This window comes from Microplitis mediator, chromosome 4, assembly GCF_029852145.1.
Source record: "Microplitis mediator isolate UGA2020A chromosome 4, iyMicMedi2.1, whole genome shotgun sequence".
Classification (NCBI taxonomy): Eukaryota; Metazoa; Arthropoda; class Insecta; order Hymenoptera; family Braconidae; genus Microplitis; species Microplitis mediator.
Genome location: NC_079972.1, coordinates 2,791,520 through 2,935,698, shown reverse-complemented (window position 1 = coordinate 2,935,698; position 144,179 = coordinate 2,791,520). Strand labels below are relative to the sequence as shown.

Sequence of the window (144,179 nt, the reverse complement as noted above, 5' to 3'; positions counted from 1 at the left end):
GCAAAAATAGTAAAGGATCACTGATAATAGTTAAAATAATTGTAAATATCTACCGCAGACAATAATACATCATTACCAATAATACATCATTACCAATAATACTTAAAGAATGATAGTAAATAATAAGTGTAAATATTTAGATATTTACCGCCAGAAAACCCATATGAACATTCACCGTATAAATACTCAATAGTAAAATTACTAATTATTAGTTTTCTAAGTTTTGAAATACTGACCGCTGAGATCCACAAGTACGCAATTAATTTATATCTCTGAACGTTACTGATAAATATCGCGCTCTCTCTCACTCACACTCGTGAGATATACAAATGGCCACCAATAAATTACACGCCAATGTATACAGCACAAAGGTACTTACAGTCATCATCAATGTACAGTATACGTACAGGCTCCATTGGTAGCGATCAATTTGGCAATAATTATTGCAAACACAAAAAAAAACAACTTTAATGCCAAATGGCAAATAAATAATTTATTATAAATTAAACCCGTTCTAAATGGCGTCTCGAAAAATTACTACACGGCAACAGACACACACCCCGCTCGTACAGTTGCTTATCCACGTCTGACCAAGGCAGCACGTGTTTTTCACGCCAGCACTTCGGCCGACGGCATTTTGTTATCTATCTCACTCTAACCAATGGAGAAATATACCTGTCGCATGCTAATTTATACAACACCACCAACATAATGCATGAAATGGTTCGTGTAATTTAGCCCATTCCCGACATTAAATGGCTACCTGCCTATTTCAGAGTTAATTATCAATACGATTTACAAATAAATCCTGCAATGATTTATTCACAAAACTAGTAAATTTATTTATAATAAATAAATTTACTGACGCCAACTGTTGCGTTGACGCGCATGCGTCAATCAACCAAAATAATCATAAGCATATAAACAAAATGCGCAATTATCCATTCCAGCGCCAATAAAATCTATTTATCCGTTTAAATATATCAGTAAATTTTTCTGATTCCGACGCAATTTACACCTAAGGAATTAATCACATACTAAAGATACAATAATTAAAACAAAATCGTACATAAAACTAATAATAATAATATCTAAGACGTGTGAGCAGCGTGTGCTGCCATCTGTTGCCCCTCCGACCTAATGCGAAGCTGCCGCGATATTTAAATATCGTAACAAAATAATTAAAAAACATTATTTTTCAGTGGGCTGTCAGAAAAAGTAAACAACGCTTGTAATGGGAGTCAGCAGTTCGGGCAGTTTGAAAAACCCTCTTTTCTACCGTTTCAAACTGTCGAAGATGTAATCAAGTATGACGAGGCTAGTGAAGATGAACATAAATTTGTAAGTATTCTCTTCCTTTTCTTACCCCAACTTACTGATCTTAACAATCGGATATCAAAACATATAGACTCCCCGAGTCAAAAAACAAATTCGGATTTAAGTCTCAAAGTACTCAATGAGGTTTTTGAGGATCAATTTAGAATTCGAAGATTGACAACAGTATAGAAAGTTATCCTAGTTGAGTCCGCAAAGTAGTAGTTACGACCAATTTGTCCACTTTGAGGACTAAACTGGAATAACATAATCGGGATTAGAGCCTCAAAATACTCAGAACATACAGGAATAATTGTATCCACATTAGGGTGGCCATTTTGAGGCAACTTCTTTTATTTAACAAAAAAACAGGCTGAAAACTTGAGGAAAGGTGAGAAAAAAAGCCTGTTAAATGCGGAGCTTTAAATATTAATATTTAGAGGTACCTATTTCTAATTTTCCATTTCTCATTTATATAACATGAAAAGGAAATTTTTTATTTTTCTAGCTCGGCATTCGCACCTAATATAAATAAGTCTATAGCATGTTCTTGTAGAGAATTTAACGCTCTACAAAAAAAGGTCTTATCATTTTTTGATAAATCCATCCATTCGAAAGCTATTGGAGCTGGAAGTCAAATCTATAATAAATTTCCAGATCTTTTTACTGTTCCAGCAAAACTATCAGACTTATCAAACAATATCATAGGATCTTTTTTATAGACAATTTTATTTCTTACAAATTATATTCAATGAAGTTTTATGAAATTCCGCATTGTTTTCTAGTTATTTTCATTTTAATGTCACGCTCGTGAAAATAATAGTCTTCTAGTCTATTCTGAGAACTTAATATTGAAATAAAAATAACTAGAAAGCAATGCGGAATTTCAAAAAACTTTATTCAGAATAATTTTTAGGAAATAAAATTGCCTATAAAAAAAATTTCATGACATTGTTTGATAAGTCTGATAGTTTTGCTGGAAGAGTAAAAAAATCTGGAAATTTATTATAGATTTGACTTCCAGCTCCAATAACTTGCGAATGGATGGATTTATCAAAAAATGATAAGAGACCTTTTTTGTAGAGCGTTAAATTATCTACAAGAATATGCTATGGACTTATTTATATGAGGTGCGAATGCCAGGCTAAAAAAAATATAAAATTTTTTTTCCCATGTTATTTAAATGGGAAATAGAAAATTAGAAATAGGCACTAGGGTGAGCCAAAAAAACCAACCTATCGAATTTGCGTCTCAAAAAGGACCTATATATCGAGAAAAAAATTCTCCTATGGGGCAAAATTTTTAGCTCAATTTTAAAAGGTGTCGGTAGCCATCTGAAATTTCCCATTTAAATAACATGCAAAAAAAACTTTTTTGATTAAAAATTTTACAACTTTTGAACCGTGTGAGATAAAAATTTGGCTCTAGAACATTCTTGTAGGACATTAAATTTCTTTAAAAAAAGTCCTGAGAGTCGAATTTGTAAACTTGATATTTCATATACTAACAGGCTATCAAAGTCTAGAGTAAACAGAATCATACAAATGTAACGTTTTATTATTAAAAATATCGATACTACGAGAAAATTTGTCCTACATGTAGTGCAATAAAATTACCAACAATATCCACCTTGTAACAAATAACATTTTGTTATCGATCACGATAAAAGAAAAGTATTTGGCAAATCCACATAAAACCTTACACTTGTATGATTCTGTTTACTCTAGACTTTGATAGCCTGTTAGTCTACGAAATATCAAGTTTACATTTCGACTCCCAGGACTTTCTTTTAAGAAATTTAATGCCCTACAAGAATATTCTAGAGCCGAATTTTTGTCTCACATGGTTTAAAAGTTATAATATTTTTAATCAAAAAGAATTTTTTTGCAGGTTATTTAAATGGGAAAGGCCCTAGGGGTATGAGCATGGTGAATTTGCCCCCGAAAGTTATCGGCTTGATACTGCGGGGATTTTTAGGTACTAATAAGATATTAAGATCCTGAGAGTTTCAGCTTTTGAAACCCATCGGTCTTCGAGAAAAAGCCAAATATGTAAAAATCAGATAAAATGAATATTCTCAGAGACTATTTAATCGATTGACTTATACTCAGGATATGTTTTGGAGGTCGATAGTAGCTCCTCGGAAAAAAATTGGGAGCTTGATCGGTCGACAACAACCTCGAAAAAAATGACTTTTTAGTTTTAATTTCGACTTTTCACGATGTTACGGTTCTGGTACAATTATGAAATAATTTTTTTTGGATTCCTCATCCAATTTCCTATAGACTTAAGTGCATTTAAAATTTTTAAAAAAGGTACGCCATATAGAAAAAAAAATAAAAACCACTTCTTAAGCAAATATTTACTTTATTTACATGTTTAAAGTGTGAATCATTATTTTTCTAGTTTGTATATGTTCTTGAATGTTATTTGCAAAAATAATCTCTGCATCAGCAGTTAAATTTTGTCATATCATATAATATCAACTAAAATATTATAAACATTATACACATATAAAACAGGAAATAGATTTTAGTTTGTAAATTATAAATACATAACAACAAATGAAAGATATACTTGAGGAAAAAAATGTATAATCATATTTTATCAGTCTTCATCACTATCCTCTTCAATCACAGCTGAAATACTGTCTCTATCAAATAATTTGCTAAGTATTTCAGCAGGCCTTAAAATCTTTGTTAAATATCTCCCGTGTGATAAATAGTAAACAACAGCAGCAACATGAGAGCAACATCCAATAGTTCTCAGACCATTTGCACACCCTCAACTATGCCTCAATATGCTTTTTGGACCAATAGCATTTTTTTTATATTCAATAAAACATCTATAAACCTTACTATTAATGTGTCTGGATTGAACTTGAATTTTGAGTATATTTGACTGTTCTTTCACAAATTGAATAATCAGATTACCTGTTTCATCAAGCATTTCTGCTAAATAGGAAACAGCCTGTTTCAATTGATAGGAACCTAATTTTGCCTTATAGAGAATGTTTTCCAGTTTTCAAAACCCTGCTTCCATTCTCTGTACGACCAATACATCCGGAGTTATTGATTATCAAAGCCAAAATGGACTTTTTTGCTTTGATCAATGATAACTCGGCGCCAAATTGTCGTAGAGACTTTTTAAGGCCACCAAATGAAAGGGCATAAAATTTCCGAGAAAAGTCAGAGAGTCGGATTATTCAAAAAAATTTATTGTCGCCCATAGAAGTATTGAAAGACCAGCAAAAATTTTGAAAATTTTTTTTTCGTTGGTTTTCTTATGATTACTCCGGAACCGTACATGATAAAAAATTTTGAGGTCCAGATCTGAAAACTAGAAACTTGAGGCTACAATTTGCTTTTTTTGGTTTTTTTATACAACCATTTTTCACCGAGTTACAGCATGTTGAAAATCACCTAAAAATTTCGGATTTTTTTTCTATCCCTTAATTTCGGTGACCAGTGTATTTGGCTTTTTCTCGAAGACCGATTGGTTTCAAAAGCTGAAACTTTCAGGATCTTAATATCTTATTAGTACCTAAAAATCTCCGCAGTATCAAGCCGATACCTTTCGGGGGCAAATTCACCATGCTTATACCCCTAGGGCCTTTCAGATGGCTACCGACACCTTTTAAAATTGAGCTAAAAATTGTGCCCAATGGGAGAATTTTTGTCTTGATAAATAGGTCTTATTGACGACGTAAATTCTATAGGTTGGTTTTTCTGGCTCACCCTAATAGGCACCTCTAAATATTAATATTCATAGCTCCACTTTTAACAGGCTTCTTTTCTCACCTTCCCTCAAATTTTCAGCCTGTTTTTTTGTTGAAAAAAAAGTCACCTCAAAATGGCACACCCTAATCCACATGTGAACCTCAAAAGTCTCATTCGACGTATTCTGTCCCCTCTCTTTTCTATCTAAAATTTTTCAAAGTCCGAAATGTAACTTTTCATTCGTTGAGGATTTTGAGGTCTTAGTTATCATTTAAAATCGATAAATTATTCGCATTTAGACCTCATTCTCATTAAAGATTCTTAGTACTAAAATGGAGTTACTTTTTGGGCGGTAAATAAAATATCAAAGGAATTGATGCTTTTGGAGATTAAAGTAGAATTTGTTTTTTGACTCGGGTCAACATACTAAAGTATTTGCATTTGTTACAGCAAGTTTGTGTATCCAGCTTCCGTGGTGGGAAAACTCTATGCGACAACGTTCGCTATGTTTTAAAAAATAATTTAATCATGGCAGATGAGTTATTGAGAACATACAACTACACTGAAGCCAGGCCGATCAAGCCAAATATTTTTCTGGGTACTAAAGTCGATTATGATTTGTGTAGTAAGTATTTTGAAACTTTAAAACCCATTGAACCTTTTAAAATCTATTTTTTCATTTATTTAATATGAGGAATGCAAGTAATGCATTATTTTTGAAAATGCATCATTGCGGGACTAAAATTGAATTTTTCAATTATTATTCCCAAAGCTTTCATTAGGAATTGCATTCTTAAAATAACGATTCCAAAATTTTCAGTACGGATAACTTTACTAAATTAATAATCCAGAAATATCAATTGTCGATGATTTTTTAAAATAATTACCTACAAATAGTTATTATTGATAATCTCTTATAATTATTAATCGAAAAATTGCCATTATGGATTACTCAAAAATTGAAGTATGGATTATTATTATTATTGACTAATTTGATTTACCCATTAGGAAAAAAATCCATAATGCATTATTTTTTTATTACAACTTTTTCAACCCTTCTTTGTATTAATTTTTAACATCGTCTACATTAAAATTGCGAGTTTTCATGGCTATTTTACCAATCTAAACTAGCCAATTTCAGAGAAATATGGTCGAGTGGGAAGAAACTGATTTGTTTTCTCTGACGAAAAAACTAATTAGTTTCTATCTACTAAATTAGATTCTGACTTGATTCCGTTCCTGTCGGAATTCTGTTATACCAAAATAGGTGACTTTGGACAAAAAACAATTGTCTTATCCTTTTAAAAGACATTTAAAAGTGGTCTATGTGTTACTTAGGAAGTCCTCATCTTCGGGTCATTTCCTTTTTCTGAAATCGTATTGTTTAATTTCATTTCTTTTTACACAATTAATTATTTTTTTTATCATTTGCGTTTTATTATTCCAGATATTTTCAAAACTATGTATCCTGAAGCCGATGTAAACGAATACCCTAATGCTGTTAAAGCAGCATTAAAAAACGCTAGTGCTCGTGTTAACCAAAAAAATAAAAATTCTAGTCAGCCAAAGGAGTCGAGAAAGAGAGTTTCTGTACCAAAGGACTACTATGGCACACCCTTCTCAAAAAGACCCTGCAATGACGACGGAACTTTGATGGTAGACGAAAAAAGCAGTAGTACATCCCATGGCTAAAGCAATGTAGCATTAATTGAAAATTTATTGTCATATCATTATATATGTTGATTATTACAATATTGTTTATTTTAATTTTATTATTTAATGTTTATAAATATTCTATAAAATTCAAAATTTTTAAATTAAGAGTTCAATAATAAAACACATTCCAATATTATAAAATTTGATTCAAATACCTTCCCAATACATCAAACCTTCAACACTTGAAGTGAATTTGATTTCCAAAATTTTATTTATCCATTAAAAATCAAAAATCGAATGCAAAGGCATTAAAATAATTTCCAGTCAGCCCAAATTTTTTGCAATTTGAATAGCGCCATCTAGCGAGGAAAATTTCCAATCTTGCGGTTGGTAACTGAGAATGCTCTTTCATTGACTTATTCTATCGTTAAATTATCTAGGCGAATGGTAAGAGTGGACAGCTTACCGATTCGTCCAAGAGTAAAAAGTTGCTAGAAAGTTGCCGGAAAGTTGTCGTCAGACATCTAACATCAACTTCTGCAGTCAGATGGCGGCAGTAGGTCTCCGTCAAATGGACGATCGATTTGCGCGCAATCTACCGTCAGTTTGGCTATTAGGGTAAGTTTCAAGCAATGGCTCCGGACGAGAGATTTCAATTAGTAGCACATTATCATCTGTGTCGCAACTGCCTGGGCGATCACAACTTTGCGAACTGTCGCACCAAGGACTGTCGGCGTTGCAAAGAATGCGATAAGTCGCATCATTCTATGCTGCACTATTCGCGTCTCATGAGGCTTACAAAGAAGCCACCGGCAGTTAATGAAGTAGCATCAACTTCCTCACCACCACCTGCATCTTAAATGCGTCTCAGCCACCACGATCTCAACAATAACAATTTTGCCATTCTCAAGCAGCAGCTTTAATCTCATCTGCCATCAGCCGTGCTCCAGATCACAAACCAGTGACATCTCGACCGACAGTGCTGTTGGAAGCCGCACATGCTCTCATCTCTCATCAATCAGGTTCATCTCATCGTATCAGAGTTCTCATTGATCCTGGATCAGAGGTTACTCTGATTTCTCAGGCTGCTGTTCGCACTTGCAGTCTCATCTGTCAGCCTTGCCATGTACCTCTACAAGGATTCGGCAATATCTCATCAGGTAAAACAGAAGGCATGGTCTTATTCAAACTGCATTCTACCATTTCATCAGAACACGCATGTCTCAACGCACATATTCTCAAGAAAATCACAGCGCAGACTTCTACGGTCAAATCATATGACCTGGTCTCAGATCAGGAAGTTCTTCAGAACCAATTGCCATGCAAACCATGCTCGGCTGGACAATTCTCGGCCCAGTTCATGAACAATCTCATCAATCTCCTAGCCTGTCTCATCATATCATCTCAAATTCTCAACTGCACGACTCTCTCACAAAGTTCTGAAAACTTGAAGAAGTTCCAGAGTCCTGCAATGAAACTCTCACCGTCGAGGAAGCTGAGTGTGAAGATCACTTCCTAGCAACTTATTTTCGTGACGCATCAGGACGATACATCGTCCGTTTACCATTCAAATCGTTATTTCAGAAACTAGGTGAATCTCATCATATTGCGCAGCGCTGTCTCAAACGTCTCATCAAGCGTCTTTCTCAAGACTTTGAACTTCAGGGTCAATACACCGCATTTCTCACCGAGTATGAAGCACTCGGACACATGCAGCCAGTCTCATCATCATCGCCTGAACCATCTCATGTATATTATTTACCTCATCATTGCGTCGTTCGTGAAGACAGCGAAACTACCAAGTTGAGAGTCATCTTCAACGGTTCGAGCAAAACATCATCAGCCAGCTCTCAATGATCATCTGCATATCGGCCCAAGCCTGCAATCGAAGATCTGTGATGTTCTGTTGTATCTCAGAAGCCATATATACATCTTTCTGATGGACATCATGAAGATGTTTCGCCAAATTCTCATCCACCCTGATGACAGGGATAATCAGCGCATTCTCTGGACTGAAAATGATCTCACCGTGACTTATTAGCTCAATATAGTCACGTATGGCACTCGACCTGCACCGTATCTAGCTGGCCGAGTTCTCAAGCAACTTCTCATCGACGAAGGGTCTCACGACATCGCAAGGCATGTTGAAGCGCTCCGCAACTCAGGTTGCCTTCCATTAGCTAAACGGAAGAGCAATCATCCTGAGTTTAGCAAAATCTCATCATCACTCAGTCCAAAAGATTCTCACTCATTCTCAGATACATTCTCAAAAATATTGGGCCTCTCATGGAACTGTCAAGAAGATGTTCTCACGTTTACTGGCAAAACTTCTCAGACTCTCAGCATCACCAAGCGTACTATCACCTCAGAGGCAGCTCAATTATTTGACCCTCTGGGTTTAATCTCACCAGTAATCGTTAAGGCAAAAATTCTCATCCAGGACCTTTGGCTTCAAAAAGTCGACTGGGACGATGCACTCTCACCAGAGCTAGTTCACGGATGGAAGACTTTCCGTGATGAACTTCCTCAACTATCCCAACTCAGAATTCCTGGATGGATTAATCTCATCCCAAACTCATCAAACATCGAGATTCACGGGTTTTCTGACACTTCTCAAGCTGCAATGTCTGCAGTAATATATCTCAGAGTCTGTCAACCTGGCGAACAGACTATCATCGCTCTCATCTGCTCTAAAACTAAAGTCGCACCACTCAAACGTCTCACAATTCCTCGACTCGAACTCTCAGCTGCATTATTGCGCTCAAAACTGGCATCTCATGTCTCATCTACGCTTCAATTATCTCATGTTCCAACTTATTTGTGGACTGACTCATCTACAACACTAGCTTGGGGGACCAGTGAACCTACCAGATGGAAAGAATTCGTCAAGAATCGAGTTGAAGCGATTCAGCATCATTCTCTAGAAGCTAAATGGAGATACATCTCAGGGAAACGGAATCCTGCTGACTGTGCTTCCAGGGGTCTCTCAGCGTCTCAACTTATCAATCATCAGCTATGGTGGTCAGGACCCAGCTGGCTAGCTGATCCTCTCACTCAATGGCAATCTCATCACGTTCTCAGCTCGACATCAGATGAAACAGAGCAAGTTAACTCAGAAATGAGACCTTGCCAGTCTCACGTCTTAACTAGTCCACCTCTCATGCCACTATTATCTCTCATTCACTCATGGACTACTCTCACAGCTCTTCTACGTCACACAGCAACAGTTTTTAGAGCCATCTCATGCTTCAGGAAAACATCTGGCTCAAAACTCAGCATCTCACCTCTCACTCCTGCTGAACTACAAGCAGCTCTGGTTCATTGGACTAAAATGACCCAGCAGGAATATTTCTCATCACAAATCTTATCACTATCTCAAGGTAAAGCTCTCAAGAAATCTCATTGCTTCACCCGACTCACTAAATTCATCGACCAAGCTGGTCTCATCAGAGTCGATGGACGCCTCCAAAACTCAACGTTGGATGCAGACAGCAAACATCCAGCGATCCTTCCCAAGGATTGTACGCTCTCACGTCTCATCATCGCAGATGCTCATCTACGCACATTGCACGGAGGCACCCAACTCACATTGTCTCATGTTCGCAAGAAGTGTTAGATAATTGGTGGACGCGCACCGATCAAAAACTTAATCTCACGGCAATCTCATCATCAAGACTCTCACATCTGCAGCATATACAAGAACGCTTACAGCATTTATACGATCGATGGTCAACCGAATGCTTACAATCTCATCAATCGATCTCAAAATGAAACACATCTCATCACAATATAACAGTTGGATCACTTGTATTGTTCTCAAACGAGCGGTATCCACCAACAAAAGGGTCCCTCGCTCGTGTTATTCAATTGCATCCTGGAGCTGATGGTCTCACCAGAGTTGTTACTCTGAAGACATCTTCATCCACTCTCAAATGACCTATTACCAAACTGGGGCTGTTACCAGTCTCATCAACCACGGAAGATTCTCATGGATTGTCTCACTTCTCCAAAGAGTAGGAGAAGGCTGGGAGAATCTTCAAATCTCCCGCGCTCTCATTATCATTCTCACTGATAAAACATGATCGACAGTGCAGTCGATCAGTAATCAATCATAGGTGGATCCGCTAGTCGCAGTCTCATCGCAGAGACCGCTCGTGTGGGGATAAAGAAGACGGATGCGCTGTATCACTCACTTTTTAACGCTCTCTCTCTTTCTTATAGTTTACAGTTTCTCATTGCAGACGCACCGTGCTCTCATTAAAATCTTTCATTTATGAATCAATCAATTGTGCTCTCATTAAAATAATAGCTAAATCTTGCATAAAATAATTCTCAGTAATTATTAATTATATTAGTTTCGCTCTCATCATTAAATTCAGTGCGTTCTCAATGAAATTAGTCTCACCGCGTGTACCGGTATTATTCCCGCCGCTACGCCATTTTGGCCACGTGTCGCACGCGAGTAATAATTAATTTAAATAAATACTACAAACAATTAATCAAGTGTTTTCTCATGCTAATTAATTCTCATCAAATGTATATAGTGTAAATAAAAGATTTATTGTGGTTATTTACGATAATTGCGTGTTAAATAAAATTATTCACTACCCGCCAATTCACACACACACACCAGATCCTCTCATCCTTATCTAATTATTATTAATTATTTAAACAACTGTCTTACAATAATAGATAGGTTTTTGAGATGGCCAACAGCCGTAGTACTGAAGGGTATTACGACGGAGACCGTGGTCACAGCATTATTCAATAATTGGATATGTTTCTTTGAAACACCATTAAAAATTACGACAGACCAGGAGACACAGTTTGAGTCAGCGTTGTTCAAAGGACTAACAAGGTTCATAGGAGCACATAAAATACGGACTTCCCCGTATTATCCTGCATCTAACAAAATAATTGAAAGATGACAGAGGACTTTAAAAGCAGCGCTAATGTGTAAGTCAGGAGTACCGTGGATATATGCATTACCATCAGTGTTGCTAAAATGACGCACGACATATAAAGAAGATATTATATCGTCGCCAGCGGAAATGGTGTTTGGAACAACGTTGAGAGTACCGGGTGAATTTTTTGTGCATCAAGAATTGCCGACAGACCTACAAGCATTCCTGGAAAATTATCGGAAAGCGATGAGAATGATGCAACCGAAACAAACAGCACATCATTCAAAATTAAAAGTTTTTATTTCCAAGGACCTGGACAAATATTCACATGTATTCATATGGTGTGATCATGTGAAAGCACCGTTAGAACAACCATAACGAGGTCCATTCAAAGTAATTGAAAGACTAAGTGATATACTATTTAAAGTAGATGTAGAAGGTCAAGAAAAAAATATATCGATAGAAAGATTAAAACCGGCATATCTCCCACGAAAAGAATTGGAAGAGAACGAGACTAAGCAGAATAACGAAGATGAGAAGGGGAGTGGATGTGGCTGTTCCGTATCAGCCGTGACAAAGTCCCAAGAGGTGGCAGCAAGATGGCCAAGACGAAAGTACCAACAGCAGGAGACGACGGAGGAAGCAGACCATTCAGTTTCGTTTACCTTTTGAGTAAAGAAAAAATATATAATTTATTATTAAATAATTTGTTTACCGCCAAAGCTATAGCTGTATTTATTGAATATTTATTGAATACTATTTAATAAAAAGAATTTACATTAATTGCATCGTTATTACTGTTATGTAATGATTAATAGTTAAATATAATAATAATAGTAGACATAAAACTACAGACCAGTAGGAGAATTAAGACTGCAAATCACGTGATCACCAGCCAATAGCAAAATTCGTCTTATACCGGCGTGCTCTACAGCCAATTAGAAAATTCGTTACAAACGATGCTGGGCGGATTGGAAAGGAGATAGAGTAGCTCGGAGTAGTGGTCAAGATTGAGGTGAAGTTCCGAGATAATGGAATCCGAGTAAATGGAGTTCGACTGTAAAATGAAGAACAGTCGAAGCTCTCTAAAGTTGCCCTCCCTAAAGTTGCTAGCTCCCTAAAGTTGACAGGATATGCTCTCTAAAGTTGCTTGGATTTCCTTCCAGTCTTTTTTTGAGTAAAAGAATCAGAATTCAAGATTCTGGCGCGTGATTTAAACTTCTATAATTGATTGAATACATATTCTGTTATGCGAGATAGTTAACCTAGAAATACAATTTTTTTGTCATTAATAAAACTATCCGAGCAACTTATAATTAATGAACAAAAGTATTTTCGAGATGTAATAAATTTTATTAGTTTATTTTTCGTCATTGCAAATAATAGTTTAGTCAATGTTTCAAATTAGTGATTATTTTATAAACTCTAAGTATTTTCCATTTTATTTCTTTATTATTTATTTATTATTATTAAAATATTAAAAATAATTTAAAAATCACGATTTGAGGCTAGCCTCAACGTATATGTATCACACGGTTTGTTTTGATTTTGTGACGCATTGAAACGCGCATAGGAGAATCAATTATCCTAGCGAAAATGCAGAGTGGGGAGAAGGGGGAAAAGCAACTTTAGAGAATGGCCCTGTACTGAGAGAGCAACTTTAGGGAGCTTCGACTGAATATTCCACAAAAATTCAAGCAATTTAAAGTTAAAAAGAAAATAAGATATGACTATCTAAAAATAGCGATTTTTAAAAAGTAAGAAAAACAGAACTGTCGTTCAAAAAGCGACAGATATGAGAGCGTTTCGAAAATAGGAACAATTTCGCGAAAATAATTCTAACCTAATAGTCTTAATTGGCTTTAAATCATTAATAAATTATGATATTCTATTTCTTTCTTCGTATAAACTAGAACTATTGCCAGCGTGCTGTGCGTACTTGAATTAATGGTTGGCATTTGCTAAGCTTTTAAATTCTGTCTTTTTATATAAAGCAAAATAAATCTTTAATTACTTGAATGGACAACAAATGATGAAACTGATAACTGGCATTAAGTATGACGCATCAACGTAATGTTAGTAATACATATTTCATGTACAATTTAGTTAAAGAAATAATGTTAGCTTGATAATAACAGTTTTCTGTAATTTCTTTTATGTATAACCGGGTACCCCTCGACTTCCGTGGTCTTGACGACGAGGCTTACGAGGTCACAATTTGGACACCTTTTGAACTCAAAAGTGCTAAGGGCGCCACTGAGAGTAAAATTGCACGATCTCTCAGTATCGTGTGCAAGGCAATCAAAGCATAGAATAAAAGAAATCTCAAGGATGAGTTCGGAAATCTCCTTATCGGTGCTGGACCACACAGCTGCAGAGTTAGGTTCTAATATTGAATAAATTCAATCCCTTAATGAGTGGCCGTCAGACTCATCATCATTAGTCGATTTAGTTAATTAATTCAATAAACAGTATTTAGCAAAATTTATCCAAATTTATTTATAAAACTCATGTGTCAACAGATATGTTCTCTAATTTAATATTCAATATTTTTAATAATAATAAGTCTTTAAATTTCCCGACAATATAAACGTGTTTTAAAATTTAATTAGTTTTCAGTTTAATATAAATTTTTCAAATTATAATAACAATTATCACTTCCTTTATTCTCAATAATTTGCTGGCGAGGTAAAATCTATTCTAAATCACACACACACACACACTCTGTCCGCAATTATAATTTTTCAATGACTCGACTGAATTAATTACTTAATACGATGCTACCTAACAAAGACGAACCCAGATACTTAACAAAATGGCGACCGAATGCTCACGAATGCGTGAACGTAAAATTCACTATTTCTTTTATAATTTATATTTTTACCCTGAATAACTTAATTATCAAATTTTCCCGATAACCGAAATTTTCTAATAAAATTTATGATATACACTTAAATTTCTCCTTTTTAACAATAAAACCGGACCGTTATTTATTACCAAAATTTTCTGTTAAGACGTGGGTGACTCGCCTCCGCCATTACATGTCCACTGAACGTTCTGCTGTTGTGATTGACTCGTCGTCGTACTCCTTAGCTTGTGACGCAGATCTTGCCTTCCTGAGTATAATAATATTTTAGCAATCAGGAGAATGTTGAACTTATGAACGCGATCGTTAGACTCAGTGCATTAATTATTTGAAAAACTGGCTTCCACTGCAGCCACAGCTTCAAAGACGTTATTTTAAAGATGATTTGTTCGGGATCAAATAAAGACGCACCAAGACGACGATGTCCAATAAGTTAATATAAAATTGGGGTCTTTCGTCTCACCACAAGCAGCAAGGTGATGTTAAGATTCACTCTTATAACTACTTGTGTAATGTATAACTGATTTTAAAAGTGACTGATCACCAGCAGCACCAGGCAGTGAGTGTCGCAACTTGCGACTCTCAGTCGCTACGAAGCAGCGAAGTCCCCACTCTCGGACGATGTCAGTACCGTATACTTCTTTGTAAAATTTATTGTCAACCTATAACAGGTGGGACTCGGAGCCCCTCATGGTACCCGTTTGTCACACGGCCGAAAGGTTTTAACCAATCAATAACAGTCCCAGTATTGATTTATTTGACGGCGTGGGGGCAACGGTAATGCGTGGGCCGAGAGCGCAGTCGAATAAAAATTCAAACAAGATAATAAATTTAATTAAAAAATCCCTGTTACATATGAAACCTGTCACGTTCTGACTTCAATTATCTTTACATAAAAATTTTAGGAATTTTTTTTTTATGAGGTTTCGAATTATTTATTCGCCACAATGGGCGAATAAATGAATCGACACTTCGTATAATGATAAATAAATCCCTACTTTGTTGTGTTACATTCTGGCTCATCGATTAATCAGACAGAATATTTTTAATTTGGCCAGGTTGACGGCGTTAGGGTGTCACAATTGACCCCAGGTGCGTCAGCTGTTGACCTTCTCTTATTTTATGCAAAGTAGTTTTATTGACTTGCCATGATGACGATTATGGGCCTCATAACTCGCCCCAAATAATCCCTTTGATGCCTCCTTTCAGCGTGAACAAGACGAGCCCCAAAGACCCGGTTCCTTCATAGAGGAAAACAACTTTAATTGGTCGACCCCCAGTAAACACATTTACGTAAATTTGACGTCAGAGTGACGTTAAGCTATGTCATCATTTACGTAAGAGATGAGTCATGAATGAGTCAGGTTTGAGTCGTTATTTCACACTTTTTTACGTAAGATTATGACGTAAAACTAATGACGTGAATATGACGTCAATGTGATGTCTGTGTGACATTTTATGATGTCGATATGACATATGGGTGATGTCAAAATTATCAATCCGGAAAAAATATTAAAAAAAAAAAAAAATGAAATACCGAATTTTTGGTTTGATTATTACCGCGTGAGCACATTACAAATTCAGAAACATGATTTGATAACATTCAATGATGAAAAAATCCTGGGCGTCTGCTGGGTTCAAACACGGCTCCTCTTGGCTGGCAGTCCTGAACGTTGCTCACTGGTTCACATCACGAAAGTTCAAGTCTAGTGCTTAATTGATGTATTTAAAGTGAAATGCCGGAAGAGACGGAGTTCATTAGTTTTGGTCATGGATTTTTACAAAATTTTAAAGAACTCCATGAATTTATATGAAATTTCATAAAAACGATATTTGTCAGCCTCAATGATGATTATATAAAATTTTGTAAAGTTCCATCAAATTTTGTATTTGTTTTTTTTGTTGTGATGTGAAATTTACAAAATCTTCTTAAATTATACAAAATTTTGTGGAATTTTGAATAATTCCACAAAATCGTATAAAATTAAATCGATTAAACAATGGCGATACTAAGCTTTATAATCTTAATATTAAAAGAGTTCAAACTGTGCTAATGTGACGTTTGCTACGTAAATATTAAAATCATTGGGTGTTTGATGTCGCAACACTGAGATCTCTAACGAAAAACAACCCTGGGACCCAGATTTCTCGGATGTCCCACTTATGGTGAAAGCATTAGAGAGATCTGGTGGCGTCACGAAGTGAATGTCCAAGGGTAACCTACCCCATTTGGTGCCATACATTCACTTTACCTTCTAAAACATCCCTTCCAGAGACTCAGGGTGCGCAGTAGACCCCTAAAAATCTGTATATAAACCCCCGAGAATCTTCCAAAGGCAGTCAGTCGCTCTCAGTTGTAACGAAGTAAAGACTGAACTCAGTAGAGCAAGCAAATCTTTTCTACGCTCGAATAATACCATCATCCAGGTCTAATTGGCACAGAGAAGTTGATTCACCAAGCGAATTGAGCCCCATGGTGGCAGCAGCAACGCTCAACTTGTGAGTACCCTGCAATTGATTCGCTAATAAAAGAATTACGCTCAACTTGTGAGTACGTTCTTCGGTGATCAAAACACTGATCTGTACCCCATTTGGACTCTGTGGCGAATTAACGCTCCGTGTGAGTAGTATTTCCGCACACGGTGCGGGAGTCGATTCGCTAAAAGGAATTACGCTCAACTTGTAAGTACGTTCCGAATCTGATTCGAGTCGCGAATAGACTTGTTCATTGCAAGTAACTAGAAGATTCACGGGTCACACCCAAAAGGGGTAAGCAAACGCACTACTTAAAAACCTACCGCATTACTAACACTAGATTGTAACAGGAATTAATAAGCATTGTAAACACACTGGTAACAGGATATATTCTTCTCTTTCTCTAAAACAAGTTTCATTATTTCCACAAAACCTTTCACTTTCCCAAATCGTAGAGAATAAGACTTCTCGAGGTCTATCCGGCAGCCCACCTCTCTTTCATTCCTAATACCCTAATAGCCACACAGGGTAAATAAATTGGGAACCCGATAGAATTCGCATCCGCTCGGCGAATTACTATCAAACTAATCACGTCCATCAAGGTAGGCAAATAAAATACTAATCATAATAAGCGCAAGTTACGACACATGTATGCAACCACCCTCGATACTGAGTACGTTGCTTTAATATATTTTTAACGTCTAAATTGACGCGTATTAATTAAATGGGAACAAGGTAGCCCGCTATTTTCTTTGATTTCTTTATTGTGCATCGATAACCGCGAATTATCTAATTTAAGTATTAAAATACCCACCCCGGACGTGACACTAACATTTTCTTTATCATCCTAAATGATATCTTCGGTATATCATTTAAAAAAATGAAGTTCATTTTTTTATGCTCACGCTGATGATTTAATCTAAAGCGTTTGAATAATCTATTATCGAGTCCATTGATTACTTTGGCCCCGAAAATGCTTGACGTTTAGTTGTTATTTACACATTTTTGAAAACTCTTTCTATGATCGTTTTATTTTAATAAATAGATAATAAAAAACTATGATTCGAAAATTACACCAGTACTGTGTAAAATACTGACTTGCCACTGATGTAAAGAGAGATGATTTAAGAGTGACATCCATACTAAGTTTAACCGTGACTTTGCTACAGACATGAAATTATGATTTCAAAATAACGTCATTATGATATACGATAGTGACTTCATTACTACGAAACAATGTGATATACATTTTATGTCAAGTGTACGTAAAACATAAGTCATAACTGTGACGTCATACAAGAGTCATGCTTACATCAATGTGATGTCACAAGTTTTTACATCATACTAAAGTCATGCAGAACGTCAGATTGACATCTAATTTACATAAGACGCCGTGACATTTCTATGATCTACTTATGACGTCAAATTAACGTCATGTGTTCACTGGATCAAACCACCAGAGCTCGAAAGCTCAACAACACAAGAGCTCGACGGCTCAACAACACATGAGCTCGACGGCTCAACAACACACGAGCTCGGAAGCTCAACAAAAACTTAATTCTCGGACGACCTTGGGTAAGGTCTGCGATAACGCCTAGAATCCTGCGACTGAGTTGTACTGCACATCCTGACTTCCTGCTTCATCGGCCTCGAAGCATAAAGGGTGATGTGATAGGTGGTGAAGGAGCTCAAACTGCTGATTAGCGCTCTGAGCAAAGAAAGTGCGGAACAGCTAGTAAGCACCCGTTCGTTTATGGTTCTTAGACAAAAGATTTGTATTCAGGTGAAATTTTAGGTTTTATTCCTCTGAACCTGGAGACAAAAGAATCAGTCAGTTAATAAGTACGGAGTTCCGTGCTCTTTTAGGTCTCGCGATCAACTGAACTGATTCTGCTGCTCTTCGTCTAAGTACATTTATCAAAGTGTTAACGTTGCATCTCAGGTTTCCTATGGAAAAATCGTCGTGGCCCGGGTTTCATGCGTCGTCTGTTTAGACTATCCGCGAGCCACGGTGACTCTCTTATCGCAAGAGATTTCCGTTACATTGTTGGCGGTGAATAGAAATGATATTGCCAACAAAGTAACGATTTATTAATTTATTATTTATTTATGATTCAAAGAAGTGTCGAACCGTTTATTCGTCTATCGTAGCAAATAAATAATTCGAGACTTCAAAAAAAAAAAATTTATAAAATTTTATTTAATTTTAATTAAAGCTTCTTGCTTTAACAGTTGGCAAAATTATTTCTTTTCACTGCCAACAATGTAGCGGAAATCTCTTGCGATGAGAGGATCGCCTTGGCTCGCGGGTACTCTAAACAGATGGCGATGCATGAGACCCGGGCCACGACGATTCTCTCATAGGAAACCTAAGATGCAACGTTAATGTTTCGATGAATGTATAATAACAACAAAGAACAGCTTCAAGTCAGTTGATCGCGAGATCTAAGAAAGTCAAGAGCTCTGATTACAATATGGGGCATTCCATATCAAATCGACCACTCTTTGAGGTCACCTCCTCCGATATTTTTGAAAAATTTATATGTTTTGGAAGCCGATAAAAAACGCTTCCATGAATTTTTTTAAATTTTTTTGACTACTCGTTTCCGAGATACCGATTTTTTTTAAAATACGAGGGTTTTTTGAAACGGTTATTACTTCGCGAAAAAAACACCAATCGGATCGTTTTTTTCTTCAAAATCTTCGTTTTTGAATGTTCTTTCAAGAAAAAAATACGGTTTCATTCTTAATCAATTCCTTCATTGTTTATTTTGAGTATTAAGCAAAAAAAAACGTTTTTCCGAAATGTATGCCCCCTTCCATTTTTTTGAAAAAATTCTCAAAAAAACTTGGATGAATTTAGAAAATTTCGAGACCAATCCGATCGTGGGCAAACGATTCGTTCTATTTTTTTCTTAATTCGAAGAAATTTTCTTTCCCTAAATATTATTTTTCGACTTAATTTGACCAATAAACATTCTCAGATCGGTCTATTTAGATGCTATGATTTTTTTTAAGCACTGTGCCGTTCGGAGTATACTAGTTTATGAAGTTTTTCTACTCATTTAATAAATGAATTTTAAAAATCAACTAAAAACTACTTATGCGTTATCTTTATGACCTCGGAGAGGTGATACGTGGCCTTATTGGGACGATAGCCAATAAGGAACAAAAAAAACCCAGTAAAAGATAGTAAATGAAATTGATCCGCATTTATACCCCAAAGTAATAAACGAAGTTCATTTTTTTTTACGCTTAAACAATTTTTGAATTTTAAATTCAGTTGAATTTGAGTATTGTTTTACAAGTAAACTTCCATCGTCATTTGGTATCACACAATAAAGTTTTCGAGTTCTTTTTGTAGTTGCTGTTCTATTTAACTTAATTTTGTGATACCAAATGACGATGGAAGTTTACTTGTAAAACAATACTCAAATTCAACTGAATTTAAAATTCAATGATTGTTTAATTGTCCAAAAAAATAAATTTCGTTTATTACTTCGGGGTTCAAATGCGGATCGATTCCATTAACTATCTTTTCCTCAGTGTTTTTGTTTCCTTATTGGCTATCGTCCCAATAAGGCCATGTACCACCTCTCCTAGGCCATGGAGATAAATCGTAAGTAGTTTTTAGTTGATTTTAAAAATTCATATATTGAACGAGTAGAAAAACTTTAAAAAATAGTTTACTCCAAACGGCACAGTATTTAAAAAAAAAATCATAGCATCTAAATAGACTGATCTGAGAATGTTTATTGGTCAAATTAAGTCGAAAAATAATATTTAGGGAAAAAAAAATTTTTTTGAATTAAGAAAAAAAATAGAACGAATTGTTTGCACACGATCGGATTGGTCTCAAAATTTTCTAAATTCATCCAAGTTGATTTGAGAATTTTTTCAAAAAAATCGAAGGGGGCATACATTTCGAAAAAACGTTTCTTTTGCTTATAACTCAAAATAAACAATGAAGGAATTGATTAAGAATAAAAACGCATTTTTTTCTCGAAGAAACATTTAAAAACAAAGATTTTAAAAGAAAAAACGATCCGATTGGTGTATTTTTCGCGAGGTTATAACCATTTCAAAAAAAAACCTCGTATTTTTAAAAAAATCGGTATCTTGGAAGCGAGTAGTCAAAAAAATTTGAAAAAATTAGAGCGTTTTTTATCAGCCTCTAAAACATATAAATTTTTCAGAAATATCGGAGGGGGTGACCTCGAAAAGTGGCCGGTTAGGTATGGAATGCCTCATATACATTGACTTGGTCCTGCCTCTTCATTCGTTTTTAAGCAATTACGCTGTCACTACTACATATGAAGTCGTTATCATTATAAACCATCTTTACCTTGAGAAACACTGACACCGGTGATCTACCTGAGCGCTGTTACCGGCTGTACAGGTGATCCCTAAGCCTCATCTCGAGCTTACGCCGAAAAAAAAATGAGGGGGCGAAAAGGCCCAATTAGGCAGCTATATTAGAACGATCCGCGAGGATCTCGGTCGCTTAATTCACCAACGTCCCCGCTTTGAGATCGTTGCCAAGGAAGTCCTCCTCGATCCGGTGACGTTGGTTATTCGAAACGAGTTAAAGTCGGGTATCGCGGTCTCTGAGTTGAGTGAAGTGTCCAACAACCACCATTAACCGCACGGTTAATCCACGTTTTGGACGGGTATCCGCGGTGGAACGACGCTGCAAACGGTTAACGTGAGCCAGCGAGAACCATCCCATTTCACGACCCTTGGTACGGGTATTATTTTGAAGCCCACTTCAAGGCTACCGGCAGAGATGACCATGCACCTGCGCAGGCGGAAAAGTTACTAAAAAGAGAATTATTTGGGCCGAATTATGGGGCCCATAAGCTCCATCATGGTAAGTCCGTAAAATTTATACCATAAAATTAAAGAAAATCAACAGCTGACAGCTGACGCACCTGAGGTCTATCCACACCCCAACGACGTCAACCTGACAATTTACAAATATTCCGTCTCATTAGTTGAGAAGCCAGAATCCAACTAAACCCTTGAAAGTTCTATTTTAGAAGTTTCATTGAATCTGAATAACTCTTTTTGACTACCAATTTTCCTATAGAATTTGACTTCTTAAGACTTGTGCAAAGTTTTTCCGACTTTGTAAGACTTTTTCAGAGCTACAAAGAAAAATAATTATTTCATAACTATAATCTTTAATTTTTATCTATTATTTCCAGTTATTTCAGAAGAAAATTTCCACGAGGGAAGATTCCGAATAAAAAACGATGCGACATAGATCGTTTTAAGTGCAATATGAACTTTTATACTGCTAAGTGAGAAAACTAAATCTAAAAATTTAAATTTACTGAGATTAATGCGAGATAAAATAAAAATATAGATGACCAGTTCATATTAATGGAACAAGATAATTATTCTGATTTTTCGATTCCAAGCACTGTAGTCCTCGCTGATAGAGACCATGAGGGAAACTTGGAGACAGATTCATTATCATAAAGAAGTAAATCGAATGAACATCAACAAGTTGTTGATAATAATAATAAATCATTTTTTTGTTTAAGGAAAGTCATTATTGACGAAAGAAAAACACTATAGACGCCCTAAAATTTAAAAGAGGTCACCAATAGGATCGCAGCACTTACAGAATACTAAAATTTTGGTTACTTCAAATGATCGTCTTGCTACTCCTGGTTCAAAGACCGCTTCAAATTCTTTTATTACAATTCCTAACACCGTGATTTTTTTTACTCCACATGATACTCCTACGACTATTCCAACATATATTAAGACAATGTGAATTGTCTTCGTCGTCCTCACCCTTGCGGTTTCCGTTTGTCTCTGTCTCGTTGCTCTCTGACATTGTACGTCATAGTGCCACTGTCACATGACTTGTTTTTACGTTGACACACGTCCAAACGTTGACGCACGGTAAAAAGTGGAGAAAGCCTTTTACATAGAGTATAGGGAGAAGTTGCTGTTGTTACATTTCTCACTACCACTACTTTTTCTAATAGGTCTAATAGTTTTATTACCGCTAGCAAATATAAAAATAAATAACCCAGTACTCAAATAGTTTCTTTCTCCGATGGTACTCTTACTGCTACAACTTGTTTAATAAAAATAGTATAGCTTCTTCTGATTCTAACACTGCTAATAATCCCACTTAAATCACAAGAATTACACGTGTGATCACTACTAATGGGGCTATCAACACACTTTCCCCTGAAAAAAAAAAAAAATTGTGGGTAGAAACGATAATTACAACATTTAAGGGGCGAATAGCTTTTCGCACTTTTGAAATATCGATGTTTTTTGTCTTTTCTTATAGTTTAACATTTCAAGAATATGATTCTAAAATTTCAAATCAATCAGAGCCAAGAAGTCCTACTCTCCCCTACATTTAACGAATAAATTTTTTTTAATTGAATTTTCAGGAAGACCTTCTTGCCCCACCCTCCCCTAAATTTATTTATTTAACGCCAATCGGCAATATACAATAACAATTTACATATAATATGAAAAGGGAATAACAGGCGAAATAACGCTTTAAGCGATGGATTGTAATATAGCCACACTATGATAATAAAAACAGACAGATAAAAAGATAAAAAGATTGCACGTGGAGGGGTTTGTGGTTAGCCGTTGTATTCCAGTACCAGCTTTTTGACAGACGTTCTGAAGGATGGGTAGGGACAACCAAAGAAGTTCACATCCGAGCAGATAGCATTGGCCGTGTTAGATATTCTGTTGATAGGCCCAAAACGGACATAGTTTTTGGAGAATTTTGTAGTATTTAGTAGCCGGCTATGTCATAGGCCCGTTTTGGGGCAGATAAATTTAAACTGTGCAAGCATTGCTGGGGAGTCAATGTACCCGTTGATTACCTTGTAAAAGAACGAAATGTCGTTAACTTGCCATATATTTGCTAGGTAATTGATGTGAAGGTACTCATATACTGCGTCGGTGTCGGTGTCACGAAAAATACGATAAGAACTTTGTGATGATGGAGTGGTGTGACCCAGTGAACCAGTACGGAAGGCACCTGTGATTTTTAATAGTGCTGTGAAAATGAATACTTACTCTAGTTACTATTGCTATTTGTATTATTACTATTTCTTATACTTATGACTTAATCCTACTTCATGACTATTTTTCCTTAAATTTAGTATTCTATCTAATTACTATTGAGCATAGGCTAAAAATTTGTGTTCTTTGGAATTCGATGTATATATTAATCGCTGGATGGTAGTTGTAAATATCAACGAGAGGTGTAGCAAGGTTCGCCTGAACGTCTGCGTTGGTAAATCACAGATCTAGGATCCGATTGCAGCAATTGAAGATGTGGTTAACTTGAAAGCATCCTGATAGATATAAGTTGTCATAGACGAGTTTAGAGCTGGCCTCAGAGGGAACACTACTAGGTAGATTATAGTCACCAAGTACTAATAGTTTAGAGTTCAGGTACTTATCCTAGAGAAAGGCCACAGTGTCCAGGTGACATTGGTAAAGCTCTGGGGACGACGATGGTGGGATATAGACGCAGCCAATGATCAAATCTTTGTTGTGGTTTCCAATTCCGACGAAAATTTGCTCCAGGTTGGTGTAGTTCATTGCGACTGGCTCCGCCTGAATGTTCCGCTTGACGGCTATGAAGACTCCACCTCCACGTTCATGTATACTAGTTGAGCGGTCTCTATCTTTTCTATAAATTAGGTATATGTTATCGACAATTACACCATCGGTTATAAAAGTGTTAAGACACTCACTGACGCAAATGACGTCAGCCTGCGAGTCAGCTGAGGCAACAAGGAACTTGTTTAGCTTAGTACGCAAACCCCTGGTGTTTTGATAATAAATTAGAAGATTTCGTAACGACTCACTGCGTTCCTTGGCGTGGGCAAAAGGGAGTTTTTTCGACTATCCTCGAGATACCACTCATATATTTAATGGTTTTGTTTGTGTCGCAATTACTGATGAGCGTCTGTAGCTCAGATCGAACAGTTTTAAGATAAGACATCTGTGCTGGAGTTAGATCCGGTTTGAAATGTATGTTGGAATTGTCAGTCTTAGTTTTCAGCAGTATTTTAGCATCTTCTTCGGAGTTTCGATCAATGAGTAGTGGACGAGGTTTACCATTGGTGGAAGTACGACCGAGTCTTCTAATTTTTAGATTAGGAACTGAAGGTTTTACTTGATCGGGAACAACGGCTTTGACGGCTTTCCTGTTATCTTCTAATCGTTCAGGACCAGATGGTTTTTTGGATTCAAGCACATTCAGTGCGACGACTTTCTTGGCTCTTTTTGTACGTTCATTGAACTCGGACAAAAAATCATTGGTGTTAGGTAAGTCACCCCCGAGTGTATTCATCTTGTTTTCAACACGAGATATACGTTCTTCAAGTTGGATGTGTTTCTTGGCCACGCTTCTTGAGATGTTGTTGAGCTCAGACCTGATATTTGCCAAGCTATCCTCAATATCCTTCTTAAAAGGCGCAAAATACTTTTCGCAACATTTTTCGAGCACGTTGTTAAGACTTTCGGGTAAATCACTACCAAACTGCTCTTCTAAGTCCTCACCAATCACAATGCTAACCTCACTTATACATTTACTTCATTTCCATATGCACTGATTATTTTTAACATCAATAGCTAGTTTGTTAAACTCCGTTTTATTGAGCCCAGAGCATTTAGCATGGATCCACTTGTTGCAATCTATACACAAAACGCTAGATCCGTTTTCTCCGATTGAGGTTAAACATATACCACATGTGTGACGTGTCGGGGCCATGGTTATAAACTTCGAACTAATGATAGAAACTGCGGTCATTTAAAAAAATTAACACTGAGTATGTGAAGAAAAAAATAAAAAATGATATAAACAGAAATTTCAACGATTCGTAGTAATATATGTATTTGCAATTAATTAGAGAAATCGTGAATAATTTCCCAGAGCAAAACACGTGCTTAGCTTATCGACGCCATTTTTATGATACATTCAAAAAAGAAACCCGATATCTTAAGCGATTCTGTCGCAACTCAATTCTTACATTCCTAAGTCTTCGAGAAGAATTTTAAGCAAGAAATCTGCTACAAGTATATTTATAGAATCCATCTTCTTCAAATATTGTTTAAGATAATGTTTTTAAGGATGGGTATGCTAATGACGATATAATAAATTCATTACTGTGATTGATTGAATCATAAATTTTATACTTACCAAAAAATCTCGGTCCTGATCTAATTGTTACGTCCGATTAATTTTTATAATTTCCAAAATAATTTTTTTTTATTCATAAAATTTTTTAACATACAATGAGCCACGCGAACAGCAAAATACCTGCTAAGAGAAACCTTAGTGGAGAGAATAATGCGTGCGCCGACCAAAATGAAAAATATGGAGGGGCCGATAAGAAAATTTTGGGCCCCAGAAACAAGGGGAAACTCGCGCTCTCTTCTGGCTGCAATCATCAAAGTGTGAACAAGTTTTTTTTTATACAATGAAGAAAAAAAAAGGAAAAAAGTTAGTTCAATGAGTATAAGTACTACGTCATGTATTCGCACAGAGAAACCAGGTACAATTAAAATATTAAATAAATTCAAAATGTTCAGTTTAAAAATTAAAATGTTAAATGAAAGTTTGAAATGTTCAGTTAATTATATCAGAATTACAAAATTAAAATTCGAACACGGGTAGTGTAAAATCAAAATATTAAATGAAAGTTTGAAATGTTCAGTTAATTATATCAGAATCACAAAATAAAATTCGAACACGTGTAGCTAAAAGTTACAATGTTAAATGAAAGTTTGAAATATTCAATTAATTACATCAGAATTATAAAATAAAAATTCGAACACGTGTAGTTTAAAAGTAAAATGTTAAATGAAAGTTTGAAATGTTCAGTTAGTTATATCAGGATTACAAAATTATAATTCGAGCATATGTAATTTAAAATTAAAATAGTAAATATAATTTTGAATCTTGCAAATTAGAGTCGGCTGACTAGCCACCTAATAATTTATTTTCATAATTTTTGTTGTAAATCAGAGTCAGCTGACTAGCCACCTGTCTTTGGGTTATAATTGAAATTTATTTGAATTAGGAGGTAATTCCAACGTTGTAATTAGAAGCATAATCTCTAAACCTCAACATTTTTGTAATCGAGTTAATAATATAGTTAAAAATTGAAATTTAAACAACGTTTTATTAATAAAAAAAATAAACCTATCCTCCTTAATAAAAGATCTCTGGGGTTCCCGGTCTATAGGCTTCAGCTTGGGCCAAACACCCACAAAAACATTAATTTATGTCAATTCCTGACATAACATAATCATAAGAATAACGCTCATTAATATTTTGTCCAGTATAGTTTATCAATTTATAATACGTGAGAGTACATAATTTTTAAATTTATTGATGAGAAACAAGCTTTCTCTTATCTATCATCTACATTAAATACACCAGTCTATAAAATATTTTTCAATATGGTCTATATCTTTCCATATTTTAATAAAAACAAATAGAGTCATAAATAATTTGCAAATTTGTACTCAAAACCAGCATGAGCGTTTTGTGTCATCTAAGATTGATTATAAAATTTTCATGATCTAGAAAATCCTGTTATAAATGAATATTTAGTCAAATTTGATCGATCATGTACATAATTCGTTTTTTCATCACATTTATCTAAAATGGGGAAGTTATTTTTATTTTCCGGGTCAAATGATTTATGAATCAATTCAACTGGCTGTTTACTTTTGGCAACATTTGTAGAAGAATTTGGTGACTTTATCATTGTAGCAGGCAGTACTGGTGATCTTGATTCAGCCTCCGATGCTGATGGTGACGTCGATACCGTTGAGGTAATGACTGGAGTTGGAGGTGATGCTTTTATCGTAGTAGATAAGTTTGTCGTTGGAGGAGTTTTACTTTTCGTTTGAGTTATTCGTTGATGTTCATTTATACTTGTTACATTGAGGCCATTATTAGGGCTGTATTGATGTGAGTCGACAATAACACTTGTGTAAATTGGACTTGACAAATCGTGATTATGATGGTTCGTAGTTACAGATGGAAAATTTTCATGATTCATAGTTGGAACCGTTCCGTTAACAAACAAGGGACTATTACTAAAGGCACAGTTTTGAAAAGAATCACATCCAGTTTCTTCATAATTTCTTGTAGATTCGTTATGTAAAGATTGTGGTTGCCGATGATGAGAATGCTGATTAGAATCTAGTTCTTGTTGCTGGTGATGAGAATGGGGTTGATTCCGTCGATGATGTTGATTATGAGGTGTGCTTTGTTGTTGATGATGATGAATTACTGAATACGATGATATAGCAGAATGATTTGTTGTTGAGTTTGATGGATGAGATCCAGAATTATTATAACTAGCGCACGAATTCGATAGAGAAGAAAATGATGATTTTTTCTGCTGAATCTCTGATTTATTTTGTTGAGAAAGCTGAACATTGTTACCATGAAGTAACAAATGTTGCTGCTGCATAGATGTGGACGACAATGAATCAGGAGTAACTCCTAATATAATGAAGAAAACATATCATTATAATGTTGTTATAATTATTTTTCAATAAACGTTATTCTTACCAACATATTGATAAAAAAGATCTAGTGGACAGTAAGTCGATGAATCTTCATGAATATTGACACTGGGTGGGGTAGCAACTGATAATATTGGTGGTGTATAAGTAGATAATTGATACTGAGAAGGATTAATGTGGGCTGTAGGCATGTAATCAGAAGAAATCGAATAAGTTGTATCAACGTAGTCATCTTGAAGGTCATTTGTTCGAGATGAATAGGAAGAACTTGGACTACAATGTTCATTCGTTTCACAAGAAATAGAATTATTAGAAGATTTCGGAACGTTCAGTTGATTTTCAGGAACATTATTCATTTTTTGATCTGAATTTAGAATCAAATGCGATGCTTCTTTATCCGATAAAACGTAGTTTACTGATACGATACACTGGGGTCGAGAACTTCTTGAATTATTTACAATTGTCACATACGACTGCATCCAAACCCATCCTCCACATTTAGTTAAAAATCGATAGTATTTGGTGGTAACTTGTGTTTTCATCAGCACTGTAAGAAAAATAAAAAAAAATCATTAATAAATGAGAGTTAAGTACTTATGGACTGAGAAATAGTCACTTATGACAGATTATCAACAAATATATAATTGCAAACGATAGAACAGTAGGATTGAACTAAAGCCTTCAGATTGAATCAAACAAAAAACATATTTCGTTAATAATGAACGGACAACAAACTGCCTTTCAACAGTATCAAAAAAACATAAGTAGATGATTTTTTTTCTTACGTGACGAATAGAAACGGTGTAAATAGTAACGAGTATTACAATATGTGTTCATTCACATCGTATCGCCAAAAATGATCAGACCTAGTTATGTCAATCAGATAAAATTCAAACTGACAAAATCTGGCTCGACTAAACTTTTTAAAGATATTCACGGTATAGCAGATCCAGTTTGATCAAATTTTACGATTTTTATAACCAACTAGAAATATAATTTCTGATTAATTTTCAGTATGAAAATAGAAATTTTTTTCTTTGCCGATCAATTTTTATAGGAACTCATATCTTTATCCAGTATGAAAGGAAATGATTTTATGAAAATTATTGCATTTTCGTAGAATTTCATGGAATTTCACAAAACTTAATGTGTTTTCACAAAATTTATAAAATGCATAAGATTTTGTGAAGTCTTATAAAATTTTGCAAAATCCTCAAAATTGTATAAAATTTTGTGAAATCTATTTTTTGTATGTTATGTACTTATTTATAGCACTTGAAGCAGCCGCATCGGTGGTTCGAAACGGCAGGTCAAAATCACACACAACAGGGGAATTAACCTATTTCAGTGGCGTGAGCCAAACGATAACTGACTTCATTTGGCGTGACGCTAACAGCCGTCTAAGCCTTGGAGATTTCGAAGTTGTCAACTTGTGGTTATCAGATCACTTACTAATAAAGGTCACGCTAAAACAAATTAATCCGAATCTCACCGACCAGGACAACAATAATAACACCGGCACACAAAGAAAAAAATTATCTATACATCGGGCACCACCTATCTACGGGCATGTTTTTCGAGCCGCTGAATAAGAATTTCAAGTCAGTTTAGGCCGCCCAGCCTTCAATTTCGAGTGAATTGCAAAAAAAACCCAAAATATAGCGAAAATTCGATCAATTTTTGATGATTTTTTACAATTTTTTTAGATTTAAAACGGTTTATGATTAAAATACGATCGAAATTAGTATTTAACAGATCAAAATACATGAAAATTATGCTTGCTTTAGATCTCAAAATTTTTTTTCTTGCCAAAACATGGAATTTTCGCTATATTTTGGGGTTTTTTGCAATTTACTCGAAATTGAAGGCTGGGCGGCCTCAACTGACTTGAAATTCGTATTCAGCAGGTCGAAAAACATGCCCGTAGATAGGTGGCGCCCGGTGTACAGACAATTTTTTTTTGTGTGCCAGTGTACTACAGCGACACTTCAATATATTTGGGATGACAAGAAGTTTGACGACTACAGAACAGAACTACGATCGCTACCGTGCAGCTCATCAGACGACTGCACTATCGAAGAAATGAGCCAAAAACTATCACGGACTGTCACCGACACAGCCAAAAAGCTAGGAATGGAGCATCAAATACAACCGAGAAAGAACGAGAGACAGGATAGCCCATGGTTCGACCGGTAATGCAAAGAGGGTAAGAAACTGATTCATAAATTGTATAGAGCATACCAGAAAGACAGCTGCGACGTGAAAAAGCGAGAATTCACTCTAGCCAAAGCCAATTTTGTTAAACTAGTTAGAACCACGAAAAAAGAACACTTAGAAACTATTCAGAATGAGCTCAGTGGTGCCAGAGACATGAGAACATTTTGGAGACTGGTTGATGGGAACAATTCTACGCCGATCTCTACCCAATTGCTACTGCCACCGAAGTTTCCCTTTTAGATAGCAGGTATCCATCGCTAGACGCCAAAATTTCATTCGACGATGTACGTAGAGCAGTCAGATCAACTAAAGTTAACGAAAGCCCAGGTCCCGACGGAATAGGCAATGGATTTTACAAAAACCTTTCGGAAAACAAGGTATACCACCTCGTGAAACTATTCAACAAGATACTAAAAAGAGGAGAAATCCCTGATGCGTGGGCACAATTGGAGGTAGTACTATTTCATGAAAAAGAAGATGACCAAGACCCGTAAAACTACAGGGGTATTGCCCTAGCTGTATCTCGAAAATCTTCACAACGGTTCTAGCAACTTAGTTAACATCCTATCCGAATGTCAAGCGGGCTTCCGTGTTGGCAGATCTTGTGAAGACAACATTTTTTTTTTAGCCTCAAAAATCAACCTGGCACTATGCGAACCTAGAAGAGTACTTTACGCAGCTTACATCGACTATAAAAGAGCCTTTGACTCTATCACACATATAATCCTCTGGCAAAAGCTGTACAAGGCCGGAATCAGTGTACTACTTATCACGATTCTCTAAGACTACTACAAAGAAGCAAGATTCAAAATAAAACTCGACCACATCAGGAAATGCAATGACATCAACGTGACGGTAGGTGTCTTAGAAGGGGATCCACTCTGCCCAATCTTATTCATTATACTCCTCCACGACGCCACGCAATTCTTCATCGACAAAGGATACTTTAACATCGAGAAATGGATGGAGCTACTATTATTTGCTGACGATAAGACTATCCTGGAAAAAAATGCAATTGATTTACAGAATAAATTGGACACCCTCGAGGAATACTGTGAGATGAATAAATTAGTAGTTATTACTAAAAAAACCCAGCTGATACATTTCCAGAAAGGAGGTCGTGGTAAATCCCAAAGAAGTACAAAATACAAAGGCCAGAAGCTCGAATTTGTAAACTACTTAATTTGCTTAGGAGTACCATTCACCATATCCAGACTGCTTAACGAGGCGTCGGTCTATTTTGCCACAAGAGCAAGAGTGGCATTGAGGTCAGTGTGAAGCATAATGATCGCAACAAAAATGACCAACTGAAACCAAAGAATTATCTAATTTAATGCGATTGTGGCATCAGCGTTGCTTTATAGTTCGAGTGTATGGGGACATCGTTTCCTAGATGAAGTGGGCAAAGTCCTCAGAACATTCCTAAAAGGACTGTTAACTCTTTCTCGTGGCACACTAGGCTACTCCCTGAGAATTGAAACTGTAACCACCTCATTGGAAACTAGTGTGGTCAAAAGGATCTTTGACCTTTGGTCTAAAATAGAGAAAATTCCTAGTCACCGGTACTTCAAAAGATGTTTGGGGTAACTCAAGTCATTGCACCACTCTCTTCGCAATATTTCGGAAAGAAACTGGTACTCGCTCACGCAAAACATAGTAGATAAGTATGACTTGAAAATCAACCTGATTGGTGACACGTTCGAGGATGACAGCCGAGGCACTACACAAAATAACAAATATCAACTTTGACGAGGACAGAACCAGAATGCTGAATTCATGCTACCATCCCAGTTTTAATGACATTAGCTAGGGTGAAGTCTTGCAATGTGAGGACTACCTAACTATGAAAATCCCGCTATACCAAATAAGAATCATTGGCCAACTAAGACTGGCTGGGTAGGAACGAATCTTAATAAAAATAAAAAACATCAAATATGAAATCGACACCAAAAACCTATGTAAGATCAGCAACCTTAAGAATCGAGAAATACTCAAACACATTTTCTGTAGATGCCCAAGATACACGGACTTTAAAACGGCTTTTAATCCGCTACTCTTCCCCCACATACTTATGATCAAGACAACTCAAGAAGCTAAAAACCTGTGCTACTGCATCAAGAACTGCTTGTCCTTGCATGCATTCATGCTATCCGAAAATTAACGCTTAAAGTAATCCTATCTAACTTAACAGCCATGTGTTAGAATAATCCTAAAAAACTTTTTAATCCTACTGATTGCCGATGTAATTCGTATACGTTGATCTAGTCTTAACCAAAATTTAATGTAACTTAATATGAATATGTAGTACTATCTAAAAGGACCTTCAGTTCACTTGTAAGAGATCCAAGATCTAAACAAGTATATTTAAATAAATAAATAAATACACTTATCCAAAAAATTAAAGGAAGAAGAAAATTTTATAAATTTTTGAGTGATTTTTCCAAGGCTGTATTATCGTAAAAAATGATCGTATCAAAAAAACGAAAAAACTAAATAGTAGCTTAAAATCTCAAGTTTAAAGATCTTCCAGCAAAATAATTTTTTGAGCCACGGTTTTTGCGGAATCATAAGAAAAAAGTTAAGACAAAATTTGTCCAAATTTTTTAGTATTGTTTTTTAGGTCTACGGGGCCGGGAAAATTTTTTTCGAAAAAAAAAATTTATGACTTGTTAAAGAAATTTAATCAGCTGTAATTTGCTTTTTTTTGTTTCTCTGTACGACAGTTTGCTGCTGAGATATCAGCCTTTAAAAGAAAAAGGATTCTTTACTCTTTGATTATCGATATCTCAGCAACTAATGGTCGCACAGTAATTTGAAGGACAGTTAAAGAAACTTGAATAAATTCTCTACAAGCTTCATTTTCGATTTTGAAAAAAAAATTCTTTTTTATCCTTAACATCAATTTGAAAAATCCACAAAAAATGGCCATTTTCTGGTTTTTTAGTCAACTCATCGCTACTTTGCAAAAATTGATGGAAAGGTCAATGTTGCCAGGTGATTTTACAACTTAATGTACCCTAGACTGTGCCAAATGAAATCGATATTTTTTTTTTCGGTCCCATACGAAAATTAAGTTGTCTCACTAAAAAAAAAATCCTGAAAAAAGTTTAGCTTGATATGTCTATTTTTCACTTAGCGCTCGCGTAAATATGAGTTTTCCAATAAAATTTTTTTTCATCCCAACTTAATATTTTACAACTCATTAAATATAACTGATTAAAAAATGGCCAAGGTACCATTTTGTAGGGGATTCAATTCTCTACAAAAGTAACTTTTGATCGAATGAAAAGCATCAGCCAATTTTTTTCTGCAGCCATTTGAACCTAATTTTTTTTCAAAATTCACATTTATATTTATTATTAATCGCTTAGAAAACAATGTTGCTATGTATGAAACTTATTGAATTCAATTTCTCTTGGAACCTTTATGATCCCAAGAAATAGTTTTTATATTTGAAGTAATAAAACTAACATCAAACTATTGATATTAACGATATTTCTAACAAGACGTTTTCTTCGTTTTGACATTTTTCGCATTTAATCTTTCTAGTAATTTTTTTCTGCATCAGAATATCATTCGTAATTGTGATTTTGAGATTTTCATACTGCTGATCAAAAATTATTACTTTATTGATAAAAATATACATTGTTAATCATGATAAAATACTTATGAAAATTTAAATAAAGGAAAAAGTGATGTTCTAATTGTGCAGAAAAGTTTTTGTCGATTCTGTTACTAGTTTTTGAGAGCTTATGATTTGTCAGGAGAACCTATTACAAACAATCTGAAAATTGCCTACAATGGGCAGCAGCAACTTGTAGTAGGTTATTTAATTCATCTATTTATTGATTAATTAACTAATTAATTAATTAGTTTGGAGCATGTACAGTTTATATTCGCAATATCGTCTTCTGACATATCATAAACTCTTAAAAATTAGTAACAGAATTGAAAGAAAATTTTGTGCACATTAGAACATCACTTTTTTCTTTAATTGAATTTTTATGGGTATATCATTATTATAAACAATGTATATTTTTATCAATAAAGTAATAATTTTTGATAAGCAGTATGAGAATTTCAAAATTACAATTATGGACAATATTCTAATGCAGAAAAAAATTACTAGAAAGATGAAATGCGAAAAAAGTCAAAACGAAGAAAACGTCTTGTTAGAAATATCGTTAATATCAATAGTTTAATGTTAGTTTTATTACTTCAAGTATGAAAACTATTCCTTGGGATCATAAAGGTTCCTAGAGAAATTGAATTCAATAAGTTTCATACATAGCAACATTGCTTTCTATCCGTTTAATAATAAATATAAATGTAAATTTTGAAAAAAAATTAGGTTTAAATGGCTGCAGAAAAAAATTGGCTGATGTTTTTCATTCGATCAAAAGTTACTTTTGTAGAGAATTGAATCCCCTACAAAATGGCACCTTGGCCATATTTTAATCAGTTATATTTAATGAGTTGTAAAATATTAAGTTTGCATAAAAAAAAATTTTATTAGAAAAATCATATTTGCGCAAGCGCTAACTGAAAAATAGACATATCGAGCTGAAATTTTTTCAGGATTTTTTTTTTTTAGTGAGACAACCTTATTTTTGTATGGGACCAAAAAAAAAAGTATCGATTTCATTTGGCACAGTCTAATGTACCCCCAAAAACCCTGGATATATTCAGATTGATCCATTAAACCGATTGTCCGGTCCGATTGCTCAAAAATTTGCAAAACAATTAAAAGAACAAGTTTCGTTCCTTAAATATTCAGTAAATGTAAGGTCAAGAGAAAAAAGAAATAATTTCCCAAAAAACAAAAAAAAAACCCGATTAAAACGTAAAAAAAAGAAGTAATAGAATTCCTGTTTTATCTCGGTTTTTTGAAAATTTTTGGAACGAAGTTCCTTATGGGTCGTCGCGGAGGGGTACCCTAGCCGGCAAAAAATGTCCGTAACACACTCACCCGGGATTATTTTTTATGAGCTTTTCAAGCTCCACCAAGTTACGTATTTTGCTAAAGTTTGACAATTTAAGAATCGAAAATTATTAATAAAGCGGTTTTCAAATTTTTATTCTCGATTATGTTCAATAAAATAATTTTATCAAGGCAGAAATCAATGTCAGTGATCAAAATCAAGATTTGACTGAGGTCAGAGCAATAATATATGAAATATCCGAGAAACATATTAAAAACTGGGTTTTCTCAATTTTTTGCTGATAATATGATTTAAGCTAATGAACAAGTTACATGACATTCTATGATGATCGAAAGAGACTATAATGAGGAATAGTTGGTATGATTTCAGACACATTTAGTACATTATATTTTGATTTATCCGGAAAAAATAACGTTTTATGTTATTTTTTTAACTTTTCAGCGCCGATATCTTTTGAACTAATGCACCGATTTTGACTTTTGAGGTGGCGATCGGCGCGTTTTCTTACATTTTAGAGCTGATATAATTTTAGAATGAATCTGTTCTGCCGTTTTGAAGATATTTGGAAAAACCCGTTTTTCACCATTTCTATCTCCAACGATATCTTTTGAACAAATTAACCGATTGAGATGGTTAAAGCGGTGATCGACGCAATTTATTAAGTTCTAGAGCTGAATAGATTTTAAAGTTGATCGTTCAACTCGTTTCTGAGAAATCAATAAAAAACAAAAAAAAAATTTTTTTTTTTCGTAATTCGCCAATATTTTTGAGACTACTTGATTAAATGTTCTGAAATTTTTAGGAAAGTTGACGGCCAACAAGCTAATTCGATTTCCACCATAACCATCTAAATCGGTTGATTGGTTAAAAAGTTACAAAGAGTTTACACACACACACACACGCACACACGCACACACGCACATACATACATACACTCGGACATCATTCTGAATATAGTCAGAATAGCTTCCTAGGACCTCAAAACGTCGACATTTGATGAAAACTCGATTTTCGAAAGTCGGGGTGAAAACAATAACTTCCCGAATTTTTCGAAAATCATCGATTTTCTTAACGGGAAGTTAGAAATCTGGGCATCGGTTGGTCCTGCAGGCCAGCCCCAAATTTCCCGCTGTTTTAGAGCTCTACGAGCTCAAAACCATTAGTATAAATACATTTTCGAGCTCTAAAATACCTTTGTTTCCCTTGATTATGAGCTTTTCAAGCTCAAAAGAATTACGTTTTATGTTAAAGTTTAAAAATTTAGAATTTTTTTTTCACGATATCGTGAGCGTAAGAAAATAATGATTTCTAAAAAAAACCTTTTTCTTGAAAACAATATCTTATTGTTTATATTCGTTTTTTTCATATTTTGATTATTTAAATAAATAATTAAGGAATCGTTTTATTTTTTAAATCATAACTTGCATTTCTAGATATAATGGCAGAAAAATGTTTTTTTGGTCAACAATTTGTTCATTTATTTATTTAACAATTTGTTATAAACAATTTTTTTTCTTTATTTTAAATTTTTTCTAGAACACAAAGAAACTGCAAAAACAGCAACCTGCAACAAATTGGCAAAAAAAATTTTTATCAATTTATTAAAAACCATTGTGATTTTGGATCACGACAAAGTCCAAGCACTGAATCGATCTGTCAACAAACATATTTCTGTAAATTTGCAATTATCGCAGATACAGTTTTTGACCTTAAAGTCGTTTTTATAAAGTATGACTGAAGCTACCTTATAAATTCTTAACCTAACGTTTATCTATTATAATTCTTTAACTACACGCATTCGTTTATAAGAACTAGAATATTATCTATTCCTCACAATGCTTATATATCGTAAACAAATAATGTTATGACAAATATGCTTGCGGACATTTTTGGTACCCGATTATTAAACTATTCAAATATACTTTTTTTATACTTTTAACCTTATTTGTTTATGTTATTTTGGAATAAAAAATGTATACCCGAATAATTATTTTCTTTATACCTCGAATAGAACTTGAAATTAATATTTTTATAATAAGGAACTTCGTTCCTATCTAGTGTCCCACGACACCACACGGTTTTTTGTTCTATTGACCTTACATTTACTAAATAACTAACGCAAAAATGAAAGAAAATCCGAAAAAAACTAATTTTTTCATTTTGGTAACGAATCTACTATTTAAGGAACAAAACTTGTCCTGTTAATTGTTTTGCAAAACTTTGAGCAATCGGACCGGACAAACGATTTAATGGATCAATCTGAAAATATCCAGAGTTTTTGGGGGTACATTAAGCTGTAAAATCACCTGGCAACATTGACCTTTCCATCAATATTTGCAAAGTAGCGATGAGTTGACTAAAAAACCAGACAACGGCCATTTTTTGTGGGTTTTTCAAATTGATGTTAAGGATAAAAAAGAATTTTTTTTTTTAAAATCGAAAATGAAGCCTGTAGAGAATTTATTCAAGTTTCTTGAACTATCCTTCAAATTACTGTGCGACCATTAGTTGCTGAGATATCGATAATCACAGAGAAAAGGATCCTTTTTTATTTGAAGGCTGATATCTCAGCAGCAAACTGTCGTACAGAGAAACAAAAAAAAGCAAATTGTAGCTGATTAAATTCGTTAACAAGTCATGAATTGGTTTTTTCGAAAAAAATTTTCCCGGCCCCGTAGATCTAAAAACAAAACAAAAGAATTTGGACAAATTTTGTCTCGACCTTTTTCTTATGATTCCGCAAAAACCGTGGCTCAAAAAATTATTTTGCTGAAAGATCTTTAAACTAGAGATTTCAAGGTTCAATTTGTTTTTTTTTTTTTTTTATTATTTTTTCGATACGTTCATTTTTCACGATAATACAGCCTTCCAAAATTCACTCAAAAATTTGTAAAATTTTCTTGTTCCTTTAATTTTTTGGATAAGTGTAAATATATACTTATTCATACAATCATTAGATATTTCAAAATTGTATGAAAGGGCATAGCCGGATTAATATGGGAATTCTGCCTCCATGGCTTTTTTGACTCAAACTTAGGGGGTCGATTTGGTGTCGAATGAAAATAATTCACCTCAATTTTTAGCTCTTCAACTCAAACGGTATTCGAGAATTTCAAAAAAACCTGTTTTTTTCGAAATTATTTTTATTTTTATAGTAAAATTCGGAATTAATCAATGATGATTTTTTTCCTAATTCTTAAGAGTCCAAAACATGAAAAAATCATATGACCGTGATTCTCAAACGAAAAGCCAATTTTTAACGGAGAAAAGAAAATTATAATCTTTTTTTTTAGCCTTTTTGAAATATGTCACTCACCAAAATTCGTCAGAAACAGTCTTTCATACTCCTCTATACTCAGGAATTTTTTTGAATTTTTCGAATTGGTGGAACAATTCAAAAAAAATTAAATACTCATTTTTTTCTTAAAATCTTGCGTTTTAACAAACTTACAGTTTTTTTAGTTCAAATAAATACGTGAAATTTTTTTTTATTATAATTTTTTTTTTTCTGTATCAAAATTCAAAATATTTTTCAATAGTATGAAAAAATATCCAAGTATTAGGGTGTCACAAAAAAAAAACAAATATATTTTTTTTTAACGTCTTATGAGCTCAAAAGTTACTTTATATTATAAGAAAAATCCTCAACGAATTTTAGCCAGATATCTTTGAAATTGAGCTATCAAAAAGGGGGGTCCCCTTTCCCATTTAAAAAACACGCGAAAATTTTTCATTTCAGTTTTTCGTTATTAAGGCTATGGAAGAAATTTTTTTTTTCAATTCCGCTTAGTACAATTTGTAGAAAATTAAATTCTCTACAAAAAAGTGTTCGAGCATTATATACGTCAAACGAACTGGGACAAAGTTTCGGGGTTTCAAAGATCAACAAAAATTTAGTTTCCTCAATGTTAATTTTTTTAAAATTATTTTTCATTTTTATTCCATCAAAAGATTTTTTTTTCAAATTTTGACGAGCACATTCTTGTAGAAAATTCAATTTCCTACAAAAAGTATCTGACATCATATCTACGTCAAATGAATGAGTAAAAAGTTACAGGGCTTGAAATGTCAACGAAAAGTTAAGTTTAAAAAATATAAAATTTTCGAACTTAATTGTCAACGAAAAAGTGAACTTCATTTTTCGTTGACATTTAAAGACCTGTAACTTTTTTCTTATCTATTCGACGTATATAAGATATCAAATATTTTCTGTTGGAAATTAAATTTCCTACAAGAAAGTGCTTCTCAAAATGTGATAAAAAAATTTTTTATATAACAAAAATGAAAAATAATAAAATATAATTTAACACTGATGAAACTGAATTTTTGTTGATCTTTGAAGCCCAGTAACTTTTTCCCAGTTTGTTCGACGTACATAATGTATAAGCACTTTTTGTAGAGAATTTAATTCCCTATGAAATTATACTAGGCGGAATAGAAAAAAAAAATTTTATTCATAGTCTTAATAACAAAAATTAAAATGAAAAATTTTCGCGTGTGTTTTAAATGGGAAAGGGGACCCCCCTTTGTGATAGCTCAATTTTAAATATATCTGGCTGAAACTCGGTGAGGATTTTTTTTATAATATAAAGTAATTTTTGAGCCTATAAGACGTTGAAAAAAAAAATATTTGTTTTTTTTTTGGGACACCCTAATAAGTATTACCTTTAAGTGTCTTTTGAATCATTAATAACCCTTATCATGACTGTAGGCTACTGATTCTTGATGTTTATTTTCTGCGAAGATATATTTTTGGTAAAAAAAAATTTTCTACGTATTTATTTGTACTAAAAAAAAATATAAGTTTGTTAAAACGCAAGATTTTAAGAAAAAAATGAGTTTTTAATTTTTTCTGAATTGTTCCACCAATTCAAAAAATTCAAAAAAATTCCTGAGTATAGAGGAGTATGAAAGACTTTTTCTGACGATTTTTGGTGAATGACATATTTCAAAAAAGCTAAAATAAAAAAAGATTATAATTTTCTTTTCTCCGTTAAAAATCGGCTTTCCGTTTGAGAATCACAATCATATGATTTTTTTATGTTTTGGACTCGTAAGAATTAGGAAAAAAATCATCATTTACTAATTCCGAATTTTACTATAAAAATGAAAATAATTTCGAAAAAAAGGGTTTTTTTGAAATTCTCGAATACTGTTTGAGTTAACGAGCTAAAAATTCAGGTGAATTATTTTCATTCGACACTAAATTGACCCCCTAAGTTTGAGTCAAAAAAGCCATGGGGGCAGAATTCCCATATTTATCCGGCTATACCCTTTCCTCATATCTCACTAAATTCATTATGAAAGTTCGAAACTTCGTATCCCGATAAATATACTATTCATACATGAATATACTATTTATGTATACGCGGCTATGTACGCGGGTCGGTGCAGTAGATAGCAGCAAGGACAGAAACGGAAGGATCTAGACTTGAGCCCCGCAGTCACCAGGATTTTTTCGCCAATAAAAGCTTATTCAATTCATCTGACGAAGGTCCTCACCCGTTATATCAATATATAAGATCTAGTTGAAACTTTTTTTTGCGATTGAATATTGTTTTTTTTTTTTAATAACTACTGCCGGTAAAATTTTATAAAATATCATATAATTTTATGCAATCTTCGAAAATTTTTATGAAATTTCTTAACTTTTTATCAGGTCATTTTCGGTATAATATTTCACACCATTACATAAGGGAAATGCTGTAAAATTTAATGAAATTTTATAAATATTTTTAGAAAGATTTTTTCACGGGTTCATACATAACTTCAGATATAATATACTCGATAGACATGATCAGATTATATTATATATAATGTCATCTATAATTAAATATAGAGGTTGATAAGATTATATATGACATACAGAATTTCATATATAATTAGATATATAATCTTCACAATTATATATGATGAAGCTAAATGATTTTTCTTTGGGTTAGTATCGAAAATGCATAATTACATTGGAATTTTTTAAGTTCAGTAGCTTACAGAATCTTCCGTAGCCCTAGTTTTCGTCTAAATTTTTTTATAGGTTTTATCCATTCTTTCGTTGAGGTTCAAAAATTATTCTTAATCATATATAGGTTTAAAATTATACTATCAGTAGGATGAAATTGAATGATGATTAAAAACAAACTATTTTAGTCATTGAGAGAAAGAAATTAAAGAAGGAAAGAAAAAGATCATTTATCACTACTATCACACCTAGAAAGCTTCGTTTTTCTGAATATGGGTTCCTCGACCAATTTTCTGCTCAACATAATTTTTCATGTTAATACATAAGGTACCCGCGGGTAATGAGGCCTGTCGGGTAATAAGGCCTAAGTGACAGAAATAATATTTAAAATAACCGCCGTTGCTTAAGGCTACTCTAGTAAAAGGGTCTTGCATAGGGATGTTACGACAAGTTTATAGAATCTCGATACCACCTTAGCTGTCTTCTATACTTCATCATCCATCATATGATGTCGTAGCGCAAAAGAAATGATATAAAACGATCTTGTCTTCTGACTCTTAAAAAGAATACGGATAGTTTCAAGTACTGTTGAGCAAAGCAATCGAGTTTTCTGTCTTTAAAAACGTATTGTTGCTAAATTTAAGTGACGATTCATCTCTATTACCAATTTTATTAAATATAATTAAACTATTCCAGTTTGTTTAACCCGCAGGCCCGATTACCCTACCGTAGTAAAATAAGGCCTATTCGTATGGTTTTTGTAAACGTTTATTTTTTTGTTTGTTTGTGGTATAAATTACCATTACTTCATTATATTTTATGGCTAATGTATTGAAATAAAGATTAATAATACATGTTGATAATTGAATGCAATATTTTCGATTCTATTCAAAATCTCCCTTAGCTAGGTCTTATTACCCACCGGTACCTTATATATTACTAATTACATTATTTGATTCATATAATACTTACATATTTGATGTGATTCTCGTAAATGCAAAATATCGCAACCGTGAACGTAATGATATAATGTTTTTTCAATTAGGTCTTGAGGATCATATCCAGTGAGTTCTTTAACACTGAAAAAAAAGTCATAATTGTGAGTCCCTTATCAACAATGTATATGGGTCAATCCATGTCAAATTGACCAGTAGTTCGAATCAACCCCTTTCAATTTGGCTGAAATTTGGTCGAAACTTTTCGTTTATCATAAAATAAAGATTAGCCAAAGGAAAAAAATTTGAAAAATTATTTGCGAAAGTTACTCAAAATTCAAAATTTTACTCGTTTTCTAATTTTTCAACTTAATTTTTTTAATATCTCGAAAAGTATAATAGCTGCAGAAATGGTCTTTAATTTGTTTTCAAGGGGACACTTGGGACTATTGACAAAAAACATTTCGTAGAAAAAATTTTCTTAAATAAAAAACCTCTAGAATTTTGAATTATCAAAAACTGTCAAAATCGTATAGTGACACGAAATTTTAGGCTTCAATATTTTACTACACTACCTTAAAACGATCTTCAGAGATTCTCAAAATTTCAGAGAGAAGGTTTTTTTTATTTTGAAATTATGAATTTTTGAATTCTCGCAACGAAAATTTTTTTTTCACTATACCTGGGCCGAAAGTTTACATTTCTGCCCTGTTTAGAGGGAAGAAAGTCGTTCATTTCTTTTATGAGAAAACGAACGATGAAAATTGACTCATGTGCCATTCTTTTCTCAAACAGATGCAAAAATTTAAACTTTCAGGTGCAGATCTGGTGAAAAATTATATACACATCACGGAGGAACGTCCCAATCCGCGTGTTTGCCACCCTCACCTTTGGCTCGGGTAGGCAATTCTACACATGGGTTGGAATGTCCTACTTTCCTCCCTTGGTGTGTAATATTTTATCTTTTTCACCCCTGAGTGTAGCATAGTCGAGAAAAAATGTCATTTCGAGTATAAAAAAGATAATTTCACCACGTTTCTATTAACGCGCTTTCATGTTTGTCTGTTCGGGTGGAATGTCGTAATGGATGTTAAACTAATTTCCCGATGAACTAGAGGCTTGAAATTTGAAGAATAACTTAGAATTAGATGGTAATGCAAGAAAATGAGTCAAACAAAATAAAAATTTAAAAAAATAAAAAATTCGTATTCATTTGTTCTGGTGTTCGGTATAAATTTGGATAATCAATTCAATAATAACTTTTGGACGACTTACATTCTCGAATATAGCTTGCAACTGAATGACAGATAAACAAACACCGTGTAATGAAGATTCAATGAAGGAGATGGAAAGAATGCGACGACTAGAACCTCCAGATATATTTAAAATTTTCAACCAAAAAAGATCTGGCTTTCATTTGTTTTGATAGTTTTAAGTATAAATTTTATTAAATATGATTTTTGCGTGCTTCTTAATTTAATTTTTTCAGAAAAAAATATAATTAACTAGTTTGATAGATTACTGGTAGGTAGATATAACGATTTTCTGTTTTTGATATAATCAGGTGAAAACAAACTGAAATAAAACCGAGATTTCTAGCATGTCCCTGTCATGATCTTATCAAGGTGTTCGAAATCGATTTCAAAATATTACACACCAAATATTGAAAACCAGGAAATCATGATCGAAATAAAAGATCTTTTTAATATACCACGTTTTTAAAACAGACTCATAAGTGTAAAATAATATCTGTGAGGCTCATAGAGATTCGAAACCACATACAGATTCCGAACTTTTCACAGATAGTCTTCTAAATTTACGATTGTAAGTTTTTAATAGCTATGAATGGGATGCATACAATCGATCATTTATCCATTAATAGTTTAACGATTTCATTGCACTATTGATGTGAATCGATGGGTTAGTTTTCTCATCAATTGCTCCACTTTACCCTTCTGACAGTTATGTAATGCATGCGTTCCACGTTTTTCATTTTAGATCGTACAAACTTCCTCTGACACAACATGACATATTTTCTTAACTATGCTGGACTCAGGAGTGAAAAGAAAATTTTTTTTCTCGCCATAATTAAAAAATTTATACTTTTGAAACAAAAAAAAAGGTAGATTTCTTATTTAGATACAAAAATTTGTTAAACTTCATTAAAAAGGAAGTACTGAATTAATAATACGCTACGGTAGTGTAAAAAATTTTAGTATCCAAAAATTTTTATTAGAATGTGTTTATTAGGGTGCTTCGTTTGAGATGACTATTTTCTTTTTCCAAGTCCCATGTCAAAACATCATTGTACACATTGAAAAAAAAAAATTCTCACCAAAGATGAGCTCTTAATTTTGATTTTAAGTACTCGCTAAATGAATTTGAAATTTTCCCATTTGATTAACACGTAAATTTGAATTTTATTTTTTCAATTATTTATAGCTTTACGGCATTTCAAGATATTTGATTGACCATAGGTGAAAATCACAGAGGAATCGTTCCTCTTTGAAAGTACTTGTTGCTAATTTATGTTTTCTAACCGACCTCACCGGTAACAAATCTTAAAGCCAATTTTTTCTCAAATTTCATGGTTTATTTTTTTTTACTCGCAAACCATTAACTTAACGACAAAATTGTACAGGACTTTTTTTGTAGAGAATTTTATTTTCTACAAAAAAAGTTATTTAAGCCACTAGCGTAGAGTGAATAGTTTTAGAGATAAATCTAACTAAACATCTCGAAATTTGAAAAATCGCTGTTTTATCCAAGATTTTAGTACTTTTTGATAAAATTATGGCCGAGGAAATATATAACATATCCTGGTTAATATATCATCAAAAATATGTCATGAAAAAAAAACTGTCTCCTACTACATTTCCTCTGTCTTTTCTTCACTTAATCCAATCGCCTCTGTTTGACCATCGGAAGCTTTTTTAATTACTTTCTCTCTTAGTACAAAGATAATTGTTTCATACTTTTTATATTTACATATGAATGTGTAATATGTATTTTTATATTTTTTTCTTGTACATTATTTGTGTTTTCAGCACTGATTTTACCAAAAAGTACTAAAATCTTGGATAAAACAGCGATTTTTCAAATTTTAAAATGTTTAACTGGATTTATCTCGAAAGCTACTAGCTCTATGGTGATGGCTTAAATGGCTTCTTTTGTAAGAGATAAAATTCTCTACAAAAAAAGTCCTGTACAATTTTGTCGTAAAGTTAATGGTTTGTGAGTGAAATAAAAGAACCCACAAAATTTGACACAAAATTGCCTTTAAGATTTTTTACCGATGAGGTCGGTTAGAAAACATAAATTAGCTACAAGCACTTTCAAAGAGGAACGATTCCTCTGTAATTTCCACCTATGGCTGACCAAATATATTGAAATGCCGTAAAGCTATAGATAATTGAAAAAATAAAATTAAAATTTACGTGTTAATCAAATGGGAAAATTTCAAATTCATTTAGCGAGTACTTAAAATTAAAATTAAGAGCTCATCTTTGATGAGAATTTTTTTTTCAATGTGTACAATGACATTTTGGCATGGGACTTGGAAAAAAAAAAACAGTCATCTCAAACGAAGCACCTTAGTGTTTATATATATATACAGTGTAACTTTAATATAACGAGCCTCAATATAACGAATTCCTCGATTTAACGAATTTTTCAAAATCCCCCAGAACTGCCCATAAGGACTTATGCAAAATATACCTTTACATTACGAATATATTTTTTAAACAACCTCACTATAACGAAAGTTCAACCATTGCAGAATATAGATAGAAACTATTATTGACCTTTATATAACGAATTTTCCAGCCTATAAGCTCTACGTAAGGTATCTTACAAATTATCCCCACTTAATTCCACAATAACTAATGTCTGTATTACACTGTATTGCACTGTATTAGGGTGCTTCATTTCGGAGCCAGATTTTTTGTTTTCAAGTGCATGTAAAAAAAACCATAGCTCAACACAAAAAAAAATTTTCGCGCAAAAAAAAAAATTCTATGTCGATTACAGACCTAGCTCATTGAAAAATTCGATTTTCCCATTTAAATAACATGGGAAAAATTTTTTTTTTAGCTTTAAGTATTTATAACCTCATTAACAAATCAATAGATCAAATAGACTAATACATATTTTTGTAGTCAATTGAACGCTCTACAAAAAAAGTTTCTTATCATTTCTCGATTAGTCCATCTATTCAAAAGTTATTAGAGCTCGAAGTAAAGTTGGAGACCTTTTTACTTTTCCGGTGAAGCTATCAGACTTATCATAAAATGTTATAGAACCTTTTTTGTTGCCAATTTTATTCTCTACTCTATTTTATTTTCTGTAAACGATTGCAAATTAAAATTCGAAAAAATACCACCAATTAGATTCCGATAATGTAAAAACAACAATTATAAGTAAAAAAAAATCTTTTTTTTTTCGAACTTTGGAGGCTTGTAACTTTTTTTGTATTATAGTTACGAGCATGACTATCAGGAACATTTTTGTAGGGAATTAGATTTCCTATGTGGGTATGAGAATTAAAATCGGAAAAAAAATTTTTTCATTGATTTTTCTCGAAAAACTGAAAAATAGTTTTTTTACGTGTATTTTGAATGGGAAAATGAATTCGTAAACCGCCAGCTCAATTTTCGAGATATTGAGCTGATATTTTAGAAGGATTTTTTCAGGTCCCAAAGAAATTTTTAAGACTATGAGACCTAAAGAAAAAAAAATCATTTTTTTTGACACACCCAACTATATTGAGTTTGTTTTCAGACAATAAAACTCTGTAAACATATTTTCCAATTTAATCCGCTCAAGATTTTTGTTAGTTTTCATATTTACGTTTATGACGGTAAATCCATCAAACGTAGCCACGATCGAGGGATAGCAATATTTTCGGTGTAATGAGTTTTTCAAATATCAGGGAGTAATTTGTACGGGTTTGTAAAATTACCTGAGATATAGTATGAGTCGGTTTGGGGACTCAAGAATATTGAGCACAGAGGGTGTTCAAATCTCCCGCACTTTCACGGCGGATACTTTATCGACAGTACAGTCGCTCAGTATAGGCGGCTCTACTAGTCTCATTCTCACCGCAAGACTGCTGGAGTAATGGTGAAGAAGACGGAAGCGCTGTCTCTCTCACACTATTATCGCACTCTCTCTCTCTTTCATATAGCAAAAAGTATTCAGTGCAGACACCTCGTGTTTCCAATAAATCTCTCAGTTATTAAGTAATCCAGTGTGCTCTCATTAAATAAATACTTAAATTTTGCGTGTAATAATTCAGGTTAATTATTGCTTATAATATTTTTGCTCTCATCAGTGAATCTCAGCTTATCTCAATTTAATTAGTCTAACCACGTGTACCGGCATTGTTCGCGCCTCGACGCCATCTTGGCCACGTGTTGCACGCGAGTGTACATTACATAAAATAAATACTACAGACAGTTAATTAGTGCAATTCTCATCATTAATAAATCTCATTACGTGTAAATAGTGTAAATTAATTATTTAGTGTTATTATTTACTACAAATTTGTGTTAAATAAAATTATTCGATCCCGACCAATTCACACGAACCAGATCCTTTCATCATCATAATTAATTAGTTGTTAATTATTTAAACATTTTTTGGTCCTTCAAGCCGGATCGTGTGAATTGGTTGAATAGTTTTATCTAAAAACTTTCTCAGTGACGCAAAGTGACTTTTTGTTCAGTGCATATTTTTCACTTCAACACAGGTGCATTGCGGAGTACCCTGGACGTGGTTCTACACTTGTGGAAAATAATTAAGGGACACCACTGTTTAAATTAATTATTGTCAAGTGATTAGTGTACCAATTAACTCTCATCCATCAGAGGATCTCATCTGCATCTCAACTGCAATAGTTCTCAGTGTCTCATCATCGAACAACATATCATTGTCAGTTTGTTCCTCACATTATCAATATTCTCAAGCTCCATTGAGCATTGTATTTTTTTTGTGTGTCTCATTTGTCTCTTTTTGAGACATGGCTACAGTTGCCGAAAAATTACACTGCAGTAGAGCCGCATCGCAGTATCCACCTTAGTTGCTGCATTGCACTTTTCTCACCGGTCGAGCTCGAGCTGGTGAAGCCATGGAGTGTGACGTCTTTTCACGTAAGTCTCAGCCTGATTTACGTTCCAACAAGGGCAGCAAGTTTCGGATCTCATCGGCGCAGGTTAATGTTGCTACTCATGATCAGTCTCATCAATCTCAGCCTCCGTCTCATCAAGCACCACGTAACCAGCAATCTCAGCCTCCAAAGTCTCAATCCAACACGTCACGGTCTCATCCAGCAGTACCCAAGCACACGCTCTCATTTAAGTCGGACTACTGCCATTGCTGCGAAGGCAATCACTTCATGGTTGGTTTTCCAAAATTCCAGGCAATGGTTCCAGACGAACGATTCCTGCTCGAAGTGCACTATCATCTGAGTCGCAACTGTCTTGGCGATTACAGTTTTGAGAATTGTCGTTCCAAGGACCATCGCCGTTGTAAGGAATACGATGAGCAGCACCATTCGATGCTACATTATTCTTGTCTCATTAGGTTGACAAGACAACCACCAGCAGTGAAAGATGAGGCATCAACCACCTCACCCCCACCTGCATCTCAGCCAGCGTCTCAGTCTCCACAGTCTCAGCAATAACAATTTTGCTCTTCTCAAGCAGCAGCCATCATCTCATCTCCCATCAGCCGTTCACCAGATTACAAACCAGTGACATCTCAACCGACAGTGCTGTTAGCAACTGCGCAAGCACTCATTTCTCACCCATCAGGGCCCTCTCATCGTATCAGAGTTCTCATTGATCCTGGATCAGAACTTACTCTGATTTCTCAAGCTGCTGTTCGCACTTGCAGTCTCATTCCTCAGTCATGTCGTATACCTCTACAAGGAGTCGGCAAAGTCTCATCAGGAAAAACCGAAGGCATGGTCTCATTCACACTGAATTCAACCATCTCATCAGAACAAGCATCTCTCAATGCTCACATTTTCAAGAACATCACGGCGCAGATTCCATCAGTCTCGATCTCACTAACTCTATGGTCTTAAATTAAAGATCTAGAACCCGCCGACCCAGAATTCCACAAATCTGGTAAAATTGACTTGCTCATCGGCGCAGATTTCTACGGTCAAATCATACTACCAGGTCTCAGGTCAGGAAGTTCCTCAGAACCGATTGCCATGAGAACTATGCTCGGCTGGACAATCCTCGGTCCTGTTCAGGAACAATCTCATCAATCACCTAGTCTGTCTCCTCATCTCATCTCGAATTCTCAACTGCACGACTCTCCCACGAAGTTCTGGGAACTCGAAGAGGTTCCAGAGTCTTGCAACGAAATTCTCACCGTCGAGAAAGCTGAATGTGATGCTCACTTTCTAGCTACTCATTCTCAGGACGCATCAGGACGATACATCGTCTGCTTACCATTCAAATCGTCATCTCAAAAGCTAGGTGAATCTTGTCATATTGCGTAGCGCTGTGTCAAACGTCTTATCAAGCGTCTTTTTCAGGACTCTGAACTTCAGAGTCAATACACCGCATTTCTCACCGAGTATGAAATACTCGGTCACATGCAGCGAGTCTCATCATCATCGCCTGAACCATCTTATGAATATTATTTACCTCATCATTGTGTCGTTCGCGAAGACAGTGAAACGACAAAGTTAAGAGTCGTCTTCAACAGTTCGAGCGAAACATCGTTAGCCAGCTCTCTCAATGATCATTTGCATATCAGCCCAAGCTTGCAATCAAAAATCTGTGATGTATTGCTATATCACAGAAGTCGTAGATACATCATTTTGCAGGACATTGTGAAGATGTTTCGTCAAATTCTCATTCACCCTGATGACAGGGACTATCAGCGCATTCTCTGGACTTAAAATGATCTCACTGTGGCTTATCAACTCAATACTGTCACCTATGGCACTCGGCCTGCACCGTATCTAGCTGGCTGATTTCTCAAACAACTTCTAATCGACGAAGGGTCTCAATATCCGCTAGCAGTGGAACCATTTCAAAAAGGCAGCTACGTTGACGACATCGGCGGCGGTGCTGACAATCTCAGCGATCTCAACGACATTGCAAATCATGCAGAAGCACACGGCAACTCAGGTTGCCTCCCATTAGCTAAACGGAAGAGCAATCATCCTGAGTTTAGCAAAATCTCATCATCTCTCAGTCCAAAATATTCTCACTCATTCTCAGATACATTCTCAAACATATTGGGCCTCTCATGGAACTGTCAAGAAGATGTTCTTACATTTACTGGCAAGACGTCTCAAACTCTCAGTATCACCAAGCGCACCATCACCTCAGAGGCTGCTCAGCTATTTGACCCTCTGGGTTTAATCTCACCAGTAATTGTAAAGGCAAAAATCATCATCCAGGACCTTTGGCTACAAAAGGTCGACTGGGATGATTCTCTCTCACCAGAGCTAGTTCATCGATGGAAGACTTTCCGCGATGAACTTCCTGAACTATCTTAACTCAGACTTCCTTGATGGATCAATCTCATCCCAAGCTCATCAAGCATCGAGATTCATGGGTTTTCTGACGCCTCTCAAGCTGCGATGTCTGCAGTAATATATCTCAGAGTCTCTCAACCTGGCGAACAGGCTCTCATTTCTCTCATTTGCTCAAAAACCAAGGTCTCACCACTCAAACGGCTTACAATTTCTCAACTTAAACTCTCAGCTGCATTATTGCTCTCAAAACTTACATTTCATGTCTCAGCAACACTTCAACTATCTCATGTTCCGACTTATCTTTGGACTGACTCATCCACAACACTAGCCTGGGTGACCAGTGAACCTACAAAATGGAAGAAATTTGTCAAAAATCGAGTTGAAGCGATTCAGCAACACTCTCCAGATTTTGAATGGAGATACATCTCAGGGAAGCAGACTCCTGCTGACTGTGCTTTCAGGGGTCTCACCGCTTCTCAACTCATCAATTATCAGCTGTAGTGGTCAGGACCCAGCTGGCTAGCTGATCCTCCCACTAAATGGCCATCTCACCAAGTTCTTAGCTCAGAACCAGATGAAACCGAGCAAGTAAACTCAGAAATGAGACCTTGCAAGTCTCACGTCTCAACTAATCCACCTCTCATGTCTTTATCATCTCTCATTCACTTATGGACTACTCTCACAGCTCTTCTAAGTTGCACAGCAACAGTTTTTAGAGCAATCTCATGTTTCAAGAAAATACCTGGTTCGAAAATCAGCATCTTATCTTTCACTCCTGCTGAACTACAGGCAGCTCTGGTTCATTGGATTAAATCTACTCAACAGGAATATTTCTCATCAGAAATCTCATCACTATCTCAAGGTAAAGCTCTCAAGAAATTTTACTTTTTCACCCGACTCACAGCATTCATTGACCAAGCTGGTCTCGTCAGAGTCGGAGGACGTCTTCAAAACTCTACTTTGGATTCTGACAGCAAACATCCAGCGATTCTTCCCAAGGATTGTATGCTCTCGCGTCTCATCATCGCAGAGTCTCACTTACGCATTTGGCATGGATGTACCCAACTCACATTGTCTCATGTTCGAAAAAGTGCTGGATACTTGGTGGACGAGCACCCATCAAGGGCTGAATTCTTGTACCATGGGGGATCCATTCCAAGCCCCACTTCGACCAGAGTCTCTCTATTTCCTGAGATGGGAGCAGTGTTTGGGTCCAAATGAGGTCGGACTCGTGGTGGCTGTTGGTGAGGCACCTACATGCGATACATGCCTAATGGGTAAGCTAACGTGAGCATATGTTCATATTTCGCTTTTATAATATATGGTGGAAGCTGATTATATAAATAGGGACCACGCAGCGCGAGTATGCTTAAAAGGGTGAGGTATCGGCCTCCCGTCAAACGGAGGTGAGCTTAACGGCCCCGTTACATTAATTAATTAATTAATTGGTCGGAAAATGGGAAGCTGCCGTAAAATCAATGAAATATCATCTTCAGAGAACCATGGCAGATACGCTGCTTACCTATGAAGATTTCTTGACGTTTCTCATACAAGTCGAAGCAGTTCTCAATTCTCGTCCTTTCAGTGCTCTCTCAGAGGATCCGGACGATCTCACTGCTCTCACACCCGGACATTTCATCCGTGGTGCTGCTATAAACACCATCCCGGAACCTAATCTCACTTCAATCTCATCATCAAGGCTCTCACATCTGCAGCATGTCCAAGAGCGCTTGCAGCATTTCTGGGATCGATTGTCAGCAGAATGCTTACAATCTCATCAATCCATATCAATATGGAATACATATCACAACATAACCGTTTGATCACTTGTATTGCTCTCAGACAAGCTCGCCGACAAGGTGGTACCCACCAACAAAATGGCCGCTCGCTCGCGTTATCGAGTTGCATCCTGGCTGAGATGGTCTCACTAGAGTTGTTACTCTCAAGACAGCATCATCAACTCTCAAGCGCCCTATCAGAAAACTTGTGCTGCTACCGATCTCGTCAACCACAGAAGATTCCCATGGATCATCTAACTTCTCCAACAAGTAGGAGAAGGTGGGGAAAGTGTTCAAATCTCCCGCGCTCTCACGGCGGATACTTACAGGCATACTTACGGACAGTACAATAGCTCAGTATAGGCGGCTCCGCTAGTCTTATTCTCACTGCAAGACTGCTGAAGTCGGAATGAAGAAAACGAAAGCGCTGTCTCTCTCACACTATTAACGCTCTCTCTCTCTCTCTCTCTCTTTCATATAGCAAAAAGTATTCAGTGCAGAAACCTCGTGCTTTCAATAAATCTTTCATTTATTAAATAATCCAGTGCGCTCTCATTAGATAAATACTTAAATTTTGCGTGTAATAATTCAAGTTAATTATTGCTTATAATATTTTTGTTCTCATCAGTGAATCTCAGTTTATCTCAATTTAATTAGTCTCACCGCGTGTACCGGCATTGTTCGCGCCTCGACGCCATCTTGGCCACGTGTTGCACGCGAGTGTACATTACATAAAATAAATACTACAGACACTTAATTAGTCCAATTCTCATCATCAATAAATCTCGTTACGTGTAAATAGTGTAAATTAATTAATTAGTGTTATTATTTACTACAAATTTGTGTTAAATAAAATTATTCGATCCCGAGCAATTCACACACACCAGATCCTCTCATCATTATAATTAATCAGTTATTAATTATTTAAACAGAGAGTTAGATCCAATTGAGCAAAGAAACAGGCAGGAAATTGCTATCCGGCCGATCGTATATTCGTTTCGATTTGAATTTTACCGCCGTGCACAATATATAACAGTAATCCGAATGTACTCAATCAATTGTTATTCTTTAGTAACTAATTGCTTATAATAATTTGTGTATTTTTATTGTGTAATAATTAATATTGTTGTGATATTTCATATTTGTTGAATACTTTGATATTGTGTAGTTCTCCGATACTTATATTTAATTTTTATTGTTTAGTTTACACGAAATTTGTGAAAAATAATTACCTGTCTTGTGATCGTGAATTTGTTTATTCAATAAAATGAGTCGCCAAGACAACACCCTGAACCCGGGTCTTAATAATATCCCAACTGGTAATTCAACATATATACTAGACTGGGCCAAAAAAATTGACTATTTTTTTTTTTCATAGCTACATTGAAAATATTATTCAGAATGACAAAAAAAAATTTCATGAAAGTTTGAGCCCTTAATATTAATTTTAAGAGGTCTATCATCGCTATTTTTAATTTTAATTCATAATTTGATGTTTTACGTCAGAACTGCTATACATTGGAGTAAAAAAATTCATTTTCACTTATTCTTATGTAAAATTGAATTCCCTACATAAAGCTCTGATTGAAAATTTTCGTCAGACAAGCCGTTTCCGATTAATTAAGCTTAATAAAGTGATAAATTTTTTCGATTTGACATTTCTACTTTTGAATTTTGTAACTGGCGAATCAAGAAATATCTAAAAAAGATCATGACAGGTTTTTGAAGGAAATTTGATGCTCTACAAAAAAGGCTCCTTAACATTTTTTGCTAAATTCACTCCTTCGAAAGTTATTCACGTTATTGAAATCGTTTTGACTCAAATTCAACCTTGAATAACTTTCGAAGGAGTGAATTTAGCAAAAAATGTTAAGAGACCTTTTTTGTAGAGCTTTAAATTTACTTGGAAAAATTGTCATTGTCTTTATTAGATACTTATTGATTCGTCAGTTACAAAATTCACAAGTAAAAATGTTAAATCGAAAAAATATATCAATTTATTAAGCTTAATTAGTTGGAAACGGCTTGTCTGACGAAAATTTTTAATCAGACCTTTTTTGTAGGGAATTTAATTTTGCATAAGAATAAGTAAAAATGATTTTTTTTTACTCCAATGTTTTAGCAGTTCTGACGTAAAACATCAAATTATGAATTGAAATCAAAAATAGCGATGACAGACCTCTTAAAATTAATATTAAGGGCTCAAACTTTCATGAAATTTCTTTTTTGTCATTCTGAATAATATTATCGATATAGCTAAGAAAAAAAAAAGTAGCAAATTTTTTTGGCCCAGTCTAATATATACATATATATATATATACGTATTAGGGTGCTTTGTTTGAGATGACTACTTTTTTTTCCAAGTCCCGTGTCAAAATATCATTGTACACATTGAAAAAAAAATTCTTACCAAAGATGAGCTCTTAATTTTAATTTTAAGTACTCACTAAATAAATTAAAAATTTTCCCATTTAATGAACACGTGAATTTTAATTTTTTTTTCAATTTTATATAGCTTCACGGCATTCCAAGATATTTAATCGATCATAGGTGGAAATTACAGAGGAATCTTTCTTCTTTAAATGTGCTTGTAGTTAATTCATGTTTTGTAACCAGCTTCACCGGTAAAAAATCTTAAAGCCAATTTTTTCTCAAATTTCATGGTTTATTTCACTTTACTCGCAAACCACTAATTTCACAACAAAATTGCCGAAGACTTTGTTTGTAAGGAATTTAATTATTTTACAAAAAAAGTTTTCTGAGCTATTACCGTAGAACTAGTAGTTTTCGAGATAAATCCAATTAAACATCTCAAAATTTGAAAAATCGCTGTTTTATATAATATTTCAGTACTATTCAATGAAATCATTACAGAAAACATATAAAATGCATAAGAATAGAATATAAAAATACATATTACACATTCATATGTAAGTATACAAAGTATGAAACAATTATTTTTTTACTAAGAGAAGTCGTAATTAAAAAATCTCCCGATAGTCAAACTAAGGCATTTGGGTCGAGTATTTGATAAAAAAGTATGAAAATCTTGGATAAAACAGCGATTTTTCAAATTTTGAAATTTTTAATTGGAATTATCTTGATAACTACTAGCTCTACGGTAATGGTTCATATAACTTTTTGTGTAGGAAATCAAATTCCCTACCAAAAAAAGTCCTGTACAATTTCGTTGCAAAGGTAGTGGTTTGCAAGTAAAATAAAATAAACCTTGATATTTGAGAAAAAATTGGCTTTAAGATTTTTTACCGGTGAGGCCGGTTACAAAACATAAATTAACTACAAGCACTTTTAAAGAGGATAGGCTACTCTGTGATTTCTACCTATGGCTGATTGAATATCTTGAAATGCCGCAAAATTATAGATAATTGAAAAAACAAAATTAAAATTTACGTGTTAATTTAATGAAAAAATTTCAAATTCATTTAGCAAGTACTCAAAATTAAAATGAAGAGCTCATCGTTGGTGAGAATTTTTTTTTTCAATGTGTACAATGATATTTTTACACGGGACTTGGAAAAAAAATAGTCATCTCAAACGAAGCACTCTAATATATATATATTAGGGTGGCGCGAAAAAACCGACTATTTTTTTTTTTTTTCGACCACGCTGAAAATTTAAGCCCAAAATTTAAATATTTAAGCCTCGCTCAAGAATTTTGAATATTAACTGATAATATGTAACTAATAGTTTGAATTAGTTTTTGTAGTTTTTTATAACTCAATTATTGTTATTTCAGTAAAATATAACTTTTGCCTAACCAAAAATATACAGGAGAGTCTTAAACAATAATATTTGGTACGTTTTGAATAAGCGAAAAAACCTACAAAGTGAATTAAAAAATAAAAAAGTATATAAATAACTTATTATTTCTATTTCTTGGGTTATATTTTTATTCGTTGCCATGCAAATTGATAGTGAAAAGATCGAGAAGCTTTATTATTAATATTTAAGGGTCGCTCGAAAACGTCCGAAATACAGCACTCAGAAACATTCAAAATTCTTCAGCGAGGTTTAAGTATTCAAATTTTGAGCTTAAATTTTCAGCGCGGTCATGGTTTCACAAATATGAACTATTACTGCTACAAGAAAGAAAAAAATTTGAAATAAAAAAGTCGCATTTCTATCATTTTTGATATTTTCAAAATTCGTGAGCGACCTCTTGCAAATTTTTTATCGAGCTGATTTTCGAAGAGGCTTCTTAGAACATCGTAATCCAACAAATTTTCATGCGAGATCGAAAAAAAAAGAATAGTCGGTTTTTTTTTGCGCCACCCTAATATATACATACATACATACATACATTCATACATGTATAAACTTTTGAGTGGATGGTATTTTTTGACTCTACTAGGTAGAATAAGATATATGGTAGCAAAATTCTTTGATAATTCGATCATGAGACCCATTGCAATAGTCCGATTTTAAAAGAAATCTACCGAAAAAGACCTCTCTGAAATTTTTAGGATCTCTTAAGATTGTTTAAAGGTAGTGTAGTAGAAAATTTGAGTCCAAAATTTCGTGTGCCAATACGGTTTCGACGGTTTTTAAAAATCCGAAATGCTAGAGCTCTTTCATTTTTCAAATTTTTTTTCTGAAATTTTATCTTTGCAACAGCCCCAAGTGCCCTTTAAAACACAACAATGACCATTTCTGTATCTACCATAGTTTTCTAGGTATTAAAAAACTCATGTTGAAAAATTAGAAAAATAGTAAAATTTTGAATTTTGAATAACTTTCGCAAAAAATTTTTCTAATTTTTTTCCTTCCGCAAGTCTTTGTTTTATGATAAAAAACATGTTTTGACCAAATTTCGTCCAAATTGAAAGGGGTCGATTTTAACCACTGGTCGATTCGTCATCGAATGACCTGTATAAGTAATAAAAAATTAAAAAATTAAATAGCTTTAAAACTATTCAACATTAGAATACTTCGTCTTGTTGAAGTTTATTATTATCGAGCACCGCAATATTCAGTATTGAACTATAGCTAAGACAATTCAGAAAAATGTGGGAAGTGGCTGGCTCAGCCAGGCAACCTCAAAGCGTTTAGTCAGATTCAAAGTTGAAAAACTCGATAATGGATCCTTTTAAATAATTCAAATTACAAAATAGTTCATTGCGTAGCAAGTGGGCTAAGTGAGTCTTTATACGAAAAGCACAATGCTTTTAACGTGAGATAACTTAGTTTATGTGTTATGCACAATACTTTGTGTAACACAGAGAAAAAAAAACAGTAATTTTTCTTATGTTGGCATAGTTATTATTGCTATGTGGACATAGGAATCTTTCCGATGTAAGCATAGGGAAATTCCTTATGAAAACAAAGGAAAAAAATACTATGTTACATGAAAAATTTTCCTATAATACATAGGAAAAGTTCCTATGTTAACATAGTAAAAGTGATATAGTAAGTATGAAATATTCCTACGTCAGCATAGGAATTATTCCTATGTTACCACAGTAATTTTTCCGCTGTAGCATAGCAATTATACCTTCGTTACATAGGAGAAATTTTTCAATTAAAAAAATTAAAAAAACATGAGATTTTTTTTTTCTGTTCAAAAGTCCAAAAATTCGAAAATTCAAATTCAGACAAAGTTGGTATAACTAAGACATTCACCAATCGAAATGCGTTAAAATGAACCATTGATTTAATTACTTTGGTTTAGTTTTACTGAAGTCATCGGAAGAAAGACATAAATTTTTTCTGTATAATACCAATGATTACAAAATAAATTGTTCATATATCACAATAATGTGTAGTGATTTAATTAGTTAATTTAAATGTGGATTTAATTTGCGCTAATCTTTTATGAGCCAATATTCATTTTAATCTAGTACATTACGTTTTTTTATCAACTATTAGTTTTATGTCGCCGATTTTCAGGTTTAAAGTTAAGTTTACCTTAAAAAAATTATATTATTTTATTTTTTTATTATTGTTAACAGTGTATAGCATATTTATGCCTTTTACACTTCTTGCCTTTAATCGCAATCGCTACCTTTTTCTATTCCCTCCTCTTTTTCATGCGGCTGTGGACCGACTTGTGCTTCTGTACTGCATCATTACGTGATGCCCTATACCCCACCTTTTTGCCGTGGGAGTATAGTGGCAAAGGGAAACCACAGAGAAAACCTTTTGCCAGTACAGCACTTAAAAAAATTATATTTTTACAAGTCACATTGCTTTTACGGAGTAAACGTATAGTTATAAATCCCTTTTTTTTCGTAGCAAGCAGGCTCATATATATGTAAGGAAATATAGTATATTGTATGACAAGGGATGAAATAAGACGATTTTAGACTAGTGTGAGGTTGGCTGCCCGAGCCGCAGGAGAGGGCTGACATCACCCACAGTCAGCAGCCAGTAAAAAAACAAGTTAATTTCAAGCTGATGATGCTGAGAACTGTTAGAGAATGAGAAATATGTTATTTACAGTCACTTATTGAATAGTAAATAATACAAAAATATTATTTTCACTCATTTTTTAGTAATTTTATTTGGATAATTAAAACTGTCACTTAAAAAATGAAATCAGTAAACTGACATGACAAGTAAACAAATGAGAGTAATAAGGCTGCAAATGAACATTAAATATAAGTGACACCGGGCAGAAACAATTGTGTTTCTTCCCAAGGAAAGAAACACGCTCGTTTCTGCCTACTGTATGAAGGTATCTTTGCATTACAAATTCGCTAGCAGTATTTTGCAGCATCGGCTTGAAATCAGCTTGTTTCGACGGGCTGTAGAGACACTGAAACTTCAAGTTTCGATGCTGGTATCATGAAAAGTAAATTATCTTTTTTAAAATTTTATATACATAGGAATTATTCCTATGTTAATATGGTGGAATTTCCTATGTACACATAGGGAAATCTACTATGCAACACAGGAAAATTTACTATGTTAACATAGGACTAATTTCTAGGTCACAAAAGAATTATTCTTATGTTTACACAGTAAATTTTCCTATGTCAAGTGGTATATTTTCCTATGTTCCCATAGGGAAATTTACTATGTCAACATAGGAATAATTCCTATATAACATAGGAATTACTCCTATGCTAACATAGTAAATTTCTATATCTTAGCATGGTAAAAACTTCTAAGCGAACATAGGAAATATTACTATGTATTATACGAAAATTAACTGTTTTTTTCCGCGAAAAAATGTCTGATTTTTCCGAATTATTACATCAGCAAAGTAAACCCTACATTACTTAGGGTTATATATAATAATACTTGTTGACTGTTCTCACCACTCATTTTTTATTCATTTTTAACTTCCTGCTAAGAAAATTGAAAATTTTATGAGAAAGGGAAGTTATTGGTTTTGGTCTGATTATCAAAAATTGAATTTCTAATAGATCTTGACGTTTTGAGGTCCTAGGAAGCTATTGTGACTAATTTCGTAATGGTGTCCGAGTGTATGCATGTGTTTATGTACGTACGTACATATGTGTGTAAATATTATGTAACTTTTGAACGGCTGAACCGATTTGGATTTTTGAGGTGGCGTTCGAAGTGGCACATTAATCCAAAAAATTTCTGAGAAATTGAGCATAATCGGTACTGTACGTTCGGAGATATTTGAAAAATAACATTTTTTTGGATAACCTGTAGCATGCTCAGTAGATTGATTCTAAAATCTAATCAGCTTTAAAACTTTATAAGCCACGTCGAATGCTACCTCAACCATCAAAATCGGTTCATTCGTATGAACGTACTCACATACGTATGTATGTATGTAAATATTCTCTAACTTTTGAACGGATAAACTAATTTTAATTTCTAAGGTGGCATTCGATACGGCTTATATTAACACCTATAATTAGGAAAAAATCGAGTTTCATCGGTACAGTGCGTTTGGAGATATTCCAATAATGATTTATTTTTTAGATAACTTGTAATGTGCCCGATAAATTGATTCAAAAATCTAATCAGCCCTAAAATTTTATCAGCTGCGTCTAATGCCTTTACAACCATTAAAGTCGCTTCATTCGTTCAAGAGAAACCGTTGTCAATAGAATTAAAGAAAAATTTTTTTTTTAATTTTCTTGATATTTCTTAAATACGGCTAGATTAATCAATCGTAAACTCTAATCAGCTTTAGAACTCAATCGACCGTGTTGATTGCCATCTCAATCGTCTTAATCGGTTAATTTGTTCGAGAGATACTGTGGGAGAAAAAAAATGCTAAAAAACGGTTTTTCACTAATATCTTTAAAACGTCTGCACTAATCACTTCCAAAATTAGATTAGCCCTAAAACTCAATAAAACGCGCTGATTGCTACATTGGACATCAAAATCCGTCAAATAAGTTAAAAGATATTGACGTAGAAGAGTTGATAAAATAACATTTTATGTCATTTCCCCCAGACAAATCATGATATAATGTACAATAATGTATTTGAGTTTGAAAAGCTTACAAGAAAACGATGGCATCCACGAGTACTTTCAAGCTTGAAGAGCTAAAAAATGTATTCACAACAATGTTATCGAGCTCCTTGAGCTCGAAAACAGCGGGAAGTTTTAAGGCTGGCCCGCAGGGCCATCCGTTACCCAGATTTTTTATTTCATTACTACTCTGTACATATCGATGAAAATACTAATATTGCCAGGTAATTTTTTAGCTTAATGTACCCCCAATAACCTTGTAAATTTTCAAATTGATCTATCGAATGATTTTGTGAGAATGATCGGTCAAAGTTTTGCTAAACAATTAAAGGAACAAGTTTTGTTCCTTTGATTGTGTAACCACAATCAGAATGAAAAAATAATTTTTTTCGACTTCTTAAATTACTTCTTAAATTTTTTCTTTGGTGACTCAGCAAATGCAAGGATATGATAAAAATAAAAATTTCAAAAAAATGTCAATAAAAATTTCGAACACAAAAAAACAAGTTTCAATTTTTTTTTCTTTGATTTTTTTTACATCAATGAATAATCTATAACATCTTCATAAAAGCATGTATTGTTTATAAAAAAAAAAAATATTACATTATTATTAATTGAAATTTTTTTTGTTATGTAAAATGAGTGTTTTTGACGAATTTTTGACAGGTATCTGGTCGAATGTGTCCGAAAGTGTTCCGCAAGCGTCGAAAAGTGTTCCGCAAGCGTCGGAAATTTAGGTCTAGTATCACCGAAATACTTAGAATATCCATACACCGCAGACACTTTTACAGATTTTCTATAGATTTTCTATAGACTTCTGACTTCAAATTGACAAATAACCAATTTCAAGTAGCAAAGTTTACAAGTTTGAATATCATTGGACTTGTAAACTTTAGGTGAACCTTCAGACGCCACTGTCCATCTTACGGCTTTAAATGAGAAAGGATAAAAAGGAAAAAAAAAAGAAAAAAAATGTATATTTATATCTATTCAATAAGTTAAATAATTTTGAGATCGCAATTTGTGATTTCTGACGTCGGAAAGCGAGGACTAATCGTGGAAATGAATACCCTCGCAGAATTGAATCACGGTGGAAACACGGTGGGTTTGTGCCATTTTACCACTGTGATTACGCGGTGTATCCACCGTGATTACACGGTGGCTTGACCACCGTGTATACACGGTGTTTCCACTGTGATTACGCGGTGGATACACCGTGGAAACACGGTGGTGAAATAGCACAAAGCCACCGTGGAATCACGGTGGATACACCGCGTAATCACAGTGGGAACACCATGTATACACAGTGGTCAAGCCACCGCATAATCACGGTGGATACACCGCGTAATCACAGTGGATACACTGTGTATACCCAGTGGTGAAATGGAACAAACCCACCGTGTAACCACAGTGGATCCACGATGTTTACACTTTCACGGTGTTCCCACCGTGATTCAAATCCGCGAGGGTAGGAAAATCCATGATTATCCTTATCCATCTCCATCTTCATCCATCCTGATTTATTCTAATTTATCCTCATAATTTCTCTTTCATTGTATCAAATATTAGTTTTTTTTTATTTATTTATTTTTTTTTCTTTTCTTACAAGTTATTTTTGTATGCAAATTACGATATAAAAATTATTTAACTTATTGAATAGATATAGACATGCATTTTTATTCCTTTTCTCATTTTCTAACAGCGTTGCCAAATCTATAGACATTATATGACAGCTACACTAGTTTTCTATATTTTGGTATCGTATGTGTGGCAAAGTCTAGAATACAATGACATTTATTATTCAATATATAATTAATATAAATAATTATGATTTCATAAACTCTTTTAATGTATGCTAAATAGATCAAAAAGGAATAGTAAAATTGTTGAAAGCTTAAAAAAATCATTTTTTTTTTATATTACAAAATTAAGAAAATAAGCGGGGAATCGCTCATGGCGTGACCAACGACGGGTTAAGGTCTAGACCAGAGCTAATGCCATGATACACAGCAGCACAGTAATTATCATCAGGAAGCAAAAGAGCATTTACAAAAGTTTTAGGTGGGTTGACATCAGTGTAATTGCGTAGCCCGTACAGTTGGTAAAGAGTAGAGTTGACTTTGGTTAAAATATGCTTCATATGATTTTCGAAGTTTAACTTAGATTCCATATAGATACCAAAGTTTCTGACAATAGATAAAATGGATATCTCTACGCTATTGCAGCCAAGCTTGATGGCCGACTGTTCAATCAAGTTTATGTGAGCAGTAGCACCAAGCAAAATCGCCTTGGTCTTATTGAGATTCAATTTTTAGGCAATTTTTATAAGCGCACTTGTTTGCATATTTCATCACTTATCATAACTATTATTAACACCTTTCTCAATTGAAATAAGAGCAATCTTAGGTACAGGAAGCTTAAAAACTACTGCTTAAGATGCTTCGAGAGCCCGTTTTACCCCCCAGTTATGTTTATTTTGCAGGAAAAGAAAGTACGTGTCTCTTAGAATTTGATATAGATTAGCATATTTCAGTGGCATTAAAATCAAGGTTGACCACCTGAAATACCTTCCTGGCGATACCTCAAAACGTTGACATGTGATAAAATTTTGATTTGCTGAAAGAAGATTGAAAACAAAACCACTGTATTTTGGAAATTTTCAATTTCTTTAGCAACAAGTCAAAAATGTATATGACAATATTAATTCGCTCATTTTAAGATTATATCATATTTTATAGAAACCCTGTGTATTGATACATACCTTACATCAAGGAATATGAGTTTGAGATCTAAAGATGCACGAAACATAAACATATTATGATATAGCTTTATTTCCGTGATTGCACTCGGTGGAAGAGAATTTCCAACTGCTACAAGGCCTATTATTTGGCACTCGTCATAAGGTGGTCCGCGAATGTGTACTTTGAGGTAACCAGAACAATGAATAACCTACCAAGTATAGAAAAAAAAAATTAATTAGTAATGATTATAGAACACAACGCATGATAGAAAACATGAAATAGTATATTGTGTGACAAGGGATGGAACAAGACGATTTCAGACTAGAGTAAGGTTGGTTGCCCGAGCCGCAGGCGAGGGCTGACATCACCCACAGTCTGATATCGTGTTTTATCCTGAGTCACACACTATATTTTTCTCACCTCCGGGCGGAAAGCGTCAACTTTCGTCCCGCTGTGCAAAACGAAGTTGCCGCTTTCCGCCTCCGTCGAGGAGAAAAATAGTATACACTCCTCGGGAAGTAAATAAGAAAGCCTCAGATCACATGTTTGTTGACCTCGGCTTCGCCTCGGCCAACAATTACATGTGATCTGAGACATTTCTTACTTTACTTCCCTAGGTGTGTAATATACTATTTCATGATTCCCTGCATCGGAACTTCAAGATTCAGTGTCAGCAGCCAGTACGAAACAAGTTAATTTCAAGCCGATGATGCGGAGAACTGTTAGAGAATGAGAAATATGTGATTTACAGTCACTTATTAAATAGTAAATAATATAAAAATATTATTTTCTCCTCGACGGGCGGAAAGCGTCAACTTTCGTCCCGCTGTGCAAAACGAAGTTGGCGCTTTCCACCTCCGTCGAGGAGAAAAATAGCATACACTCCTCGGGAAGTAAATAAGAAAGCCTCAGATCACATGTTTGTTGACCTCGGCTTCGCCTCGGCCAACAATTACATGTGATCTGAGACATTTCTTACTTTACTTCCCTCGGTGTGTAATATACTATTTCACTTATTTTTTAGTAATTTTATTTGGTTAATTAAAACTGTCACTTAAAAAATGAAATGAGTAAACTGAAGTGACAAGTAAACAAATGAGAGTAATAAGGCTACAAATGAACATTAAATATAACTGACACCAGGCAGAAACAATTGTGTTTCTTCCCTTGGGAAGAAACAAGCATGTTTCTGCCCACTGTGTGAAGGTATTTTTGAATTACGAATTCGCTAGCAGTTGTTTGCAGCATTGGCTTGAAATAAGCTTGTTTCGACGGGCTGTAGAGACACTGAAACTTCAAGTTTCGATGCTGGTATCATGAAAAGTATATTTTATGTGTTACACTGGGTATAACTGTAATGTCACATCTATGAGAAAGTTGAATTATTTTATGTGATAATAATGTTATTATGGTCTTAGCACGACAATCCACGGAAAAATCTTTTTATGCGTGTGTGAAATTTCCATTAATAAAATTTTATACTGGAAATAGCACAAAATGATCGGCTTGACTCTGGATTCTTCCACGTACAACCCCTTTAAGACAATCTCATAGAATTCATTAGATTATTATAGACGTTTTGTAAGGATAAATAAGTTCTGTAAGAAAATGCTATAGTCAAGTATAGATACAGCCTTATAAATAAAGTTGACAATCTGATGTTTTTTAACTTTTCGCTATGAAAATCGACGATTTTCGAAAAATTTTCAGGAATTGAGATAGGATTTCAAGAATTTTAAGGAGGTAATATTGTTTTTGTCTTGGGTTTCAAAAATCATCTTTTCATCGGATGTCGACGATTTGAAGCTCTGGGAAGCTATTCCATTTTCAAAATGGTAACCAAGTGTGTGTGTATGTATGTGTGTGTGAAGACGCTATCGATCAATGTCAGAATTAAATCTGTTATAGAACTTAGAAGAACGCGCTGGTTGGTGCGAGAACTATCTAAATCGGTTGTCATTTGATAGATATCGCCGGAACAAGAAAATCGAGGATTTTCAAAAACTTCGGGGTTATTGTTTTCACCCCGATTTTCGAAAATCGAGTTTTCACCAGATGTCGACGTTTTAAGGTCCTAGGAAGCTATTCTGACTATTATCAGAATAATGTCCGAGTGTCTGTATGTATGTTTGTGTGTGTTACCGTATCATCTGGTTGTAATTCCAGAGTTCGTGATTGAGCTCGTGAATACGTGATAAATTGAATATCAATTATATAATTGAGCTCGAGTAATTGATTAAAATAAATACACTGATCACAAAAATTAAGGGATAGAAAAAAAATCGGAAATTTTTAGGTGATTTCCAACATGCCGTAACTCGGTAAAAAATGGTCGTATAAACAAATTAAAAGAAGCAAATTGTAGCCTCAAGTTTCTAGTTTTCAGATCTGGACCTCAAAATTTTTTATCATGTACGGTTCCAGAGTAATCATAAGAAACCCAACGAAAAAAAAATTTTCGAAATTTTTGCTGGTCTTTCAATACCTCTATGGGCGTCAATAAATTTTTTTGAATAATCCGACCATATGACTTTTCTCGAAAATTTTATGCCCTTTAATTTGGCGGCCTGAAAAAGTCTCTACGACGATTTGGCGCCTACGGATTTTTTTTCTATCCCTTAATTTTTGTGACCAGTGTATATTGAGTCTATGTGAACACTGAGTTGATTAAAAGAACGTTATGAGAATAAGTAACTTGAATTCAGAGGTTACTGAGCAAAGTTAGTAATTGATTACTTAGTAATTATGTTTATGAGCGCCAACCGCGTAAATATTTGAGTACATTGAGTTCTCGAGAGAATAGATCACTTAGTTTAATTAATTGCTATGAGTCTATAATAAATTACACTGGAGTTTGTTTGTGAACACGTAGTAGCATGAATGCAGAGACTACCGAGTGAGAATGAAATTGAAAGTGAATAATTAAGCATAAGAATCATCAGAATATTTATTAAATTCTCTCTCGCCACCATAAGTTTTGGCTTAAAACGCTTCCGACGCTCGATAGGTTAGAATTCTTCTAATTTTTTTACATTCAAAATCAAACAAAACAAAAATCGACAAAATAACGATATTACCAATCAACAACACGTTTTTCGAAACGAATTTCTATCGTACTGTCCAAAGACCTTTTTTTATTAACTAACCCATATAACAATCTTGTTCAAGGCTTGAGCAAGTTAAGTCTTAAGATCGATAGGTGCTAGTGTCTTTCTCTACGTTTGTGTCTTGCTGCAGATAATTGTAGCTAGACTTCAAAAGCAAGTCTAGTGCAGGCCTTACACATGAAATTCGTGCCAATTTATTTTTTTTTCTGATGAAACTAAAGGTTCCCGGAATGAGTACCATTCTATAAATGCAAAAATTTTTGTATGCTCCAACCAAGAAAAAAAATCTAAGCTCGGAAAATTGTTGTAAATACATTTTCGAGGTCTTCGAGCTCGAAAATACTTACGTATACCGTTCTTTTCGAAAAAAAAACGTTTTTTACCCTTTTTTCTCTAATGATATCTCTCAAACGAATTGACCGATGAAGATGGTTGAGGTGGCAATCGACGCGTTTCATCAAGTTCTAAAGCTGATCAAATTTTGAAATTGATTTATCTAGTCGTTTTTGAGAAATTTCGAAAAAACTAAAAAAAAATTTTTTTTTAATTCTTTCGTTAACGGTTTCTCTTGAACGAATAAACCCATTTTGATAATTGAGGTGGCATTGGACGCGGCTTATAAAGTTTTAGAGCTGATTAAATTTTGGAATCAATCCATCGAGCAAATTAAAAGTTATCCAGAACAAACATTTTTTAAAAAATTTTATTTGTGAAATATCTCCGAATGCACCATACTGATTAAGCTCAAATTTTCACAGCTTATAGAATTTAACATGCCGCGTCGAATGACACCTTACAGTTCAAAGTTGGTTCATCCGTTCAAAAGTTATAAAATATTTACATACGTACGTACGTACGTACGTACACACACACATACAATCGGTCATCATCTTGAAATTAGTCACAATAGCTTTCTAAAGCCTCAAAACGTCGAGATTTGATAGAAATTCGATTTTCGAAAATCGGACCGCAACCAATAACTTCCCGAATTTTCGAAAATTTCCAATTTTCTTAGCGGGAAGTTAAAAAATTATTTTAATTAACAGTATAGAGAGTCTCTACGATATAAACCAAAATATACAAGTTATGTTATAAATTGTAAAGGAATTCAATTATATATAGCTTTATATAATTATGTATCACTTTTTACCCGGTTAGTCACCGCGGATATACCGTGTAAGCCTAGTGGATACACCGTGAAAATACTGTGAATACCTGGTGTGAGAATGGAACAAATACACGGGGTAAGTTCAGTGTTTCCACCGTGATTTAAAACTGCGAGGGACAGCTTGTAACGGACATCTGAAAGTTTTATCTGCTCAGCCAAACAACATGCATATTTCAATGATGATACCTCAAAGTTTTTTAGAGTAAAAAAAGTAGTCCTGTATTTAATCTGAAATATTACGATGCAAGTGAAAATCAAACCGTTGATGCCATGCATGAGTTTCTAGAGAGCGTTTATCAGCGAGATTTAAAACTATTTATTAAACTTTGTGTTGACTCTAAAGTAATTGATAGTACAACTCTTGACAATAAAATACAGACTTTTGATTATGGCTTAAGCAACATATCTAATCATCCTAGTATTTTAGCTCTGAACAAAGAGTCTAATTTAATAGAACAACGTGCAGCTAAACTCTTTTCTTAATTACTTTTTTACACCTTATTCTTCAAAACGAAATAAAAAAATTACGTAATCATTTTAACAAATGGAAACTCATTGATGGGGGAATCATCAGTGAGGCACTTTCATCACACACTGCCCCATACCTAACACCGAAGTTACCATAAAATTATAAATGGGTTGAACCTACACTCCACCGTCCTTCTTACGGTTTTTAATAAAATTAATTATTGAGTATTTAATTTTGAATTAGTGACTGATAATCGATAAATTAACAGCGTCATCTGTGTGCACGTATTCCAACTTAATCGTACCTATTCAACAAATTGCGCTGAGTTTAATATGATAGTAGGTGACTAATGCCGCGTTTTTTGGAGTAAACGGCGATGTGCCGTATTTGGAAGTATAGCCCGAAATTGCTAACTGTGCACAGTTTTTTTGTTATCAATTTGTTTGTTTAAAAAGTATCATCACCACAGCATGTAAGCAATGACTGCTCTCTGAATCTTTTTCGGAAGTTTTAAGATTGTAAACAAAAAAATTTTGAACATAAGGAAGAAAAATTTCGAAAAAAATTGGTCTATCGGTTGACCCTGTGGGCCAGCCCAAAAACTTCCCACTATTTTTGAGCTCTTTGAACTTGAAAACGTTGTTGTAAATACATTTTTGAACTCTTCGAGCTGGGAAATACTTTTGTTTGCCATTGTCTTCGAAAAAACACATTTTTTACCATTTTCTCTCCAATGATATCTCTCAAACGAATTGACCGATTGAGACGGTTAAGGTGGCAATCGACGCGTTTTATTGAGTTCCAAAGCTGATCAGATTTTGGAATTGATTTATCTTGTCTTTGAGATATTTCAAAAAAACTAAAACAATAAACTTTTTTTATTTCTTTCGAAAACGGTTTCTCTTGAACGAATAAACTGATATTTTGATAGTCGAGGTGGCATTCGACGCAGCTTATAAATTTTCAGATTTGATTAGATTTTGGAATCAATTCACCGAACACATTACAAGTTATCAAAAAAAAAATATTTTTGAAAAAATTTTATTCTTGGAATATCTCCGAGCGCACCCTACCGATCAATCTCAAATTTCCACAGCTTATAAAATTTAACAAGCGGCGTCAAATGCCACCTTGGAGATCAAAAGCGGTTCATCCGCCCTGGCGGTTTTGAATCACCCTGGAAACAGCCTGGAAACACCCTGGGAGTGGAAACACGGTGGAATCACGGTGGATCCAGGGTGGTTACACGGTAGGTTTGTGCCATTTTACCACCGTGTATACACGGTGTTTCCACGATGGTTACACGGTGTACTCACCATGATTCCACGGTGTATTCACCGAGATTCCACGGTGATTTTGCGGTGTACGTAGAATCACGGTGAAATCAGGGCGGGTACACCGTGTAACAATCGTGGAATCAGGGTGGGTACACCGAGTAACCACCGTGGAACCACGGTGATAAAATGAGAAAAACCCACCGTGTAACCACCGTGATTCCAGGGTGTTTCCAGGGTGATTCGAAACCGCCAGGGCGTTTAAGAGTTATAGATATTTATCTACGTACGTACGTACGTGCATACACACATACATACACTCGGGCATCATCTTGAAATAAGTCAGAATAGCTTCCTATAACCTCATAACGTCAAGATCGCTTAGAAATTCGATTTTCTAAAATCGGACCGCACGGGCCGAAAATAAAACTTGATTCAGGCTCGCTTCACGTTATTTTCTTTTGAAGTTACCGATTCGCCGACTATTTTTCGATAAGATCTCGACTTCTTCGACTTAAATTAAATTTTTTTCAACTTTTTGAACTTTTTTCATCTTAAATTCAACTTATTTGTATTTTTTTATCTTAGTTTGAACTGATTCGTCTTTACTTCGAGCACAATGGTCATTCATCTTACTTTTGACTTGCTAAACCAAGTCGAAAAAAAGTTATTTATTTGCCTTACTTTCGCCTTAATATATAAAAATTATTTCACCTTAGTTTTGACTTTTTCGCTTTATAATTTAAGACCCCCCTGGAGGTGGAATACCGACAATTTTTTGAGTGGATTGAAGTGGCACCGACTTCATTACAAAATGATAGCGGTACACAAAAACCCGATCGAATCTGAAGGGCTCTGCTGCTTCTATGACTAGGCTAGCGGGTGGGGCTTCTTATCACAGAAGAACACCTGTATAGGCCGAGCATTGGTGGCGGCAGAGGCCCATAAACATTCGCAGAACCTCTAGCTTTGGTGTGAGCCAACGTGTCAAAGCAGTGATAAAGGGAATCCTCCACCACCAACGTTGCCCTTGGATCACAGGCATCCTCCATTGTATAAGTGCCTTATCCTACACAGTGGGCTCTGAAGGATGGACCATAATAACACCCACATTAAATTCTTGGGAGACATAATTTCGGATGACAAGACCCCCTGATGACAGGGACACGACGTATGATGGCCGCGGTAGCTGAAGGCTAGGACTTATAGTGACGGGAGAACGACGGTGAGCTTAGCTAACGCCAGGTCCCGGTTCTTCCTGAGCTAGTGGGGACTGTTGACAGCGGCTGTGTCCCGCGACGTGTTTCCTTGGACTCAGGGCGGGGAATCACCGAAATATAAACTATGTCTCCTCCACCTATAAACTCACAAACAATAGTATCTACAGCAGTCAAATTATAAATAGTTGTCGGAAGGACAGTGGGCTTAGCAAGTTCGTTGTTAGGTGGACTGGCAATAAAGCAAGGCCTACTAACAATGATCACCAAGACCACAATCTTCTCCGATAACTATAAAATTGTCCTCAATGGGCCCGGGTACAATGGCTAACACAAGCTGAGTGCCCGGTTAAACCAACTAAATTCAATTCAACTAAATTCCAGTTAATTTCGACTTGATTTCAACTTTTTCGTCTTAAATTGTGACTAAGTAAGCCAGTTAAGTCTAAACCAAGGCGAAAACTCAATGTATTTCATATTTCCGTAAAAAAAAATCTGGGCGTCGGTTGGCCCTGCGGGCCAGCCCTAAAACTTCCCGCTGTTTTCGAGCTCAAGGAGCTCAAAAATATAAGTAAGAATATATTTTCTAGCTCGAAAATCCTATTGCTTGGAATTGTTTTTTATGAGCTTTTCAAGCTCTAACAAGTGACGTTCTATGCTAAAGTTTGAAAATTTAAGAATTGAAAATCATTAATAAAGAACGGTTTTTATATTTAAATTCCCGATTATGTTCTCTGAAATAAATGTATTGAGGCAGAAATCAATGTCAGTTATCAAAATCAAGATTTGAATGAGTTTTGACTTAGGTCAGAGCAATAATATATGGAATATCCGAGAAATACATTAAAGACTGGGTTTTATCAATTTTCTTCTGACAATATGTTTAAAACTAACAAACAAGTTATATGACATCATCTGATGATCGAAACAGATTATAAAGAGAAAGAGTTGGTATGATTTCAGACACATTTTAGCACATTATATTTTGATTTATCCGGAAAAAATAACATGAAATGTTATTTTTTTTAACTTTTCAGCGCTGATATTTTTTGAACTAATCAACCAATTTTGACATTTGAGGTGGCAATCGGCGCGTTTTCTTAAATTCTAGAGCTGATTAAAATTTGAAAACGATCATTTCAACCGTTTCGAAGATATTTGGAAAAAGCCGTTTTTCACCATTTCTTTCTCCAACGATATCTCTCGAACAAATTAACCGATTGAGATGGTTGTGGTTGCATTCGACGCGGCTTATAAAGTTCTAGAGCTGATAGATTTTGAAGTCGATTCGTTTGAGTCGTTTCTGAGAAATCAATAAAAAACTAAAAAAAAAAATTGTTTTTTTCGTAATTCGTCAATACTTTGGAGTATACTTGATCAAATGATCTGAAGTTTTCAGAAAAGTTGACGGCCAACAAGCTCTTTCGATTGCCACCTTAAATATCCGAATCGGTTCATTAGTTAAAAAGTTACGAAGAGTTTACACACACACACACACACACACACACACACACACACACACACACACACACACACACACACACACACACACACACACACACACACACACACACACACACACACACACACACACACACACACACACACACACACACACACACACACACATACAGACACTCGGACATCATCTTGAAAATACTCAGAATAGCTTCCTAGGACCTCAAAACGTCAACATCTGATGAAAACTCGATTTTCGATTATCGGGGTGAAAACAATAACTTCCCGAATTTTTCGAAAATTATCGAATTTCTTGGCGGGAAGTTAAAAATTTATTCTATCCCTTAAACCGTTTTTAAGAAAAGCACAAATTTGGAATTTTTGGGGTTGTTGGGATAACTCCGGAACCGAGCATGATGAAAACCTTCACGTTTAGATTTGAAAACGAGACACTTGAAGCTACAATTTGGTTTACTTCTGTTTTTACTGTATGACTACTCCCCTCCAAGCTACAGCGTGTGGAAAATCACTTAAAAAAAATGGAATTTTTTTATTTCTCTTAATTTTTGTGACTAGTATACTGTATTACAAAAAAATTCGAGAATAAAAGGACATTGTTCAAAGTTACAATGGTCAAATAAATTTATTTAGGTATATTTGTATATTTCAAATTCATATCAAGTCTTTTTGCCCACTCTCATCAATCTTCATTGCAACGAAGCACATCATGCACTTGCTCATAACCTCATAGAATATTTACCACAACGAACAAAAAAAATGTGGGATTGTCTGACACGCCTCTACCGCTAATAAAGTTAACTCAGCGTACATGAATGCTATCTTTTTAACGATTTTTTGATTGCTGTCTAGATTATTTCGATCATTACATTAGTTTAGAAAAATTTTGCATGAGAAAATTACAAAAACAAAAAAATCCGTCTTTTCCACTTTTTTTTCCCATAGGCACTTTATTTCTATTTTTATTTAATTGAAGAAGTTTCGGCAATAACATAATTAAATAAAATTTATAAATAGTGATGTTATATTTGTTCGGACGAAGTATTTATTTTGAACGATTTTGTAAAACTAAAAAAAAAAATCTGGGCATCGCTTGACCCTGCAGGCCAGCCCCTAAACTTCCCACTGTTTTCGAACTCCAAGAGCTCGAAAACATCAGTATAAATACATTTTCGAGCTCGAAAAAACCTTTGTTTCTCTTTTCTTATGAGCTTTTCAAGCTTAAAAGGGTTACGGTTTATGTTAAAGTTTGAAAATTTAGAATCCAAAATAATGAATGCATGATCGTTTTTTATATATTTATTTACAATTATGTTCAATACTTAGCTCAAAAATAAGTATTTATTATTTTTTGGAAATCTAAGTTCAGAAGATATCTTTCGAATGCCGCAAGAACCATCTAAATCGGTTCATTCATCAAAAAGATATGAAAGGTTTACATCCACTCACACACACACACACACACACACACACACACACACACACACACACACACACACACACACACACACACACACACACACACACACACACACACACACACACATACATACAAACATACAGACATCGCTCTGAAAATGTCAGAATAGCATCCTAGCACCTTCAAATGTCGACATATGATGAAAACCCGGTTTTTGAAAATCGAGGTGAAACCAATAACTTCCCGAATTTTTTGAAAATCGTCGATTTTCTCAGCGGGAAGTTAAATATATACATATAAAACACATGCTATTAAATGCCAATGGAAATTGGTATTTAAACAGAAATACAAAACACAATGAAGACAGTATTTTCAGATACAATACAATTATAACATTGTAGCGATTTTTCTTACTGTACTTTCCAGTGATTTACACTGTCGAATAACAAAAATTACTGTGACTGTATAAAAGAAAAATATTTTAAATTTTTAGATTTTGGTTTATCACGTTGGTTTGAAGTGATTTCTATTATGGAATAATGGTAAATCTTTACTTTGGGGTTTCTTAATTTTATGGAAATTAACCGTGAATTACGGTAATCTTCATTATTTGATTATGGAACATCATTCGTGAATTACTCCGAAGCACCGCGATTCACTATAAATTACGGTGAATTAGGTCTGCTAGGAAAATATCGATGAGAGTTATCAGTATTGTTAAAGTACGAACTTGTAGTGCTTCTACCCCATACTTCTTTTCTCAATTTTTTAATAAAACACGTAACTACGGGTTTCATAGAGTAATATTTAAGAGATTATATTATTATTTACCAGAATTTTAGGGAAACTACTTATAATATTTAACTTGACTTTTTATAGTGCCATTAATTGGGGCTTATATTATATGGATTCAATACAGAGAAGCTGTAATTGTTAGGAATTTGTACGCTTCCACTAAAATTTGAGCACAGTTATTTCTTATTTTCATTTGGAGTTATTTAATTTTAACTTCTCAATTTCGATCGCTTTGTAAAAAAAGTGGAAAAAAAACTTCATCCGCTTTCGACGTAAAAATGAAATATTGAGAGCTGCTCCATAGAATGAAACAGAATATATGTTTTTTTTCTTTTATTAATGAAATTAGCAACTATTCCGATGGTTGTGTACTTTTGAGACATCTGTGTCACGATTTTTTTATCACACACACCCATACTCAAATATATACATGAGCAAACATCGTAAGTTACGAATTTACCCTCGATAGCCACCAAATAATACGACTATTCTCATTTTGTACAACAGATTATAGCCCCCAAAAAATCGACCCTGTGATGATTACATTTAATAATTTTTTAGACTACAAAGTCTTACCTTCCAGCCTGAAGTGACGAGTCCTGCATTTCTTTTAGCTAGCACACATTTCATTCTTATAAAGAATGCTCGCTCTATTTCAATATTACCATGAGCGTTGGGTGATAAAAATGATCGGTTTGATATTGGAAGTGGTGAATTTAAGACATCAAGCATCTCATTATGATCAACTGGGTGAATATACTCGAAAATGCTGTTTCCGGTTAATTCAACTTGTGAAAGTCCTAAATGTACACTTGCCGTCTCACTAATATACATAATTTTTCCATCAGGTGCCACAACAAATATAAATCCATCAAGTGTCTATAATAACAAAAAACACACAAAACAAAAAAAAAATATAGAACGTTAAAGAACTTGTAAGAGAAGTTTAGCTTATAATGTATTGGATAATCGTTCGATAGTTGTATGGTAAATTTTTTAAATAGTTGCTTTCAAAATAATAATAAAAGAACTTGAACGATAGCAAATTTTTAAATATATGTTACAATCTCAATAATACTTTTTAAATTAATTTTTTTTACCTCTGCTGAGTTCCTATGGTCAGGTTAACAATCATAATGATTTTTCTGGTTATTTTGTTTTTGCAGCGTATTTATTTTTTCTAATTATACAGTGTAGTCCATTTTTCTGGTTATTTTATTTATATTTGCTAGGGGAATCATAAAGTATTTTTTTTTTCAGTTATACCTTTTTTGTCCCATTGGGGTTAAAATTTAAACAAGTCACGGAAGTGGCACGCGCGCTGGCAACAAAAATTGCAACATGATGAAGTTAGGCATTAAAGATAGTTCAAAGCATATATCTGATGTTGATTAAATTTACTTGTGAAAGATCCAGATTGCGAAAGTAGTAGGAATAGGGCCCCTTTTAGTGCAAAATATAAATATACAGTTACACATGTTTTATTTTTTAGCAAACCCGTAAAAAAATTGGAATAGATCTACATAGGGGAGACCGGGACACGACGGCCCCTTTAAGCCGGTAATTATTTTTTATGGCTTTTAATCTATAGGTCAACCTAATTTAGTCCTTTCTTAAGCAAATCCATTAAGGTTTTACCAAAACTCGAATAAAAATTTTTTTCTGGGGCACGACGGCCCCCTCCAAAAAAAGCTTAAAAAAAATTTTTGTTTTTTATTTATTGGAAAAAAAGATTTTAACCTTAAATATACTATTTCCGTACCTTTGTAATCCCATGGACTTCAAATTTATTAGAAAAAAAATTTGTTTAGCAGATATAACCATTTGAAATTTTTATTTATTGATTTTAACCGCAATATAATCTGTTGACCTAAAAAAGCTTTAATCAATAGTATATTACGACACTAGGCCAGAAAGTTGAATTTCCTGGTGGATGTGATATGAAAGCCGAGGCGAAGCCGAGGTTACTTTACGGAGGAGTAGAAATTTCTTGGAATTTTCGAGTCAGCGAATGCTTCTTCTCCCTTAAGGGGGGGGGGGCAGGGTTTTAAAATTATTTTTTTTTAATTTTCGTTCTGAATGAACAATATGTCGAGAATATTGTGTACAAATTTAAAATCAATCCGAGTAAAACTAACGGAGTTACAGCGTTTCAAATGACCGGCCGTGATACCTGATTTTTATACCTGCCCGACCTGCCCCTACATACACCGAGTAGAAATCAGCTGCAATTTTCTTTGTTCTTCCGAATCCCTTTCTCCGGCTGTGTTTCTTTCAAAGGATGTAAACTGATGACTCAATATAAATATAAAAATTCATATTCTTTTATTGATAGTTTATTTCAAATTTTTACGAATAAAAAACTTTAAATGGATTTTTCCGAAAACGTTATTTTTAAAGTCCGTGAACATCATAACTCAAAATGTACTGAACCAATCCTTTTGAAAATTTGAACGTTACTTCTTCACATAAATCAACAGGTAACCACGAAGAGTTTTTTTTTTTGTTTTTCATTTTTTTCTATTTTTTAATGACAAATTAACCGCGATTTTTTTAGCTAAAATCGCGTTTTTCACTTCCAAGTGCAGCAAAAAATCGAAAAAAAAAAAACTCTTCGTGGTTACCTCGAGAAATACATCATCTTTAAAATGCATATCAATTTTTTTTTTTTTCCGATGATCCGGTAACGAGTTATGATGTTCACCGCAAAACGACTTTTTTTCGAGGCGCCTCCGGAGATTCAACGTCACCGGCTTATTAATCATTATTTTTCGTTGAAAATTTTTTCTGATATTCTTTAAAAGTTGTACAATAATATGTGATTAAGTTTAATGAAATTATATTACTCATCTCGCCGGGAAAAAATCACAAAAATATGCTTTTTTTCGCCTTTAAAACCCTACCCCCCTCCCCCTTAATAAGTTAACTATAACTTATGCGCGATTACATCTTCATGTTTAATGCATATATAAATATTAGGGTGCTTCATTTCGGAACCAGATATTTTTTTTTTCAAGTGCATGAGGAAAAAACCATAGTTCAACACGAAAAAAAAATTTTCGCGCAAGAAAAAAAATTCTATGGCGATTACAGACTTAGCTCATTGAAAAATTCGATTTTCCCATTTAAATAACATAGGAAAAATTTTTTTTTTAGCTTTAAGTATTTTCAACTTCGTTCACAAATCAATAGTTCAAATACATATTTTTGTAGGAAATTAAACGCTCTACAAAAAAGGTCTCTTGTCATTTTTCGATAAATCCATCTATTCAAAAATTATTAGAGCTCGAATAAAAGTTGGAGATCGTTTTACTTTTCCGGTGAAACTATTAAACTTATCACGAAATGTTAAAGAGTCTTTTTTGTTGCCAATTTTATTCTCTACAAATTATTATCAGTAAAGTTTTTTTAAATTCGGCATTGTTTTCTAGTTATTTTCATTTTAATTTCAAGCTCTGAAAAAAGTGATTTTGATCGATTTCAAGAGCTCGACATTGAAATAAAAATAACTAGAAAACAATGCGGAATTTGAAAAAACTTGACTGATAATAATTTGTAGAGAATAAAATTGGCAACAAAGAAGACCTCATAAAATTTTGTAATAAGTCTGATAGTTTCGCCGTTAAAGTAAAAAAGTCTCCAACTTTACTTCGAGCTTTAATAACTTTTGAATAGATGGATTTATCGAAAAATGATGAGACCTTTTTTGTAGAGCGTTCAATTTTCTACAAAAATATGTATTAGTCAATTTGATCTATTGATTTGTTAATGAGGTTAAAAATACTTAGAGCTAAAAAAAAAAATTTTCCCATGTTATTTAAATGGGAAAATCGAATTTTTCAATGAGCTAGGTCTGTAATCGACATGGAATTTTTTTTCTTGCGCGAAAATTTTTAACTTCCCGCTAAGAAAATCGACGATTTTCGAAAAATTGGGAAGTTATTGTTTTCACCCCGATTTGCGAAAATCGAAATTTCATCAGATGTCGACGTTTTGAGGTCCTAGGAAGCTATTCAGACTATTTTCAGAATGATGTCCGAGTGTCTGTATGTATGTATGTGTGTGTGTGTGTGTGTGTGTGTGTGTGTGTGTGTATGTGTGTATGTATGTGTGTGACCGGTCTATAACTTTTTAACTAATGAACCGATTTGGATGGTTAAGGCGGCAATCGAAAGAGCTTGTTGGCCATCAACTTTTCTGGAATTTTCAGATCATTTGATCAAGTAGACTCGAAAATATTGGCGAATTACGAAAAAAAAAATTTTTTTTTTTTAGTTTTGTATTGATTTCTTAGAAACGACTTATACGATCAACTTCAAAATCTAATCAGCTTTAGAACTTATTTAAACGCGTCGATTGCCGCCTTAGCCATCTCAATTGGAGTATTCGTTCGAGAGTTATCGCGAGCAAAAGAAATGGTAAAAAACGGTTTTTTGCGAATATCTTCGAAACAACTGAACCAAACAATTTCAAAATTTTATCAGCTCTAGAAATCAATGAAATACGCCGATTGCCGCCTCAACCATCAAAAACGGTCAATTCGTTCCTGAGATATCGTGGGAGAAAGAAATGCTAAAATCGGTTTTTTTCGAAAACAATGGCACACAAAAGTATTTTCGAGCTCGAAAATGTATCTACAACAATGTTTTCGAGCTCGAGGAGTTCAAAAACAGCGGGAAGTAATGGGGCTGGCCCGCAGGGTTAACCGATAGACAGTTTTTTTTTTGTGTTAAGCTATGGTTTTCTCCATATGCACTTGAAAAAAAAAAATCTGGCTCCGAAATAAAGCACCCTAATAAATATACATAGACATATACAAAAGTATAGAATCGGGTACGAGACAGCGCAACTCTTACGCTCTTAAATTTGAAATAGTGACTATTCACTGTTTACTAGTGAAAAGTATGTCGATATTTCAAATAGTGGTATACTTTTCACTAGCAAGAAGTGACTATTCACTGCCAAATAGTAATTATCACATGATTTTCACTAATTTGTTTTTAGAGAGTAGTGGGGGTCAAGATTGAGGGAAAGTACCGAGAGAACGGAGTTCGAGTTCATGGACTCCGGCTGTACTTAGAGCAACGTAGATCTACAAATAATTAGAATATACAATTTATTCGATCTACGTAGATCTACCTGAGAAAAAATAATTGTATGTAATCAAGTATAATTAAATATAATGATCCATTTATGATCAGATTCAAAAATCGGCCAGATCCATTGTATATAATTATGTATGATTATATATAGGGAAGAGTGGAACAAAATGGGCTTACATTTATATTACATATATGCCCTTTTTTCTTAAGGGGTCTAATTTTCCCCACTTTCTCCTACTTATATATATCATGCATGAACCGATATAAATAAGTACGGAATTTCACTTAAAATATTTGCAAATGATTAATTAAGTAATTAAGTTGATATTTGTTGTCTTTATTCATTTTAACATCATTTATATTTATATTCGAAAAAATAGTTGCAAAAAAAAAATCAATCTATCTATCAGTAGTTCCTATATTACTAAGGGGTCGCCCATTTATCTAATGTTCCATGTCAATACTGCGTAATTTTCGATGTCGTTGTCGTGCCGTCTGGTCTGCTATACATTTATAAACACAAATAATCCTCAGCATTTCTTAACTCAAATGGTCAAATTGATACATCCCCCCTAAATAATGCACATAATAATAAATTCGGTTCTACACATAAATTGAATCGTACTCATTAGGTAGACATATCCGCAGATACATATGATCCACTTTATATCCCTCGATCGAATGCACATTCAAGACAACCTGTCCAACGGATACTATTTTTTCTGATATCGGCCCGTGTGGGACGATAGTAAAAAAAAAAAAAAAAAAATTTCAATATTGAATAAAAGAGTGGGAGTTGGAAAAATATTTGTTTAAAAACAATACATTTTCGAATAAAAAAACTATGAATGTTCTTTTGCCAATAAATCATAGATTAAAATCTCTTACATTTTTTTTTTCACACAGAAAAAAGAAAACTGGAATAGTTACAGGATAAAAATGTAAAAACAAGCCCGTTATATTCAAATTTATAAAAATTAAAATGTATGCTGTAATTTTTAAATTTCATCCAGTAAAAAATGAGTTGCAAATCAAGCAGTAATATTTGCAGTTTGAAAATGTAAATCGAACACAATAATATGTAAAACAATTATTAACTTTTACTCACAGAAAGTTCTTTTCTTAAAAAATCATTTATTCCTCTTTCAAACTGTAAAAATTACCGTTTAGCCGTTATGTGAAAATTAAAGTTCCAAATATGAAAATTTGTGGATTCGATAAGATTTACAGTGCAGGCAATCAATTATAAACTTTAATGTAGAAAATGAAACTATTACATCTCACACTATAATTTTTAAAATTTCTATTTCAAGTATCATCAATGCCTTTTAGCAATCACGAACTTTTATTATTTAGAATGTAAAAATAGTAAAACTACATTTAAAAATATCGTTAATAAGTTTCATAAAATTAAAAATTTACTTGTTTAACTTTTGCAGTTTGACAACCATTCATTAAAGATTGAAAATTGAAAATTTATGTTTCAATTCCATGAAATCACTTGCATTTGAATTTGTAAGTTTTACATTCTACATGTTGAAATTTCAGACCTACCACGGCAATTAGCTGAATGTACGAAAATACTAATCCCACTCAATTGTCAGTAAATACCCGAGTCAAAAAACAAATTCTAGTGTAGTCCTCAAAAGCCTCAATTCCTTGAATGTTTTATTTGCCGCCCAGAAAGTAACTCTACTTTAGTACTCAAAATCCTCAACGAATGAAAAGTTATACTTCGGACTTTGAAAAATTTTAGATAGAAAAGGGAGGAGAGAGAATACGTCAAATGAGACTTTTGGGGTTCAAATGCGGATAAAATCATTCCTGTATGTTTTGAGTATTTTGAGGCTCTAATCCAGATTATGTTATTCCAGTTTAGTCCTCAAAGTGGTAAAATAGGTCGTAACTACTACTTTGAGGACTATAAACTAGGATAACTTTCTGTACTATTGTCAATCTTAAAATTCTAAATTGATCCTCAAAAACCTCATTGAGAACTTTGAGACTTAAATCCGAATTTGATTTTTGACTCGGGTATTTTTGAAGTAGTATATGTGAGTGCACGTTGCACTTAGCCAAGACCCATGCCTCAATATTAGAGGTTATAGTCATACTCCCCAAACATGAATAAGTTAAATAAGTGAATATTCACGAATTTCGAATGCCAATCGAACCACTTTTTAGAATTAGTGGTTCGATTTGCGCTTTGAATTAGTGAATATTCACTTATTTTTACTAATTCATATTTAGAGAGTAAGTGTCTTCTGTTTCACGAGCGTCTCATATGAAGTTATTATTCCATGTGTTGTTGTCTAGGAAAGTGTGAAGTTGTCAAATATTGTGAATGTTAATGATTGAATGATTATTTTTGGTAAACGCATAAGTTTTTTATACAATTCGCTTGTTTATCGATAATTTAATTTTTGTTTTCTTGTTCTATATTGATTTTAATAGTTGGTCAATTCAAAAAGAAAATTAAATGTGTGGTAACAATTTATTGCATTTATTGCAACCCCTGTTGCATCAGGTTCGCTATGATACAGAAACTTTTTTATGCTGGCCATGGTAATCATAACGCTGAATTCGTTCTTCAAGTATGTTTTGTCTTGGTCAAAGTGTTTTTTTTTTTTTTTTTTTAAAGTTTTTACATTTCTGGGGTAATAATTATACGATACATAAAATAGCAAACATTCGATATTATTCGGTATTAACTAAACAAATAATAATAAATAGGAATCAATGCTCGATCGAACACCAATTATTCCTGTTTTCGTTTTTCCGTACATGACTTTTTTTTTCAATCTAGCAACTATTATAATTTCTAGTGCATAAAAGTACTATGTACAATTTACTAGAAAATGATGATACTACTCTCTAAATATGAATTAGTGATTTTTCACTAATTTCAAGTGAATATTCACTAATTGTCAATGCTACAATCGTACCACGCAGAATTAGTGAATATTCACTAAATGAATATGTGAATATTGGAATTCACTGATTTGATAAGTGACTATGAGAATCCACTAAATTGAAAAGTGAATATGGGAATCCACTGATTTTATTGGTGAAAAAAAAAATATTATACTGCGAAAAAAAATCTAAGACACTTGTAATTAGATCCGAAATGTGATTAATGTATTAGAATCATTACTTAGAGGAAGTATACATGATCTTGATTGATGAAAAAATCCCGACAACTGCTGGGCTCGAACCTGCATCCTTCCGATTCAAAGTCTTTGATGGTATCCACTGCGCTGACCTACCTGAATGAGGGCATAACTGCGACGGATTGATTATGTTTTTTATTGATAAAAAAACCCCGGCGTTTGGTGGACTCGAACCCGAATCCTCTTGAATCTAAATCTTTGCTGCTATCCACTGCGCCGTCCCACGTACGTAATCGCGTATGGATAAGTAGTATATTTATCGAGATATAGAGTTTAGAACTTTCACAATGAATCTGATATAATTTTATACGATTTTATAAAATTTGATATAATTTTGGAGGAACTGATAATTTCAAAATAACCCGAGTCGAAATATTAGACGTAAATTGAACGTTCCCGAGTGGAAATTCAAAAACCGATTTAATCATAACAGTTTCCACTCACTTTGATGTTTCATTTACCGCCTCAAAAGACGCCTGTTTTGACCGTACAAGATTAAACATAAGAATAAGTACGATCAAACCGGGTCTGAACTAATAATAATAATAAAAACTATCTTTAAAAGTACCTAGCGAGTGTGGGTACGAATCCCACTTCAATTAATTCTTTTTTTTTTCAAATTTTTTATTCGTTTTAAAATATCTCTTTAATAATCTGTAAGAAAATGAACTTCTAAAATTATATAGAATTATATAGAATTTAAATTTTTTTATAAATTTTTACACAATGTCATAAAATATTTAAATAGTTTATGATATTTCTTATTTTAATTTTACATTTTTTTTTCTTTATTAAAATTCATGCTATTTTTTATTCGCGAATTTAAAATTTTTTTTATTTTTTTTTATTAAACTTCATACTATTTTTTTCATGGTGATCTGAATTTCATTTAAGCGTAAAATTTGATTGATTGGCCAGCAAAAAAAATTGTTATGAAAATCAAAGTTTTTATACATTAATATGAAATTTTATAAAATTCGCTCAACTATTAAAAAATCATATCAATTATGATAACAACATCTGAACTTAAAAAATATTTTTAATTTATTCTATTTACAAAGCTTCCTAAAAGTAGTTTATTGAATAATATATTTTACTCCGAATTTAAATTATGGAGTCGACCATAAAATCATGATCTTAACGTTTTTTCATAAGTTATTTTTTCATATTTCAATAAATATACCATTTACTTCATTGCGATTACGCACGTAGGTCAGCAGCAAAGATTTAGAATCGGATGGATCCAGGTTCGAGACCAGCAGATACCAGGGGTTTTTTGATCAACATCACATGTACTTTTGGTCACTCTCAGTAAATATCCTCACCCAATAGATTATAGAAATTGTCTAGATGAAATTTTTTTTTTTTTGCGATTTAAAATTAATTTCAAAAATAATTACTGTCCGTAAAATTTTAGGGGATTCTATAAGATTTCTTTGAAATTTATTAAATCTTCAATTATAAAATAATTTTTCCTCGGGTTGTTATAAAATGAAAGAAAAAAAAAAAATTAAATAATGTGAGATTCGAACCCACGCTTGCTAGAGACTTTTAAAGATGGTTATTATTATTATTATTATTATTATTTCAAGCCTGGTTTGATCGTAAAACAGTCAAAAGTGGATAAAACTCTACTAGTTACGATGAAACCATGCGTGCTATCGTATAGATACTAATAGAGATCCGTTTTAATCGTCGAATATGTGTCTGAAATGTATAGAAAAAAATTACGATCAAAACAGGCCTGAAATTTCGTCTCGGGATCTTAAAGTTTTGAACGTAAATTGAACGTTTTGGGCATTTAAAACTTAATTTGGCAGCTTTTAACTTATTCAAAACGTAGATTGGAGTATTATGAATCGAAAACGTAACTAAAACCTATTTAGACTTGCAATAAGAAAACATAAGCATTCCGAAAATTTTTTTTAGCGATTTTGTACTCCTGAATTATAATTACCACAATTCCCTAAAATTTCGTCGCCCGCCTTTCTGGCTCTAAAATAAAAAATTCGTATTTTGAAAAAAAAAAATTTTCAGTTTAATACTTCTATCTAACACTTATATCTTACATCTTTTCATATATTATGATATCAAGATTATGAAAATTGTGATTATAAATATTGAAATTAATTAATTAATGTTATCAATAATACAAAAAAATCGTTTAATTTACGTTTAAAACGTTAAGAACGTTCAACTTGCGTCTAATATTTCGACTCGGGAAAGCATTCAACATGTAATAAATATCAGAATTTTATACCATTTCATAAAATTTTATACGAGTGAAATTGAATTTTACAAAATTTTATACAACTTTGAGAAATATATAAAATTTGATTTAATTTTATGAAATTCTATGAACTCTATTAATTTCGTGTAGTAAAGTTTTATGAAATTTTTGAAGATTTTATAAAATTTTTAAGGACCTTTTATAATTTCACGCATCTTCATAAAATATAAAAAAAATTACCGTTAGCACTAAATTTAAATTTCATGAAGTTTTATAAAATTTTACAAAACTCCAAAAGTTTTGCAAACATAAAACTTCGTAAAATTCCATGTAATTTTACAAAACTACAATAATTTTCGTGTTAATTTTCTTTGATAGAGGATTCAAACTTATGAATTTTTATAAAAATTTAGAGAATTTTACAAGATTTCATGATATTTTGTGGAATTCAGAAAAATTTCATAAAGGATTTAATATATTCCGTCTACTGATATTTTAAATAATTTGACATAATTTCATAAAATTTTATATCATGAAATTCTATAAAATATTACAGAATTTCATAAAATTTTCTTAAACTTTATGAAATTTTATAAAATCTTATATCAAATTTTTTTATCAGGTATAATTTTATTATTATTAATTCGTTAACTTTTTATTCAATTATCCGTTCAACATTTGCTAAACTTATTTGACAGTTAATTTCTATGTTTAACAATATTTTCCATTACCTGCAATAGATAAGAACCTAATTCTTTGATCACTCCATCACGGGAATCATTTATTGTCGTCGAAGCGCCCCATTCATTTCCTAAGCCTGTTGAAAATATAAAGATTATAGCCACATTTGCAACATGCAATATATCATTTTAAGTACTTGTAAATATGTCAAGATAGAGTCGACAAAACGGTCACAAGCTGGTTTGGTTTTGGTTTCTACGAATTTTAATGGCAAGTCTAATCGTTCTAAGTATTTGTCAAAGAGGCGTTAAATTAAGTCCGAAATAAAAAGGAAAGTAAAGGACGACTCGAAAACATGTAAGCAGATAGAATGGAGAAAAAAAAAGGAAGAAAAAACAGTCGTTGAATAAAAATGAATGATGACTTTTTTAAGGTAAAACAAAAAGAAAAGGGATAAAGAAAGAATGGAAAAATAAAAACAAATGAGTGTGTAATATAACAACGTCCAATTTTCTCTTGTGAGAACACAGACGCGTTGCTGATGTATTCTAGAGGGATGCGGCCACTTGAAATTCAATTGAGCAAAAACTCGAGAAGAACGATAACTAGGAGGGAAGAGAAAGACCAGCTATTGTAAAATAACATCAGCCCTCATGCTTTGCTTACAAAGCGTAGGGGCTAACAATGCATCAAGTGCGCAATCACAACCATCTCATCCGATACTATTTGCCCTTTACCGAAGTGTCATGTATCTGATTGTCGTTAAAAAAAAACCCTTAAAATGTCAATCAATATGTCTTTTCATTTTATGTCAATAGAAGTGAAATAATTATTTTTATGATAAGATTCAACCTACCGTTTGGAAAAACTGCTCTCATCTTTAAGTAACTTGTCGTTAATCTGATTACACTCGCTTTATCCAACTGTGACGTTGTCGCAGCTGGAAGTGGAAGCAATTTAGCGAGTTCTTGAAATTCGGTGTTCTCTTTCTCTCGACGTGATCTTGCCGCATTCTTACTTTTTTCTTTCATTATGCCACCCAAAGACTTAGGAAATACTCTACAATCGTGACAATCAATTTGGTTTTCGTTGTTGTAATTGATACTGCTTTGATTACTTTTGCGATTCTGATTTTGAGCATTTATATTATAATAGATTTTTATATTTTTTTTATGTTCATCTGAGTGCTGCTCATAAGTGTCACTTAAATTCAAAGAATCGACAATGTAACAGTGGTCTAAAAAAATAAAGAAACATCTTAAAATGCTATATACACACAAACATATTAGAATGATATAAAAAAAAATGACTAATTTCAAAATCCATAATTTAAACGACTATTTTCAGAAGATGATTTTTTTTTCTTATAAACAGAAACAAAATACATTACGGAGAAAATAATTAGAGATAATAAGATGAAAGTAGATTTCTCATTATTTATTTATTTATTTTCAAGTTTTTCGATCAAAATAAATTTTTAAAATATATTTTTTTTTAATTTTTTACGAGTTTCAAAGCCAATAAAGTACATAAAAAAATAGTCCATCTCTCAAAATGAGTAACAATTTCCTGCAATTGTAAAGTTCTACGGGTTATGATTCCAAACGAATTCAAAGATATATCAGCAAACGATGATTTTTTTTTTGCTAAATTTCGAAAATTTCAAACGCCTAAAATTTTTAAACTAATCGCGACCGATTTGGCTCATTTTCAAACTAATTCAATAATCTATGCAATCAAAGAAAATGTTCGACAGATATGCATTTTATTTATCATGAATTCAGCAATTTTAGAAATATCTGAGTAGAATTTTATCCGATTCCTTCCAATTTAATGAATTTTATATAAGGTTAAAATAGCGACACTTTTCAGAATTATCGCAAGAACTCTTATGAAAGTCACTATCTGAATTCTTTTCGTTTAATTATAATTAATATACGAAACTTAAAACCAGTTATTCATGACAAACTTAGGGTTTATTGTCTTTGTAGTTACTATTTTTTATTTTTTTATTTTTCTCCGTCACCAGCTACTAGCAGTAAAAAGTAAAAAGCGACATCAATGAAAAAAAGGCGTAATATTAAAAAACAATTTTAAATAATAAAAAATAAACTTCCCAGAGAAGAAAGTACCACGGACCCAGGCTTAGCCCAGACTTGGCCTAACTTTGTAGAACCTTGGGCCAGGCTTGTAAGCCAGTCTTGGCCCAGCCTTGGTAGAAGCCTGGAATGATAATCTCGGGCCAAGTCTGGTTGCCAGACCTGGCTCATGCTTGGTTACCAGACCTGGCCCATGCTTGGTTGCCAGACCTGGCCCAGGCTTCCAGGAAACGAATAAATTTAATTAAAAAAAATTTATTATTATTAACCTCGTAGAATTCATAATCATTAATGTTTTAATTATCTAAGGGAGGTAAATGATGTGAAAAAAACTCGGTGGGAATTCTGCTGAACTCTGGGCGCGAACTGCCGTCCTTCTGATTACTGGGTCCGAACGGTAGCTACTGGACGAACCTACTAACGTTAAACTGGTACATTTATATGATCTACTTATATAAACCATAGGTATATCCAAACTTGGGTAATCCTACCTTGGCCCAAGTCTGGGTTGCCATTGGACGGCCAAGGCTAGGTTACCCAGTCTTGGCCCAAGCCTGGGCCAATATAGGTGTGCCAAAGCTAGGTTCCCCAGTGCTGGGCCAAGTAGGGGCCCGTTGTTCAACTCTGGCAGCTCCTGTATGGGTTAAAGAAAAAACTAAAAAAATTTTTCGTAAATTTGTGGGACTGCTTTATTTAGATTTATTGCCGTGTTGCACTTTTTAAATCTTAACATTCAAATTCAAAAGGATATAACTAATGTCGTTTCATTTATTATATTTTTGAAAGTTTGTGACTTCGAAACATGTAAAATAATATCGAAAAAAATTTCTTTTTAATTCAATCTTATCTTAAATCTTGAAAATAAATATATGAATAAGAAATCCATTCCCATTTCGAATGCTGAATGGCCTTTTTCATGTTAAACCCCATGCTATTTTTGTTATTTTCCAAATACAACTGTTGGTCCCGTCGATTATTTGAATAACAAATGTTGCGCACTTCAATCCTGAGCGCTAAGTGTGCTCTATAGGCAGTCAGATATTTTCGAGTACTTTACAAACGTTCAATCATTTCGTTACTTCTTATAGTGCATTGAGATAGGATAAATTTTATATCATCGAAAGATTATTCATTAAGTAACGATTTTAAATATTTTTTAGGAATAAATTGTTTTTTAATTCTGAATATGCTACTTTTTTTTTAATTGACCTAATTCAACAAACTTTTGATGTCAATTTATTGAATAAGTATTTATGAGCCTGTTAACACTCGGAAAAACACAGTTCATTCACCTATTTTGTAGGGGTGTGCAAATGGAGATCGAATCGAATTGAATCAAACGTATCTATTCGATTATAATAATTCAAATTTCCGAATTATTCCTAACTTTTCGAATTATTCGTCAATTTTCAAATCATCCGAAAGTTTTTGAATTATTTGTAACTTTTTAAATTGCTTGATTCGAATCGCGAAAATGTTGGACAGCTGCACTTTCAGATATTTAATTAGTAGGTTTCATAGAAATCTAACTATTGTATTTGTCTTCATGACGTAATTTTCCAAAAATTTTGCTACCTTTAAACTCAGCCCGATGAGCTGAGTGAGGAATTACATATGGTTCAAAAGTTTATATGTGTGTTTAGATGAGCTGTCAACGGACTTGGTCAGGGTGTGAAGAAACAGTCAAGACCGGGTTCGATCCCAACGTCGGGCAAATAATTTTATTTTCAAGCTTCGATTATAAATTATTCCGCGTTTGTATACGTATGTGTGTCAGTGTTGTGTGCATGTGCGTCTCGTAAAAGTGATTCCCTATTCAACCTATGTGTGTGTGTGTGTCTCAATCGGTCAATTCGTTCGAGAGATATCGTTGGAGAAAAAATGGTGAAAAACGTTTTTTTTCGAAAACAACAGCAATCAAAAGCTCTTCGAGCTCGAAAATGTATTCACAATAATGTTTGCGAGGTTCTTCAGCTCGAAAACAGCGGGAAGTTTTGGGGCTGGCCCGCAGGGTCGACTGACAGACCGTTTTTTTTATAAATTTTTACACAATGTCTTAAAACATTTAAAAATTGTATGATATTTCTCATTTTAATTTTACATTTTTTTGTTTTTTTTTTCTTTTTATTAAACTTCATACTATTTTTAACTTCCCGCTAAGAAAATCGACGATTTTCGAAAAATTGGGAAGTTATTGTTTTCACCCCGATTTTCGAAAGTCGAGTTTCCATCAGATGTCGACGTTTTGAGGTCCTAGGAAGCTATTCTGACTATTTTCAGAATGATGTCCGAGTGTATGTATGTATGTATGTATGTATGTGTGTGTGTGTGTGTGTGTGTGTGTGTGTGTGTGTGTGTGTGTGTGTGTGTGTGTGTGTGTGTGTGTGTGTGTGTGTGTGTGTGTGTGTGTGTGTGTGTGTGTGTGTGTGTGTGAGTGTGTGTGTGTGTGTGTGTGTGTGTGTGTGTGTGTGTGTGTGTGTGTAAACTCTTTGTAACTTTTTAACTAATGAATCGATTTGGATGGTTGAGGTGGCAATCGAAAGAGCTTGTTGGCCCGCAACTTTCCTGAAAATTTCAAATCATTTGATTAAGTAGACTCGAAGATATTGGCGAATTAATGAAAAAAAAAAATTTTTTTTTTTAGTTTTTTAGTGATTTCTAAGAAACGACGAAAACGATTGATTTTAAAATCTAATCAGCTCTAGAACTTTGTAAGCCGCGTCGAATGTCACCTTAACCATCTCAATCGGTCAATTTGTTCGAGAGATATCGATGGCGAAAGAAATGGTAAAAAACGTTTTTTTTCGATTATCTTTGAAGTGAGTCATCCGATCAATTTCAAAATTTAATCGACTGTAGAGTTCAAGAAAACGCGCCGATTGCCACCTCAAACGTCAAAATCGGTTGATTAGTTCAAAAGATATAGGCGCTGAAAAGTTAAAAAAATAACATAAAATGTTATTTTTTCCGGATAAATCAAAATATAACGTGCTAAAATGTGTCTGAAATCATACCAACTCTTTTTCTTTATAGTCTCTCTCGATTATCAGATAATGTCATATAACTTGTTCCTTAGTTTTAAAGATATCGTCAGCAAAAAATTGAAAAAACCCAGTCGTTAATGTTTTTCTCGAATATTCTATCTATTATTCCTCTGACCTAAGTCAAAACTTATTCAAATCACGATTTTGATCACTGACATTGATTTCTGCCTCAATACATTTATTTCAGAGAATATAATCGATAATAAAAATTTAAAAGCCGCTTCTTCATTAATGATTTTCGATTCTTAACATTTCAAACTCTAGCATAAAACGTAACTTGTTAGAGATTAAAAGGCTCATAATAAAATGATTGCATGTAACAGCATTTTCGAGCTCGAAGAGCTCGAGAATATATTCACAGTGATGTTTTCAAGCTCCTTGAGCTCGCGAACAGCGGGAAGTTTTGGGGCTGGCCCGCAGGGCCAACCGATGCCCAGATTTTTTTCATGGTGATGAATTTCATTTAAGCTTAAAATTTGATTGATTTTCATGATAGTCCCCTAAATAGTACGAAATTTTTGAAAATTTTGAATGGCTAGCAAAAAAATCGTCATGAAAATAAAAGTTTTTACACAATAGTATGAAATTTTAGAAAATTCGCCCAACTATTAAAAAATCATATCAATTATGCACAGAAAAAAAAAATCTTGACTCAAGAAAATTTTTCTTCAACCAAGAAATATTTCAGCGAGTGGAATGAATACCGGAAATTTCTTGATTGAAGTGAAATAATTTCTTGAATTTTAAATCTTCAATTAAGAAAAAAAATTCTTAAGCCAATACATATTTCATACTTGGTCCAATAATAGAATTACTTGTTTTAAAAACTTGCAGTTTTTAGTTTAATAATAATTTTTCTCAACCTAAGTATGTTACTCACTTAAACCAAGAAATAAAAATATTTAGTCCAAGAAAGTTATACACTTAATTAAAGAACTATGATGTTTTGAAACAATAAACGGTACGAACTCGAACTAAAAATAAAGGGATTTGATTTAAGAAATTTAAACTCTTGGTTCGAGTATAGTGTACTTTCTCTGACCAATCACACGAAAAATCTCAAACCAAGATTACTAGAGTCTCAAGCCAAGAAAGTTTTCTCTTGGATTCTCACTCATAGATGCTCCCTCCTTCGCATCCTAAGGAATGAATACTCCCCCTTCTCTCTCTTTCTCACACTAGCGTAGCAAATGGTTTTTGAGTCTACCTTTTTATTTTAAATAAATTAAAAATTAAATAACTAAATTATATTATTATAATAAATTAATTAAATAATATTGAATAATTTCTCAATTTTTTTTGTAATTAAATTTGTTTTTTTGTTTTTAAAACTTTTTTATTTTTATGTCGAACTTTATTTATGAACGATTCATACGATCCGTTCAGTATTTTGGTAAAATGTCAAAACTAACATTTTTCTAAATTATTGGCATAACATTTGTAATATTAATTCTGTGTTTAGGATCTAAAAATGTGACTGACCATAAGCCATTATGGCTCAGTATATGTGGGCAAAGTAAACGCATTCCGACAAAGGCTGGGATGGCTTAATTGGTAAAGCTCTCGCGTGGCGCCGAATCGATCTGGGTTCGATTCCTGGGTTAAGCGATAATTGTTTTTTCTCAATTTGTGTTAAATTATTGCGAAACTGGCCGATCCCTTATAAATGCTTCTGATGCAGTATTTATTTGCTTCACAGCTTTGTTTGTAATATTTAAACAAAAAAAAAATTGTCCAATAAAAAAATGAAAAAAAAATAAAATGTTTTAGCTCGATAAATTTATTTGCTTAATTAAAAAAATTAATTTCTTGGCTGAAAAATTTTTTTTTGTTTGCGACAAAAAAAAACATTTCTTGGCCCAAGAAAGTTTGTTCTTGGTTTAAAACATTATTTTTCATGGTTTAAAAACTTTTTCGTTTCATCTCAAGATATTTTTTCTTGACTTAAAAACGTAACAATTTTCAGCCAAAAAAAAAATTTGTTGAATTGAAAAAAAAATCTCGAACCAACAAAAAAGTTTTTGGAACCAAGAAAGTTTTTTCTTGGTTTAAAGAATTTATGTTTCAGACTAAGAAAATTATGTCTTCTGCACGGAGAAAAATGTTGGTTCAAAACCTACCAATTTTTATTATGCTGTCGACGAAACTTGAAACAGGAAGGGAAGCATCCAAAAAATTATTGTGCTCATACGAAAAATTATTATGTCGCATCACAATTATTATAATGTATGGAAGTAATTTTTATTAAATCTTATCGATAAGTGTCTCGCGCGTAGTAAGCATTATGATACAGCATAATAATTTTTCATATGAGCATAATAATTTTTTAGATGCTTCCCTTCCTGTTTCAAGTTTCGTCGACAGCATAATAAAAATTGGTAGGTTTCGAACCAACATTTTTCTCCGTGTGCAAAGGAAATAATTTCTTGATCCAAATAATTTTTTACTTCAATAAAGTAAGAAATTTTGCTTGGTTCAAGAAAAAAATTTCGAAAACATTTTATTTCTTGTTTTAAGATTTCCTTTTTTTCTGTGTGATAACAACATCTGAACTTAAAAAATATTTTCAATTTATTCTATTTATAAATCTCCCTAAAAGTAGTTTATTGAATAATATATTTTACTCCGAATTTAAATTATGGAGTCGACCATAAAATCGTGATCTTAACGGTTTTTCATATTTCAATAAATATACCATTTGCTTCATTACGATTACGCACGTAGGTCAGCGCAGTGGATAGCAGCAAAGACTTAGAATCGGATGGATCCGGGTTCGAGACCAGCAGATACCAGGGATTTTATCATCAACATCACATATACTTTCGGTCACTCTCAGTAAATATCCCCACCCAATAGATTATAGAAATTGTCTAGATGAAATTTTTTTTTTGCGATTTAAAATTAATTTCAAAAATAATTACTGTCCGTAAAATTTTAGGGAATTCTATAAGATTTCTTTGGAATTTATTAAATCTTCAATTATTAAATAATTTTTTCCCGGGTTGTTATAAAATGAAAGAAAAAAAAAATTAAATAATCTAGGTGGGATTCGAACCCACGCTTGCTAGAGACTTTTAAAGATGGCTATTATTATTATTATTATCATTTCAAGCCTGGTTTGATCGTAAAACAGTAAAAAGTGGACCAAACTCCCCTAGTTACGATGAAACCAGGCGTGATATCGTATAGATACTAATACAGTAGAGATCCGTTTTAATCGTCAAATATGTGTCTGAAATGTATAGAATAAAATTACGATCAAAACAGGCCTGAAATTTCGTCTCGGCATAATTCAACAAATATTTTGTTAATCCAAAGAATTTTCGATAAAGTGAATGATTCCGTTAAGTTCGCGAATAATTTTTGCAGTAAGCACAGCTAAAGAAAACGTTATAGATTTTTGTTAAATTGGATTTAACAAGATATCAACAAGTATTGATTGATTTAAATTTAACATGAAGCTAACGACTTTATTTTGTGCCGCTTAGATACTTGATAAATGTTTTGACCTTAAAATTTTTACTGCAATCAGTGCATATATTCACGGCACTTTTTTACAGATGAAATCTGTCATTTGGCTGATATAATAATCAAAGCGAACAATTTTCGATACAGTTTTAATGCGATATAAAAAAATTCATCAACTTTTCACTCAAATTGCGATTTTTTTTCCAAACAATTAATTTTTAAAATGTGTAACTGTTGAAATATCTTCGCTTAACTGTAGCAAAGATTTCAACTTAGAATTTATTCTCGTATTTAATAGCAATAACTTATCTTTTTGCTTGTAATTACAATCCAATCATAATATTAATCAAGTGAAAATGAATGCATTAAATCGCATAATATAATTATTTCTTTATTGATTACCTCCACCAAACGGCAGTTCAAGTCTTCGAACAGCGTGCTTGCGTTTCAAAACCGAAATGTAAGGATCACTGTGTAATGCACTCTTATATATATTACGTCCACACTGTTCAACCATGGGAGCCATCACTTTCTTAACTATTGATGTATTGTTTATTTTACTAACAAGAATTTACAATTTATTGAATATAAGCTCCTAATTAATGTTATCATTTGTTAACAAACATAAATATACGGCAAGTGGCCACAGTGAAAAAAAAATTGTTCCGTTAACTGACGAGCTAGGGGCACAACTTAGTTCTCATATCTTTAGAGAGACCTCCTAGCGGGATTTCAGGAGTAAACTCTCCTTCTACTCCCCCTTTTCAATCAATGAAGGGTAGTCAGTAAATAGGCCACACCCGCTATCTTAAGCTCCACCCTTATAGTAAACCAAGAAGGGAGAACTTCCATTGAAGTGCAATATTATGATTTTCTGAAACTATCTCATACATAGAACAGGATTAAAAAGATACACAAAATTTAATGATAAATTTAAAACAGATTTATAATTTATTAATACTTTATTTTATTGTTTGTGGGTAAGAGAGGAGAACTAAATTCGCATAAAATTTTTTAAAACCAAAATATTAGTGAGGGCTGTATTGCACGGGAAAAAAATGATCAGAAATGACTTTATCGATTGATTCCAAAATCGAATCAGCTCTAGAACTCAACAAAATGCGTCGATTGCCACTTCAACCATCAAAATCGATTAGTTCGTTCAAGAGATATCGCGAGGGACAAAAATGGTAAAAAATAGTTTTTCCCAAACAACTTTGAAACAGCTAAATCGATCAATTTCAAAATTTAATCAGTTCTAGGGTGGCATAAAACTTGTCAATTGTTGCCTCAACCATCAAAATCGGTTGATTCGCTCGAGAGATATCGTACTCTCTAAATATGAATTAGTGATTTTTCACTAATTTTAAGTGAATATTCACTAATTGTCAATGCTACAATCATACCACACAGAATTAGTGAATATTCACTAAATAAATATGTGAATATTGGAATTCACTGGTTTGATAAGTGAATATGAGAATCCACTAAATTGAAAAGTGAGTATGGGGAATCCACTGATTTCATCGGTGAAAAAAAATATTATATTGCGAAAAAAAATTTAAGACAATTTTAATTAGATCCGAAATGTGATTAATGTATTAGAATCATTACTTAGAGGAAGCATATATGATTTTGATTGATGAAAAAATCCCAGTGACTGCTGGGCTCGAACCTGCATCCTTCCGATTCAAAGTCTTTGATGCTATCCACTGCGCTGACCTACGCATGTGATCGCGTGAGTGTAAATAGTATATTCGTTATGATACCAAACAATAACTAATACCAACAATAAATCCGTGATGTTATGATTGACGTACTCTTCATATAAATATATTATTGTTCTGTACTTCTATTTTTTTTATTTTGAAAGTTTTTTATTCAAATTTTTAAAAATAGTACCATAATCATTTATTATATTTATATCTAGTAAAATATTTAATTATTTGCTAGTTAAAGTTACTAGTGAAATTGTAAAATTCATCAATTAAGAAGTGAATAACAGTTTCACGTAGAAATTATGAAAATATCGCTAGTTCAGTAGAGAAAATCACTAATTTGCTAGTGAAAATTATAGTACTAAATTTATTAGTGAGAATTCACTAATTTCTTATTTAAATACACTGATTATGAAGTGAATACTGCTTCACTAACGTAATTAATGAAGTTTCCACTAACTCATGTTTAGAGAGTAAAAAAGGAGAAAAAATGCTAAAAACAGTTTTTTCCAAATATCTTTAAGCCGGCTAAACCGATCAATTTGAAATTTTAAACAGCTTTAGAACTCAACATAACGCTTCGATTGCCACATTAAACATCAAAATTGATTTATTCCCGAGTCAAAATTACAAAACTAGATTCAGCCTCCAAATTCTACTCGAGGGTAAGGAGGCTGAAATTAGTTTTTTAGATAAGCCCAAGCTGTACAACGAAACCTTAATTTCAGCCTAAACTTGGTATTTTTGTCCGCTTTTACCAAGTTTAGGCTGAAATTAGTATTACAGAACCCTAAAATGACCCTCCAAAGCCTACAATTTGAATCAGGTGCGGGGAAAGAAGGGAAAGGAGAAGGAATGGAAATCAAAATGGCTGCCGGGAGCGGGAAAAATTTAAAATTTAAAAATTATTTTTTTATTTATTAATTATAATTTTCAGAAATTTGAACAAAATATAACTAAAATTATCAAATTACTTTAGAAAAAGAAGACGCGAAAATCGAACACCAGAAATAATATAAAATGCAATGATTTTAATTATTCAATTATATATTTTTATTCAAAGTTGAGAAAACAAATAATTTTTATAAAACTTCAGTTAAATAAACAAACAAATAAACAAACATGCAAATAAAATTAAAATTTATGTTAAGAAACTATACTCCTTTGAATATTATAGAATTGTAAAATTTGAGTTCCCAGAATCGCTAATCAACGAAGTACTCTGATTGTGGTATTGGTATTCACAGTCTTTAGGATCACGCTGCATAAATACCTTATTGTTCTCATTAAAATTTTGAACTGGAGGATATTAATTATAATGTTGAGTGGTGTATAATCCTGAATGTTGATCAGAGCAATACCAATTTGGATACTGGTATGATGAATCTATCGAAGATTGTGTCGCCCATAATTCATAATTTATAAATTTAATAAAAAATGTAGTTCATTACGAATCGATCATGTATACGATTTGCATTACTTGTAGTTATTACAAACTCAATTGTCCAAACATGTCTCGAAGGAAAACGGGTAAAGAATTAGTCATTCAAGCGTCAGGTCCGCAGTTCGGTTCCTGCGCAAGTCGAATTTTTTTTTTTTTTCGATGGGAATAACTATACATAATTAATATATTAAATTATTTTAACCGAATTTTTCAACTTCAGTACTTCGCATTCAAAGTTAAAGTAAAAACTTGGAAAATTTTATGGAGCGCATAAAGTTGAAAAATTCTAAGTCGAAAACGGGACTTAGTTAATATTTTCAATTGTAGATTGACGAAATTCTATGTTCCATGAAATCGTAAAATTAACCTACTTATACTTACGTATGCTGAAGTACCGAAAAATAGGGTTTTAAAGCGATCTTAGGTTTTGGAGGTTGAAAATATTATTCTAAAACATGAATTTCGGCCTCCATACCCTATTTTGAGTATAGTGAGGGTCAAAATAGTATTTCACATTCAGCGGTAGGTACAACATCAAAAGAAATGAGGTTTTTGAGGCTCGAATTAGTGTTTTAATTTTGACTCGGGTTCGCTCAAACTCTATTGGCGTCGAAAAGTTTAATAAACATAATTTTATATGCCATTTTTCCCAAGTAAATCACAGTATAATGTACTATAATGTATTCAAAATCATAACAACTCTTCGACTTGATGGTCTTTCTTGACCGCCTTGTGATATAATGGAACTCATTCTTCAGTTTAAATAAAATTATCGACAAAAAAATTAAAAAAACACCGTTTTCGGTTGTTTTCTCGAATATTTCATGTATTAACGCTCTAGTATATGAGTCAAGAACTCGTTTAAATTCTTACTTCGATCACCTACATTGATTTTTACCTAAATATACTTTTTTTTTTTATTTACCATAATTGTAAATAAATATTTAAGAACGTCTATTCATTAATTATTTTCGAAACTAAAATTTCAAATTCTAACAAAAAACGTAACTATTTTGAGCATGAAAAGCTCCTAAAAACAAGGGAAGCAAAGGTATTTTCGAGCTCGTTAAGCTCAAAATCAGCGGGAAGTTTAGGGGCTGGGCCACAGGGCCACAGGGGAAAAAAAAAAATTTTCTTTATACCTTAGTCGAAAGTACGCACTTCCCTCCCTAATTTTGAGGCCTAAAGTCTTATTTCCCTCTCCTGGTGGAGTTACACGCGCCTACAGAAACAGCCGGTTGCTGCCATCTAGTGATCATCTACCACTTTATAAATAAAATTTTTCATGATAACGTCGTAGATCGTTGCTTTATATATGCGTCAGTATTTTTGTGTCTCATTGTATGTAATATTTTAATTAAACAGTGTAATTACAATAATAAGATGAATGAAAAAGTTTCATCGGATGAATCTATGGACGAGGATGAGGTGATAAAAGATTTTGATGCAGAGGCGAAGTTAATTATTGAAAGTTTATGTATTTATTTATATATTATTTATTGGCAGGAAAAAAATCTTGTTCATAGGCATAAATTTATTTCTTTCGAAAAAAAATAATTATTTTTTATTTTTTATAAGTATAATTATGTCTTTTTTTTGTTTTGTTTTTGATGCCTGCCCCCGCCGACCAGACGCACTCGCTTCGCTCGTGCTTTCAAATGTCGCGGGGCAGGCATCAAAAACGCAACAAAAAAAAAAAGAGAGATGGAAAAAAATTAAAGTTTTATGTATGTCCGAAAGAGGCGCGTCAATAGGGAGCAAATAAAAAAAACATGGCCGACCTGTCAGCTGAAGGCAGAACGTGGTTGTATTGTTTATAGTATTCAAAAATGTAATTAATAAACGTACTTTCGACCAGGTATAAAGAAAAATCGTATACACCACACGGGAAGATAGTTGAAAGCCCTGCCCTGTGTGTCATGATGCCCTCGGCTTCGCCTCGGGCATCTTATCACACAGGGCAGGAATTTCAACTTTCTTCCCTTGTAGTGTAATATACTATTTCTAAAAAACGAGACCAAACAAGAATTTTTTAACATTTTTTTTTTTTTACGTTTCATTCGGGGGGTTATTTATTTTTTCGTTTTTCGGAAATTTTTTTTTTTTTTTCTCTTCACCTTACATTTACTGAATAACCAACGCAAAAATGAAAGAAAATCCGAAAAAAATTAATTTTTTCATTTTGGTAACGATTACACAATTTAAGGAACAAAACTTGTTCCTTTAATTGTTTTGCAAAACTTTGAGCAATCGGACCGGACAAACGGTTCAATGGATCAATCTGAAAATTTCCAGGGTTTTTGGGGGTACATTAAGCTGTAAAATTACCTGGCAACATTATTTTTTTTTTATCAATATTTGCAGAGTAGCGATCAGTTGACTAAAAAACCAGAAAATGGCCATTTTTTGTGGGTTTTTCAAATGGATATCAAGTATGAAAAAAAATTTTTTTTTTGAAAAAATCGAAAATGGAGCTTGTAGGGAATTTATTCAAGTTTATTAAACTGCCTTTTAAATTACTGTGTGACCATTACTTGCTGAGATATCAATAATCAAAGACAAAAGGCTCCTTTTTCATTTAAAGGCTGATATCTCAGCAGCAAATTGTCGCACAGAGAAACAAAAAAAAGCAAATTGTAGCCCTAAAAAGCAAATTGTAGACCTAAAAAACAAAACCAAAAAATTTAGAAAAATTTGGTCTCGATTTTTTTCTTATGATTCCGCAAAAACCGTGGCTCAAAAAAATATTTTGCTGGAAGATCTTCAAACTAGAGATTTCAAGCTTCAATTTGCTTTTTTAATTTTTTCGATGCGATCATTTTTCACGAAAATACAGCCTTCCAAAAATCACTAAAAAATTTATAAAATTTTCTTGTTCCTTTAATTTTTTGGATAAGTGTATATTACTCGAATTATTAAAATTGAAGTCTCAAAATTATTTTATTATTATAATTCATTATGATCGATCAAAAGAATTTAAAGCTTTTATTATTATAGCGTCAATTTCCTTTACTCAACTCGCCATTCGTACTATTTTTTCTACATATTCTGATGGCCTTGAAATGTATGAATAATGTTAAAAAAAATTTGTTCTTGAATGAATTCTTAACGAAAAGCTTAAAAATTAATAAATATTTAATGAGAAATCTACTTTCATTTCGTTTCCCGAATGGCTTTTTTTATGAATGGCCGAGGGTTTATATATGCTGCAGTTAAAAGCATTAGTTCAATTTATGATCACAATCAAAAGAAAAATATGTAAATATAAACGGACTTGCTTGAATACTTCCCAACTCGATCCTTGAATGATTTTCAGAAATCATAAAAAAAACATACATTAGTTTAAAGTTTTCGTAGCAAAATAGACATAAAAGAATTTAGTGGCAAATATGGAAATGAAAAGTTTTCTGCTTGAAACGTCGAAATAGAGTTGGGGTTCAAAAACTATAGGCTCCACCTTTTACTTATATATGGTTTCAAATGCACTTAGGTATGCGTTGTTACAGCTCGCTTGTATTAACTCCAGGTATTAGAATTATTGTATAGATTCGGAATTTTTTTTATCTGAAAAAGCTAAGTAAAAAATATTTAATAGGGTTCAAGGACAAGGACCGGAATAACGAAAGGATAGTATACGATTGTGTAAATGTGAGTGACCGATATGAAAGTTAAGCTGTAGTTTTGTAGATTAACGCACGTAGACTCATAAATCAAATCAGGGTGTTAAGAGTAACAAAGGAGCTGCAAAACGTGTATATACATTCCAGCAACTCATTATATGTTTAGCTATACATTCTTAGGGTGTTCCAATAAAAAACTTTTTTCTACAAATACGCCCAACAATTTCAGAGAGTGTATGTAAAATATACATATTAGCAAATGATGAGCGCATACTTTTGGTATTACAAGTTGCCCACTTGATTTTTACTGTTTCCGGGTCAAGTAACACGTAAAGATATAAATCTTTTTCTTCCAAACCTTTCCGCTGTTGGGATTCATGAGTTCGAAAACATTGTTGTAAATAAATTTTCGAGCTCTCGGGCTCAGGAAATTGTCTTGCCTTGAACTACGACATTCGAAAATCAAAAATAATTTAAAAACTTGAGTTTTAAAATTTTTGTGTTATACAACTAATCTCAAGGAATCGCATGGATTTGGACAAGATTCAATGTAAGTACTCAAGACAAAAAAAGAACGGAGCTTTGAATTAACCCGCATGAATAAAGTGTATAGGTGAAAAGTATATCTCAAATTATAATTGTATGTATAAAATTATATTTCAATACATAGCTCTCAATATAATTTCATGCTACGATTTTTTGCTGTTTTGATATACTTGATTATACTTTATCAGTACAAGTAAAATTTATAATTTAGTATACTCTGAGTTATATAAATTTTGTACAAGCTAAACTATACCCGAATTATATAATAAAAATTATATATAATGAGTATACTCTAATTATATCGGAATTCTCAGGAGAAAATTCTCAGGAAGACCTAAGTTGTTTTGGAGTAAGAAGAAATCATCTTGAGAGATAAATTCTCTGAAGGTAATTTTTTTTTCGACCGAAAATTCGTTTGAAAAATTTTCCAAACTAATTTTTTTTAAACATTTTATACATTACATTATGAGGTATCTAGATAAATTAAGGTAAATTGTTATTTTTGAAATTTTTCGGCATCGACACTTCTCGATTGAAATGGTTCTTGTGGCAATCAACAGTTTTATTGAGTTCTAGAGATGATAAGATTTTGGAATCGATTAATTAAGTCGTTTTTGAGAAATTAAAAAAAGACCTACAACAAAAAATTTCTTATTTTGTTTCTATTCTTTAACTATCTCAGAGTCTATTTAATTGAATGCCCTGAAATTGCCAGGAAAGTTGACGGCTGATTAACTTTATCGATTGCTGCAAGAACCACTCAAAATGGTTAATTACTTTGAAAGTTATAGAAAGCTTCACACATACCAACAAACATGCAAGTGCGAGCAGACCTATATCTGAAAATTGTCCAAATATCGTCCTAGAACCTCAACGCCTCAACAGTCTACTGTTTTTAGGATAAAATGGGGGCTGAAATTTTTACTCTATTTCGTGTTGACTAATGTCAGGAGACAATAAAGTCAAAAGAATTGAATTGATCTTTCAATAAAGCAAAAACAATTTTTTGAAAATTCCCAAAAATTTTTTATTTAATTTTTTAAATCAAAAAACAACAATTTTATTTCTATAAAGGAGTTGTAGCTTAATAAAAGTTCTTCTGATGGTTAGGCAATATCAGTCCAGTACTACCCGATCGGTTTTTTCGAGAAAAGAAATTTTGGATTTTTTGTTTTTTAAGGATATTTGATATTTTAATGATTTTAATGATACCCCATATTTAAAAAAATAAAGTTAAATGGTTATTATTTATAACTTATATAAAATACTACACGGAAAAGAAATAGAGCTCCTCGAACAATCTAAAGTATAGTTACTCGCAGATCGTTACCACAAAAATACGTATAGGGGAGACCGGGGTGCTACGGCCCCCCTGGGGCACGGCGCCCCCGCCCCTCCCAAAAAAATTTTGTAAAATTTTTTTTTCCATTTTCGGTCAAATCATGATACTTCTGATGTTTTAAAAATATTTTAAGCTGATTTGAGATATCTGGGCATAATGGGCCACCTAAAAAGAAATTTGCTATACAGAAAAAAAATTTTTTTTTTCTAAACTAAAATGAATTTGAAAAGTTTATTGATTAAAGCTCTTATAGGTCGACAGATTATATTGTGGTTAAAATAAAAAAATAAAAATTTCAATAAGACTGGTTACATCAGCTACATAAATTTTTTTTCTAATAAATTTGAAGTCCATGGGATTATAAAGGTACGGAAATAGTATATTTGTAGTTGAAATTTTTTTTTTTCAATAAAAAAAACAAAAATTTTTTTTAAGCTTTTTTTGAAGAAGGACCGTCGTGCCCCAGAAAAAAATTTTTTTTTGAGTTTTGATAAAACCTTAATGGATTTGCTTCAGAAAGGACCAAATTAGGTTGACCTATAGATTAAAAGCAATAAAAAATAATTATCGACTTAAGGGGGCCGTCGTACCCCGGTCTTACCTATGCTTATAGTAAGAATACTGTATCGTTCGTGTAACGATCTAACAATCTGTTAGATAATTGTGAGCCTTCTATACGACTTTCCGTAGTTATCATAATTTTCTTTTCGGGTAATAAATTTTTATTTTTTCAATGTAATTACTCGAATAACAGTTCATATTACATGAATTATTAGATTTATTTTAAGCATGTCTTATCGAGAACGAGATTATCTTCTTTGAAACTGATTATATCTATGAATAGTTGTATTTATCTATTGATGTCTCAGTTTGAGGCACGAATTATTAATATCTGTGAATCTATTTGTAGGTTTCTTAGAAAGTTAGCTACTGCACTTATCTTCATAGTGAAATTTCTACCTAATTTCACCATAATTTTCACAATTATACATGTATTTTGTTCATATATAAATAAAGGTATATCATAAAAAACATTTCTTTTTAGGTCTTACTGTCTTCAAAGTTACTCTGAGACCTATAAAAATGCTCCTAAAAATCAGTTTGATATCCCAAAAATTGAACTGGTGCTTGACAAGTTCATTTTCTTATCCATGCAGAAAACAAATTTTATTTGAGTTAAGAAGTTTTTTTTCGGAATTGAATTCTTCTCGGAGAAAAAAAAGTTGGTGATTTTCCTAGGTTTGCATAGGAATTCATCCAATGTTGGCCAAGAAAATTTCACGATGTAAACATAGAAAATATATTTTTATATTACATAGTAAGAATTTCTTGATTCGCATACACGGAGATATTATTCTGGTTTGGAATGTTATGGTGGCATAGCACACTGAGAGAAAAAAATGATTTTCTGAACTATAAAAAAAATAGTTGAATGAGACCTCCACTATTAACTGCAGTTTTGTTAACTGATATGATATTAGTTAACAGTAACAGAAAAGTATAGTTAAGGTGACTATTTAGTAGTAAATTTAACAGTTTCTTATTCGGCATGTTCAGAAGACAATTGTTATGACAATCATACTTCGATAGTTAGCAAGCCTAATTCGACGTAATAATCATCACAATATAAATATAGTAACCACTACTGAGAAATTATAGTTTCAGCTACTACACTGGTCACCAAAATTAAGGAGTATAAAAAAAATTCCAAATTTTTGAGTGATTTTCAACATGAATACAATTTTTCTTTCTTAGTGGTCCGAAGCGTTTCCGGGTCAAAAATAAAACTTGATCCAGGCTCGCTTCGCCTTATTTTCTTTTGAAGTTATCGATTTGCCGACGATTTTTTGATAAGATCTCGACTTTTTCGACTTAAATTTAACTTTTTTCAACTTTTTGAACTTTTTTTCATCTTAGTTTCAACTTATTCGTCTTTCCTTTGAGCACGATAGTCATTCACATTACTTTTGATTTGCTAAACCAAGCCGAAAAAAAGTCATTTATTCACCTTACTTTCGCCTTAATATATAAAAATTATTTCACCTTAGTTCTGACTTTTTCGACATAACTTAAATCGAATAAGTCTACATCAAGTCAGTTTCGACTTGATTTAGACTTTTTCGCCTTAACATTTTAAGTCGAATAAGTCTAAACCAAGTTAATTTCGACTTGATCTTGACTTTTTCGTCTTAAAATTTAAGTCGAATAAGTCTAAACCAGGTCAATTTCGATTTAATTTAAACTTTTTCGTCTTAAATCGTGACTAAGTAAGCCAGTTAAGTCTAAACCAAGGCGATAACTTAATAAATTTCATACCTCCGTAAAAAAAGTCGAGTTTCCCTTGTGAAAAACGGCTCCAAATACGACTTGCTAAACCAAGTCTAAATCAAGTTTTATTTTTGACCCGGGTTAAATTTATAGTTTTCGCCAAAAATCACCATAATTGGTAGTTTCTCGGTTTTTGTTCATATTTTCAATTTCAAAATGTTGTTTTCACCGATAATCTCAATGTCTTTGGTCAAAAACATTGATTATCGAAAAAAAAATTGAAAAAAAATTTTTTTTTCAAATTTTTTTTTTTTTCACAATTTTTTGGCGGTAAAACAAAATTGAGGAATTTTTTTTGACTTTGATAAATCATTGCGGACATAACGAAATTAAAAGTAAGCCAAGTGGAAGGAAAAAATATATAAAGAGTTTACACCCATACTTACCCACACACACACACACACACACACACACATTCAAAACGTCGACTTCTGATCGAACCTCAATTTTCAAAGATCGGGGTGAGAACAATAACTTGCCGAATTTTTTGAAAATCATTGATTTTCTTAGCGAGAAGTTAAGTTTTAACTCCCCGCTAAGAAAATTGTAAATTATCAAAAATTCGGGAAGTTATTGGTTTCGGCCCGATTTACGAAAATCAAATTTTCATTAGATGTTGACGTTTTGAGGTCCTAGGAAGCTATTCTGACTATTTTCAAGATGATGTCCGAGTATATGTATGTCTGTATGTACGTATGTATGTAAATACCTGTATCTTTCGAACGGATAAACCGATTTTGAACTTTAAGGTGTCATCCGACGCGGCTTGTCAATATCTTGAAGCTGTGAGAAATTAAGCTTGATCAGTAGGGCTGGTTCAGAGATATTCCAAAAATAAAATTTTTTTAAAAATGTTTTTTTTTTATATGCTCGATGGATTGATTCCGAAATCGACTGAGCTCTGAAGCTTTATAAGCCGCGTCGAATGCAACCTCAACCATCAAAATCGGTTCATTCGTTCAAGAGAAACCGTTGTCGAAAGAATTAAAAAAAAATTTTTTTTGAAATATCTCAAACCGACTCAATAAATCGAATTCAAAATTTGATCAGCTTTAGAACTTGATAAAACGCGTCGATTGCCACCTCAACCGTCTCAATTGATTTATTCGTTTGAGAGATATCGTTGGAGAAATAATGGTAGAAAACTATTTTTTTCGAAAAGAACGGCATACAAAAGTATTTTCGAGCTCGAAGAGCTTGAAAATGTATTCACGACAAAGTTTTCGAGCTCAAGGAGCTCAAGGAGCTCGAAAACAGCGGGAAGTTTTAGGGCTGGCGCGCAGGGTCAACCGATAGACCGATTTTTTAACTTCCCGCTGAGAAAATCGACGATTTTCTAAAAATTCGAGAAGTTATTGGTTTCACCCCATTTTCAAAAACAATTTAGTCCATTTAGTCAAATAAACTTTGAGATATTTAAGAAATACGAAAAAAAAAAAATTTTTTTTTCGTTTTTTTTGGATATTGTGAAAACTGTTTGATCGATCAATTCCAAAATCTACTCAGCTCTCGAACTCGATAAAATCTTTCGATTGTCATCAAGAACGTCTCAATCAGATAATCCGTTCAAAAGATATCGTCGACGAAAGAAACACTAGAAAACGATTTTTTGCAAATATCGTCAAAACGACTCAACCAATCATTCCTAAAATTTTATCAGCTCTAGACCTCAATAAAACGCGCCGATTGCCACCTCAACCGTCTTTTCATACAAGATCGAAAAAAAAAAATAGTCGATTTTTTTGCGCCACCCTAATATATATATATATATATATTATATGTTAGGTTATGACAATATCATTTGAAAATTTTACCATGAGCACAAATGCAATAACCAGATTTCTGTGAAAAATCTACTAAGAAAGCCATGTCTAATAATATTTTTTTGATAAAATCAAATTTTTTCTTGGTATTGAACAAATAAATGAAATACTTAAAGAAAGTAATTATTTTACTATATTGATGATTATAATTGCTTGGCACTATTAAGGTACTAAGATAATTAATTCAAGTGTTTTTTCTTGAATATATACATTTTTTTCTTTCAGTGTATATAAAATTAAGATTCCCAATATTCATGCAGTGTTATATACACGACTATATTTATACGTCAAAAATTACTGAATGTAAATGTTGCTGAAAACAATACAAAACAATGTAGCATGTTTAGACTACATTGTATTTATTTTCCATTCTCCATTATACTGCACGGACCTTAGCGATTTAAACGACATGATCATTTGATTACTTCAGGAAGTGTATAGTTTATTTTCAAGTATAAATAACAAAGTAACCCACGCGGAAAAAAAAACAGTAAACTTATGTTTGTAAAATATGAACAAAAATAGATATAGTCATGCATTCATAATATAAATAAAATGAAATAAGTATTCAACAAAAAAAAACTTATTTTTGATTGAGGAATGTGGGGGAATCGACATACATTATAAAACGTCAATCTCTTAAACAAATCGATAACCTTAAAATACATTGAAAGAGAAAGTGAAGAAAAACTTTTTTTGAGCAATTTCGAAGACTAATCAGGTCTCAGTATGTATGTACCCTTACAATTACGAAAAAAAAAAAAAAACAAATCTAGAGAATGATCGACTGCGTGCCAGCCTCAAAACTTACTGCCATTTTCGAGTTCCTTGAATTCGGATATATTATTGTTAATGAATTTTCGAGCGCGATGGTAGTCTTCAGTACATTTGTATTTCTGAGCTCTTCGAGCTCAAATAACATTATGTCTTATTTTCGACTACGGAAATTCAAAGTAACAAAAATTATTTAAAAAATTCAGGCAACGGTTGGCCCTGCGAGACAGACGACACACTTCCCGCTGTTTTCGAGCTCAAGAAGCTGGAAAATACTTTTGCATGCAATTGTTTTTTATGAGCTTCTCAAGCCCAAACAAGTTACGTTTTTTGTTAAAGTTGGAAAATTCAAGAATCGGAAATCCTTAATGAACAAGCGTTTTTTAAATTTATATTCCCGATTGTGGTCAATAAAATAAATGTATTCAGGCTGAAATCAATATTGGTGATGAAAATAAAGATTTTAATGAGTTTCATTAAGCTCTAAAGCGCGTTTTATTGTTCTAAAGCTGATTTGACTTTAAGAATCGATCGATCGAGCCGTTTCCGATCAATTTCAAAAAAACTAAAATAAGTAATATTTTTTTTTGTATTTCTTCTATATCTTAGAGTCTATTCAATCGACCAAACTGAAATTTTTGTGAAAGTAGACGGCCAGCAAACTCTATTAATTGCCACAAAAACCATCTTTATCAGTTAATTCATCAAAAACATGTGGAGAGTTTACATCCACACATACACACCCATGCACACACTCATACGCGCGCAGACGATTAGACTTCATTCTAAATCTGGTCGGAATAGCTTCCTAGGATCTTAAAACGTCGACATCTGATGAAAACTTGGTTTTCAAAAATCGGGGTGAAAACAATAACTTCCCGAATATTTGAAAATTTACAATTTTCTCAGCGGGAAGTTAAAACCGCAACTCTTAAAATTTGGTGTATGGTTAATCTGATAAAACGTAAAGATTCAGACAGAATATAAATTAAAGCCTACACTGGGCGACAGACCTACAAGACAAAAACTGTTGCCTTGTCACAATATACTTGGATCCTGCCAATATTTGATTTAATTATATCCAACCGTTTAGATGTGATTCTATTTAATCAGATCCAACTATTTTTTCTCGTGGTTTTATTTTGATCTCATAGAGCCATATATAATAACACCGGCACACAAAAAAAAATAAGTTCTCTGTACTTTTGACGGGACCGATTTATTCCCATGTATTTTGACCCGCTGAATCCGAATTCAAGGTCCGTTTAACCCGTACACCCTCAGATTTTCAGAAAACTCTGAAAAACCTCAAAAATACACAAAAATCGACCGTTTTTTAAATTTATAAATTTTTTTAACCCTAACTAAGCATGATTTTTATGTATTTCGGTCCTCCCCATACTAACCTGAAGTTTATTTAAAACATTAGCCATTTAAAGTCTGAGTAAATTCCAAAAAACCCCAAAAAATTGCAAAAAAGCAAAAAAATTCTTAGTATTGTGATGAAAAAAATTTTTTGAAGCATATTAAAATTTTTTTATGTTTTAGGCCAAAACATTTTTTATATATATATCACAGATCGAACAATATGATTTCTTTTATTTATTTTGATTTAAAAAATGATTTTTGTTATACCAAATTTTATTTTTTTCGATTTTTTGGGAATTTTTGCCATTTATTTAAAATTTTAGAGATGTCTGAGCCATGGATGTTCGAGAATTATATGTGACAGATAAACATACATGAAAATAATTATTTATTTAGCCCTATAAAATTTTTTTCATCACAATACTAAGAATTTTTTTGCTTTTTTGTAATTTTTGGGGTTTTTTGGAATTTACTCAGACTTTAAATGGCTAATGTTTTAAATAAACTTCAGGTTAGTATGTGGAGGACCGAAATACATAAAAATCATGCTTAGTTAGGGTTAAAAAAATTTATAAATTTAAAAAACGGTCGATTTTTGTGTATTTTTGAGGTTTTTAAAGTTTTCTAAAAATCTGAGGGTGTACGGGTTAAACGGACCTCGGATTCGGATTCAGCGGGTCAAAATACATGGGAATAAATCGGTCCCGTCAAAAGTACAGAGAACTTATTTTTTTTTGTGTGCCGGTGTAATTCTTTATCGTTTGCAAATATTTACACTGAAAGGAAAAAAAAACTTTTTTAAATATATGGATGCTTAAACAGTATCGAGTAAGTATTGGTTTAATCGTAGTAATGATATACTTGAACCAAATTATAATTGCTTAAACTGATTACAAAAATTCTAAAATAAAGAAAATATTTCTTGATTGGGATATATATTTACTATAATTAAACAAATATTTACTTGGTACTATACAAACAAAAAATGTACTTAAATGAAGTATTTACACTTGAGAAGTTTTTTTTTTTCAGTGAAACTATTGGTTTTTGTTATATTTACCTACAGGCCACTTTTTCTATTGCCAATTAACTACCCGGAAAAAAAAATATTGCTCCTCGAACGATCTAAAGTATAGTAACTCGTAGATCGTTACCACAACAATACGTATGCTTATGGTAACAATACCGTATCATTCCAGTAACTATCTATTAGATAGCTGTGAGCCCTATACGACTTTTCGTAGTCGTCACCTCGCACGGCACCGTCTAACCTAACTAAACATCCATTTTCGCGCCAACTTTTGAATATTGTATAATTGTTGCTAGCAGACGTTTAATAAAAAAAATAGTGTAAAAAATAATTGTGATGTTGAAATATGGACCCACGGGTAATTAATAAATTAACAGGGTCGAATCTCCATAACTATGTTGATATATTTATTGATAAGTGTTTTTTTATGCTTTTTGTAATCAAATATACATTCATAACCAAAAATCTAAATATTGTATATAGTCAATGTTTTATAATTTAAATGTGATATGTAAATAGAAGAAAAATAATTAATAAACAAATGAGATTTGAATTATTATTTAATTTAATAATAAATAAATTGGAAAAATTAAAAAATATATTTATATCTATATTTAAAATTTATTTAGACTATAACTAACTAATAAATCAGTTTTATAAATTATTTTATTTAATCAAAGTTATTTGCTTATCATTAATTTATGAATGATAAAAGTTTTTAAATATCTCATATAATTTTCAATGTGCGTGACGTCAGATAGGGCTCAGAGCGATACCGTATAAATCTCAGAGCTATCCAATGTATTGTTGTCAGAACGATACAGTAGATCGTTGCAGTAACAATCTAGTAGATAACTATAGCGTATTGTTACTGTAACTATACAGTATACTTCTAAGAACAATATTTTTTTCTCCGTGTAGTTTAACTTAAGATGAGCTAATGTTTATTATTAGTTAATAAATGGGAGTCGAAGAAACTCAAAGTTTGGAAGATTCGTGGATTTTGCTACTCAAGTGAGATAAATAGTCAAATTGAAAGTTTTCAATGGTATTTTAGGAATAGAAATATCCCTCATTTTCCTTCGTTTTAACACAAAAGATTTAATTTTTTTATGCTACGTATTTTTACCATCATACAAATATAGTAAAAAAACCTGTCTATCGGTTGACTCTGCGGGCCGGCCCTACAACTTCCCGCTGTTTTCGAGCTTAAGGAGCTCGTAAACATTGTTGTGAATACATTTGCAAGCTCTTCGAGCTCCAAAATACTTTTGTATGCTATTGTTTTCCAAAAAACCGTTTTTTAGCATTTCTTTCTCCCACGATATCCCGCGAACGAATTAACCGATTTTGATGGGTAAGGTGGCAATCGACGCGTTTTATTAATTTCTAGAGTTGATTAGATTTTGAAGTCAATCGTTTAAGTCGTTTCTGAGAAATCAATAAAAAATTTTTAAAAAAATTTGTTTTTTCATAATTCGCCAATATTTTCGAGTCTGCTGTATCAAATAATCTGAAATTTTCAATAAAGTTGATGGCTGACAAGGTCTTTCGATTGCCACCTTAACCATCCAAATCGGTTCATTAGTTAAAAAGTTACGAAGAGTTTACACACACACACACACACACACACACACACATGCATACACTTGGACATCATTCTGAAAATAGTCAGAATAGCCTCCTAGGATCTCAAAACGTCGACATCTGATGAAAACTCGATTTTCGAAAACCGGGTTGAAAACAATAACTTACCGAATTTTTTGAAAATCATCGTTTCGTTTTTTTTTTTTTATTATCCTAGCAACTCAACTCTGCAACGAAAAAATTTTGTTCTTACAAACTTCTTTCTTCTAACCTTTAAACGTCCCTGAGGTTCACATTTTAAAAGTCTTGCTGATTCTTTTTTGAAAAATAATAGATTTATCGAAAATTGTTGATAATTTGTTTACAATTTTTTTCCTTTTCTAACGTACAAAATCCATGCGTTAAAAAATTGCGTTTAAAATTTTCATGGGTTAAGTAGGTCGAAAATTTGTTCAAAAATCACTCTCAACCTCATTTCACTATTCGCTAATTTAGTTTGAAGCTTGTTATGGAGTGAAAATTATATATGAAGGATATTCTATACATATTTTAACCCTCTAGAAATGATTTAGTCAAAGATTTTGTTTTGCAGTGCATAATATTATTTTACTAATAGTTGAATCACACATTTAAAATTACTTTGTATCGATATTTAGTGAAATTACTATTGTCATAGTTTTATGAGAATTTATTGCGATCAGTCTATAAACCGTATATTTTATTAATTTACAAGCCAATAGAGGATAACGATATAAAAAACGAGCATGTAAATGAGTCTGTAGTTCCCATTTAAACGCATTGTATATTAGCTTTTTGATATACTCTTTAATTACTGCGATATTCTAACACTTTCAAGATACGATAATCATTTTCCCATATGAAGTAAACATACATTTCATAATGGTTTACTAGAATGCTTGTAAAAATTACATAAAAATTCAAAGAAAGATGAAAACTAGATATTAAATATACTTATTGTATCGGCATGGTATTTTAGTGAATGTCCATTGATTAAAAAATACTTTTAAAATTTCCCCTATGACGATTCTCAAACCCTCGACCGTTGTGTTATGAAGCCTGCGCACTATCCACTAGGCTGATCCACTTTATTAATTTTCAGGAAATCGTGATGTTTATTCAAAATATAATTAATTATTGTTAAAATTTTTGTATTTACTATGTTGTTATAGTATCAATTCATAACGACTCAATTAAAATAAAGGTAATTTTTTTATTTACACATACATTTAAAAAAAAGTCGGACATAATATCATTTTCATTGTGCAATTACCTAAACACGCAAAACTAATCCATTGAAAAATTATGTGGTAGCGGTACATAAGTAATTAACATTGAAGACTACACAGTAAAAAATATTGTGTATTTGTGTCGAAAACGGTTTGTGTTAAAAATTGTAGTGTGTTAAACTAACACCATGTTTGTGTCACTTTATTTTGTAACATAAAAAATGTGTTATCCACTCTTTATTAACACATTTTGTGTGTTACTGTGGAATTCTTTGCGCCCTCTTGTGGCGATATTTCAACATAATCTTTGTGTTAAAGAGGGGTTACACAAAGTTTGTGTCGAAATTTTAACACAAATTTCGTGTCAACCGTTTTTAACACACAAACTGTGTTGATTTTACACAATATTTTTTACTGTGTATTTTGATTATAAAAAATTATGAATTATTTTTTGAAGTTGTTTAAATTTTTATTCAACTCATGTGCGCTATTCACGTTTTATCATGCCTAAAATGCGAACCCTAAATGGCCGTTTACCGACTGGTGAAAAATTATTTGTCAAAACGCAATAAAGATGTCTACTATCCCGGCCATTGTGACGTAATGAAAATAAACGTAACTATCTTTCAAGCTCTTACTGAATATGGGGTAATTATAATTCCCTGTTGTTACCCATTGAGTAGCCAAGGTTGTGATGCCGAATGTTTTTTTTCACCATGTCACTAAACAGCTATTGAGACTTCGCTTTTTAGGCGATTAATAAAACATGAATAGTGTATATGAGTTGAATAAAACTATGGGCGCAACATGTAGGGTAAGTCATAATCCGTCACCCGCGATGTGTTTAGCACTCGTCTCCGGTGCACAGTATGCACTGCGCACCTGCAACTCGTGCTAAACGCATCGCGCTGACACATTATGAATCACTTACCCTACTAGTTACGCCAATAACTATTACATCTATCAAATAATCTCATGCAGGAGTCGCCAGAGTTGAACGACGGGGCCCTACTTGGCCCAGCACTGGGGAACCTAGCTTTGGCACACCTATATTGGCCCATGCTTGGCTCAAGATTGGTTAGTGAGTCATGGCCATCCCAATCATTACCCGAGCCTGAACCAGAACTGGGTCCCCCTGCCTTGGTCATTCAATGACAACCCGGACTTAGGTCAGGACTGGGTAACCTAGCCTTTGCCGTTACAATGATTACCCGAGTTTGGGCTAAGACTGGGTGTCCCTACCTTGGCCGTCCAATCGCAACCCAGACTTGGACCAAAGTAGGATTACCAAAGTTCAGCTATACCTATGGTTACCCATCCTTGGGCCAGAACTGGCTAACCTAGATTTTTTATTAATTTTGTAATTAACATTACTACGATTTTTTTTTTATTAATAATTATTTATTTTTGAATTAAAATAAGTTTTAATTAATAAATATTTTAACGTTCTGATTAAAATTATATATAACTAATAATTGAAATATTTTTTAGTCCGTTATTATTGCAATCAACAATCGTAATTTAATAATTTTACTTATAAAAATTACTTCAATTAAGAAATAACTCATCAATTTTTATGATAAATGTAATTTTTAATAATGATGGTAGAGCAAAATAATTCAACTGGGTTCTGGATAAATAATCAATTAAATTTAATACGTATTATTTAACAAAATTATGTAATTATAATGAAAATAATACGAAATTATTTTTTTTTTTCTTAATCGAAAATATTAATTAAATTGCTCGTTATATTTCATAAAACCAAGCGGTTGAAGTAGACTGAATAAGTAAATCATATAAAAGTATAAGTTCAATATTAGTAGGTTCGTCCAGTAGCTACCGTTCAGACCCAGCAATCAGAAGAACGGCAGTTCTTATAAATAAATAATCTTGTAAAAATTCTTTGCAATCTTATATATAATTATGTAGAAATTATATATAACTATATAATAATATTTGTTTATTAGGCACCTGAAGGAATCTATTTGGATAGTCACGTTCTTTACATTATCAGACGTTTGGAATTCGTTATACCTCTATATAGATAAATTAAACCCTTAAAAGTGATCAAAAAGTGACCTTAATGCTTTGAATGGAAAATAAAGCAAACTTGCGTGTAAAACACATTTACGATGTATTTGTATGCAGACCCGGATGTGTTTCTATTTTTAAACTCCCATAACTTGCTTAGTTATAACTAACTAACTAATATACTCAGATTTTGTTATAGCATATGGGGCATTCCACGCCGAATCGACCACTTTTGACCCCGACCCCTTTCGATTTGGCTGAAAATTTTTTTTCCTTTTATAACCGATTAAAATCATTTTTCAGAAAATTTTCAAATTTTTTTACCCAACCCAAAAAAAGTTATGAGTTTTTCAAAAATAAGGCTTTTATTTTATCAAATAGCTATAACTTCTTCAAGAATTGACTAATCGGGACGTTTTTTTTTTCAAAATTTTTGTCATTGAATGTACTTTAAAAAAAAAATACAAAAAAATTTTATGATGATAAACTCTATGAAATTTTCAGTTTTTTTGAAAAAAACCGTGATTTTCTTAAAGTACGTCATGTTTTATTTTTTTTTTTATTTTTTCAAAAAAAACTTCATTTAATGCTGCAATTTTTCCCGCCAATCCTAGAGTGGGCCGACTATTCCTTCTATTTTTTTTTATCAATTGAAAAAAAAATTTTTGCCCAGTTGGGCTTATTTTGGAGGATTACCACTATCAATGAATTTTTTCGTCTCAATTCTTCAAAGCCGGATGTCATCTATAAATCCTCAAAAATTTCCAGACTGATGTTTAGCAAAATAAGCCCAACTGGGCAAAAATTTTTTTTTCAATTGATAAAAAAAAATAGAAGGAATCGTCGGCCCACTCTAGGATTAGCGGGAAAAATTGCAGCATTAAATGAAGTTTTTTTTGAGAAAATAAAAAAAAAAATAAAACATGACGTACTTTAAGAAAATCACGGTTTTTTTCAAAAAAACTGAAAATTTCATAGAGTTTATCATCATAAAATTTTTTTCTATTTTTTTTTTTAAAGTACATTCAATGACAAAAATTTTGAAAAAAAAAACGTCCCGATTAGTCAATTCTTGAAGAAGTTATAGCTATTTGATAAAATAAAAGCCTTATTTTTGAAAAACTCATAACTTTTTTTGGGTTGGGTAAAAAAATTTGAAAATTTTCTGAAAAATGATTTTAATCGGGTATAAAAGGAAAAAAAATTTTCAGCCAAATCGAAAGGGGTCGGGGTCAAAAGTGGTCGATTTGGCGTGGAATGCCCCATATACATTGTTCATTTTTAATTAGTTCACTAATTTGAAAAAGCAATTTTAAAACATTCCACAACAATTTTACAAAAGTATTTTTACGGACCCCAAGGGGGTGGAGCTCACTTATGTGCTTTAACCTGACAAAACTGAGCCAGTTTGTTATAAATTATTTTCTCAAAACTGTAAATTGACTAGGAGACCGCAATATAGATATGAAATATTTTATTAACAGAAGATTAAATAAGAAATGTGAAAATTTTCCTCAATAAATTATTCCATAGGTCACGAATAAATTTCAGTTCCTGACGAAGTTAAATCGAAATTTTTCTCATTTTTATCATGCAATTATTGAAATTTAAATATTGTGTGAAATTTAATTACTGTAGTCTCCAAAAACAAAAAAGTAAATTTCATTGTGAAATAATGAGTAGTCACAATATTCCTCTAATTAAAAAAAAAATATACATGATTATTTATTGAATAATATAGGGGGTGGAGTGCAAAACGGGGTACTCCCAAAATTTGATGAAAAAAATTTCTTTTTCAAAAATCTTTTTGAAACGTTCCAAAATCACTTCTGTGAGTATAATTGAGCATTATTTTAAAATTTTCTTCGCCGTTTTCAAAATATTTTGTTTTCAAAAACAAGTACTATGAAATCCATTAGATTTGATTTTTTTATTAATTTACAATAAAGCAACTACCGATGACAAATTATTTTAGATGTATTTCAATAAACACCTCCATAATATTTACAATATTTTTTAATTTTGAAATGTAATTAACTTTTAATAATTTTTTTTATCTATTACTTTAAGCAATAAATAGTTGCGGTTTTAAAATTACCTTCTTTGTAATTGAAACTAATTTACTCTCTAAATCTGAAACAGTGTATATACTAGACCGGTTCAAAAAAATCGACTATTTTTTTTTTTTTCAAAACCCGCAGTGAAATATCTTCCTAGTCATGAAAAAAGAAGCCTGTGAAAACGGGAGCTCTTAATATCAATTTTGAAAGGTCGCTCATCGTATATTTCTATTTTACGTTTAAATAACATGGAAAAAAAAACTTTTTTAGTTTGGAATTTTTCACCTTGGCAATGGCTGATTGTACGAATAAGCCCAGCATATATTTTTGTAGGGAATTTAACGATCTACAAAAAAAGTTTCTTATCATTTTTCGACAAATCCATCTGTTCAAAAGTTATTGGAGCTCGAAGTCAAGTAAGAGTAAATTTTGATATCTTTTTACTTTTCCCGCAAAACTATCATACTTATTATAAAATGTCATAGAATAATTTTTGTAGACAATTTTATTTTCTACAAATTATCATTGATAAATTTTTTTCAAATTCTGCATTGTTTTCTAGTTATTTCCATTTTAATGTCAAGCTCCTAAAAAATAGTGTTCTGATCGATTTTTAGAGCTGTTATATGTTATTTGGCAAGTGTGTTAATTTTGACTACACACTTGGTTTTAGAGTATAGTTACTCTCTAAATCTGAAACAGTGAAAACCACTGAAAAGTAGTGTATATACACTAGGGTGATTAAAAAAAAAAATTTAATTTGTTTTTTTTCGCTCTTACCCCCCGAAACGTTAGTGGTTGCCTAGAAAAAAATCCTCCCAAAAGATGGGCTATCTAGCTCTACTCTAAAAGGTCGCTATTGTAATTTTAATTTCCCATCTAATTAACATGTAAAATTTTACTTTTCACTAAAAGTGTAATTACTCGTAAGCTGCTCAATATTTTTCAAATTTATACAAAGACTTTCAAAGCTGATTCCTCAAGCTTTCCAAAACCCTATGATGAGTCAAAATTATCCCCAATTGAAGCTAGCAAAAAAGTTTGGAAAATCCAAAAGTGCACGACTCATAATGCTTATTTGATCGTAAACATTAAAATATTCCGAAAGGGTAATGTCGCAGGCAAAATAAAAAAAATAAAAATAAATAAAATTTGAAGTACAAATGTTATTTATTTATATAAAAATGATAAAAAAAATAATTTTATTTAAAATAAAAAAAAAAAAATAATAAATTTCAAACGTAAAAAATTCCGAAATTTTTCGCCGTACGATCTGTGAAAAATTTTACTTTTTTTTTCTATTTTTATTTTTCACTTGTTTATTTATTATTTTTATTTATTTATTTATTCGTCTAATCTCAATTTTTTATATTTTTATTTTCGAAATACCCGCGCCAAATGAATCGGTTAAAAGTATGGCGCAGGCACACTGGGTGATAGTATTAGAAAAAAAATACCACGCATGCGCACTTGTTAAGACGAATGTCCACACATATTTTTTAGGCTAAAATTAAAGAAAATGCGATTTAATTTTTTATTAATTACAATTGCATAACACAAAGTTAGATATCCATTTTCGAAAGCAAATCCTTCTAGGGCAAAACGAGTCATTTAAAAAAAAAAATGGAGTTAAATTATGGATTCTTTTTCGAGATATTGTGTTTTCAAGCTACAAAATTTTTTTACTGCTTGACGGGAAAATATTTTAGTTTATTTTAATGATTTTCTCGTTTCTATTGCACTGAATTTGTTTTTGAAAATCGCAGAAATAATCTTTATTACATTGACTGTAAATTGGTGCATCATGTGAGATGTTTCTGTTCACTAATAAGACGATAATAACAGAAATAGTTGTAGAAAGGAGGCGAATAAAAATTTTCGATCGTAAAGCACTCCCTAATGCTTCGCATTATGAGTCGTGCAAAAAAATCAAAAATTAACAATTTCATTTTGAAATACAAAATCGATATATTCAGATAGCTTCGATTGACGTTTTAATTATAATCATATATAATTATGTACGATTGTCGAAGTAGTAAATAATATCTGTATTTATATGAATTATTAGAGAACCATATTCCATTAGTATAAGTGACAACATTGAGATATTAATCCTTTTTAATTAAACCAAATAATCCCAACTTAATTATTTTAGTAGTAATTTATATAGATATTTTGAGTGACGATATATTGAGTCCATGCATATGATTATATATAATGAATCATCAATGCTGTATATATATATATATATATATATATATATATATATATATATATATATATATATATATATATATATATATATATATATAGATATATATATATATATATATATACATTAGGGTGGCTCATTTGAAACGCCTATTTTTTTTTTTGCTCCATTGACGGAATATTGTTCTAGACATAAAAAAAAAATTTTCCACAAAATTTGAGCCCTTAATTTTAATTTTAAGAACTCGCTAATTGAATTTGAAATTTTCCCATTCAACATTTCAACATTTCGATTATTTGTTATGCATTTTTGTCTGTAAAGGCCAACTAAAAACGAGAATTTTGAATAAAAAAACATTGAATTTCGACCATTATTACGAAAGTTATGATCAAAAAACCATAAAAAGAGCGGTTTTTTTTTAAATTCGATATTTTTTGAACCATTAATCAAAAAGATCTCAAAATTTACCGGGAAGCCTCGTTTGAGGGGTACTAAAAAATACCAAAAATTGAAGAAAATCGAAAAAATCAATTTGTGAAACCGTCCGATTTGGCGTGGAATGCCCCATAAAGATAAATTTTTTTGAAGTTATATTTTCATGAAAAAATAATATGATGTCCAAAAAAAACATTTAATAAATGAAAATTAAATTATTGATTTAACAAACCATATACTGCAAAGATATCTTGAATTTTCATATGTATAATTCCATTTATTTCAGAAACAACAGATTTTACAGCCTTTTGGCTTACAGGACCTTTTTTGTAGCAAATTTGATTTCCTACAAATTTGTCATTTACCTTTTTTCGGTAACTACAATATTTTCTACGAAAAACTCAAAAAATACGCAAAAATCGCTAAAAATCGACTTTTACATTTTTTAACTCTGACCCCGTTCCTGTCACATAAATTTTACTGTAGGAACTTTTAAAGTATAAAGGTTCCCCTACAACTTCTGCCTATGGACAGTAAAAAAACGTGAAATGCAGCAGAGCTATAGATAATTAAAAAAAAAAACCTCCACTTAACATGCTAAATGAATGGGAAAATTTCAAATTCAATTAGCGAGTTCTTAAAATTAAAATTAAGGGCTCAAATTTTGCGGAAAATTTTTTTTTTATGTCTAGAACAATATTCCGTCAATGGAGCAAAAAAAAAAAATAGTCGTTTCAAATGAGCCACCCTAATATACATACTTATATACAACCAGGTTTAGCTATTTTTTGGATCTGATCATAAATAGATATTTTTGTATAATTATATATGATTACAGATATAATCATTTTTTCTCGGGATACCACTAATTCAACTAGTGGTATATTAATTTTGTTAAATTTTTATTTTGTCAACTATCAATTAAACTCAAATTCCCATTACTCAAAAAATGTTCAAAGGTTTCGATAGTAATTTAAAAATATAAATCGATATCGATTGATATATGGATATTTATAAGTTTATAGATAAAAAGACTTGATTGTATCTATCTAATGAATTCTATTGTAATTTATGTACACGAAAAAAGAAAACAGGAATAATTGACTTTCTGTTGAGTATTTATAACAAATATTTAAAGTAATTTTATAACAGGAAAATGAACATCGATTAAATAAAACTTTACAAAATCATAATTTATGAAAAACTAAATTGAGCAGTACAAATTTTACATTATAAATTGTAAAACTTCGTGATGGCTGAAGCATCAAATGGACTTAATATACATAATTTAAAAATTACAGTGTAAAATGTAATAATTCTTTTTTATCCATTATAATCTATTTGATAGCTCACACTTTAAATTTCATTCTAATAAGTTAGTAAATAATATAATTCGTCATTGTAATTGTTACTTTTTTGGCAAATGGTAATTTTCACACTTTTTAAGATGAATAAATGATGTTCAATGCAACAAAATTTCATTTATCAAAGAACAATAATATATTAACATTTCATAGTATTTGATTTACATTTTAAAAACGTAAAATATACTGCTTATGTTGCAAAAAATTTTTTGCTGTGTATAATGTAAAAATTCGAGTTTGCAATTTAATTTTCATAGTTTTGAGATCGAAGAGCTTGTTTTTACATTTTATACTGTAATTATTCCTGTTTTCTTTTTTCCGTGTACAAAACCAAATTCATCATTAGGTGCATTATTTTCGTAGGATGTACCTATTCTATTATTTAAGTTGTGATCCCATGAATTATTCATATCTATAACTGTACAGTAGACTAGAGGATAAGACTACAATCCAGCAATAACCAGAGTTAAGCAGCACCGACGTGGGACATTGATTGGACGGATGACCCCTCAGTAAAATAATAGTTAACTGATAATTAATGTTTTGTTTTTAAATTTAAATTTAACTGACATTTATATTAATGAAGACAATAAGTTCCCATTCAATTACTTAATTAATAATTTCCAGATATTTTAAATGAGATTTTATAAATGACTGTATTCTTTCATGCATAATTATATATAATTATATATGATCAGATCTGGCCAATTTTCAGATCTGATTATGTATAGAGTCATAGATAATCATATATAATTATGCAAAATTATTTTTCATCGGGCATAAGAGAAAAATATTTTGTTTTACGTATACGGAAGGTGATTAAACATTAGTTACCTTATCTTGTTTATTTTGATTGTTACTCACAACATGGTCAACACTTGAACTTATCTAACTCAATTGTCTCCTGAGCTTTTTTTGGTTTCCAAATAAAGAGTGATAAAAAGTCAAACGTTTCTACTGCACTTAGTAATTTTATTTATACTTAACACAGCAATCATTTTGTTGTTCATTAAGTACGAAAATTATTCTTAGATCATTATGCACTTGTCGAGAATGTGGAATAAGTTACAAGTACTACAGTTATTTTAATGTAAAAAAAAAAACGATGGACGCACAATATAAAAAATGCATCGGTTTCAAGATTTGTGTGCAACTAACCGTATAAAACACGGAACTTACTGTCACGGTTATGGAGTGTGAAACTTTAACAAGCTACCCTCAATGTAACGTTGCAATTCAAGTTGAGTATTGTCGGTGGGAGAGAGTTTGCACTTGGCAAAGTAACGCCTCGAATACGGGATTGGTTGGCAGAATGAGGAAGAATGGATTGGTTGACGAATTTACCACGCCCTCCAGTAAAATGAACCTTCTATTTTTTTTACTAATCTTTTGAATTATCTCTAACTAATTGATTTGCATGTGTATCTTCATACACAAACATATTTTTTTCAATAGGCTGATGTGGAAAACGAAGTTAGTAACATGAAAAATAATTTTAAAAAGTGTACTTGATTCTACTTTTTTTATTAAAGTAATGACCCTGATTAAACAAAACGATTTGCTCAATAATGAATGTGTGTCTTTACAGTATTAAAGTGAAATCATTTTGAATTGTTTTTGTAATCAGGGGACTCATTAATAGATTTATAAATTTGTACCAAAAATGACCACATCTTTTGAATTAACTAAGAAACCCTAAATTTATTTGGTAAGATTCACAACACGAAAAAATTATTCTTTTTGGAAAAATATTATGGAGTCATACGTATTTACAAGAATGAATCCGATTAAACCAGAACCAAAAAAATAGTAATATTTATAATAATGAGAATCACGCTTAAAATTGCTTAGCTAGCATGAGATCGAATCCCACTTACATTATTTTTTTCCCAATTGCGGTTTTCAATAATAGGTAAAAAAATGAATTTATAAATAATATACAATTTTCAGAAATGTTATAAAATTTTATGGTATTTTTTTATTCGAATATTACATTATTAATTTTTTTTTTTTTTTTTTCTTTTCCTAAAGTTCAAGGTATTTTTATCCATAGCAATTTCAATTTCATACAAAGCGAAAAATTCTATTAATTTTTACAATAGCCTCATGAAATATACAAGATTTTTGATAATTTTGAATGGCCAAAAAAAAAAAATCGTTAAAATAATAAAAGTTTTTATAAATTCATGCACAATCTTATAAAATTTGCTGAACTATTATTAAAAAATCTTATCAAGTATGATAAAATTTTAAAAAATGTAAATCAATTTTCTAGAATTTTATGAAATTGTATTCAACCCTAGCGTAATTTATATTCAACTATAATTTTTAAAAATCTATATATAGTTTAAAAAACTCAAACAAAAAGAAAACATACATACAGCTGCGACAAAGTATACATGAATCCGGAATTTTAAATGAATCTGTAAAATTCTGACTTATACTTCAGAAAATCAAATTAACATTGATTTTTTGACACAAAAAAAATGTTACATATTTAATGTTATACGAGCGAGAGTAAAGTATTCAATACCGGTGTTTCTTTGTTGTATATATTTGATTTTTTTGGTGTATAATTTTTCTTAAACTTTAGAAAATTTTCCTGAAAAATCATGGTAATTTTATCGTGGGAACGTTCTTTCCGAAGTGCGTACACCGCATTACTAAGCAGCCAACATCTGGAAGTGATTTAAGAGTTGTAAAATGTAAGTAAATTTTATCTACCTGTTGAGGACAAACCTGCTGAGTTTGAAAAACAGTACAGGTATATAATACATAAATATATTAGGATATTGAAAAAAAAAAACAACAAAATAATTTTTTGATTTGAAACAATGAAATTCTGTTATTCAATATCTTATCAACTATACCAAGTGGAAAATATAAATATTTTCAAAAAAAATTAATTGATGTAAGTAATTTAGTTACTCAAATAGTCTCTGATTGAAAAAAATGATTTAAACCCATGCTAAGAGTATATTAGACCGATTAAAGAAAGGACTAGTTTTTTATATCTTAATTATATCGAATATATTGTTGGAAATGACGAAAATAAAGTAACTGTCTTACTTTCATTTAAGGGGTTAGGGGCAGTCAGAGACACGAAAAAATGAGAATTTTCAGTAATTTTTTTTTGCTATTAAATCATTTTATTTTACAAAAGTAATAATATGGCATTATTAAACAATGTTTTGACTTGAAGTCACGAAAATTTGAAAAAAAAAAATTTTTAATTTTCAAAGTTATAGCTGTCTGTGTCGACCCAGTTTAAAAAAAAAGGTCCTTGCGGTGACTGTCATAAGTCCTTGGAGATTCATCTAAAATTAATCGGATGAAAAAAATTAGTTTTATAAACAGATAATCCTGGGCCTGATCAAAGCTTTTTTTTTTCAAAAATTAACAAAATGGCGGTCTTAAGTAACTGTTGATTTTTTCCTGAAAATCTAGAAAAAATTTCCTGAGGCCGCCATTTTGTTAATTTTTGAAAAAAATAAATCGGTCTGTCAGTTGACCCTGCGGGCCAGCCCCAAAACTTCCCGCTGTTTTCGAGCTCGTTGAGCTCGAAAACACTATTGTGAATACATTTTCGAGCTCTTCGAGCTCGCAAATACTTTTGTATGCCATTGTTTTGTAAAAAACCATTTTTTAGCATTTCTTTCTCCCACGATATCTCGCGAACGGATTAACCGATTTTGATGGTTGAGGCGGCAATCGACGTGTTTTGTCAAGTTCTAAAGCTGATCAAATTTTGGATTTGATTTATCGAGTCGTTTTTGAGATATTTCAGGAAAAATAAAAAATTTTTTTTTTTTTAATTCTTTCGACAACGGTTTCTCTTGAACTAATGAACCGATTTTGATGGTTGAGGTGGCATTCGACGCGGCTTATAAAGCTCTAGAGCCCAGTCCATTTTGGAATTAATCCATAGAGCACATTAAAAGTTATCCAAAAAAAACATTTTTGAAAAAACTTTATTTTTGAAATATCTCTGAACGAGCGCTACCGATCAAGCTCAATTTTCTCTCGGCTTCAAGATATTGACAATCCGCGTCGAATGACACCTTAAAGTTCAAAATCGGTTCATCCGTTCAAAAGATACAGGTATTTACATACGTGCGTACGTACGTACATACATACATACATACACTCGGACATCATCGTGAAATTAGTCAAGATAGCTTCCTAGGACCTCGAAACGTCGACATCTGATGGAAATTCGATTTTCGTAAATCGGACCGAAACCAATAACTTCCCGAATTTTTGAAAATTTACAATTTTCTTAGCGGGAAGTTAAAAAAAAAAGCTTCGATCAGGCCCAGGATTATCTGTTTATAAAACTAATTTTTTTCATCCGATTGATTTTAGATGAATCTCCAAGGACTTATGACGGTCAACACAGACAGCTATAACTTTGAAAATTAAAAATTTTTTTTTTTCAAATTTTCGTGACTTCAAGTCAAAACATTGTTTAATAATGCCATATTATTACTTTTGTAAAATAAAATGATTTAATAGCAAAAAAAAATTACTGAAAATTCTCATTTTTTCGTGTCTCTGACTGTCCCTAACCCCTTAACTAAAAATTTTCTTAAATAATCATAATTTTATTGTTTAAAATTACAATAGTTGAATTATTTGAATTTTAGTCTAAAAACTATTGGGTACCATCAGAAAAGCCTAACAATAAAAGTGGCTGAAGAGCAATGTGGCTAAATGTAAACCGGCTAAAAGAAAAGTTGGCTAAGTTATATAGTGGAACCATAAGAAAAGTACAAATTATTAATCGCTCAACCAATCATTGTGGCTGAAAGTTAACCGTAGCCAATCACAAATGTTATACATAGAAAAGCGGCAACATATTAAAGTGGCGACATATATTGTAGGTACACATACAATTGGTTTCATAGCCATTGAGGCCCTATATCAGTACGGCTAAGTTTTATTTCGTCCATATATTCTCAAAATTGACTGTCGATATAAAATCACCCGTCGATATCAAAAATTTCAGTCGGTAATAGAGAAAGTATGAAAATTAGAGAACACTGTAAAAATTGAATAAAGAAAGAAAATTTGATTTTAATAGTAAGCTTTATAAAGTAAAGTTCAATAAATTGATATAATTATAAACATTCTGTAGACAGAGAAGAGAAAATGATATATTGTATTATACCCCCCGAATATCAATAAACGAAAGCAAAATAATTTTGATATTTATATTTTTCAAATTAATTTTTAATTGTATAGTTTTCTCATATTGATTATATTTCATAGAGCTTAGCTGTTTAGATTTTGATTATAAAATTATATGATGCCAAACAAAAATTTTGATTTAGTTTTTTGGTTAACCAGCTTTTATTTTATTATATTCATTTAGAAAAAAATTTTTTTTATAACATGTATGCTACAGTCGTTGACATAAAAAACTAGCAACTTTCTAAGCTGCTTTTTTTTAATGATTAATTTATTAATGATTAAAAATTATTAATGTTATGATTAAAAATACATAGTTGAGTCCACAAAAATACATAGTTGAGTCCACTAAACAATTATCTAATTTATAAAATTAAAACTAAAAAATAATCAATAATACTTAATTTTTTGTTGTTTTTATTTATTCATTAAATCAATTTTTATTATTAATTAAATTATTTAATGAAACTTATAAGTTATTATGTAGGTTCTACATTATCAGCAGGTTGTTCAATCTTTTGCGTCCTTAGCAACCGGAATCCATCCCAGTCTCGAGCATTCCGGATGGTAGCAGACATAGAGTTTAAAATATCCCTGTCTGTTTTTAATTTTTTTCGTATTACTTCTGTAATTTTTGATTGAATTTGAGTGATTAAGAAGAACTACTATTATTAAATTAGCTACAATAACAAAAAACTTTACCTTCTATGCATTTATAGAAACTAGTATCTTTAAATATCAATTTGCTGTTTTCTCCTTTACCTCGTTTTGACGGAACCATCATCATAGCTAAATCTTGTGTGATATAGCTTTTTATCACAGCAGTCATGTTTTTGTTGAGGTTATCCCCTTTATTAATCAACTGATACAAACGTTTTATCTGAAAAACATTACATTACGCAATATGAGTAATATGTATTTTAAGATAAGAGTTTCTTTCAATTAAATCTACTTTACTTACTACTTCAATACGAAACTTGAGGTCAGTATTAAGCAGTTCATTGAAATTGGCAAAAATTTCTTTGGTTTCCATTGGAATATTTATCTTTATGACTTTTTCGCCGCCAGCAGCTCGAGTCCCTTCATGTCCATTATTACCATCATCATTGCTATCGTCTTCAACAGCATTACCACCACAGGAACATTTCTGTTTTATAATTTTTTTTAATTTCTGCCACATCATCAGTAAGTTTGTCCAACAATGCTGAGTTTTGAACAAGAGAACTGTTCACTTGGCCAATTTGTTTGCTAAGAGTCGTAAAGTATTTTATAACGCCACTATGTGATAAATCTGTTAAAAATCAAGCCGTAGAATATTTTAAACATTAACATTTTTTTTTTAATTTCAAATTGTCGTTTCAATTACTTCAATTTTAATATTCAAAACTTACCTTTATCAATTTTTATCTGTTTTTCGTTAATCCCCGTGTTAATTTCCATAGATAGTTGGGATAAATGCTGCTGTTTTGGAGGTTTCTTTAAATCCGAGACACTGAAAGGATCATCTCCGCCAATGCTGCTATTGCACACCTCAATCGCGAAAGCGTTAGGTGTGCTTTACTGTCACTCTCTCACTCTCGGCCCTTTCACGGACTTTAAATCCTCTCTACTTTCTTTATAGTACACCAAAGTTGTTAATGATATATACCATTTTAAAGGAAATTTATTAAGGAACATTTTTCAATGCAATCCATATTTGATTAATGATGTGATTAATTTAAAAAAAATGATTTAGTCCGAAGCCCTCAGTGCGTCAATTATGGTGTTCGGACTCGTCTAAACACGATAACTTTAGAAAAACAAGACTTATCGACTTATTTTTTTTTTTATTATCTGTGTATTTCTGATCACAAGAACCCTTTCAAAAATTACTATCTGAATCCTTTTTGTTTTGGTGTAATTAATAAAAAACGTGAAAACTGATTCTTCGTGAAAAATTTAGCTGCTATTTTTACTGTTGTTATTATTTTTTTCATTGTTTCTCTCTATCAACTACTGGTGCCAGCACTAGCGTATCAATATGTTTGAAAAAAAAAGCGACATTTAAGACAAACCAAGGCGGGATATTTAGAAAAAAATGTTAGTAAAAAAATATTAAACTGAAAATAAGAAATAAAAATAAAAAAATCAAATTGATAATTTGTAAGTTGAATAAAAGTTCATAACAAAAAAAAATATATTAATATTATATAATAATAAAAGTAATGATTAAAAATAAATTGAGCGATTGAGGTGTGCACTTTTGGATTTTCCAACATTTTTTAGTATCATCTAACTTCAAATTTTTATAATTATTTTCTGGTGATATATTCGACTGCTTTCGATTTTTCAATAAAATACTTCGTATTGAAGAGTCTCTTGATTCGTGGGACGAGCTCGTGCGCAATAATTCATCGTTCTTACTCTGATCATCTATCCGTAATTTTCTAGAGTTTGACGTAAATTGAGAATTTAGCTTCAACTTTTTAGGATTATTTTTGTTTACTTTTTTCTTCCGCTTTTTATGTTGTAATACACTTATTGATGAAGAATCACCTGATTCGTGGGATGAATTCGTGTACGATAGTTCACTGGTATCACCCTCATCACCTGTCCGTAATTTTTAAATTTTGCCGTGAATTTCGAATTTTCTTTATCTTTACCACTCGTTTTTCTCTTTTTTTTCTGACAACGGCTGCTTGAGGGACTCTCAAATTTTTTTTTCTCTAATTTAAGAAAAATAAAATTGAAAAATTTTTGATTGCATGAAATGTAGATTTTATGAATTAAATAATAAATATCTTACCTGAGTTGTTAAAGTCCAAATGATACGATTCTAATTTGTTTTTCAAGTCCTTAGCGGTAGTTGCAGTTGTTTTTATTTTTGTCAGTGATTTTTTTTCTTTTAAAATTTGTAACTTCACTGATTCGTCATTATCAGTAGTGAATGCATCAGGTTTGGTTTTTAAAATATTCAATCTTTCTTCAGCTTCTTTGAAATTGGCTATAAAATAAATATACGTAGCAATAATCAATTATTTGTATTTATATTTTGATGTATAGTATTACTTACCAGGCCGTCCACGGATTTCGACGGGGTAATCAGGCCAGTCAGGTAAAGGATCCTCTGATTTTTTAATCATTGATTGCAATAATTTATGTTTCGACTGGTCATACGGCCCAGGCATGAATTGACAACGAAAATTATCATTTTCGACACTGTAGGTTAACCAATTAACCGGTACAACATCAACTTCTTTATTAGATTCATTGTTTAAAAACAGTACTAAGTAGTATTTTGGCAGCTCCCTAGAAACAAATATCAAAATTATTACATAAAAAAAATTATTACGTAAATAAATTATTCCTGAAAATATAATTGCCTACGCGTTTATAACTAAAAATTAGAAACCTTTGTTTATTTATATTTTACTGATCAACTCCTAGTTAATTTAATAGTCATTTTTTCAATACAATAAATTATTTATGAAAAAATTACACAAGTAGCAATTTAAAAAAACTACGAGTGTAAATGTTTAATAAAAATTTTTTTAGTAATTATTAAAAAATAATAAAGAAATATTCAGATTTCTATTGACTTCAGTATCAGAAGTTTTAACATTGATTATAATTTCTTTGTTTGCGGATTGGAAAATTATCTTGCACTCGTCAACCACTTATATTTTAATTAATTAAATTTTCAATTTATCACTTTCAAAATACTTACAGTTCATTATTATCGTTCAGATTAGACATCCCAGACAGGAAAGTACTACGGGCCCAGGCTTGGCCCAACTTTGTAGAACCTTGGGCCAGGCTTGTAAGCCAGTCTTGGCCCGGTTCTGGTAAAAGTCTGGAATGATAATCTCGGGCCAAGCCTGGTTGCCAGACCTGGCCCATGCTTGGTTACCAGACCTGGCTCGTGCTTGATTACCAGACCTGGCCCATGCTTGGTTACCAGACCTGGCCCGTGCTTGATTACCAGACCTGGCCCATGCTTGGTTACCAGATCTGGCCCGCGCTTGATTACCAGACCTGGTCCATGCTTCGTAGCCAGGTCTGGCCCAAATTTAATTATCAAGAATTGGCCATTAATTAAATAATTAAATACATAAATATATGCTTAAATTTCTTTTTTTATTAATTGTTATAAGACTGTAACAAAATAATTTTAAGTACATGTCATTCTTTAAATTAAATAATTAAATACATAATTATATGCTTAAATTAACGTTAAATTTATTTTGTTATTAATTATTAGAAGACGGTATCACAATCATTTCTAGTACATGTAATTTTTTTAATTTAATAATTATATACTTAAATTAACGTTAAATTTATTTTGTTATTAATTATTAGAAGACGGTATCAAAATAATTTCAGGTACAAGTCTTTTTTTAAATTAAGTAATTAAATACATAATTATATGCTTAAATTAACGTTAAATTTCTTTTGTTATTAATTATTAGAAGACTAAAGCAAAATAATCATGAATATATATTATTTTTTAAATTGTAATGATCTGTATTTTTATGTTTTATTTATCGTCGTTTAATTCTTCCGAAATTTGTATATTTTTATTTCGCTGAGATCGACCACCGTCTCTGTCTTTTGTCCCTGATAAAAAAGTACTTACCGCAGTCAGTACTTTTGGTTTTTCTTTAGAGGCATGATATTTAGCCGTCAAGAATCCTACAACAATAATCATAGTAGTAAAATCATAATTAATATTTAAATAAAGCATAAACTTACTTTCCAAAGCATTGAAAGTCTCAGTTTCTTTGAAACTTTTTTTTCTGAGACTTTTAATTAATTTACCAGCCCCGCTGTACTGCAATTGTACTTCTTTTTTGATGATTTTCCACATTATCTTATAGACATCATCTTCGCATTTGTTGCATCCGGCCGAGACCATTTGAAAGATATCAATCTGTGTCATAATGGGTGGATAGTTTAATAATATTGAAACCACTTGTAAATAATAATTAAATAATTCAGAAGTAATATTTGAATAATTTGTAAATACCAGTGCTTTTTTTTTCTCCTCATTGTTTTTCAATGATTCATCGAAGGTTATAAATTTTTCAACATCATCGAAAGGCAAATCTTCGCCGATGTTCTTCCACGCTTGATGCTTTCCTGGTGGATCAGCTGAGTATTGAACAACTTCCAAAACTTTCTGAAATTTTTGTCCGATATGGTAATTAAGGTTTTTTTTTACGCTGTACATTTCAGTACGAATAACACGTTGCAGATATTTTGCGAGATCGTTGTAATTATTGATTCCTAGAAATTGTACAATAATTAATTATAATGATGCACTGAAAGAAAAACTATCTTGATTCAAGAAAAAATTTTTCTTCAAAATGTGGTTCTTGTTTCAAAATTTTCAATTGTTTTAATTCAAGAAATAAGTCCTTGAACCAAAAAATTGAAATTCTCGGATAGAGAAAAAAAATTCTTTGTTTGAGAATTTGATTTTTCGACGAAGCCTTTTTTGTTTTGAAACAAAATTCTGACATATTTCGCTCAAGAATTTCTTGCTCTTGGATTAAGATAGGCAAAATGTAGGTTTAAGACATTACCGACTCGTTTCGAGAATGGCGCGATTTTTAAATCAAGATATCAATTTACTCAGCTTGAAAAAAAACTTTTTTTTTTATTTTAAAAATAAAAAGTTTTAAAGTGATTTTTTAGGACTACATTCATTTACTTCAGATATGTTAAAGTAGAAATTTATTTAAAAAAAATTTTTTTTTTTCATTACTTTAACAACATCTTCCATCAAGGAATTATTACTTGAACCAAAAATTTAAAATCTTAAAATAATAATATGACATTTTTAGTTGAAGACAAGTGGTCTTGCTTGAAAAATTTGATAGTATCGATTGAAGATAATATAGTTTCGGGTCAAGACACGAGAGTTATCCATCGAAGATACAAAATCTATAGAGCCAAGAAAATCTAAATCAAGACAAGAATTTCTTGAAGCAAGACAACTGGTTTTCTTCAGAAATAAATTCTTGGCTCAAGAAAATATTTCTTGAGTCAATATAAATTTTCTATCAGTGTGTTATTATCCAAAATTGAAAAAAAAAATTCTAATGACGCTGAGATTAATTTTTACTTTTGTATTTTTAATCAGGCTTTTGACCATCATCAATTCTCTAATTACCTAATGCTATACATCAGGGTGGCTACAAAGAAATGATTTCAGAATTCCCTGATATTTTCCGGTTTTCCAGTAAAGTTTTTTACATTTTTTCATGATTTAGAAATTTCATTTGTATCATTTAGATGTTCAAAGTTTTTATAATATTTTCATTTTTTAATAATTAAATTTGATAATTAAATCATGCGAGAAAGCATAAAAAATGGCAATAAAAAAATTAATATTGCCTACTTTTGATTATTCGTTGCTATAAATGTATAAGTTAAAATATTTATGAAGAAATTTTATTATTTAAATAAATTCTAAATACTCTAGTTACAAAAATCAAGGGATATTCAAAAAATTTCAAATTTTTTAGTAATTTTCAACAGTTTGTAACTTGAAGGAAAATGGTCGTACAATAAAAACAAAAAGTCAAAAAGTCAAACCGTGCACAATAAAAAAATTTAAAGACCAGATCAGAAAACTAGACACTTGAAGCTACAGTTTGACTTTTTTGTTTTTGTCGTATGACCATTTTCTTTCGAGTTACAACCTGTTGAAAATCACTTCAAAATTTGAAATTTTTTGAATATCCCTTAATTTTTATAACTAGTCTATAATTGAAAATTTTTTAAATTTTGAACTATTACAATTTAATTCCCAGATACTTTTCAGAATTCCCTAACATTTCCATGATATTTCCCGGTTACATTAAATTCCCGATATTCCCGGTTCGTGGCCACCCTGTACATTTATATATAATTACGCTCAACTACTATTTACAAGCATTAAACAAATACAACAATAGTAATGAAATAATAATACTGGTTCTCTTACCCTACATCTGTGAAAATAAATTAAGATTTAAAATGTAATAAACTGTAAGTCTGACGTTGATGTCAAACAGCTTTGACTTAAAAAAAAAAAAAAAATAAAAATTTATGAAAAATCACACACTAATAAAAACTTATGATCCTGAAGTTAGAAGACAATTAAAAATTTTCGGATTATTTTTAACAAATCAATTGCAATAAAAAATAAAAACTAAAAAGATGCACATGTAAAAAATTAAAAAAAAAAAACAGGTGCAATTTTTTTTAATTTATCGTTTCTAAAAAAAATTTGAAAATTATTAGACATCGGCAAACTTCAGATCGTTAAAAACTGTTAAAAAATAAAATTGACTTAGATAACCAGTTAAAAGGTCAACTACAAGATAATACATTGAGATAATAAAAATATTAAAAATAAAACGAGTGTGAATGTAGCAGGTATCAGACAAATTTAAAATTATAATCAAATAGGGTAAATAATTAAAAAAATAATATTTATAAAAAATACACTTGTTAATTTCAAAATTTTTTAAATGCGCATTTTTTAAAAATTTTATTTTATTAGTTAATTACTCGATTTATTTATAATTTTAAATTTGTCTGATGTCTGCTACATTCACACTCATAAAATAAAGCAGATGATGTACATCAATACTTACTAGCTTTGCTAATGACGTTGACAGGATACTTTATCCACGTTTTACCTGGTGCGTATTTCATCTCAATCCATTTTTGCACATTTTCTTCTTGATTTTTTGGCGGCCAGTAACACACAGTTTCGTCCTCGGTCAGCCAACCAATCGGAACTACTTCTACCGCTTTTTTATCATTAATCCATTCCTCGAACTCAACTACTGCATATTCTTTCACATCATCTGACATTTTTACTAATAAAATTAAAATTAATACACAATAGTTCAGAGAAAGACCGAAGATGTACACTGAAAGACGCTGCACGCACAAGTGACTCTTAGAAACAAAGAACTGACTGCATGTAAGAAAAATTGACCAGTCAAGACCTGCTAACGATATATAGATATTCGACACTAGCGTAACGCACGAGTTCCAAAGAGTCTAGGACTAATACCTTCTATTGTCTCGATATATATGTATATACGTATACTTATACGTATTATGGCTTGTAGTCGTTTAAAAATAATCATAATAATAAAGAAAAATAAACTTGCCAACGTAGAATACAATGAGATCAAATTTTATAAATTTGATTTAGTATTTTAAAATAAAATTAATTAAAACTTTTAAATAAAAAATTAACAATTTATTTATAATAAAAAAAACAAAAATTTTTTAATTGATTGAATCTGTAAAATGACATAAAATTTGAATGACAATAAAGTTAGCAGACATTTAAAAATGTTTTGATTATTTTTAACAAAAAAATAAACATTAAAAAAAATATTTTGAAAAATTGCACGTATAGTTCATAAAATTTCCGACATGTGCATTTTTTTAGAAATATTTTTTTTTCATTATTTATCTGTTAAAACAAATTTTTTTTTCAATTTCAAATGTGCTAACTTTACTATCATAAAATTTGAAGTCAATATAAAGTTTTAAATAATTATTTAAAATTTTGAAATATGATATATATCTCAAATATATTCTACGCATCATTTCGCAAAAGAATTTAAATATGTAGTAAAGATATAACAAATTGAGAATTATTTATGTTTAAGAGTACACATTTACGTTTAACATTATTAATTTTTAAGAAAATTTTTTGTTTATTCCAAGAAATTATTTCTAATAAACCAACATCAACAGATGAAGTTGGAAAATTGAACACTTCTCTTGTTCTTTCTTCTACTATGCCGTATATATATAAATTATTTATATTTTCTTGTGCAACGTAATTATTGTTAATATTAAGTATACTGTTAATCACAAATATTTTACCATTTTGCAATTGCACTATATTGTCCGGATGCTTACAAGTCAGAGTGATACCATATAATTTAACTTTTCCAATCTTGATATAATGATTTTGATTATATTCAATTGAATTAATAACAGATCCATAAATGCACTCACATAACGTGTTTTTCTTTTTTACTTTTACATGATCAGCAGACTCTAACTCATACAGTCGGTTTGCAATTTGAGTCAGTGGTTTGTATGGTGATTTAACTAAATGTTTAAATAAACTTATATAATTTTCACCCCAAAATGCCGATATTTCACTGAGGGGAACTTGAAAGTGACGAACATCATCTGCAATGTGTATTAAATTATGCATGTTTAATACTTAAGCAACTTGGCCATATTCTGATGGCAATAAACTAAAAAAAAGTCTCAGCTGATCTTGAGCGTATTCAGCGTATCTTACTGCATTCGAATTGTCATTTAAAATTCTGCAAGCAACATATAATAATGAGAAATGCCGAAATTTGTTTTCAGACAAAACATTTTTAAGAACCAGAGGGCCGATGTACAGTAAGAAAAACCGAAATTGGGTGGCTTTCCATTTGGAAACCTGATCAATATCATAAAGTTTTCGCTCAAACTCAACCGGAATGTCTGATGATATGGATTGCATAGTCTTCCTCAAAATTTCGACCTTAGGTTTTTTTAGTCGAGCTTGATGTTTCTTCACAACTAATAATTTTTCAAGTAAATTTTTCATTACCCCGAGATAGAGTAAATGCATTGAATCTAAAGCTACATCATGTACTGGATCAAAGTCTTTTAATTTTGTTAATTTAGTCTTGATGTTCTCTATATGATGCTCTGATTGATGTTTATACTTGAATGATTCTTTTGTTCGTAAATCACAATTCATGTTAGGATAGACACGCTTACGATTTTTAGTAGTACCTTCTACAGTACACCTTTCACATGCGAAAAAACCACCGGGATTCTTTATCGCTTTAATAAAAGCTCTCGCAGGTGAATCTGCGACTACACAAAATATCTTAAATGAATATTTAATTTCATTTAAAACGAGTCCATTCAATATGTATTCATTTGCTTCTTTGACGAGGTCCTTTAAAAAATTTTTTGCAGAGTAAGGCTTGGAGTCACCGCAGTATAATGCAACCGTCACAAGTATACTTTCGTAATTACGGTTATAAACTTTTAAAATAATAGGCCATACTTGAATTGATGATCTACTGTATATTGAAATTCCATCAATGTGGAGCTGGACTGAAATAGTTTTTTCGGTATAAATATCTGGAGATATTATTTGATGTAATACATTTTTTATCCCAATATAAATATAACTTCCAGTTGTTTCTCGTTTGCTCAAAACCGATTTCATTGGGCGACAATGCTTGGTTTTTAATAATTGTTGAGAAGTTTTCGGCAATTCCTCATGTCCTTCCTCTCGTAGTATTGTTAATAACTGTGTCACCATGTTCAACGTATTAATATATTTAAATTGTCTAAAGTCCAACAACGAAGTTTGTCATTCAATGTCTGTTTTGTTTTAACTTCTTCATTATTATGTTGTGACGAACTATTTAGAGCCTGATCTGGAAGTCGATTATCGTTGTTATTATTTCCAGTAGAATTACTGCTACTATCAAAATCACTATTATAATTATTATCATCAGAATCACTATTATTATTACTATTAGAATCACTATTATTATTACTATCAGAATCACTATTATTATTACTATCAGAATCACTATTATTACCACAGTCAAAATCACTTTTCAACGTCTCTAAATTACCTGGTTCTGAATCACTAGGATTATTAACCTCACTCACACAGTCGTTAAAAATTTCATTGCGTAAACTTTGTTTATTCACAACTGTTTTTATTTCACTTAATGCACGCCACCTTTTAACACGAAGATAAGAATCAGTCATAGTTATTTAACAATATACAAAAACACGGGAGGAATGTAAATAAACAATATCCGTCTATTTTTGCAGGTTATCTTACTCGAATCAGCTAAAAATTCGATTAATTGAACGTCAATGTTTCTCGTATTATAATCGATTATTTTGTCTCGATGTTTTAAAAAGTCGATAAATCAGTTATTTAATATTGTTTATTTTTTTTTTTTTCATTTAAAAATACCGAAAAATTTTAAAACTTACACATTTTCGTTTTTAATTTAATTTAATTCTATTTATTTTATTTCTAACCTTATATGTAATAGTTGAAACTGATACTTTTATTGTTATAAGAAATAATTTAATAATTTAATAAAACTGTAGATTACTTTTCATAAATTAAATGTTAGCGGCCTTATTTAACTAAAATCATTAAAAAGTAACTAAATTTTCCAAAAATAGCGTGACCGACAAATAAGAAAAATAAAACATCGATGTTTTTCGATTATTTTAATATAAATCAATTATTCGAACAATCGATTTTTTTAACGTCACCTATGTCTATAACACCTATATCTTACCATTGAATAGCCAAACCTGGGTTAGCCAGGTATGGCCCAAGAATGGCTAATCATAGGAATGGCCAAGGCCAGGTTACCCATGCTTGGGCCAGTTTTGGCACGCCGTTGAATGGCCAAACTTGGGTCTGCCAGTATTGGCCCAAGGATGGGTAACCATAGGCATGGCCAAACTTAGGGCTGCCAGTCTTGGCCCAAGGATGGGTAACCATAGGCATGGCCAAGGTTGAGTACCCAGTCATGGCCCAGACATGGGCCAATATAGGTAAGCCCAAGTTGGGTTTCCCAATGGTGGGCCAGGCATGGCCCCTTTATCCAACTCTGGGAGCTCCTGCATGGGATTATCAATCACAATCATTAACCGTTCACTAAATAAATCACTTTAACCGTAAAATAAAAAGTATAAACTCAATCACCGAACATAACTTGTCTTGACTTGCTCGCGCGGTTCGTCAATTGGCTTCAATAAGTAAAACTCCTTTGTTTTCGGTCTCACTCTGTCGAAATACAGAATAGTGCGTGTCTACCCTTACTTTAGCTACACATATATACATACATGTATATATAGAAATACATATGCATGACACGAGGTGCAGCGCCACAGCACTTGACTTACACTACTACAAGTATACAGTGTGTGTGTTATGCTCGCACGTGTAACTTGATATCTGAGATTCCTCGTATTTCTTTGTTAATACGAGGAATAATAATTTTTTTTTAATAATAATCTAAAAACAAAAATAAAAAAAGAAAAAAACATAACAAACGTTTATATTTTTAATGTTTTTTAAAATGTCTTAAAAAGTATCACTACTATAATATGTATATATTTTATTCATATAATTTTAATATTGTCATCTGCACTCGTATTATTTAATTTATATGTTAAAAAAAATATATTTGAGACACTTAATTATTATTATTTGAGTATTATTGTTTAACTATGAAATGTAAATATTAAGTACAGATAATATATAAGTATTACTTCAATGTTGTCATCAGCACTTGCATTAATTTAATTTACATGTTGAGAAACACTTTATTTGAGACTATTCTTATAACATTTTTGTAGTAGTGATCTCCCACATGTTAGCTTATATTATTTTTTACATCACATGTGTAATAATGACATCACATACTCTCTTTTTTTATTATTTACAGTGATTTCAAAACATACGATTTTTTTATCTACATCATTCAAAGGATATGTTACTGTTGGACACCTTCTTTCACTAACGATCCACATGTTCAAATACTCTGAACTACATGGATATTCATAAATCGGACTGGTTTTTTAAAATTTTGTGCCTCTTATACAAATACGATTTTCCCCAGAAGGTTTAAAAATATATGAAACTTTAATAACTTCTTTATTTTTTAATATAACGGTATTATTCGGATGTTTTGATGTAATAATTGCTCCTCTGAATTGAATACTTGTGATAGGCGTATTATTAAAATCATCTTCATGAGATTGTTTAATAATTTTAATATTTGGTGGGATTGTGACGGTTTCAATATTTTTAAAGAGCGATTCGTTCATCCTTCGACAAAGTTGTAAGAGGGGTTTATTTCCATTACGAATAAGTCTTCATAACTTTCCGAGCTCCCCGAGTAAAAATGAAAATATAATTTTATACGAAAAAATTATAAAATTTTGTCGACCGCCGCACCACTGCTGCACCATACCGCCGCACGATCGCTGCACGACCGCCGTTTGGCGGACTATTCCGTCGCACCACGGCTGCACGACCGCCGCACCATCGCTGCACGACCGCCGCACCACCGCTGCACGACCGCCGCACCAATGCCTAAGCGTAGTCTCAATTTCACCGAAAAAAGGCATATATATGCTAAAATATCTTGTGATTAATTAATTTACCATGCAATAAATAATCAATAAATGATGATCTTTATTTTCGACAAATTTCATTAAATAGCGTTACACAAATTATTTCCAATGAAAATATATATAAAAAGTTAAGGTTTTAAAATTTAAAAAGAATTTAAGTTTAAAATTGAAGGCATTAATACACATTTATGAAATGGACGGATTACTTGATATCCTAACACAAAGACTTGTTATAATCGTGCATACGTTGAATTATTTTTATCATTGTTAATATTTGAGTTGTTGTTATTACTTTGGTTATCGTAATAATTGTTGTTAATATTTTGATCATATTGCGGCGGAGGATAAACGTCAGTCGGGATGTGCGCATTGTGACTTACATTGTAAGCGACTCCTACATTATACTGTAGATAGGGTGGATTGTACGGATAATTATGATGATTATAATTATAATAACCAGCATATTGATGTTGATTATAATTTTGATTTGAAGGCGGATAATAATGATAATCAACTTGAGTATGATGTGAAGAATTTCCAAAGTTACCGTTCACATTACTTTGATTTTGTTCATGATCATAATCTAATGCTGAAGTAGGTTTTTCGACGTAACTATTGCAATTTTGTTGTAAAAAAGTGCTAGTTGATTCTTCTGATCCATTTTGCTGAACTTTATTCTCTTTAATCGCATCAGAGCTGGGTACTTTAATGTTGTTGTCAGTACTTTCTTGATGAAGTTTTTCGGCACTTGAAGCTCCTCCCGATTTATTGGGCTCCAAACTCAATTGTTTAGTATCCTCACAGATACTCGTGACTTCTATTTTTTCCGGTGTATTCAATTTACTAGAAGATGGTTCGTCGCTACTCTCACCTGACCCTTCTTTAATAATGGATTTATGAGATTTCAATACACAGAAAAAACAGTTAACTTGGTTCAAGAAAAATATTGTCTGCCGAATTTTCTTTCTTGATTTAATAAAAGTAAAACACTTGATTCAAAAACTTTTTTTTGGTTCAAGACAGTAAATTCTCTTGCTCCAGAAAAATTTATTTTTGAAGCGAAATTGAAAATTTCTTGGTTCAAGAAAAAAAATTCTTGGCTACAGAAAAGAAGTCATCTCTTGCCAAAAAATCAACGTTTTGAACGAAAAAAAGTTTAACTTCGGCCAAAAAACTTTTTCTTGCCCCAAGAAAAAAAATTTCTTATTCCAAAAACTCAAAGTTTTGAACGAAAAAAAGTTAACTTGGGCTAAGAAAAAATTTCTTGGCCCAAGGAAAAAATTTTCTTGCTCCAAAAAATAAACGTCTTGATTAAAAAAAAAAAATCCCTTGGGCCAAGAAAAAAATTCTCTTGCTCCGAAAAATAAATTGCTTAAGTGAAAATAAAAGTTGCTTGGGCCAAGAAAAAAAAATTTCTTGCTCCAAAAGCTGGCTTTTTTAATGAAGACTTAAATTTTTCTCAGTCAAAAATGTATTCTCTCTCCGAAAGGTTGACGTGTGGATTTTTTTTATTTTTTGTTTTTATTTGACACGTAATTTTTTGTGTTTTTTTTCCAAGCAAAATTATTCAAGACTTGAATTTCAAGTAACTTTAATATTAAATATTAAAGTCATGAATCATGATGTATTATAGGATATACTATAGTACAATTCAAAAGGGTACTTGTAGTTCTGTCAAATGACAGAAGACTACTCGAACAAAATCGTAATGAAATTTGGAATATAACACTTCTGAAATAAATGTCTCACCAGGGACACTACATGTCGTAGGCGCGATCTCGTGGCGAGCACCGAACTACTCCCGCTGCTGATGTCCAGCAGCGGTGACTTTCCCCTTCTCCATATCGATCTTTTCTCTCAAGAAATTTGTTCTCTTGGCTTAAGCAACTTTTGTTTTCTTGGTCGGAGAATACAAAAATAGTTGCGTAAAAAGAATAATACTTGTTCCGAGAAATTTTATTTTCTTTAACCAAAAAAATGCAATATTGCTACAAAAAAATAATTTATCTTGCTCCAAAAAAAATATCTCTTACTTTAAGAAATATAAAATCTTGAAACAAGTGAAAATTTTTTGATTTAAGCGTAAATATATGTTGTCGGTCTATTGTTGTAGGTCTACATAAACTTGTAATATTAAATTTGAACTTTAGTAATAAAATTTACTTTTTTTTTTTTTTTTTTAAATTAACTTTAAAAAATATAATGACTTAGTCAAAAACTGCTGATCACGTCTACACATACTATGTCATGCTGCTTACCATAACATATGACTAGTAGTTTAACGCCATCTAGCTGTAGACTTCGAAACTACGTTAGCGTCCAAAATTTAAATTATCCAAATTAAATTGACTAATATCAAAGTCCTAATTTAGGAATTTTCAAAAACAAAAAAAAAATTATATAAAAATATAAATATAGTTAAAATAGAAATTGATTCACGAAAGTATAGATTATGGCGACAAATTAGTTATTAGATAATCTCCCATACTGATTAAGCAAACCATTGTATAAATTGCTGAGATTGTTTGTGTCACTCTTCATATTGATGGTGTCTTCCAGATGATTACAAATCATTTCACTGATGTTTTTCTTAAGATAGTTCGATTCCATGTCCAGAATTTCCACGTTGTTAAAATTGAAGTTGTGCCCCGTGTCAAAGTGGTGCTTAGCTAAAGCAGTCTTTTGTGGTTTCAGAATGTTCATTGGCTTGCAATCATGCTTGTGTTGGTAAACTCGTTTATGCAGCAATTGCTTAGTTTGTCCAACGTATGACTTGCCACATTCACAGGTGATTTTATAAACCAATTCAGACTGTTTGCCCTTAGGAACTTGATCTTTCGATTTTGTGAACAATAGACCAACCGTTTTTAGATTGTAAAACGCCGGTCGCCATTCAGTCCCTTTGAAGCATTCTGAGATCCTGGACGATAGTTGTCTTATAAACGGAAATCTGAAGAAGTAGAATTTAGTCTTTGCATGCCTATCTCTTGCTAAGTTGATATCCCGTTTAAACTTTGCTACGCATTTGTCGATAAAGCCAGTTGGGTAGTTGTTTCTCCACATCCTTACGAGATACGAGATAATAATTTCATTTTTACTCGGGTTGTCACGGCGGTGGTGCAGCGAATAGATAAATCTTTAGTCGTCACGGCGGTGGTGCGGCGGTAGTGCAGCGGATAGATCAATTCTTTACTTGTCACGGCGGTGGTGCGGCACTTGTAAAATAATCAGATTTGTCACGGCTGTAGTGCAGCGGTGGTGCGGCGCTTAAAAAGCCGTGCAGCGGTGTTGCGGCGGTGGTGCGGCGGAATTCTGTTTTTACTCGGGTTACCACTTGATCACTTTCAAAGGGGTAACCCGAGTAAAAACAGAATTCCGCCGCAACACACCTGCACGGCTTTTTAAGCGCCGCACCACCGCTGCACTACAGCCGTGACAATTCCGATTATTTTATAAATGCCGCACCACCGCCGTGACGACTAAAGATTTATCTATTCGCTGCACCACCGCCGTGACATCCCGAGTAATAATGAAATTATTATTTTTACGAAAAAATTATAAATTTTTATCGACCGCCGCACCACTACCGCACCATACCGCCGCACCACCGCTGCACCACCGCCGCACCATGGCTGTGATATTTTGTTGTAAATTATTTTTGATTAGTGATTTAAAAGTGGTATACTCTTTGCAATCTCATATAGCACAAGTAAACTTAGTAGTCACTGTCGGTAGCGTAGCCTAGTCGTTGAAGCGTCGGTCTTTTGTGCGTAAGGTCCCGAGTTCGAATCCTACTAAATCGTGTGCGTTTGGTAGATATTTATAGCGTTTTTTCCCTAAATTAAAAATTTCTACTCGGTTAGAAATTAATTTCATCACAAATCTGATTGATTTCCGCATCATCAAAGAAACAAAAAACTACTAAAATTGAGTAAGTCTTTTTTTTTAATTTAGTTGAAATTTCTATACATGGCTATGTATATATTGAAAATTTTAATATATGGCCATATATAATTTACTTTTACCGGACAATTAAATTTCTCTCACCATAAACGGGTAAATTAATTAATTAATCACAAAATATTTTGGCATATAATTGCCATTTTTTTTTAAATCGGAGTTATGCTTAGGCATTGGTGCGGCGGTGGTGCGGCG

The 144,179-nt window shown here is 32.3% G+C and overlaps 5 protein-coding genes across 7 annotated transcripts; all 5 read right to left on the bottom strand.

Annotated features, from left to right (window-relative positions):
* Positions 1-26,759: 26,759 nt before the first annotated feature.
* Positions 26,760-122,832, bottom strand: LOC130666774 (single-minded homolog 2). 2 transcript variants are annotated; one of them, XM_057468034.1, is made up of 8 exons: positions 122,466-122,832; positions 86,945-87,325; positions 86,139-86,224; positions 75,482-75,784; positions 64,000-64,187; positions 42,576-42,682; positions 28,531-29,031; positions 26,760-28,461 (listed from the first exon to the last, which is right to left on the bottom strand). In XM_057468034.1, the coding sequence occupies exons 2-8, from the start codon at positions 87,117-87,119 to the stop codon at positions 27,521-27,523; spliced, it is 2,301 nt and encodes a 766-aa protein (XP_057324017.1). In that variant the 5' UTR covers positions 87,120-87,325; positions 122,466-122,832; the 3' UTR covers positions 26,760-27,520. The 2 variants fall into 2 exon arrangements, with proteins under 2 accessions (XP_057324017.1, XP_057324015.1); XM_057468032.1 differs by lacking the exon at positions 122,466-122,832 and adding an exon at positions 95,102-95,367.
* A 4,468-nt stretch (positions 122,833-127,300) lies between these two features.
* On the bottom strand, positions 127,301-129,055 carry LOC130667157 (uncharacterized). The gene is made up of 4 exons (XM_057468645.1): positions 128,213-129,055; positions 127,783-128,112; positions 127,524-127,701; positions 127,301-127,446 (listed from the first exon to the last, which is right to left on the bottom strand). Exons 2-4 carry the CDS (start codon positions 128,002-128,004, stop codon positions 127,301-127,303), a joined length of 546 nt encoding a protein of 181 aa, XP_057324628.1. The 5' UTR covers positions 128,005-128,112; positions 128,213-129,055.
* On the bottom strand, positions 129,051-130,556 carry LOC130667156 (uncharacterized). The gene is made up of 5 exons (XM_057468644.1): positions 130,528-130,556; positions 129,874-130,109; positions 129,607-129,804; positions 129,357-129,526; positions 129,051-129,247 (listed from the first exon to the last, which is right to left on the bottom strand). The coding sequence occupies exons 1-5, from the start codon at positions 130,554-130,556 to the stop codon at positions 129,230-129,232; spliced, it is 651 nt and encodes a 216-aa protein (XP_057324627.1). The 3' UTR covers positions 129,051-129,229.
* Positions 130,557-131,263: 707 nt separating this feature from the next.
* On the bottom strand, positions 131,264-137,819 carry LOC130666793 (homeobox protein 6-like). Of its 2 annotated transcripts, none has more exons than XM_057468061.1 (4): positions 134,447-134,913; positions 131,827-132,086; positions 131,553-131,730; positions 131,264-131,492 (listed from the first exon to the last, which is right to left on the bottom strand). In XM_057468061.1, the coding sequence occupies exons 1-4, from the start codon at positions 134,667-134,669 to the stop codon at positions 131,338-131,340; spliced, it is 816 nt and encodes a 271-aa protein (XP_057324044.1). In that variant the 5' UTR covers positions 134,670-134,913; the 3' UTR covers positions 131,264-131,337. The 2 variants fall into 2 exon arrangements, with proteins under 2 accessions (XP_057324044.1, XP_057324045.1); XM_057468062.1 differs by lacking the exon at positions 134,447-134,913 and adding an exon at positions 137,277-137,819 and having other exon boundaries at positions 131,273-131,492; positions 131,827-131,862.
* Positions 137,820-140,254: 2,435 nt separating this feature from the next.
* LOC130667155 (GATA zinc finger domain-containing protein 14-like) lies at positions 140,255-143,087 on the bottom strand. Its single transcript, XM_057468643.1, has 2 exons — positions 142,526-143,087; positions 140,255-140,901 (listed from the first exon to the last, which is right to left on the bottom strand). The coding sequence occupies exons 1-2, from the start codon at positions 143,085-143,087 to the stop codon at positions 140,255-140,257; spliced, it is 1,209 nt and encodes a 402-aa protein (XP_057324626.1).
* Positions 143,088-144,179: the final 1,092 nt, after the last annotated feature.

Bases quoted from the DNA above. Each gene is read 5' to 3' on its own strand.
- LOC130666774 (XM_057468032.1), bottom strand. From the start codon at position 95,225: ATGGCTCCCATGGTTGAACAGTGTGGACGTAATATATATAAGAGTGCA. The intron at 75,785-86,138 runs GTAATGGAAAAT...TTGTTATTATAG, and splicing joins TAGGTTCTTATCTATTGCAG to ACACTTGATGGATTTATATT. The intron at 42,683-63,999 runs GTATGTATCAAT...CTTTTTTTTCAG, and splicing joins CTCATATTCCTTGATGTAAG to TGTTAAAGAACTCACTGGAT.
- LOC130667157 (XM_057468645.1), bottom strand. From the start codon at position 128,004: ATGATGTGGCAGAAATTAAAAAAAATTATAAAACAGAAATGTTCCTGT. The intron at 127,702-127,782 runs GTAAGTAAAGTA...AATGTTTTTCAG, and splicing joins TCAAGTTTCGTATTGAAGTA to ATAAAACGTTTGTATCAGTT. The intron at 127,447-127,523 runs GTAAAGTTTTTT...CAAAAATTACAG, and splicing joins TTTCTATAAATGCATAGAAG to AAGTAATACGAAAAAAATTA.
- LOC130667156 (XM_057468644.1), bottom strand. From the start codon at position 130,556: ATGTCTAATCTGAACGATAATAATGAACT. The intron at 129,805-129,873 runs GTAAGTAATACT...TTTATTTTATAG, and splicing joins CGAAATCCGTGGACGGCCTG to CCAATTTCAAAGAAGCTGAA. The intron at 129,527-129,606 runs GTAAGATATTTA...TTCTTAAATTAG, and splicing joins TTTGGACTTTAACAACTCAG to AGAAAAAAAAATTTGAGAGT.
- LOC130666793 (XM_057468061.1), bottom strand. From the start codon at position 134,669: ATGTCAGATGATGTGAAAGAATATGCAGTAGTTGAGTTCGAGGAATGG. The intron at 132,087-134,446 runs GTAAGTATTGAT...TACAATTTCTAG, and splicing joins CAACGTCATTAGCAAAGCTA to GAATCAATAATTACAACGAT. The intron at 131,731-131,826 runs GTATTTACAAAT...ATTATGACACAG, and splicing joins AGGAGAAAAAAAAAGCACTG to ATTGATATCTTTCAAATGGT.
- LOC130667155 (XM_057468643.1), bottom strand. From the start codon at position 143,087: ATGTGGAGAAACAACTACCCAACTGGCTTTATCGACAAATGCGTAGCA. The intron at 140,902-142,525 runs GTTTGCTTAATC...TTATTAAAGAAG, and splicing joins TCTCAGCAATTTATACAATG to GGTCAGGTGAGAGTAGCGAC.